This window comes from Hemiscyllium ocellatum, chromosome 43 (assembly GCF_020745735.1).
Source record: "Hemiscyllium ocellatum isolate sHemOce1 chromosome 43, sHemOce1.pat.X.cur, whole genome shotgun sequence".
NCBI classification, from domain to species: Eukaryota; Metazoa; Chordata; class Chondrichthyes; order Orectolobiformes; family Hemiscylliidae; genus Hemiscyllium; species Hemiscyllium ocellatum.
This window is the reverse complement of record NC_083443.1, coordinates 23670075-23814253: the sequence shown is the minus strand read 5'-3', so window position 1 is coordinate 23814253 and position 144179 is coordinate 23670075. Positions and strand designations below refer to the sequence as shown.

The window sequence follows — 144179 nt, the reverse complement described above, 5'->3', positions numbered from 1 at the left end:
GTTACATCCTTAGCAAACCAATTAGCATTTCCTCCACAGAGTTCACATTCTTGTTGACTCAGTTCCTGGCTGAAACAATTACACACTGATGGAGTTCAGTTATTTTTTATATAATGAATTTCGAATTGCAGAAGAAACATAAATTTCCTATATCCCACACACTGTCAGAAGTTTTTCATAATGCTAACCATTAAAGGTAATTGTTTGATCTGCATCCTGTTCCCAGTCCATAATTTATTTTATGCTGATCCATTGTTGAGTCAAAATCCTGAAATTCCCTCCCTAACAGCACTGCACTGTAGCAGTTCAAGAAGGCAGCTCACCATCACCTTATCAAGGGCACTGAAAGGCAGACAACTAATGCTGGCCAGCCAGCAATGCTCATGTCCCACAAATGACAAAAAATAATGTCACCAGTAGGAAAGCGAACACAAAGTTTTGTCACCCAATACCAACAGCAAGCACACTCAAACCAATGGTAAATTGTGCAGGAATCAACACATTATTTTCCATTTCCTGTTACAGCAAATCCTGTGAGCTATTCTGAATGGATTTCCCAAATTGGAAGGTGATTTTGCAATGTGTTTATCCATCAGGAACTGAACAGTAACAACTCTACGGTACGTCTTCCAAAACTGTCAGCACCTTTTTATTTCATTAACAATGACAAGACATCTTGTGCTCATAACATTGCATTGTAATCAATTCAAGCTGGATTTTACACTGAAGAGGACCATTCACTGCATGAAAAATCTGTGATATTTTAACCTGAAACAGATAAGCTGACAACTAATGATTTCCACTTGCATTGAATGATCGTTAATTGGAGACTTTGGAAAATAAAGCATTTTTCATTAGATGCTATGAGAGTGTAGGTTATGTTTACTCATCTAGCCCTGAGCTGGGTCTCTGTATGTAGCAATGGGACCGAGGTGAATATTTTTTATTATTTGAGTTTGTTATAGAGACAGCATGCCCTGGCTTTCAATCATTTATATTTCTGAATATTGTGGTTGAAAGTAATACATGACTATAATTCCATCTTATAAAAATCACTCTTGAGCATTTCCAGCCTTGTTTAGCACAGTGCTAATACCCAGTCTGTGTGCTGTTACAGAGAAGTAAATTCCATCATGAGGAATGTAATTGAATTTTCGTTTGGAGAGTTTTAATTATTTGTAGACAATGTAATTTTCTCCAAGTATATTAGTCTAGATACTTTCCCCACAGAGGAACACCATTTTGCATTATGTTTCCATGAGGCTTTAAAAGGGTGCATAGGAATATGTGTTGACAATATTCTGAATTCTCGTTGCCAGTTGTGTACTTCAGGAAACTCTGGGAACACTGCCTGTAATCTACTTTCAGTGGTTCCTAAGGGAGGGGAAATCATAAGCAGTGGCTGTGAGTTTCCAACATTCATAGCATTGGGCAAAGCTGTCTGGCTGCATTAGAAAATTAAAATTAATTAAAAACCAATTAAAATCAGAAAATTAACCCAGGTGGTTACAAGAATGGGGAGAGCATAAATGGACATGCAATTCAAATTGGAGGTGTCACAATTCAGCTTCTAACACTTGGAATGTGCACCTGACCGACTGTACATGTTACTAATGAAACCAACGGGTCCAAATTCTCATTAGAGTCCTGAAATGTTACAAATGTTTATCGGGAAGTATATATAAAAACATGCTTGTTTGATTTCTCAATTCAAAAATATCTCTTTGTTTCTTTGAATGGGAACAAACCTAAACTATAGTTGTGATTCTGTAATAAACACCAGGCTGTCAAGACATTAACAGTTTATAAATGCACAACTCATGCTGGCTAAAGGCAAAAAAATAAAACAAATATGAACCAATGATCCTTAAAGAAAAACCAATGGGGTTTACTGTAACAGCATTTGAGTTTTACCAGACAAAAATGGTCTCACCAAACTGTATAGCCAATTAAGTAGAGCACTCTGAAGGTGTCTCGAGCACAATCACATTTTAGACAGTCTGGGGACTTCCCCTTTGACATTTGTATATAATGACAGCTGTACCCCCCATCCCACTTGAACAGTTAGATTGGGCATCAGTCAATCTGATCTCTTACAGTAGCCATCTGTTACTTTCAACATCCCTCCCAAAGCCTATCATCTTGTCAGTAGTGACCTCTGTACTTTTATCACTGTTGAGACTTTTGTTTGTTTGTCTTTTAGCTGAACCTGCAAAATCTTTACACAGTGTAGCTGTGCAAGATGCCTGATCTAGCCCCTAGTTCATCACTCACACAGGCAAGCAACCCAGGTCATGAAAGAATGAGGGAAAGTTAAGTTGGACTTATATTTTGTTTTGGAACAGAAGAGATTTAGTTGAAAGTCTTAAGATTTGAATTGGGAATTAGTAAAATCGCAGGAGGCAAATTCAGGCTAACCTCAGGATGTGATGTTATGCAGATGCATCATGGCTCAATAGGATGAATGATCTACTCCTGATGAAGGGCGTTTGCCTGAATCATCGATTCTCCTGCTGCTCAGATACTGTCTGAGCTGCTGTGCTTTTCCAGCACCGCATTCTCGACTCTAATCTCCAGCATGTGCAGTCCTCACTTTCGCCTGGTCTATACTTGTCCCTGCACCATATCTGTAGTGATTGTAATGAAGTCAGCCAGCTAGAACTCATAGAATGTGAACTCTCTGATTGTAGCTGTCAATCTGATTCAATCAGGGAGCCCTGGCTGACAGATAAAAAGGATGAGTGTCAGAGATATTGACATGCTGATACCAGAGCCTGAATGAGGCCTTCCTAAAGCCAAGGACTGTTCATGTGTAAATAAAGGATGGTCTGGCGATGAATTACTAGCCTCTGTGGAATTATTTCAATGTTGGTTGATTTTAAATAAAAGAGGGCCGGTAATTTTAAAAATTACAAAATTAAAACTGTTTCTCTTCATTGTAATTAAACCATGATTTAAGTTTATTGGCACACCTAATACGAGACATTTTGAGAAGCAATTTGATACATTTCTGAGGAAGGAAAGGTCTGAGGAATAACATTGGAGCATGTGTATCAGCTTTATAACAGTAACTTCAAGTCAACATACTCTACTATAAAATTCCTCATATACCCTCAAGTCACGAGAAATGCTAAAATAAACTTTTGGGTTAATTTCTGAGAAAAAGGAAGGGGAAATGAGGTTTTCTGAATCATAACTTCTTTTTTGCACTGAGAAATGATTACAGCTACAAGTCATCCATAAACTATGACAGGAGGAATGATGTTTTTTTAAAAAGCAATTACAGTAGCACCTTGACTTACGAACTTAATTCCTTCCGGGACCCGGTTCGTGAACCGAAACGTTCGCGAACTGAATCATTGTTCGGATAGCGTAAAAATACTTGGATGGCTGTTCACAGTGCACGTGCCAAAGACGAACTGAATGAGATCACACGGGACCCAAGAGCTTTTGCGTTCAACAAGCGTGTAGCAAAGCAGAACAATGAAACCTCGTAGTAGCACACGGGCTTTTAGCATTCGTACCTTCGTTCGTACCTTGAATTTCGTACGTACGTTGAAACAAAATTTTACGTACAATCCTGTTCATAAACCTATTTGTTCGTGAACGGAGTCCTTCGTATGTCGAGGTGCTACTGTATATTTATATTAATGTAGTGCCTTTTGTAAACCTCAGATGTTCGAATGCATCCTGACGAAGGGCTTTTGCCCAAAAAGGTTGGTTTTCCTGCTCCTTGGAGGCTGCCTCACCTGCTGTGCCTTTCCAGCACCACTCTAATCCAGACTCTAAGGCATCTCACAGTCAGTGAGGTGCTTTGAAATGTGGTCACTTCTGTAATGCAGCTGTTGTTTTAATGTGATACTTTAATTATGATGTAAAATTGGCTAAAAATTTTCAAGTCGGACTGTATCCTGGCAAACTGAAGAGATTCAAATTTGCTGTTTATTGGTCTGCTCCCCCAAAATTGGGATTTACTGAAATGAAATTATTCAACCATGTTCATTGACGGAAGACTATTTTTCTCTTGGAGAAACTGCACCCAGGAGAGTGTTATGTTTGAAACACAATTGAATATTGATTTGTGCACAGCAAGTCCTAATTGAAGTTTCTTCTGGTTGTGGCAATCACATACCATCAACAAGAACTGTGCCCCTTCATCAGGAGCAATCCAGCACTCAAATAAAGAGGTACAGCTCACTTTACCACTGCAATTACTATGATGAAAATGACAGGCATTCACTATGAAGTGCAGAAGATCCTTAATCTGTGGAAATGATTTGGAAAAGTTGGACAGTCATAACATCAAGTAGCAGGGCTGGGATTGTTACATAATTGACAGTTTTCACAGTGAAAGAATTTGCAATATTTCACTAATTTTTCTTCTTAACATGTTTTGATGTGAGCTAGTTAAAACATGAATAATTTATTTGAAAGGAATACATGTTTTGGGGCGATTTCCTGGTGATTCTGTCCTTGATAATATTTTTCCCTGCAATTCTTCTTTTTCATTTGATGCTATACTGTGGCACCTTTCCGGTGCGAGGGAAGGGCCTGTCTCAAGCCCTGTTAGAAAGACCTTTCCAATGGTCCATTTCAACTTTAGCCAAATCGGTTAGAGTTAATGGCTGCACATTACGAGGTCATTAGCCCTGGCTACAATGGATGCATAATCGCTCTGTCAATCACACATCGAGGTATGATTGATTTTACATTGTGTATTACTGAACTATTCTCCACTGATTGTATTTTCTTCTGAGAAAAGCTTGCTTTGATTTGATTAATTAATTGTAGTCACATGTACCTAAGCTTTTGTTTGTGAGCAGGACAGGCAGATCATAGTAAGCAAGGACATACAGATCACAGGGTGCTTAGACAGAGTGAGGGACACAGGTCACACTGCACAGGAAGTTCACAAAGTAAGATCAGCATTATTTGAAGTTAGAGAGTCCATTCAGCAGTGTAATAACAGCAGGGAAGAAACTGTTCCTGAACCTGCTGGTGTATGTGTTGAAGCTTCTGTATCTTCTGCCTGATGGGAGAGGTTATGGGAAAGCACTACTAGGTTGGGAGGGATCTTTGATGATGTTTACAACCTTTCAATGACAGTGAGAAGTGTAAATGGAGTCCATGGATGGGAGGTTGGTTTCTGTGATGGCCTAGACTGTGTATACAACTTTCTGTAGTTCCTGACAGACTAGGGCAGAGTACGTGCCAAACCAGGCCTGTTTCCTGATGAAGGGCTTATGTCCGAAACGTCGAATTTCCTGTTCCTTGGATGCTGCCTGACCTGCTGCGCTTTAACCAGCAACACATTTTCAGCATCTGCAGACCTCACTTTTTACTTTATGCACCCGGACAGTATGCTTTCTATGATGCATCTGTAAACATTGGTGGAGTGTCCTTATGGACATTCCGAGTTTCCTAAGCCGCCTGAGGACAAAACAGTGTTATTGTTCCTTCATGACCATCACATTGACTTGGGAAGTCTAGGACAGATTGTCGATTATCATCACTCCCAGGAACTTGATACTGTCAACCCTCTCAGCATTGATACAGATGGGGCGTGTTCCCCTCCTGTCTTTCTGAAGTTTTGGTCATGAGTTCTGTTTGCTGCAGTTCATTGTGACTGTTTAAATTGTTTGCATGGTGTGATGTTTAAGTGGGTCCCATTTGCTATCAAAACAGGTTCAGTTTGTTGAGAAGACAAGGTTTGCTGTAGAGCCTGCCCCTCCCCAACTTCAACCCACAGATGTGTTCCTGTGCAAAGGGAAGCCATTCAGACCATTGTACCTGCACTGGCTCTCCACTGGCTCTTACACTATCACCTAGTGCCAATCACCAGTTCTTTCCCTGTATTCTTGCATGTTATTTCTATCCAAATACTCATATAATACTTTTTTGAATGCTGTATTATCACCACTGTGCTAACCAGTAAATAGTTCAGAATGCTTGATTTACGAAGAGATTTTAATTATTACTACCTGGAACCAGTGAGTGATTCTTTTTGCAGGAGGTTCAATGTTTGATTTAATTTTTTAAAATTTGATTTTTATTGTCATGTGTATGCAAGCACAAAAAGTACATGAGTACAGTGATCATGTCACCAACCAAGACACCATCTTAGGTACCTCGATACAGAATCCTAAGAACAATAGAGAAAGAAAGAACAAAGTTAAAATTTAAATATTGCAGTCTTTATAGTGTAAAATATATGAAATAAGATTAAAAATTACACATTGCAGACCTTCTTAGTTTTGAGTAGAAAATAAAGAAATAAAGCTAAAAGTGATTGCTATTCAATGGCATCTTATGTCCTATGTCCAGATTAGAGTGGTGCTGGAAAAGCACAGCAGGTCAGCTGCATCTGAGGAGCAGGAAAATCAACGTTTTGGGCAAAGGCCCTTAATCAAAAATCAGGACTCTAATCTCCAGCATCTGCAGTACCCCTTCTGCCTATATTATGCTCAATGTTAATTACATAGGTATTCCCTGTTCCTGACTGTTTGCTCCCTAGAAGATCATCACTTGGATCAGATGGCAGGTTATGAAGTAGACAGATTATGTTAGTAGAACCTACACAATCTTTTATCCCATTTATTGCAGGTGGAGTAAATAAAAAACTATCTAATATTGTTTGAACCATTATATCTATTCTTTCATTATAGAACAGCACAGTCATAGGAGCAGACCCTTCCACCCACTATATCTGTTTCCACCATGATGCCATTCTAACCCAATCCCATCTGCCTCCACATGGTCTATATCTCTTTATACTCTGCCTGTTTGTGTGTCTATCTAAATGTCTCTTAAACATTGCAATCATATCTGTTTCTACCACCTCCTCTAGCAGTGCATTCCAAGCTCTTACCTCCCACTGTGTAAAAACTTGCTTTGCACATCTTTCCATCAGGACCACATGGTTATAAAAATACTGAATTTATGTCGCTGTCCAAAAGGCCTGTTTGACCAAATGTCAAACTGCCATTTAGCTGCAGAGCAGACCCTGAATGCTCATATTATTGAGGTTCTGTTCTGTTCTGTTTCTGATATTCCCAGCAACGGGGGTTCATTTGAACTGATGGATCCAATCACAGTGGGACCCATTGTTACAAATGGAGGGAAAATGTGCTATCAAACCCAGGACCAGCAGCAACATCTACGAACTTCCAAAAGGCTTTCATATGAAGAAGTAACCGCTGAAAGTCCTTGTCACTGTGGAGAAGTTGTAGGAGGCCTAGAATCTACCATCTTCAATGCCATTTCCTCCAGATGAGCCAGGCACATTGACACCACAGACTGAGAATGTCCCAGGACACAGTCACAGATCTAGTCCAACTGCTGGAGGGGTGGGTGGCCATCTATCCTGGTGGTCATTCAGGTGATAACTGCACTAAAGTTTTATGTAACTGGCTGCTTTCAAGGATACACTGGAGACCTGTGTGGGATCTCTCAGTCCTCAACCAATGAATGTATCTAGGTTGTTACCAATGTAATTTGGCCAAATCATAACCCTTCATCCTGTTTCCCCATAACAAGGTCAGTGCTGCAGCCCGAGTAGTAGACTTAGTCAATATAGTAGACATCGCCAAGGTGCAGGGTACCATACACTGTCTACACATTGTGTTGAGAGCACCATATCATAATGCCCTGAATTCATCAACAGAAAAAGGTTCCATTCCATCAATGTGCAGTTATCTATGATTGTTGGTAACAAACTTTAGAGTCTGCATCAAGTACCCTAGGAGCTGCCATGATGCCAATATCTTTTAGCTGTCTCATGTTTCTACTTTGTTTCATGAGGCAGATGTCTTACCAGGAGACAAAAGCTACCCTCTGCATTAATGGCTTCAGACACTGTCATTAGCTCCCTGACTAAGGCCAAGGGTAGATACAATGCAACTCATTCTTTCAGCAGGGCCAAGGTGGAGCAGAAAGTATGACTCCTGAACATGAGGCTCTGTTGCTTGGATTGGTCTGGGTTGGGGAGGCTTGAAGTACATTCCAGACATAGTGTGCCACATAATCCTGGCATGCTGTGCTCAGTACAACAATAACAGGAAAGGAGGGATGCAATGGCCACTGAAGAACTGAGAGAGCAGCAGTATCTGAGAAGGAAGATGAGGACATTGAGCAGAAAGAACATCACCTTCAGCATGTTAGATCAGTGCAGTGTTGGGTGTAACAGGACATAATTCACAGCTGGATCCAATAGATGAAACCCGGGGACAGTAATGATTACTTGACTACAATTTTGTTGTTGTTCAAAAGGCAAGTCCTTGAATAAAATTTAATATTTTCGAATGTTTGAAAATTTCCAGTACGAGATGCTTCCATATTAGGTAACGAGAAAATGTTATGCTTTGCTGGACATTTGAGAAAGTATAGCGTTCCCTTTGACAGGGTTCTAAGATGGTACAGTGCTGAGGGTAGAGGTATCCTGCGTAGCTTGATTCTTGTCATTGCAGTTATAATGACAGTCAGTCAGACAGGTGATGATGTAAAATAGCAAAACCTTTACAAGTGTGAGCTTGTATTTGCAATGAAAGGCCACCATCTACCTTCAGTCACTTGCTTTTCCTATCCCCTCCCACTATGTGCACTCTAAAGGGCAGCTTCATGCTGGCAGTGATGGACCTGCTGCACAACTGGGATTCATATATGGCACCATGAGAGGTATCTTGGGAGATCCCAGCAATGGCAAATACTTCCATTGTTGGCTATTGCACGCCTAGAGGGAGAAACCAGCAAAGGAAAAATAGTCATGTTTGGAAATGAATGTTCTGTTTGCATTGGAGCAGTGTTCTGTGGTATTCAGATCAAATTGGACTTGTATGCATTAGTTGCAAGCTCCTTTTACTTCCTTGTAGGCAATAGCACAAGCACAGCAGCATAAAGCTGTTGTATGTACACAATTAAATGAACTGTAGAGAATTGTGTGAGGTAACACATTAGAACTCATACAGAAAACTCTCCAGTGAAATCTTCTTAGACAATTTTTGGTAAAATTCATTCCAGTATCTCTTTCTGCAACATTGAATATTTCTGTTGACAGGCATTTAATTTTTGAAAAGTAAATGACAGCCTGTTTGATTCCCATTTTGTCTTCTTGTAGTAAACTGGCATCCATACTGATGATGCTGGCATCCATGGCCATTTGGAAATCTTCTTATAATTTGATGCTTATGAATTTGGTAGTGTTGTCAAAGCAGCTTTCAGATTCTCAAAGGCACTCTGGCATTCTTTTCTCCATTGAAATATATTTCCTTCTTTCAATAAATTTGTTAAAGGTGTCATTACAGTACTGAGGTCTGAAATAAACCTTCATCAGCAAATCAAAGACAGCAGAGTTTTCAGAGCAGGTTGTTAGACGTGAATTAGCCTGAATTCCTAATTCGTTGGTGATAAGAAAGCTCCACGTAAAATAGATTGAGTTTTTTTCAGGTTTGTAGTTATAGAGAATCAAACAGGCAAGGACAAGCTTTTGGGGAAGAGCTGTATGATTGAAAGATTGTTGAGTTCACAAAAGATGGTGGAGAGATATGCTTAATGAGTGTGTTCATTTGTTATTTTGGAGTATATTCATAATTGCAATTACAGTGTAGACATACAAGATTATGAAAGCACAACTGATAATTTAATATTTTTAAGCTACATCAAATCACATTGCAAGAGTACAAAATAGATTCCATAATATTAATTCTGCTTCATTCAATCTGCTTATACATGAGTAGTAGAGGATTGAGGAACAGCACACAGGAGGATTAATTCAGAGCTATAGACAGAACAAGAACAAGAAATTGAGAGTTGCACCAATTGCACTGGCATCCATTATAATGAAAAGTTGAAAGGCCGCAGTTAGTAGGGAGGTTTGATCTGGTGTGAGAAATTAATTGATTTCAGAGTACTAGCCTTTGTGTATCTGTACACTGAGAGAGCCTTGAAAATGTGTATTCCAAATGGACATACCCATGTAAAGTATTATAAATAATTAAGCTGTGAATAATATTACTCTGTATTTATTAATATTAATATTGTGCTATCTAAACATATCATAGTTTCTAAACCTTCTATTCCAACATTTATCCCTCACCTCAATCACTAAAGGAAATCATCTGGTCATTAATTTAGTTGCTCTTTTGATGACCTGCCTGTGAAAAATGGCCTGCTGCATATCCTATTGTAAACTGGAGAGTAGGTTCATTCAGTTGGCTGGACAGCTGGTTTCCAATGCAGAGCGACACCAGAATGATGTTCAGTTCCTGCACCAGCTGTGATTACCATGAAGGACTGTCTCCCTCAATCTCTCCCCTTGCCTAAGCTATGGTGAACCTCTGGTTAAACCACCACAAGTTGTCTCTCTATAATGAAAAAGCAGCCCTACGGTCTGCAGCATTAGGATGACCGTAACACCGGTGCCTATTCTTTAGAAGTGCCCCAGTGGTTGTGAAATCCTTTGGGATGTCCAGAGTTAGAGGAAGACCCTGTTGAAATATAAGTTCCTGTGTGCTATTTCTGCCACAGCCAAATATCAGTTCAATACTTGAATTTTATTCTCGAAATACAGAAAATGGGTAAAGCTGCAAACACATTACCAAACCCAATAGATAAACGTTAGGCATATGGGGTCCCTCTATTATTGATAGCAGAGAAAATGTTGCATTGTGAAAAGAGAAGACTGGTAATTCCTCTTGTGGTGGGTCCTGTCATAGAAAGGTACCAACTGTTTCTCAGGACTACCTCTGATTGCTTCTAATTTAGAGAACAATTATTCAAAGATAGACTTTTCATCAACAAAGTTCTCATAAAAGAGTTGGCAGAATTCTGGGAGTACATTAGCTGCATAATAGATCAGCTATGAAAATAGTGCAGGGAAATCAAAACCAATATTAGGACAAAAGCTTGGAAAAATAATCTCTGGTTGTATATTTTCAATTGATGAGAATACTGTCACTGCTAAATATTTTGGACTAATTCACTCACTCAAAATACAGATCAGAAAAATAACAAGTAAGCAGGTCATTTAACATGGTTTCCAGCTTCTCTTAATAATGTTACCTCATCAAAGACATGTCAGTGCTATAACCCTTAGAGACACAAATGGCAGCTGTGGTGTAAAGAGATGAAAGGGCTGAGAGTCTCACATGTGCTGCTTAAGAGCTGATGGCAGAGTCTGAAATAAGACTCACCCCTGTGTACAGAAGCTACAGTGTGTGCCTGTTTGTGTGTGTGTCTGTTTGTGTGTGAGAGAGAGAGAGTGAGCCAGAGAGAGAGGTGGGGGGAATGTAGATGGGGATTGGAGGTCTGCATGTACTAGTCTTTGAACTGAATTATCTGAACTGAGGCCAGATTACTCATTCTACTGATGAATATTGTATATGAATTTCCATAAAGCAGTTTAACTGAGACTGTAACCATCCCACCTAATCTCTCCTTTAGTTCAGTATCCACTCGGTTTTCTCAAACATTGGAAGTGTTTTTCAGTGTTAAAGAGTATTTTATAAATGCACAATATTGATGATAGTCGGAACTGGGAGGATGAATCACAGATTGCTTTATTTGTTATTTGAATGTCATCTATTGAGTTTTGTCACTTCTAAAGTAAACACACAATTCAACCAAGATCTGGCAGCTATCTATGAGTGATGGAGAGTCTGCTTACTTTATACAGTTGAATTGATTACATGAGTTACAGAAGAGTCTTTATTGAATTGATTCTGCCGCAATGGTCAACAACTTATTTTCTACACCTACTCCCTATGTTACCCTGAGAAATAAATTGTTTCATAAGCCATTTCAAATGGTATTAAGTGTCGATTATGCAGCATAGGGATTAAATTTACCATATACAGTGCCAGGTAGTTGGGACTGCAGTCTCTTTCCTGAAAGAATTGATTGTGTTTTGGTAAAAATCAAGCCGTTTCAAGCCATCATTTCCCTTCTGATGCCAGCTCCCAAATGTTTAAATTCAAATTCACAAGCTGCCATGATGGGATTTAAATTTACAATTTCTGAGTCGCAAGGTCAGTTCTGTAGCCTTTCTATAATGTTACTCCTCATCACACTGCCTACTATGAACTACACAACAACAGGTTTATTTGGAAGCATTAGCTTCTGGAGCACTGCTCCTTCATCAGCAATGCCTCGAAAACCAATGCTTCCAAATAAACCTGTTGAACTCTAACCTGGTGTTGTGTGATTTTTAACTTTGTCCACACAAGTCCAGCACCGGCACCTCCAAATTATGAACCAGTAACTAGTGTGGGCGGCATGGTGGCACAGTGGTTAGCACTGCTGCCTCACAGCGCCTGAGACCCGGGTTCAATTCCCGCCTCAGGCGACTGACTGTGTGGAGTTTGCACGTTCTCCCCGTGTCTGCGTGGTTTCCTCCGGGTGCTCCGGTTTCCTCCCACAGTCCAAAGATGTGTGGGTCAGGTGAATTGGCCATGCTAAATTGCCCATAGTGTTAGGTGTAGGGGTATGGGTGGGTTGCGCTTTGGCGGGTCGGTGTGGACTTGTTGGGCCGAAGGGCCTGTTTCCACACTGTAAGTAATCTAATCTAACTGACTTTCTCAGGCACAGTTTTACCATAATGAATCCAAGATTGCAGTGTACTACAGCCCTTCTGGTATGTGTATGGACTGAGTGAGAGCTTGCTGTTAAAATTAATCTTGTTTTCCTGAACAACGTTCAGAGCTAAGCACCAGTCATATTGAACAGGCACTGCAAAGTATTTTCACCATGCTGAGCCAACAAACATATGCCTCTGTTCTTGTTCCACTGCATGGTTAGTATCCAAGTGGGGAGTGTCAACGCTACTGGCCAAGCTCACACCTGCAATTTGCAGATTGAACAACAGTTAATGAGTGCTCACAGTTTCTAGCTAGAAGAGCCTTGCTCGGGAGCTGTCCATCATGCAAGCACTTTCCTGTCACAGCCAGCGCCCCTGTGGAATCCTTCACTGCTTGACTGCCTTATGACTGACAATCCCCTGAAGGAAATATAAGCTTTCAAGTCAGCACTACACAGACATAATAAGAATGTAAAAGCTGCTTTGAATTTATTTCACCAGTTTACCAAATAATAGCAGAGTTTTTAATGTTTTACATTTTCTATATTGAAATGGTAATAACTGGCACTCTGTATTTGTCTTTGATTTTTATAATATCGTTGCATCTGCTGCATGTTTCATTTGTCACACATCAGCTGTAATATTTTGGAACAGATACAAAACAATCCTTAAAAAGAGGAAGTAAGCTCATCATTTAATTCTGAATTCTTGTATCCAAAATCTGAAACTTGCAAGCAAATTTCAATCTGCATAGTTGCTCTACCAAGGCGTGTTTAAACTTCCATTGATTTAAACTCTGGTTACAGAAGAACAATTAGAGTTTATGGCCTTAAGAGAATAATTTCACTATGGAAAATAGATTGTTCATTATAAATAGATTGTTCACTTAGTCAAAACAAATGTATTGTACATGTTGCCAGCTGTTGGTGATCGTATTCCTGGAAGTTTCAGCAATGAATGATTGATTACAGTTCAGAAGTGTATTTGCATTTGACTTCTATTATCCCATGCATTGAATGTTTTTGCAACTGCAAATCATGCCCAGCAACAGGAAATGGATAAGGAAAAGAATAGCTAAGAAGATGCAAATCAATATCCTCAGATCCTAAAGGTAAGGGCACCAAAGTCCAGCAGACCATAGGGCTGCCCTTTCATTCAAGAAAAACTACTGGTTTAAGATGAGGATTACCACACCTCAGGCAAGAGGAGACGATGATAACCTCAGTCGGTGCAGGAATTGAACTGTTGGCATTACCCTGCAAACAACCTATCCAACTAACAGGTGGCAGAGGAGACTGCCTAGTGGTACTGTCACTGGACTGTTAATCCAAATACTCAACTAATGTTCTGGGTACCCAGGTTCGAATCTCACCACTGCAGATGGTGGAATTTGAATTCATTAAAAAAGTCTGAGTCGAATGATGACCATGAATCCATTGCCAATTGTCTTAAAAACTCATCTGTCTCTCTGAAGCCCTTGAGGGGAGGAAACTGTCATCCTTACCTGGTCTGGCCTAGCTGTGAGTTCAGACCTCCAGCAATGGGGTTGGCTCTCAGCTGCCCTCTGGGCAATTAGGGATGAGCAATAAATGTTGGCCCAACCATCAACACCCACACACAATGGATTTTTAATAAAGGGCGAATTGATTTGCAGTTTGTTCTTCAGCTGCCTAACCACTGGGTTCATGTAGGGTGAAGAAAAATTATGGGGAATCTACCACACTCCACATCTAATATCCTGAGAAACTCAAGCTGACCAGGGAGGCCAGAAAGAAATCCCTAACCGTAGAAGTGACCTCCTAGCGACATTCTGGATAACCCTGAGGCATGGATCCAGAGCATGGATACTGCAGCATGACCAACCACAGTCACATCATGAACTACAAGGTGACTGATGAAGGTATGATCTGGAGGAGCCGGTGTTGGGCTGGGGTGTACAAAGTTAAAAATCACACAATACCAGGTTAGAATCCAACAGGTTTAATTGGAAGCACTAGCTTTCGGAGTGCAGCTCCACCTGATAAAGGAGCAGCGCTCTGAAAGCTAGTGCTTCTAAATAAACCTGTTGGACTATAATCTGGAGTTGTGTGATTTTTAGCTGATGAATTTAGACCTTCAAAAAAGAAACTGCAAGTGCACAACTTCCTCACAAAATGCTAACATGAATTTCTGTTAACAACTGTAAAGTATGAAAGCTTATATGTCATCAAATTACATTAATAAGTAAAAAGGGGGAATTTGAATGAGATGCCAAAGTGCAATCGAAAGATAGATTTCCTTTGAAAACTCAAGTCTTTTTTTTCCAAATCAGCAACAAAATGTAAGACCTGCACTCAAGCATCATTTTACATTTGCCATTTTCTGGCAAAGAAAAAACATCATTCTCAAATGACGAGGTAAGTAAAGAGGCAGTGGCTGTTGCCGCTGGCTACTTATTCAAAGATTTGAAGAACACAGAAGAAATAACAATGTTAAGTGACAGCATGCCTTCCCTGGAGGCTGAGGGGTGATCTTATAGAGATGTATAAAAATCATGAGGGGCATGGATAGGGTAAATAGACAAGACCTTTTCCCTGGGATGAGGGAATCAAGAATTAGAAGGCATAGGTTTAAGGTGAGAGGGGAAAGATATAAAAGGGACCTAAGGGGCAACATTTTGCACAGAGACTGATGCATGGATGGAATGGGCGGCAGAGGAAGTGGTGTAAGCTGGTAAAATTGCAACATTTAAAAGGCATCTGGATGGGTATATGAATAGGAAGGGGTTAGAGGGATATGAACCAACTGCTGGCAAATGGGACTAGATTAATTTAGGATATTTGGTCATCATGGATGAGTTGGACCAAAGGGTCTGTTTCTGTGCTGTACATTTCTGTGACCCGGGTGCTTCCACAGTAGCAAAGTGAGTGGAAACTACTGCAGAACTTAAAGGACTATAAATGCTTCTTGTTGCAGTTCAATGAGTCCATTGATGTGACTGACCCCAACTCATAGTGTTTGTGTGCGTAGTTTTTCGGGACACAATAACTAAAGAGGATCTTCTCACTTGTTTACCCTTTAAAGGCAGAATAATGGATGAAGATATCTTCAAAAAAATCAAAATGTATGCACTTGAGGAAAACATTCCAATCAAGAAATTGGTTTCCATCATAAGTGATGGTGCACCAGTGGACTTTGTTGCATTTTGAAAAAGTGATCCTGATTTCCCCTCTTTTATCAAATACCATTCTATAATCCACTAACAAGCATTAGCGAATAAAGTTATGGACTTTGCTGACGTATTGGAAGTAATTGTTAAGATTGGGAACTTGATTTAGCAAGAGCCCTTCAGCACTAGTTGTTTAAGTTCTTACTCAACAAACTTGATGCTGCGCATAGAAGGACATTGACTTCTCCATCTCCTGGTACTGCCTGGCTTGCTGTGTCCTTTCAGCCACCTGCTTGACTGCGATGAACTTCAGGTTGATGTGAGGGCTAAAATAAAGTCAAGGACGGACCTTGCAAAGTTTTTTTAGATCTGAAGGCTGAACTCCTTACTTTTCTTAAATCAAAGAAAGAAGTTTGTAGTCAGCTATTGAAACAATAGGTGGTCGCTCAACTTTTGATTCCTTACAGACATAACGTCAAAAATGAATGAGCTGGACTGTAAACTGCAGGAAATGACACAATTGATCAGTGCTGTGAATACATTCAAGTTGAAATCAGGTCGGCATTCCTCCCAATTACAAAATAGAATGCTGCAACATTTCCTGAATCTGGAGAAAATACTGAAAAAAAAAACAATGACAAAGAAAAAATTGTTTTACCCACAAAAGCTTGTGTGCAAATCTGAGGAAATAACAGAGAAATTCAACAGTCATTTCAGAAATTAGATGTGATGGCACAAATCATCATGTTTATCTTAAATCCAATCCTTTCAGTAGATATTGGTGGGTTTGTGATCAAATTCCATTAGGTAGTGGAACCAATATGGAGATAATTACATTGCAAAGTCACACTGAACTGGAAGTTAGATCAAAGGACAGCAATGTTTGGAAAACATAACCTAGAATAATACCCATTCCGATTATCCTGTTAACCTGAAACTTACTTCAACTCCACATACCTCTGTGAGACAGTGCTGCCCTATTGAACATAAGCAAATCCAAGTGTCATACACACCCCCCATCACACTGAAACGTAGTGAATAGAGAACAAAATAAATAATCAAAAATAAATAGTTTTAGCTTTATATAACAGGAAAAATAAACTGATTATTTCGTATTTTCTTCAGAGTAGGTCCTGGATTATATTTAAATTCAAAAAGTGCTCTTGTGTTTAAAAAGGCTGGAGACCACTGACGTACGATATCAAGATTCACTTCATGCTTCAAGTTACTGTCTGATGTCTTTTAATAGAAGTAACACAATAACCAGTATAATGTAGCATTTATGCACCAATTAAGACTGCTTTCCTCCTATCTCTCGAGGTTGCAAAATTTAATTGTATTATAATTGTGAATTTGAATTTGACATGACATAACAGGAAATTACTACTCTGAAAAGGCCCTGATGATATAGATATGCACGGAATATAAAGAGAAGACTTTAGTCAGTTACAGTTTATATATGTAAGCTTCATTGAAAGGGTTTGACAAACTTTTTTTCTCCACAAGTGCATGACATGATGACTTTAATTGCATTGAAACACATCATTGCACTAGTGACATATGACAACATAGCAACAGAAATAAGCTACACTTTTTTTGCTTCTTATCATTTCTGAAACAGAAATATTTTTCCATTTCTTTTAATGAAGGTAGCACTCTTTAAAGGAGCTTAGAGAGAGAACTGGAGGGTTTTACTTTCCTGTTAAATGACTATTTTCTCTTCCCACATCATCTAAAATGCAAAAATTGTTTGTGGCTTCTTTACTGTACTGCAAATCATCTTCTTAAACTTCTCTTCCTTTTTTTTCCCCAACAGTGAAATAGAGTCATAGAGATGTACAGCACGGAAATAGGCCCTTTGGTCCAACTTGTCCATGTCAACTAGATATCCCAACCTAATCTAGTCCCATTTGCCAGCACTTGGTCCATATCCCTCAAAACCCTTCCTATTCATACACCCATCCAGATGCCTTTTAAATGCTGCAAATATACCAGTTTCCACCACTTCCTCTGCCAGCCCATTCCACACAAGCACCACCCGCTGTGTGATAAAGTTGCCCCTTATATCCCTTTTATATCTTTCCCCTCTCACCCTAAACCTATGCCCTCTAGTTCTGGACTCCCCGATCCCAGGGAAAAGACTTTGTCTATTTATCCTATCCATACCCCTCATGATTTTATAAACCTCTATGAGGTCACCCCTCAGCCTCTGACACTCTAGGGAAAACAGCCCCAGCCTGTTCAGCTTCTCCCTATAGCTCAAATCCTTTTCAAGTTTCACAACATCCTTCTGATTGGAAGGAGTCCAGAATTCCATGCAATATTCCAAAGGTAGTCTAACCAATGTCCTGTACTGCTGCAACATGACCTCCCAACTCCTATACTCAATGCTCTGACGAGTAAAGAAAGTATACCAAACGCCTTCTTCACTATCCTATCTACCTGTGACTCGACTTTCAAGGAGCAATGGACCTGCACTCCAAGGTCTCTTTGTTCAGCAACACTCCTTAGGACCTTACATTAAGTGTATTAGACCTGCTAAGATTTGCTTTCCCATAATGCAGAACCTTGCATTTATCTAAATTAAACTCCATCTGCCACTCCTCAGCCCATTGGCTCATCTGATCAAGATCCCATTGTAATCTGTGAAATACAAGGTGCTCCTAGATTTTTTTATCATTAAAATCGGGACTGTCCTAGCAGCCACCCCTACCACTTCCTTCCCATCCTCTGGTCCACGTTCCTCTGAAGTTTCACTATGACCCAGTCCAATCTACTTTTTCTCATATCTCAGAAATTGCTGGAAAAACTCAGCAGGTCTGGCAGCTTCCATGGAGAGAAATCAGAGTTTCGGTAAGTCCTGAGGAAGGATCACTCGACCCAAAACACTAACTCTGGTTTCTCTCCACAGATGCTGACAGACTATTCCTCCCTCTACAATAACCTACTGCGAATCCTCTTGCAAGGATGCCTTCCTTGAAGAAGCTCTCTTCCTCCCTCTACAAGACCTCCTTCCACCTATCCCACCTCCATCGCCCCTCCCCCAAGTCCCTCCTCCCTACCTTTTATCTTAGCCTGCTTGGCTACTCTCTCTCATTCCTGATGAAGGGCTTATGCTCGAAACGTCGAATTCCCTATTCCTGAGATGCTGCCTGGCCTGCTGTGCTTTGACCAGCAACACATTTTCAGCTATTGAGCTTTTCCAGCAATTTCTGTTTTTGTTTGCGATTTACAGCATCTGCAGTTCTTTTGGTTCTGTCATGTCTCGCAGCTTTTCTTGACCACGAGACCCAAGTCTGTTCCCTCAACCTTACTGCATCAAAATGACTTTTTCTCCTGCTCTCCTTGTAGTTGATATTTTAAACTCCTGTCTCTTATCACACTGTTTTCCTCCAATTAATCATTGGGAATTCTGGTGCCAGTGTCTTTTCTCTCTGTTCCAAATTTTCTTCCCTGGATATCTCTAAGATCAATCTCTGCTCATCCAATTCCGGATTCTCATCCAACATGCCTTCAGCAGCCAGGATCTTAAGTCCCGTCTCACTCTCTCTGACTTTTCTTTAAAATACTCCTTTTAACCGACCTGTTTGTCCAAATTTTGACTATCTCCCTAATGCCGCTGTGTGTGACTCAGTCTCTAATTTTGCTTTGTAATACTCATGTAAAGTTTATTATTACTTTAAACATGCTTTCGACATACAATTTGTTATTGTTGTTGTATAGCAATTGCCAGCAGCAGAATGTATGAGGTTAGAATTTTACAAATCCTGATTTAGTATATCCAATAAAGATATAGGTTTCTCTGCTAAGACATTAAAGCCAACTTCTTTGACCAAGTAGTTGCTCGAATATCTTCTTCATCAAACTGTTTTGATTTGTTCATGCTCCAGTGAAGCATGCTGGGATGTTTCACTGCATTAAATGCGCTATATAAATGCAAGTTGTTATTGATTCTCATTCTGCATGATACAATAACCTGGGCATTGACAACATAATTCAAAATGGTCGTGTCAATTTCATTGAAAAATCAATTTAATGAAATGTATTAATCCCAATTACAAAGACAGAATTGGAATCTCAAATGAGTTAATTTTTATTCATGATTTTAGTTGTACAAACTGCTTACAGAGACTGAGAACTGCAGTAATCTAATGGGCAATAATACCTCACGTTCTGTTGAACAGGGTATGATTTTACAGATGTACTTTAAAATATGTATTTTGTTTTGCTTTGATCTTTGTTGAAGTATATCCAATTGCTATTATAGTTTCAACCAAATTTTAATTGAACTCCAAATATTTTCATACAACTATTTGCAATACATCAAAGTTTTAATGAAATTGGTACTTAATATATATATATATATACTGTGTAACCTGCTAAATCTTGAGATGATAAGTTATGTAATTATAATGTCAACATTAGTTATCCTGACCTTAAGGTAATTCATCAGCATTTGGAAGCTGCAATTGGTTGAATATAATAGACTCAAATAATTTTATCCACCATAACTTATCAGGTTGACGAGAATAATTCACCAGAAAACACAAAATAATCTATTATTTCAGAATATTGGACCTCTATAAATATCAAAGAAATTAAATATTTTAAAAGGGTGAATAAATGTCAGTGCCACATATGTATTATGAATACATTTAAATTCATGACTGTATTCTCCTTTGTTTTCCCATGTGTTTAATAGAACATAGTTTTGACCCTGCATTGTTAAATAGTCTTGTATCTGTTTAAAGACTTGGATTAATAAGGTATAAAATATTGTTGATGAAATAACAGATTGGTGCAAAGCAAAAGTAGATCAATGCCAAGTGTGGACTTTGGACTTGGAACCCTGGGTACAACTGCTTTTATTATTAGTGGCCTGAAATTGAAATCTATTTATTTCCATTGAGGTCATTAGAAATAGAAATTGACTTACTTTAAAATGCGAAACCAATTCATAACATCAGGATTGATTCTTATTGTTTTAAGGTGGTGGAAGGAGGGGAGAGGTAAGTGCATTTTTGATTAAGACAGTATCACAGCAGTAGTCAGAGATGAAATAACTGAAGGATCATCCAGGGAGTCTTTATGGGTGGAGCTAAGAAATAAGAAGGGGATGACGACATTATCGGGTTTGTACTGTAAGCCCCCAAATAGTCAATGGGAATTAGAGGAACAAATATGTAGGGAGACTGGGGAGACTTGCAGGAGTAGTAGGGAATTTTAATTTTCCTAACATAGACTGGGACAGCCATAGCGGAAAGAGCTTAGATGGGGTGGAATTTGTTAAGTGCATTCAGGAAAGTATATTGAGGGGCAAAAGCGACAAATTCAGGAAGGCACAAAACTCAACTTACTTTTCAGAAATAGGGCAAGACAGATAATGGGAGTGACAATAGGGGAGCACTTTTGGACCAGTGACCATTGTTGTATTAATTTTAAAATAGTTATGGACAGGGACAAAACTGGTCCACATGTTCAAGTTCTAAATTGAGAATGTGAATTTTGTTGAAATTAGATAGGAGCTTGTACAGGTTGATTTGAGGCAAAGGGACCTCTGGCAAGTGGGAGGTCTTTAAAAGCGAGATAGCTAACCTGCAAGATCTTTATGTTCCTGTGAGGGTGAAGGGTAAGATTGGCAGGAATAGGAAGCCCTGGATAACAAGAGATATTGAGGCTTTGACCAGAACAAAGAAGGAGGTCTGGCTCAGGTACAGGCAGCTGGGATTAAGAGAATCCCTGGAGGTAAACATGGAATTCGGGCATTTACTGAAGAAGGAAATTAGGAGGGAGAAAAGGGGGCATGTGATAGCCTTGGCTGAGAAGATTGGGCTGAATCTGATGAAGTACTTTAAGTATATTAAAGGAAAAAGAAGAACTGGAGAGAGAATAGGGCCCTCAAGGACCAAAGTGGATATGTATGTGTAGAAAAGTATGAGATGGGCAGGGTTCTTAAGGAATATTTCTCCTCTGTGTTTACCATTGAGAAAAACATGAAGACCTGAAACTTGGGGAAGTTAATGGTCAGATCTTGGGGACAGTCCACAGTAAAAGGGGTATTGGGTGTATTAGAATGTATGAAGGTGGATAAATTTCCTGGACATGACCAAATATATCCAAGAACACTGCAAGGAGCTAGAGAAGAAATTGCAGGGGCCCTGACTGATGTTTTTGCATCATGGTTAGCCACGGGTGAGGTCCTGCAAGACTGGAGAGTAGCAAATGTTGTGCTATTGTTCAAGAACGGCTACAAAGAAAAGTCTGGGAACTATAGAACAGTAAGCTTAACATCTGTGGTGGGTAAGTTAGTTGAGAAGATTTGTTAAAGATTTGAAGTTCAGGTTGAGGTTCAGATTGTAAGTTTACTCACTGAACCGGAAGGTTTGTTTTCAGACATTTCGTCACCATGTAAGGTAACATCATCAGTGAGCCCCCGGTGAAGCACTGGTGTTCTGTCCAGCTTTATGTTTATGTGTCTTGGTCTGTTGTGGGGGGGGGGGGGTGATATAATTTCCGGTTCTTTTTCTCAGAGGTTGGTTAATGCAGTCCAAATCAATGTGTTGATTGATGGAGTTCCGGTTTGAATGCCAGGCCTTTAGGAACTCCCATGCATGGCTCTGTTTAGCCTGTCCTTGGATGGATGTGTTGTCCCAGTAGAAGTGGTGTCCTTCTTCATCTGTATGTAAAGATTCTAGTGATAGTAAGCCATGTCATTTGGTAGCTACCTGGTGTTCGTTTATCCTGGTGGCTAGTTTGACTGGACCCACTATCACTAGTATTTTTACATACAGATGCACGCACGGGAATTCCTAGAGACCTGGCCTTCAAACCAGAACTCCAACAATAAGCACATCGACTTGAACCCCATTGTCATGATGACAAAACATCTGAAAACAAACCTTCCAGCTCAGTGAGCAAACTTACAACCTTACTTGAGAAGTTTCTGAGCGATAAGATTTACATGCATTTGGAAAGATAGGGTTTTGATTAGGACAAGTCAGCATGGCTTTGTGAGTGAGAGATCATGCCTCACAAATTTTTTAAAGATATTTGATGAAGTGACCAGGAAGGTTGATGAGGTCAGGGCGGCAGACATAGTCTATATGAATTTCAGTAAGGCCTTTGATAATGTTCCACATGGTAGTTTAGATCGCATTGAATCCAGGGTGAGCTGGCAATTGGATTCAAAATTGGCTTGATGGTAGGAAGCAGAAGGTAATAATAGTAAAATACTTGTCTGGTGGTCTGTGACTAGTGGAACATAGAACATAGAAAGATACAGCGCAGTACAGGCCCTTCGGCCCTCGATGTTGCGCCGACCGAATCCTACCTAACCTACACTAGCCCAATAACTTCCAAATGCCTATCCAATGCCCGCTTAAATGACCATAAAGAAGGAGAGTTCACCACTGCTACTGGCAGGGCATTCCATGAACTCACAACCCGCTGTGTAAAGAATCTACCCCTAACATCTGTCCTATACCTACCACCCCTTAATTTAAAGCTGTGTCCCCTAGTAACACCTGACTCCATTAGCGGTAAAAGGTTCTCACTGTCAACCCTATCTAAACCCCTAATCATCTTATACACCTCTATCAAATCTCCCCTAAACCTTCTCTTCTCCAATGAGAACAGCCCCAAGTGCCTCAGCCTTTCCTCATAAGATTTTCCTACCATTCCAGGCAACATCCTGGTAAACCTCCTCTGCACTCGTTCCAATGCCTCCACATCCTTCCTATAGTATGGAGTGCCTCAGGAGTTGATGCTGGGCCCATTGCTGTTTGTTATCGATATCAATGATTTTAATGAGAATATACAAGATATGACTAGTAGTTTGGGAGAAAGTGAGGACAAATTCCTGATGAAGGGCTTATGCCCAAAACATTGATTCTCCTGCTCCTCAGATTCTGCCTGATCTGCTGTTCTTTTCCAATGCCACACTTTTCAACTACGATTTCAACTACGAAATTTGCTGACGACATTAAAATAGACAGGACTGTGAAAAGTGAGGAAGGTTATCATAAATTGCAGCAGGACCTTGATCAGGTGGGTTAAGTGGGCTGAGAAATGGCAAATGCAGTTTAATATAGATAAGTGTGAGGCCTTCCATTTCGGAAAGTCAAATCAAGGTAGGAGTTTCATGGTGAATGTAGGGCCTTAAGGAATATTGTGGAACAGCAGAATCTTGGAGTTCAGCTTCACACTTCTCTGAAGTTGGGTGACAGGTGGACAGGTATGTGAAGAAGGTTTTTGGCACACGGGCCTTCATCAGCCAAGTCTTGGAGTATAGAAGTTGGGAAGCTATGTTGCAGTTATACAGTATGTTGGTGAGGCCACACTTGAAATATCGTGATCAATTTTTGTCACCTTGTTATAGAAAGGATATTACTAAACTAGAAAGAGTACAGAAGAAATTTACAAGGATGTTGCTTGGACTCAATGGTCTGAGTTATAGGGAGAGATTGGACAAGCTAGGACCTTTTTCTTTAGAGCGCAGGAGACTGAGGGGGACCTTATAGAGGTGTTTAAGATCATGACAGGCATGAATAGGGTGAATGCATTCAATCCTTTTCCCAGGGAAATCAAGGACTAGATGGCATCAGTTTAAGGTTAGAGGGGACAGAATGAAAGGGAACATATGGGTAACTTTTTTACACAGAGGGTGATACAAATATGGAATGAGCTGCCAACAGAATTTGTTAACAAAATTTAAATTTGGACAAATACATGAATATGAACGGTTTAGAAGGATATGGGCCAAGTGCAGGGAAATGGGGTTAGCATGGACAGACATTTTGGTGAGCACAAACCAATTTGGGTCAAAGGGCCTGTTTCTGTACTGTGAGACCCATCTCCGTGCTGTAGGACTCTGACTCTGTGGTTCTAAGTACAGGTTTCATTGGGTTTTTTCAAGGGATTCTCACCGAAGGCCCACATGATTTCTCGTATCTTATCAAATGTGCTTCATTAAATAAGTATTCCTGAAGAAGGGCTCATGCCCGAAATGTCGAATCTCCTGCTCCTTGGATGCTGCCTGACCTGCTGCGCTTTTCCAGCAACACATTTTCAGCTCTGATCTCCAGCATCTGCAGTCCTCACTTTCTCATTAAATAAGTACCCCACCCCAACGTCCAGCTCTACCCCCATTTTACCTAAAATAGACACAGATTAAGGATTTAAACTTGCAACCTGCGGAATTGCAGTTTATAGAAAGTAAAGACAGGAGATCTGTTTGAAAGTGTAACATGATCTTGGGATTTCCCCAATTAGATTGCAGACTCATCACACTCCAAAGTATCAACGTCGTAAGTGTATGAGATCAAATAGCATTGACTTCCTATTATTAGGTTTAAAATAAAACAAGCTTTTTAGGGCTAGATAATAGAGACTTTATACTATGTAACTCAAGAACTAATTTAACGTAACTGGTCTAACATCATTTCATAGATCTCACCAAGCTTATCTCTTTCAGTTTGTAACTCTAAGCCTAATTGGAGCTTTCCAGCTGTTATTCAGTGAAAAAGAACTACATTCGCTGAGAGACTGAAGGAATCAGCTGTTTAATAATATTACTTCCCTTACATCTACTACTTTTCCCACCCCATTGTGATTGTCTGGTGATGATAAGGTCACTCAAAATACACTCAGTATGAAGTTTATTGTCCTTCACCAGGAGATCAAGTACATTTGGAAGAGTTCACTAGACATAAAACTACAGAATCTGTGAAAACAAAACTTATTCAATTAGATGAATGGTCTTTTGATATTCCATACTTTCTTATGATGATCAGATCATTGGAATATATTATTAATAGATATTTATTTAAATAAATCAAGCCCAAACTTTATTGGCTCAAATCATTATTTTTCTTTTTTTGTGGGTTCAAGGTAAAATTACATTTGACTCTGTCACATTAAATAGGTTTTTATGGGATTTGACAGGAATTAAAACCATTAATTACAGCATAGAAATAGATGATACAGTCTCAAGGGAAAAAGTACATATTGAAAATCACATTTGCATATTTTCATGACCAACTGAAAATTTAATCAAGATTTTTCATTGTTTCCAATGAAATGGCTTTCAGCAATACCCCAAAGTAAGGGCAAAGTGGCTTAACATGCTGAAATATAACAACTGATCTTCAGTATTACTGAAAAGAGACACATTTTGTTGAAGCTTTTTATCTTGCACTGATCAGGAAAATTCACAGGGAATCCCAAATTTAAGGAGAACATGTATAATGTATGAGGAGAAAGTGCTGATTGGTAGAACTCCAATTAGTAGAAGCATTGCCACAGAGAAAGCAACAATTATTGAAAAAAGCTATTTAACTGCCAAGCTTTGCTTAAATTTTAAACCATGCAGGTTAACTTTGTTAGTCAAGGCATCACTTTGAACTGTGCACCACCAAATGGCTGTTTTATTTAGGTGAAACAGACTGCAATAACAGGGTTCTGTGTACATAGTTTCCAGTCCACATATATACATCACACTACAACTCAGACTGATAATCCTTAGTTGGTTGTCATGATAACTATTTACATACTCAGGATTATTTAGCAAATGCTGTCCAATTGCAAAATCACATCAAATTTTAGATAGTGTTATAAGCTTTGCAAGTACCTGTTGTGAACAGCCAAAGAAATCTGTTATTTCATGCAATCTGCCAAACTTTGCAAGGTACAGCCTACATATGTATAGTAGTTTCATACCAGCATTGAAATCCATATACCATGTTACTCATTTGTGTGACAGCAGAACATCTTTTTGGCTTGATGGCAGCATTCTATCAGTGATGAACACCATTTATGCTATTGCTATGTAGTAGTATCACAAATGGTGTTCACCACTGACAGAATGCTAACATCAAGCATAATATTCCAGCAATAGTGTTGAAGACTTGTGCTTCAGAACTTGCCGCTCCCGAGCCAAGCTCTTCCAGGACAGTTACAACACTGGTATCTACCCGCCAACGTGGAAAATTTCCCAGGTATGTCTTGTACATAAAAAGCAGGACAATCCAACCCAGCCAATTACTGCCCCATCAGTCTATTCTCGATCATCAGTAAAGTGATGGAAGGTGTCATCACTCATGCATCTCAATCTGCACCTGCTCAGCATTAACCAACTCAGTTTTGCCCAGTTTGGGTTCCATCAGGGCCACTCAGCTCCTGACCTCATCACAGACTTGGCTCAAACATGAAGAAAAGAGTTGAATCGCAGAGATGAGATGAGAGTGACAGCCCTTGACATCAAGGCTGCATTTGACTGAGTGCACATCAAGGAGCCATTGCAAAACTGGAATCAATGGGTATTAGGGCAACTTCTCCTGTGGTTAGAGTCATACCTGACACAAACTAGGTTGGTCATGGTGTTGGAGCTCAATTATCTCAGCTCTCGGAATTTTCTGCAGGAGTTCCTCAGGGTAGTGTCCTAGGACCAACCATTTTCACCTGCTTCATCAATGACCTTCCCTCCATTATAAGGTCAGAAGTGGGGATATTCACCGATGATTGGACAGTGTTCAGCACCATTTGTGACTCCTCAGACACTGAAGCAGTCCATGTTCAAATGCAACAAAATCTGGCTAATATCCAGACTTGGGCTGACAAGTGGCAAGTAACATTCACACCACACAAATGCCAGGCTGTGACTATCACCAATAAGAGGCTATATAACCACCACCCCTTGATATTCAATGGTGTAACCATGATTGAATCCCCATTATCAACATTGTGGGGGGTTACTATTTAACCAGAAACTCACTGGACTCACCACATACACACTGAAGCTACAAGAGCAAGTCAGAGACTAGGAATACTGCGGCAAGTAACTCACCTCCCAACTCCCCAAAGCCAGTCCACTATCTATGAGGCACAAGTCAGGGATGTGATGGAACATTCCCCACTTGCCTGGATAAGTACAGTCCCAACAACACTCAAGAAGCTTAACACCATCCAGAACAAAGCAGCCTGCTTGATTGGCATCACATCCACAAGTATCCATTCCATCCAGTGGTAGCAGTGTCTACTATCTGCAAGATGCGCTGCAGAAAGTCAGCAAACATTATCACACAGCACCTGCCAAACACATAACCTCTTCCATCAAGAAGGACAAAGACAGCATATACATGGAACTATCACCACCTTCAAGTTCCACTTCAAGCCAGTCACCATCTTGACTTGGAAATATATTGCTGTTCCTTCACTGTCACTGGGTCAAAATCCTGGAATTCCCTCCCTAATGACATTTGGGTCAACACACAGCAGGTTGACTGCAGTGGTTCAAGAAGCTCACCACTACCTTCTCAATGGCAAGAAGGGACTGGTAATAGAATGTTGGCCAGCCAGCAACTCCCATATCCCACTAATAAATCAATGAAATAAAATTATGGTGTTCTACACTGCAAATATCTTTTGTTTCCTTGAGTGGTACATTGGTGAATTGGCAAGCAATATTAAATGAATACACGACCCTGCATTGCTCCCATTATGTAAGAGCTGTATGGTCTTTGCAGATATGAAGGTATCTTTCACTTTGTGAATATAAAACTTCATCAAATAATTTGACCAGTCAACATTGGCATACGGAGGTGCAGTGAACTGTTAGAATGACCTCTATTTTATCAGACAGCTTGATGCTGTTACACAGGTCTAACTGTTTTTTTTAAACCCTGTTTTCCAGTTATACTGAACAGGAGATCAAATGGATACAAGTTTGGACCTGTCTATTACGAATGGTGTGCATTTTGTTGCTATAGTCACAATTATTAAGGATGACTATTCTAATGCCTTTGTTGAGTTTACTGGAATAAGTGTCCAGGTTGGTCTTGAGGCCTCACAATGCATGTGTAAATCTGACAAGTTATTCAGAGTCCTGCAATCTGCTTTGTCTTGCCAGATCACGAGGAACACTTTCAAGGATTCACCATCTTTGATGGTCACCCGTTTGTGGTGGGAAAGCTGGGAGTAGGTGGAAGTTTGACCAAATACTTCTTCCTATTTGACGTTGTGTGAATTGAAAGCAAACTCCTTGCTTTCAGAGAATACGTGGTCAGAGGGATTCATTGCATGAATAGTTGATTTCACTGTCAAACCACTTTCACTTAAGTGAAGTTATGACATGGCCATGTTTTAAATGTTTAAAGTACTAGTGCAAAAATAAACCTAGAGAAAATTGGGAATTGTTTATGGTGCAGTCACCTATTGAAGCAACATCGTGGAATTGTGGCTTAAATAGCTCAAATTGAAAAATAAAAGTATTTGCAAATTTCAGACCAAGTGTTATATATGTTACCCTATCACCCATCTGTTCAATCTCATCTCATAAATATCCATTCAATCAAAGGACTTTGTCTATTTTTAGCACAATAAATAGGCTTGGAAATGAAAAGTTAATACATTGTTGAAGATGTTCAGTAGATAGCTTACCTGTTGTTAACTTATCTGTAGTCATCATTAACTGACACATTCTTCATGGTGAGGCATCAACCAATCAGGGACCATTTGCCAACAATCAGTATTCTCTTTTTTTATAGAATTAATTTCATTTTTTAACTTACTTTAGCATTCTTGTGAATTGTCCTCATGAATGCAAGACAGAAGAGCTTAAAAAAGTGTCCTTATTCAGCAATGTGCTTGTTCTGAAAATACCAAATGAGTCATTGATCTTCAGTTAATGTAGACTATGGCTTTTCCAGAAAGCTTATCTGCCTAATCAATGGGCAACAGCTATTAATCTATATTATAGGACAAAATAATTATCCTACAGCATAATTGTTAAAATTACCTCCATCCGATATCAAACCACCCTGATTGTCCCTAACTTGAACCCTTTTTTTGAGACACTTTATCAGACCCTGTAATCTTTTATAGTATGTATTACTGTTTCAAGACAAAATTAAAGAGAAATTCTCCAGCATGCTCAGTTTCAAGGGGGCTATGATTGCGGTTGGTAACAGGTTACTAATGGTACTGACAACAGGTTACCAATTGAATTAACAAATCCTGTTCCCAATTTTCTCTAGGTTTGTTTTTGCACTAATACTTTACAGCAAATAAGAAGGGGATTAAAGTCCTCTCCAAAAATGCAATGTTTAAGTCTTCCAGTTCATTGACTGTTCCTTAAAAATAAATCCATAGGAAGGCATGTCTTATACATTGGGATCTAGCAATCAAATTTGGTTCTGCTGGACACTATTCTCCATGGCAAAACATGAAAAATATCAACAATTTAATGAGTAACCAAGCTTATTAGACTTACACAAATTCATTTAGGTAACAAATGCAACAGAAATCTTGTACTCTATGTGAGTATTTAAATATCTTTACAATTAAGCAATTTTAAATAGATAAAATAAAACTGCAGTTCTTGATTAATTTTAAGTCTATTAATGAATTAATTACACAATGTATTGTGTATTAAGCTGTTCTAGGAATGCTATTTAAAGCTTAACGCGAAGTTGATTTTTTTATTCACAAAAGCTAATGGCACTATAAAAATGGATGTTCTCTAATCACTAGCTTAGCTATACACAGCATAAATATTTCTGGAAATGAGTTTTTGTTTCAGAAGTATTAAATCAGCTCATGAGTGGAATCACGTTTGTAATTCCCACTACACATCATGTAAATAATTACATTTCATAAAGCACAAAGCAATTTAGCTAGTTGATATATTAATGTCCTCATTCTGTTGGATTCATAACATTGATTATTACTTGTGGTAATATATACTTCAAATTTTTCTTCTTGCAATTAGGACTATTGTGAGGACAGATTTACAATAAATTAGGAGAATTCTATGAGTTCTTCAACATTGTATGCTGCACTGTTAAAGAAGCTGCTTTCCCTCCATGACCCTATACATCAGTCCATTGCAAAGTCCCCTTAATTTTTGACATCATGACAGCATATGATTCTATCACACTTTTAGCTAGCATGTTTCAAATCTTTGCATCTCTCTATATGAAGAAGTTTGTTCCACTATCCCTCATTAATTTTCCAATTATTTTAGAACTTCTGTCTGCTAATCAGCTTGCTAGAGGAAATCATTTATCCCTAATTGCTCTAGCAAAGCTTTTGTGGGATTTTGAATGCTTTCATTAGCTCGCAGTTTAACCTTATCAGTTTCATCAGGATCAAGATTCCCATATAACTGAGATCCCTCATCCCTAGTATCATCCCAGTAAATCTTGAAACCTTTCCTAAAGAATGATAACCAGAATAATATCCAATACTTCATCTGAGGCTGAACCAAAGATTTGTAAATGCTTAACACAATTGTTGTGTTTCGTTATTTCAAAGCTAAGAATGCCATAGGCTTTCGTATCTACATTCGTGACTTGTCCTGCCATATTCAAAGCTTTGAGTGTGTGCACTGCAGATATCTCTGTACTTTCAGTCCTGTTCAGAGCAGTACCATTAACATTGAACTGACTTGCCATTCTCTGTGGTTAATTGCACCTGCCATATTGTGAGAAACTAAGCTCACACACTTCAATTATTTCAGTCCGAGACAAAATCTGAATCAGTAGTGTCCTTTATTTTACTCTTGCAAGAGGGTGTGATGTCCACTGTCTACAAGGCAAGAGACACACACACCGAATTCAATTAATACTTGATATTTATATAATTTGGTTTCTTTTTTTTATTTAATTGCTCCTCCCCTGTTTACATCTTCCACTTCCCTAAGACCAGTACCCATTACTCCTGTTTATCTCTTGCCTTATCCGGCCTTGTCTGTGACAAAATGCTTATTTCTGGCCTCACAAAGCCATTTGACCTCATCCCGCTGTGGGTCATTGTTAGACATATCCTTTCCTTACCATTATCTACTCCCTCAATCTGTGCCTTCCCCTACCATACTGATCCTTATGGCCCTTTTAATTGGAGTTTGTTCCTGAGTTTCTGTAAAAGTGAGAAACAGATGTTTATACCTATTGTTTGTACAGACGTATATAGCTTAACTGCCTCCCCTCACAGCATCTTATCTAGTTGCCTGTAATATCTACCATTGTTTTGCAGTCACGTTTCATTCTTGCATACAATGTTAGCTAATACAAAAACAATTATGTATTTCCTCCACATAGTTTCCATTCTTGTTGACTCAGCCCTTGGCTGAAACAATTACACACTGGTGTGAGTTCATTTACTTTGTATAAGTAATTATAATTGCAGAAGTAACACTACTTTACCTATATCCCACACATATGTTGATCTATTTCACTGGTTTATCTATGTCCTGTCTCTGGTGATTATGTTTACCACTCACCACGTTGCTAAGCTTTAATTGTCTACAAACTTTGAAATTGAATGCCCTATACCAGGTTAGGGTCAAATAACAAGAAAACCAATGATTGTAATGTTGAAATAAAACAAGTTAACTGTGGATGCTGGAAATGTGAAACAAAAACAGAAATTCCCAATATTTGCAACAAACCCCATACACACTCCTTGGCACAAAAGGTAAAATCAAACACAGGTTCTTACAGGAAAGAAGGCAGAGAGAGATGAGCATGGACCAGCAGTTTTTACAATACTGCCGTGGTAAAACCTAACTAAACCAGAGAAAAGCTGATCTGGGAGAACTGGCCACTCTCCTTTCATTGCACGAGTGTTTATTTTTAATTCAAAACCTTTTGCCTGAGGTAGTATCTGTTAGAGGAGATCAAACTAGGCCTAAAGCCCATCCAAACCCAGACTTTTTGGAGTCTGTGTCTTTTACGATCTCTTTGAAATGAAACCAAGGACAATGTAACCTTGTTAAAGGAGCAGCATCACCACACCACAGATAATGGCTCTCTGACAATACCATCTCCTCCCATACGCTATCATCTCCCTTTTACGATCTGGCTGGAGGGATAAAAATGCCAAAAGCCAGACAGGATACCGTCAGCATTGCAATAGGCATAAAGTGAGTGACTGTCAGGAGTGTGTCCACTTTCCCCATACGCAAATACTCCTTACAACATGTTTTTGGTGACAGCTGCGTGTGTTCTCCAGTGTGCAGCACTGAAGTGCAGAGTCAGACAGTAAGTAGGTCAGAGATATGCCATGATGGTGCGGTGAGGCTGGTATGTATTGAATTCCAATTCCATGGTTTGGCGATGCAGGGAACTGCTGCCCTTGGACTGTCCAAGATGGAGGTCTGGCAGAGCAGGCTGAGTTGATAGGCACCCCTTGTAACTCTCATGTCAGGAATTCTTGGCTTCTAATTTCCATCTGATGGTGGGAGATTGGGTAACTGCAATTAATAAGGTGAGATTAATCAATAATAGGATGTTAATGCATGCTATTACGTGCAAACAGGCTGCTCCCTAGTGAGAACCTCATCTGCTCTTGTTAGAAATTGGAACATTTTGGTCTTGACATTGAGAAGCTCCTCATTGGCCATCTCACACTGATTTTCCCAACTTTCTTATCATGGTCTACATTGTTCAGGTGCTGGGAAGATTCCCCTTGTGGAAACGATGAAAAGCTTCTTAAATTAAAATTCTATATTGACCTCAATGGATGGAATAAAAAGCTTAGAGTATTAATTTTGTCTGAGGAATATTCTCGTTTCTGCTGTGATCATTTATTAAATACATGATCTTAAATATTCCGTAATTTAAAAGCTCCATCATTGTTAATTGTGCTGTTAACTTTCACTAGTCCACGTTCTGGAATTCCTGCCTATCTGTATCTCTCTTCTCCTGTCATGATGCTCATGAAAATTTACTTTTTCATGAAGGGTTTTTTGGGTCACTTGCCTAATTTCTCCTTCGGTGGCTAAGTGTCCAATTTTACTTCATTACGCTTTTGTGGAGCACCTTCGATACTCGATTACATTGGTGGTGCCATAAAAATCCAAGTTGTTGTTGATCTACTTGCTGTCTTTGGAATTTTAAACTTTGTCTGGCAGATTGGAGATCAGTGCATCAATCAAAACATTTGCAGAACTCAATTATTGCATAATATCCACCAGATTAATGTTGGTCTGGTTAATGACAAGAGTCTGCTGACTGCATTGCAGCTGGCAGATTGCAGTATGTAATTGGTGCCGTCAGTACAACTATAGCCTTAGACCATCCAATCCAATTTCCCAACAGTTTTTTTCATTAACGAATATTCACTGAGTTATTATTTAATCATGTGTCCCAAAATAAAATTCCACAGAACAGCCAAAAATCATAAAGGACAGCTTTAGATTCTGTGTTTGGATCAATTTGCAAAGTAACTGCAAAGTGGTGTTTAGATTACAACAGTTCCTGTTTCAGTTGCGGTAAGGAAGAGTGGGGGTGGTCTCATCTTTCAACCCTAATTAGAAATGATATTGAAGAAGTTGACAGATTGCAGACTTACAAACAATAAAGGTGCCAGGACTGATCCCTGCAACTAGTTACTGATCTCCATTCCAAAGAACATCCTCCCACTGCCACTCTCTATCTTCTATGACTAAACCAGTTCTGTGTCCATCTGTCCATCTGGCCAGCTCACCAGGATCCCATGAGACTCCACCTTTTGTACCTGTCTGCGATGAGGTACCTTATTAAATTCCTTAAGAGAATCCATGTAGACAACATTCACTGCCCTCCCCTCATCAATCATTCTTGTCACCTCCTCAAAAAACTCAATCAAGCTGGTGAGACATGACCTTCCTGCACAAACCCATGCTGTGTCTCACTAACAAGTCCATTCGCTTTAAATGTGAATAAATCCTAACTTTCAGTATCGTCTCCAACAGCTTCCCCAGCACTGATGTCTGGCTCACCGGCCTGTAATTACTTGGATTATCTTTGTTTCCCTTCTCAAATAAAGGAACAACATTGGCACTTTTCCAGTGAAACCTCATTTGTGGCCAAAGAAGATGTGAAGATATCTGTTAAGGCCCCTGCTATTTCCTCCCTTCCCTCCCACCATATCTTGGGATAATTACTTCTGACCCCAGCAACTTGTCTATCTTAATGTAGCTCATGACACCCAACACTTCTTCCTTCATTATGTTACCTGCCTGAGAGGATTCACACACCTTTCCCTAACCTTAAAATTCCTCAAATCCCTCTCCTTAGTGAATTCTGATGTAAGGTACTCATTCAAGATCTCACTTATTTCCTCTGGCTCCCTACATAACCTCTCTCCTTTATCTTTGAGTGGGCCTATTCCTTCTCCAGCTACTCTCTTGCTCCCAATATGTGTATACGTGTCTTGGGATACTCCTTAACTCTGTTGGCTAAGGGCATTTCATAGCCCCTTTTAGCCCTCCTAGCTCCCTGTTTGAGACTGTTCCTACTTTCTCTACACTCTTCAAGGACTTCATCTGTTTTTAGTTGCCTGGACCTTATTTTTGCTTTTTTTGTGACTAAGCTGATAATTTCCCCTGTCATCCAAGATTCTTGAATCCTGCCATTCCTGTCCTTCATTTTCACAGGAACATGCTTGTCCTGCACTCTAATCAACAGGTCTTTAAAAAACTTCCACGTGTCAGATGTGGATTTACCCTCAAGCAGCTGTTCCCAATCCACATTCTCCAATTCTTGCCAAATTCAGTTGAAATTGGCCTTCCCCCAATTTAGCACCTCCATCCAAGGGCCACGCTTGTCCTTATCCATAAGAATCTAAAAACTGACAGAATTATTGTCAAAAAGAAATGTATAAAAATAGATGTAAAGGATATCTAGTTCATAGGTACTGAGATACAGTCTAAACTGCCAGAACCAAATCTAATAAAGTCACGAATTGGCTTTTTTTCACTAGTTCTCCAATTATCAAATGATAAAGCTACATTTTCAAAGATTAATACTAGACCATTGTATTTCTTTGGCATTGCTGCTCAGTGGAAGCATTCTATTCTATTTTTACAAACCCACCAACTCCCATAGCTACCTGGATTACACCTCTTCCCACCCTATCTCCTGTAAAAATGCCATCCCATATTCCCAATTCCTTTGCCTCCACCGTATTTGCTCCCAGGAGGACCAGTTCCACCACAGAACACACTAGATGGCCTCCTTCTTTAGAGACCGTAATTTCCCTTCCCAAGTGGTTAAAGATGCCCTCCAATGCATCTCGTCCACATTCCGCACCTCCGCCCTCAGACCCCACCCCTCCAACCGTAACAAGGACAGAACCCCTGTGGTGCTCACCTTCCACCCTACCAACCTTCGCATAAACCAAATCATCCAATGACATTTCCGCCACTTCCAAACGGATCCCACCACCAGGGATATATTTCCCTCCCCACCCCTTTTGGCCTTCCTCAAAGACCATTCCCTCTGTGACTACCCCCCACCCAACAATCCACCCTCCCATCCTGGCACCTTCCCCTGCCACTGCAGGAATTGCAAAACCTGCGCCCACATCTCCTCCCTCAGCTTCATCCAAGGTCCCAAAGGAGCTTCCACATCCATCAAAGTTTTGCACATCCACCAATATCATTTATTGTATCCGTTGCTCCCGACGCGGTCTCCTCTACATTGGGGAGATTGGACGCCTCCTAGCAGAGCACTTTAGGGAACATCACTGGGACACCCGCACCAATCAACCACACCGCCTTCAGGCGCAAAATTTCAACTCCCCCTCCCACTCAGCCAAGGACATGGAGGCCCTGGGCCTCCTTCATCGCCACTCCCTCACCACCCAAAGCCAGGAGGAAGAACGCCTCATCTTCTGCCTCGGAACATGTCAACCCCAGGGCATCAATGTGGACTTCACCAGTTTCCTCATTTCCCCTTCCCCCACCTCACCCCAGTTCCAAACTTCCAGCTCAGCACTGTCCCTATGACTTGTCCTACCTGCCTATCTTCCTTTCCACCTATCCACTCCACCCTCCACTCTGGCCTATCACCTTCATCCCCATCCCCATTCACCCATTGTACTCTTTGCTACCGTCCCCCACCCTCCTCCCTGACCTATCACCTCCTTCCCCACCCCCATTCACCTATTGTACTCTATGCTACGTTCTTCCCACCCCCGCCCTCCTCTCATTTATCTCTCCACCCTGCAGGCGCTCTGATTCCTGATGAAGAGCTTTTGCCTGAAAAGTCGATTTTCCTGCTCCTCAGATGCTACCTGAACTGCTGTGCTTTTCCAGCGCCACTCTAATCTGGAATCTGGTTTCTAATTTCTACAGTCCTTGTTTTTACCATTCTATTCCCTGCAACATCCTGGTAAATCTTTTCTGAACCCTCCCCAATTTAATAATATCTTCCCATAGCAGGATAACCAGAACTATACACAGTACTTCAGAAGAGGCCTCATCAATGTCCTGTATAACCTCAACATAACATCCCAACTCCTATACTCAAAGGTCTGAGCAATGAAGACAAGAATGCTAAACACCCTGTCTACCTGTGATGCAAATTTCAAAGAATTATGAACCTGAACCCCTAGGTCTCTCTGTTCTACAACAACCCAGAGACAATTTCCATTCCCACACCCAACTCCAACTCAACACTAGGCCCAGTCCCAAGCCCTGCCAGTTGTTTACCATCCCTTCAGACCTCCCCTCACTGAGGGTGGACAGTCAGTCCTCAGCAAAGGACTCACCTTCATTCCAATATGCCCGCATGTCAAAATTTCACACCCATCTAGACGTCGAACATATTTCCCGCCACTTCCGCTTCTATGCCTATTTCTTCAGATGTGAATCCCACCCACTCTCTGAAGACCTCTTCTCCCACCTCCAACAAACTCCATCCTCTAGGACACCTCGTCCTGGCCTTCTACCCTCCCCTGACCGCTTCATCTCCAATTCCCATCTGCCCAACACTACCCAGGGCCCTATCATTGATTGTATAAGTCCTGCCCATGTTTATTTTACCAAAACGCAATACCTCACATTTATCCAAATTAAATACGATCTGTCACTCCTCAGCTCATTGACCAAATTGATTAAGATCGCTTTGTAATCTTAAATAATCTTCTTCACTGTCTACTTTACCATCAGTTTTAGTGCCATCCATAAACGTACTGACCATGCCTCATATGCATGTTCATAATGATGAAGAGGCTCTCTTCCTCCATGCAAACATTCAGGACTAAATGTCCGGATTATCCATTAGGTACTCCAGGAGCATAATGAAATATTATCCTCAACTGCATAATTTGGAACATCAATAGGCTTTGTGGCTGGATTTGAGCATAAGGTCTATTGCTACAAATATTTGGGAGAGCACAATGGTCTTTAAGATGCTGAATAACTTCTCCTTGATATGCAGCAATGTTTCATGAATCCCTTCCCGTGTTATGTCATCTACACTTGCTGGTTAAAACTTCTGAATTTTTTTTTAATCATGCCTCTTTCTGCTGCTGGACAACATTACTTGAGAAAAAAATTCACAAAAGAACTGCAGTTGCTGAGAAAGGGTCACTGGACCTGAAACGTTAACTCTGATTTCTTTTGACAGATGCTGCCAGACCTGCTGAGCTTTTCCAGCACCTTCTGTTTTTGTTTCCGACTTGAGAGCCAGGCTCTGAATGCTAATTGATTTATCCAAGAAATTGTAAATAACCTTTGTAAGGTCATTTATTCATTTATCTACATTGGCCTTCACTCTGTCAGCATATTCATCAGAAAATATTTTCAGCATTTTTGAGATATGAGGTCCAGTTAGCAAACAAAATTAAATCAGTGTCACACATTTTTATTAAACGGAAGAAGGCCTTCAGAATGCTGGATAGTTTGTGTATCATTAATTTCTATGAAATGTCATCTGTTTGTATTATTACAAACTATTCAGCAGGTCTATAACCAGACAAACCATTGCCTTCGAGACAATATATTGTCAATAAACTGGATCATGGCTTGCAAGTTCCTCAATTCCATTTGCCCATTTTGATACCGAATATAACCAATCTGATGTTTTGGGAAGAGTGGATTCCAGATTTCTGCAATTATTGGTTAATTTTCCTGATTTCACTCTTGAAAGGCCTAGCCTTCATTCTAATTGTGCTCGCTTGTTCTGGACTCTCTACTGGGGAAAAAAAACTTACAATTCTGAAGAAGAAACATATTGGACTCAAAACATAAACTCTGTTTCTTGCTCTAGACAATAGACAATAGACAATAGGTGCAGGAGTAGGCCATTCAGCCCTTCGAGCCTGCACCGCCATTCAATATAATCATGGCTGATCATTCCTAATCAGTATCCGCTTCCTGCCTTATCTCCATAACCCTTGATTCCACTATCTTTGAGAGTTCTATCCAACTCTTTCTTAAATGAATCCAGAGACTGGGCCTCCACTGGTCTCTGGGGCAGAGCATTCCACACAGCCACCACTCTCTGGGTGAAGAAGTTTCTCCTCATCTCTGTCCTAAATCGTCTACCCCATATTTTTAAGCTGTGTCCTCTGGTTCGGCACTCACACATCAGCAGAAACATGTTTCCTGCTGCCAGAGTGTCCAATCCTTTCATAATCTTATATGTCTCAATCAGTCTTCTAAACTCAAGGGTATACAAGCACAGTCGCTTCAGTCTTTCAGTGTAAGGTAATCCCTCCATTCCAGGAATTGACCTTGTGAATCTACGTTGCACTCCCTCAATAGCCAGAATGTCTTTCCTCAAATTTGGAGACCAGAACTGCACACAGTACATCAGGTGTGGTCTCACCAGGGCCCTATACAGCTGCAGAAGAACCTCTTTGCTTCTATACTCAATTCCTCTTGTTATGAAGGCCAGCATGCTATTAGCCTTCTTCACTACCTGCTGTACCTGCATGCTTGCCTTCATTGACTGGTGTACAAGAACACCCAGATCTCTCTGTACTGCCCCTTTAACTAAATTAATTCCACTGAGGTAGTAATCTGCCTTCCTGTTCTTGCCACCAAAGTGGATAACCATACATTTATCCACATTAAACTGCATCTGCCATGCATCTGCCCACTCACCTAACTTGTCCAGGTCACCCTGTAATCTCCTAACATCCTCATCATATTTCACCCTGCCACCCAGCTTTGTACCATCAGCAAATTTGCTAATGTTATTGCTGATACCATCTTCTATATCATTAACATATATTGTAAAAAGCTGCGTTCCCAGCACGGATCCCTGCGGTACCCCACTGGTCACTGCCTGCCATTCCGAAATGGAGCCGTTTATCACTACCCTTTGTTTCCTATCAGCCAACCAATTTTCAATTCAATCTAGTACTTTTCCCCCAATACCATGCGCCCTAAGTTTACTCACTAACCTCCTGTGTGGGACTTTATCAAAAGCTTTCTGAAAGTCCAGGTACACGACATCTACTGGATCTCCCTCGTCCATCTTCAGAGTTACATCCTCAAAAAATTCAAGAAGATTAGTCAAGCATGATTTCCCCTTCATAAATCCATGCTGACTCTGTCCTATCCTGTTACTACTATCCAGATGTGCCATAATTTCATCCTTTATAATAGACTCAGCATCTTTCCCACCACTGAGGTCAGACTAACTGATCTATAATTTCCTGCTTTCTCTCTCCCACCTTTCTTAAAAAGTGTTATAACATTAGCCACCCTCCAATCCTCAGGAACCAACCCCGAATCTATCGAACACTGGAAAATAATCACCAACGCATCCACGATTTCCTGAGCCACCTCCTTCTATGGATCTTGCTGAGTTGTTTCAGGATATTAAGCTTTTCTTTGTTCTCCAGCACTTGACTTTTATTGCCAACACAGGAATTTACTTCTCTGTATCTACTGAATTGAACGCTTTCATCATTTTAAACACATCAGTTCGAGAACATGACTATTAGAGCAATTGGTCAGTTCCCAATAGAACTGCCAGCTTTTTGCCCTGAAGGATTAGCTGGGAAATTGCAATCAGTGATAAATTTTGCCTTATGACAGCAGTGCAGACAGGAATTTGTGGTCTCACAGTTGATTCAAAATTTGATTGCTTTTGATACTTTAGTAGAAACTCACATTTAAAAATCCACTCATAATTTGGCCATCAGTGAGAATTCAATTGGTGCATTTAATACACATTCACCTCAAGGACTGTAGAAGGAAATATCAGAATCACCCCACCACCACAGGCTATAGAGAAGTCTTGTAGAAAACATAGGAACGAGAATTGATGTAATCTCACTATCCCAACCACAAGCGGTTGGTATCCGGACATTACACTAGAGTACATGTTACCAGCATTGTGCCATGATCGCAAAACGCCACAAATGTCGGTTGTCACTATAGGTATTTGGAATCAATCAAGTGCCCTTATGCACTGGCACATTGACGTTGGGAACATATTACAATGCATGCTGAAAAATAAAGAAGCTCTGAGTGGTGGGCTTACTGTGACTTGATCTGAATGCCCCTGAGCTGCAAAGAATTAGATACCTTTATCGAGTGAGGAGTTTCAGGGCTAATGAATCACTGAATAAGATCACAGGTCGAAGTAAGGGAAATATTTTTTGACCTGGGTGCAATTACAGTGGGAGTGAATCACAGGGATATTGAAGGGGGAGGAGGGGATTGCAGATTGGGTGGAGGTGAGAGTGGTCTCCCAACAAGGGGTGGTGGGTCAGTGAACTCCCACCCACACAAAGTGGAGGCATTAGTGCCACAATGTGAATCAGGGCAACAGGACGGACAGAACTTGGATTGGGTCGGTGGGTTGAGGAGGGATTGCATTAGTGGACCTTATTTGTATCTGGGCGCGGCCTCGTGTTGGTGGTGGGCGTGGCTTTGTCGAGGAGGGCGGGGCTTGTGGATGTGGGCGGGGCTGGAGCAAATGGGCGGGGTAGGTGTAAGCGGGCGGTGTTTGAGGGGGCGGGACTCGTGCAGAGGGGCAGGTCTCGGGGTTGGTGAAAAGGCCCCGTGTCTATGTGGGCGGGGCACGCGTGGGGGGGGCGCGGATGTGAGTGGGCAGGACTCGAGCCGTCGGGCGGCACCCCGCGCAAGTGGGCGGGGTTAGCGTGGGCAGTGGGCGGGAACTGGTATGAGGCGGGGGCTTTGGTCGGGCGAGGCTTCGTGGGTTTTGCACATGTGGGCGGAGCTTCGTATGCGGCAAAAGTTTGAAACGGTAGGGCGGCGCCAACCCAGAAAGGGAGGGGCGGGGCGGGGTGGGTCGTTTCCAGGCAACGCGCGCTGTGACGTCCCCGGCGTCTGTCTCGTGCGACGAGCTCGAGCAAGTTTCTTCCCTCCCCGCCTCCCCCGGAGTCCGTTGGGCGCGTGGGCGGTGCGGGTTTTGCCGTTTGCTGATGCTCTGCCTGTCCGTGCGTCGAGCGCGCCTCACCGGCGGGGGGGTGGAAAAAAGGGAGGGGCGAGTTCGTTATCCTTTCCTCCGATCGTTTCTGTCACTTGGACCATCTGACGGGGGGTCGGGGTGAAGAAACGGTAAAAAAAATAATCTCCACCCCACCCACCCACCGCTGCCCGGGCCCGGAGCCTCCGCCGTCGAATTTCAGCACCTCCCGGGCGGTCAGTACACCCCTCAGCATCTGCAGGTCACTGGGGGTGGGGTGGGGGTGCTTTGCTGACTTGGTGGCTGGGCTTACCACCACTCTTTACTCGCCTCACCTGTCGCTTCAAATTCATGATTTTTTTTATTTGTTCTGCTCCCTCTTCCAGTCGGATCTCGTTTTGTAATTCCTCATTCCTGAGCAATTTCAACCCATCCAATTGGTTTCTGCTTCCTAAGCCCATCCCTGCTTGTGTTTTATTTTTGGAAATCTTGCAGTCATGTTGTAGGGGCAGGGCTCATTCCTTGTAAACTTCCCTAATGAGCATCAGATTGTTTCCTGACTTTGCTGTGAATGTTTTCAGCATTTTCTGTGAATTGTTTTTTTTGGCTAAGACAGTGTTGTTTTCTACTAAAAGGCACAGGATTGCCTGAAAAGGCTTTTATTTTCAATCCCTCAGCCCACCCACTCCTCCTTTTAGTATTTCTTATGGGTGAAAGTGAGGTCTGCAGATGCTGGAGATCAGAGCTGAAAATGTGTTGCTGGAAAAGCGCAGCAGGTCAGGCAGCATCCAAGGAGCAGGAGAATCGACGTTTCGGGCATAAGCCCTTCCTCATTCCTGATGAAGGGCTTGTGCCCGAAACGTTGAATTTCCTGTTCCTTGGATGCTGCTGCGCTTTTCCAGCAACACATTTTCAGCTATTTCTTATGGGCACCCACTTTCTCTCAATTCCCCCACCCCAAGATCCATCCTTCCAATTTGTCGTCTGAAAGGTCTGGATTAATGGTGTTGGAAAAGCACAGCAGTTCAGGCAGCATCCGAGGAGCAGTAAAATCGGCCTGTATTCCTGATGAAGGGCTTTTTGCCCGAAACGTTGATTTTACTGCTCTGATGCTGCCTGAACTGCTGTGCTTTTCCAGCACCACTAATCCAGAATCTAGTTTCCAGCATCTGCAGTCATTGTTCTTACCCGTCTGAAAGATCTGTAAGAGCAGGATATGTATTACAAGCCCTCACCCTCAGGGTATTTTTATTTTGGGTGGGGAGAAGTCAGGTTGGTTGGATGGTTTCCTTCTGAGGTCACCTTTGAAAGATGATAAGCAGCTGCTAAAGATCAACAAGCCACTGACTGTTTATAAATAAAGGTCAATTGAACTTGGTAAAAGTTCAGTTGATCTCAGTATTACCGTGTCCACATCATTACATGATTGGCATGGTCAGGCAGATGAGTATTTGCAAGGAGAAAGTGAGGACTGCAGATGCTGGAGATCAAAGTGAAAAAGTGTGGTGCTGGAAAAGCACAGCTGGTCAGGCAGCATTTGAGGAGCGGGAGAATCAATGATTTGATCATAAGGTCTTCATCAGGAATGTGAGGGTGCCTGAGGAGGCCAAGAGATATATGGGATGGGGATGGGGTTGGGGTTGGGGTTGGGGCTGGGGGGAAGGTAGCTAGGAATGCGATAGGTGGATGAAAGTGGGGGGTGATGATGGGTGGACTAGAAAGTTGGGAAGGAAGATGGACAGGAAGGACAGTTGAAGAGGGTGGTGCTGAGTTGGAGGGTTGGATCTGGGATAAGGTGAGGTGAGGGGAGATGAGGAAACTGATGAAATCGACATTGATGCCATGTTGGAGGGTCCCAAGGCGGAAGGTGAAGTGTTCTTCCTCCAGTCATTGGGTGGCTAGGATTAGGTGGTGGTGGAGGCCTGAGAGCTGCATGTCTTTGGTGAAGACAGAGTTGAAGTGTGTTAACAAAGTTTTAAAAAATAGTGGGCAAGGGGCTGTTTTTGAGGGAGTCCTTTGCCTTTTGGAGAACCTCCTCAGATGGTTGCATCCATTTTCCTGCCAACTGTCTGTATTTCAAAACCCACTCACGTCACATTCCTGTTCGCCACCCTCCCAAAGGTGGGAAAACCTACCCTATCCAATACTTTCTGACCTACCTGGCTGGGGTTCTAGCCAATTTCCTTTACAGGTCTTTCTGTAGCCCTGACAGCACCCACTACAAAGCTCTGCTACTGTCAGGAATGTTGGTATGCTAGGCAATCAAGAGGTGCCACTTGCACCAATGTAGCCCATCTGACTGCACTGTTTTATGGCTACAGGCATGCATGTTTGTTTGTTAGTTCATTGGTGACTTGTGTTCTGGGGTGAGAAGACGGAATGTCCATCTGTAATTTTCTGCCTCATGTGCATTGATAGCACTCACTTGTAACCTCCACCCTACCACTGTCTTCAATTTGCTTAATTGCTTTCTAGAATATTTTTTATTCAGAGCTATTTTTAATCAGAATATTTTTAATCAGAGCTATTATTACACACCTCTGGAGCATGTGGGACTTGAACCCAGGCCTCCTGGCTCAGAAGTAGGAATACTACCATTAAGCCACAAGATCCCTCCATCTGGCATCCAATATTGGATGAGTATAGATTTACTCCAAGCAGTGAAAGATTGGGAAGACCAGAGTCAGTGCCTTTGTTCCTGTCTCAAATTTCATTCCCAAGCCATCATCATCTGAACCAGACTGTTGCAGCCTTTGTGTCATAATGACTCTATGACCAACTTTGAACCATATTTATGCCATCAGTCAGATGCCTGTTTCTAGTTGCCTAGTTACATGTAATGTCATGTAACTTCATGTTGCTTGAGGTCATCTACTGCTGAAATGCTCATTCATTTGATAATTAACACTAGACTTGACCAGTCCAATGCATTCCTGGTTTATCTCCCATATTCAATTCTGTATAATCTTGAAGTTACAAAGATACTGCTAAGACACTTAGCATGATGGCTCGGTGGTTAGTATTGCTGCCTCACAGCGCCCAGGACTTGGGTTTGACTCCAATCTCAGGTGACTGTCTGTGTGGAGTTTGCATATTCTCCCTATGTCTGCATGGGTTTCTTCCCATAATCCAAAAGTGTGCAGGTGAGGTGAATTGGTCGTGCTAAATTGCCCATAGTGTTCAAGGATGTGGAGGTTAGGTGCATAAATCAGGGGTATATATGAGATAATAGGAAATGGGTCTCTGTGGGTTACTCTTCGGATGGCCGGAGTGGACTTGTTGGGCTGAAGGGCCTGTTTCCACACTGTAGGGATTCTATGCTGCCTGTACCCTAACTTGAATTGCATCCAATTCCCTGTGTCCTCTGCATCAGTTTAAAAATCCTTAGCCTTGTTCACATCTATCAGTGGTCTTACTGCTATATAACGTTCCCATTCTGGCTCTTTAAACATTCTGATTTTAATAGCTCCGCCATAGGTGTGCCTCAGTTGTGAAGACCCTAAATTGTTATTTTGCCCTACCTTTTATCTTAGCCTGCTGGAAACACTTTCCTCATTCCTGAAGAAGGGCTTATGCCCGAAACGTCGAATTTCCTGTTCCTTGGATGCTGCCTGTCCTGCTGCGCTTTTCCAGCAACACATTTTCAGCTCTGATCTCCAGCATCTGCAGACCTCACTTTCTCCTCCCTAAATTGTTATTGTTGTACTTGCATTTATGTATGTATTTCATAACATCATTACTGTATCTCATTCGCTGTGGGACTCGTTTATGAACTGTTGTTACAAAATTAACTTCTGCAGCTCATATTTCCAAAATATCCAATGAACTATTTCGTATTTAATAATGAAACAATAATATTTAGTAATATATCAGTTTGTTGTTATAAAGTGTTGGGTTTAAATTATCCATCATAAAAATATAAGTTTGTATCATCTAATAGTGAAGCACAAAATAGACCCCATGCATTTTATTTTTGTCTCCCAGTTTTAATGACTTGTTTCGATTGTCTCTGTTAGACTGAAAACTGGGGAATAGCATATTTCTGATATTAATCAACTGATTGCTGAACACAGACTGATGATTGACCTTCAAAACGTCAAAGGACCTGTCTTATTTTTAAGCTTCATATAGTACATCTGACTGCATATTGTAACTTGCATAAGGCAACATTTTATTTCTCAAGTGAATAAACACACGTGTAGACTAAATTTGTTGAATATGTGATTGTGAACTACATAATCCAGAAATATGGTGGAGTATGAGTCCAGTGTTATTGGATATAAGGTTTTTTCTGTTCATCTGGAAATTTGAATCATGGTTGTGCTCCTTCAGATTATGCATTGAGTTTTGTGTTATCTTTGCTTTGAAATAAAAACATTTATGTAACACCTTTTATGATTCTAGGATATACCAAGGAGGTTTACAGTAAATAAAATACTTTTGAAATGTCCTCTTAATTTGGTAAATACAATAAACAGATTATGCACATCAAATTCCCAACAACGTGATAATGATCAGTTAATTTGCTTTTGTGATGTTGGTTGAGGTAAATATTGGCCATGCTGCCAGTGATTATTCCTCAGCTGTTTTTCAAAATAATGCCATGGGATCTTTTACATCTACTTGAGTGGTAGGCAGACCCCCAGTTTAACATCTCATCACTAATGCAGCTGTCCTTTAATCCTGCATTACTTTGAGAATCTGTGTTCTTATGGTCATATAAGCATACAAAGTAGGAACAGGTGTATGCCATTTGATCCTTCAAACTTCCTCCACCATTCAATAAGATCATAGCTGATCTAATTGGATTCCAAATTCACATCTATCTCTAAAAGGCTTTGATTTCCTTGCCAACAATCTATCTATTGTTACCTTAGAATTATTCAATTAACAGCTTCCATATCCTTCTGAGACAGACAATTCCAAACTCTGTCAATCCTGAAATGAAAAAAAAACTCATCTTTCCTATAAGGGCAACCTCTAATTTTAAAACAGTGTTCCCAAGTTCTGGGTTCCCCACAATAGTAATCATTTTTTCTCCATATACCTTGTCAAGACCATTCAGAATCTTACAGACTTAAATCAAATCATCCTTTGCTCTTCTAAACTCCAGCGAAAACAGTCCCAATCTTTCCTCTTAAGGCAAGCAGCTAATTCCAGGTATCAGCCTTAACAAAAAACTCCCTTGAACCACCTCCAATGCATTTACATCCTTTCTTAAATAAGGAGACCAAACTTAGATGCAATTTTTCAGATGTGGACTCACAAATGCCATGTACAATTGAAGCATAACATCCTTTTATGTTTAATTTTTTGTTTGAAATGCAAGATAACATTTCCATTTTGTAACCCGTGCACTGGAATTGATAGATATCTGCACCTCAGAATTCAGCAGTTGTTAAATGCTTAAATAACATTCTGCTTTTTTATTCTTTAAGTGGCGTGGTGGCTCAGTGGTTAACACTGCTGCTTCACAGCACTGGAGACTTCTAGAGTCATAGACTCTAGATGTACAGCAGGGAAACAGACCCTTCGGACCTTGCTGACCAGAAATCCCAACACAATCTAGACTTGTTTGATTCCACCCTAGGGTGACTATCTGTTGGATTTTGCACATTCTTCCTGTGTCTGCGTGGGTTTTGTTTCACAGTCCAAAGATGTGCAGATTAGGTGGATAGGCCATGCTAAATTGCCAATAGGTGGATTAGTCATGGGAAATGTAAGGTTAGGGGGATGGAACTGGATGGGATGTTCTTGGAAGGTCGGTGTGTACTCGATTGGATGAATAGCCTGCTTCCACACTGTAGGGATTTAATGATTCCATCAAAGTGAATAATTTCGCATTTTCTGACATTATACGCCACCTGCTAGATTTTTGTTCATTTATTTAATCTAACAATCTGCAACTTTGTTGTGCCATTCTCACAACATACTTTCCCTGTCTATGTTTGTGTTATGTGGATTTATAGCCGCCATACCTTCATTATTCATGTAAATTGTAAAACTCTGATGGGTCAACACGTATTCCCATGGAACTCAAATTATTTGAGTCCACACTGCCAACTTGGAAAATACCTTTTTATACATACTCTCTTTTCTGTCAGCCAGTCAATCTTCTATCTATGTTTGTATGTTATTCCCCTGTTCCTCCTTTGCACAATAAACTTTTACGTGGAATCTTGTCAAATGTCTTCTGGAAATCCAATTATATTATATCTACCGGCTTACCTTTATCCACATTGCATGCTACTTTTTCAAAGAATTTCAATGAATTGTCAAACACGATATCCTTTTCACAAAACAATGCTGACTCTTCTTGATTATCTTGAGATTTTCCCAGTGACCAGGCCTCCTTAATAATTGATTCTAATACTTTCCCTACAATAGTCATCAAGCTAACTGGCAAGCAGTTTAATTATAGCAGAGTTCTGCAGTTGATGGAGACCTGAAATTAAAAGTGCTGAAGAAACTCCGTAGATCTGCCAGCATCTGTGGAGAGAGAAACATAGAATAACCCCAAAGTTATTCTTTTGAGTTCCATATGAGTGGCAACTGAAGGATGCTGGAAAAGCTAACTTTTTTTTCTGTTGACGGAACATCGCAGATCCCTATGTGCACAGGTCTTTTCACTTGCTCCAGATCTTCACACAGTTTATTGATCAGGCCATTGGCCAAGACTTGGCTGTATGTTCCATCCTTACATTGAAGTTTAATGCTGTTGCAAAAGGAGGAACAAGTGGAGAAGGTAGTAAATATGCACAGAGCCAAAGGTAGAGAATGTGGCTAATGGTAGTAGAGGAGAGATATAATTGAATGTAGTGTCAATGGCAGGTGTGAACAGCAGAAAACAGGTCAGCTCTGCTGAGACCAAACATGCATATAGATCACTGAAGTGATGGAGAGATGATGGGGTAATAAAAGTGAAGGACAGAGTTCATGGTCTGAAGGCATTGAAATTAATGTTGAGTTCTGAAGGCCAAAGCAGAAAAAAAGGCTCTGTTTTTCTCTAGCTAAAACACTACAGTAGACCTAGGGCTGAAATGTTTGCATGAGTACGAGATGGTTTATTGAAATGGCAAGTGACTGGAAAGTCAGGCTCATTCTTGCAAACAGAGCTGAGATATTCCACGAAATGGTCAGCCAGTCCCCATTCTCCTTCATCTGACTGAACTTGTCCTCAATTTGAACAAGTTCTTCTTTAGCTTCTCTCACTTGCTCCAAATACAATGTGTGACTATCAGTACACTCATGAATCCCAGTTATGCCTACCTGGTGGTTGGGTACATGGAACATCTGTTGTTCCAGTCTCAAAGTCCCATCTCACAACTATATTTCTCATACATTGATTATGTCATTAAAGCTATTTCTTCTTGTCCAGAGGAAAAAGATAATTAATTTTGCTTTCAATTTCTATCTCTCAGTTTTACCTGGTTCATCTCTGACACTTCCCATTCATTCCTTGGCATCTACATTTTCATTTTTGGGATTAGGCCGCCTAACCATTAGAAACCCACAAACTTTCACAGTAACCTTGTCTGTACTTCCTCATACCCTAATTTTTGTAAGGACTACATTCCATTTTGCCAGGTTCTGTTGCATTGGTTGATGCCACCTTCCACAAGGGTGCTTTTGACATGTCTTTCTTTTACCTCAACCATCCCTCCCCTACCCCAGTATAGTTGACAGAGCCCAGAGCCATGTTGATTCTAATTTCTGCACTTCTGCTATCACTCCTTCCCTTCACTCCCAGAAACTGAAGAGTTCCCTTATCTTCACTTTCCACTTCACTAGCCTCTGTATTCAAAGGATCATCACTGCTATTTCTGCCACTTTCAACAGGATACCACCGCCAAATACATATTTCCCTCTACCCCCTTGTTAGCATTCTGCAGAGACTGTTTCTTCCACCAAACCCTGCTCCACTCTTTTGTCACTCCCTGCCAAAAACTCTTCTCCATACCTCAAATTCCTTACAATGGCAGCTTCCTAATAATCACAGAAGATATAACATTTGACCCTTTATAATCTTTGTCCTCACCGTCAAAGGTTCAAAATACACCATCAAGGAGAAGCAATGATCATTTTTATACTTTCTTCAATCTACTTGAAAAGTATGACACTGGAAGAAGCACAGCAGGTCATGCAGCTTTTGAGCAGGAGAGTTGACATTTCAGACATAAACCTGATGAAGGGCTTATGCCCTAAACATCGACTGTCCTGCTCCTCAGATGCTACCTGACCTGCTGTGCTATTTCTAGTGCTGCACTTTTTGATTCTGACTTTCCAGCACCTCCAGTCCTCACTTTCTCCTTGCCTCAATATAGACTACAGTATTTGCTTCTCACAATATTGATTCTTCTACATCATCGAGACCAAACACTGATAGGCTAACTGCTTTGCAGAACACCTGCACCCTGTCTGCAAGAATGATCTTCTAGTCACTTCCCATTTCAATAAAATATCATGCTGCCATGGTAACATTTCTGTTCAGGGCCTGGTGCAGTGTTACAGTGAAGCCCAATGTAAGCTACAGAAACAGTATTTCATTTTCTGCTTTGGAACTTTTCAGCCGTCAGGTATTAACATTGAATTCAATAACTTCAGACCATTGACTCTGTCCTCTATTTTGATTTCCATCCCCTCCCATTCATCCCAATGTTTTGATTGTGTGGGTTTGGTCTCAGCAGAGCTGACTTATTTATTGCTAATAATGTATCATTAACACCTAGCTTCCTTCAATGTCTTTCCTCTATGACTTGTGGCATCTCTTGGGCCTTTTGCTCTGGGCACCTTTACCATCTGTTCCACTTGCTCCACCTCCTTTTTCTTAATAGCCTAAAAACTAAAACATTTTCCACCACTCTTCAGTTCAAAAGAAGAGTCACTCCATATAGTTTCCTCTTTTTTTGACTGTTTCTTTTTTTGAATAATGGGGTTATGTTTGTTCTTCTAGTCTACTGAAATCTTTCCAGAATCCAACATGGGCCCCTATCCCACTGATTCAGAGGTGAGAGTTTACAAAGCTGTTGCCACTAACAGTGGCTCAACTATGCCCAAGGTCTAACTTAAAATAGTGAATTTATTGTAGCTGGAGAAAAAGAGATTAAAATGGATTGTAATAATTCTGACTTGCTTGTGACAGACCTCATCTCTCATTCATGAGCTCTAAGTCTAATCTTTCAGTTGGTATTAAGGTCACTGTCAAAGTCATGTTTAGCACTTCCACTACCAATATTTGGAGTGAAGCAAGCTAAACAATGCACAGGAACTGGTGAAAACTATAGTTTGTTAATTCATAATTACTTAATTCTGTTTTTGTAGGGTTGTATGTAGCACAGAAAACAGCCATGAATCACCTAAGAACATTGACTGCAAAATTTAAACCACAGACTGTCAAGAGATTAACTTGGCACTATGTAGTCATGAGGTCGGTATTTCAGACGAGGCTTTACAGTGTATCTGGAACTCCAGAACCTTTCCTCAATGGAAATCATTCAAATTATCTTGAGGAAATGTATTGTGCCTGGCGTGCAAATCCAAAAAGTGTTCATGAGGTAAGAATTATTATTTAGTTCTCAAGTAAAAGCTTTTAATTTGAATGTATATTTCATTGCAAGATTAGTTTATCCAGGAAAAAGGCTGCTCCTTGTAAGTGAACACAAATCCTTCATTAAGTTATATGTAGTTGTATTTAAATGTTATTAATATTCAGCAATCAAGTGCAAAGAAACACCTTGTAGAATCCCTTAGTGACAATAAAGATGTTGTGTGAACATTCTAACCTGGAGGGAATGTTGGTTGCTGATTTAACTTTTATGATGCTGCATGTTGTCACCAGTAACGTTAATAAATAACTTTAAAAATAGTATTTTGGATACTATATTTTAAATAGTCTTTAAAAATAGTATTTAAATACTTTAAAAATAGTCTTTTAAAAATAGTAATCTGTTTGGATTAATTTAAGCAGTGCAGCTTAGTGAAATGTATAATACAGTAAGTAGTGAATACAGAATGGCATTGTGTGACCTCTAGTATTTTATTCATCCTAACAATTCAAATACTGTCGTGCTCTTAAAACTGCACTCATCCAAAACCCTGTTGTCCATATCCTATTCCACATCAAGTCCTCCTCATTTATCAGGCAGCCCTCCTGAAGAAGGGCTTATGCCCGAAATGTTGAATCTCCTGTTCCTTGGATGCTGCCTGACCTGCTGCGCTTTTCCAGCAAAACATTTTTCAGCTCTGATCTCCAGCATCTGCAGTCCTCACTTTCTCCTCCTCATTTATCACTCCTGTATTAGCTAGCCTACATTGGCTGTTGTTCACTTAATGCCTCCAATTTGAAATTTATAACTTTGCATGTAAATCTCTTCATGCTCACTTTTAGTAAATCCTTCCTTGTGTTCCCTGCTTTTGTTCCATTGTGGACTCTACACTCTGGAATTCTTTTTGTATATATTGTTACTTCCATAAGAGGACGAGTGCCTGAAGAATAATTTTAAAACTCTTTGGCTGAGCTTTCAGACACCACCCTCCATCACTCCACCTTCCCTAACCCTCAATTGCCTTTTAATATCTCTCATTCCTGGTATCACTTTTTGTCTGATCATACTTAAATACTTTGGAATGTTTGTCTGCATTAAAGCAGCTGTATAAATTTTGCAGTGACCATAATCCAGGTGAGTGATCGGCTTTGTTTTGATTGATTTTGATTTATTGTCATGTGTACCTAAGTAGAGTGAAAATCTTTATTTGTGAGTAGTACAGGAAGATTGTAATAAACAAGGACTTACAGATCATTGAGTGAAAGAAAAGCTTGGACAGAGTAAGGCATATAGGTTACACAGCCCAGGATGTGCACTAGACAAGATCAATATTAACAAAGTCAGCATTATTTGAAGTTATAGAGTCCATTCATTAGTCTAATAATGGCAGGGAAGAAGCTATTCTTGAACCTGCTGGTACAAATGGAGTCCAACAGCACAAGGCACACACAAGTCTTTCTGCCTTTGGCACAGAGGCCGCCCAACCTGTAGTACAAAATTTTACTTTTACATTAGCTGCAGTAATTTGCTTTTCGTTTTATTGTTTTACTGCTGTCGTTTATTTACTTTTGTCATTTGTATTTTTGATGAGAAAAAACAGTGTGTTTTTAATGTTTTAAAAATTACCACTGTGGATTACTTTATTATATTTGTTGACATAATCCACTTTCACACTTTGAACAATGTTTGAATGCAGAACATAGCTTAGTAAGCTGATAAGTGTGCATGCTGAGAACAAACAGTACACAGATTAGATTCATTCTTTAAACAGAGAGCTCAGTGTTAGAGTAATTTATAATAGCTCATATAACTTTTTCGTAATACAAACTTTGATATTTTTAACAATATATGATACTAAGACATTCTTATGGATGTTGTGCGTTTCAGGGGGAGGGGTCAAGACAGATAATACATGTTACAAATGTATGGTTAAATAGTTTACCTTGGAAAATTAAGAGTTATCTCCTCCAGACTTGGAAAAATAGCTACAATTTGTATTTCTACATCAAACTATCCATAACTTTTGGTTTGTGAAATCCAAATTTAAAAACGTGTGTAGGTTAAGTGAATTGGCCGTGCAAAATTGTCCATAGTGTTCAGGGATGTGTAGGCTAGGTGCGTTAGTCAAGGATAAATTTAGTGTAGGGGAATCGGTCTGGGTGGGTTATTTTTCAGAGGGTCGGTGTGGACTTGTTGCGCTGAAGGGCCTGTTTCCACACTGTAGGGATTCTAATAAAATTCTAATTCTAATAAATAACACCACTAGGGCTGTTATCCTGTCACCACATCACCCTTTAATTACATATGCATAGTACATAACTGGAAAGTTAAAAACCTGAACAGACTGTTCCAATTGTGGCACCACCGTTGGTGTATCTGTCAGTGGGAGGCGACTCAAGGCATCCGCATTTGTCATTTGGCCTCCTGGACAGTGTTCCAACTTGTAATTAAAAGCACTCAGAATAAGACCACGCAGCTGAATTTGACCTGAAGCAATGGGCAGCACAGCCCCTGTCCTCTTTAAGTAGTCCTAATAGAGTTTGTGGTCTGTTACTGTTACAAATTTATCTCTGTAAAAGGATTGGTAGAACATTGTCAAACCAGAAATGACCGCCAACGGTTCAGGAAGCATTAACTATTGGATTTTCCTCCCACTGGGTTACCAGTGAGCCAACACTACCCTGATACTGTATAGGTACAAAGTTAAAAATCAAACAGCTCCAGGTTACAATCTAACAGGTTTATTTGGAAGCACTAGCTTTCATAGCACCATTCATTCTTCAGGTAGTTGTGGAATAGGACCATAAGACACAGAATTTATAACAAAAAATTACAGTGTCATGCAAGTAAAATGAAATATTTAACAAACCTCAATTGTGGTTAAGTGTTTCATCTTTTAGAATGGGTTACAGGTTTCAGTTCATTAATAGGTAAATCCCAGAAATTCTTTTAAGTCACATTCTCAAGATAAGTTAAGGTTTTATAAAAAAATGGTGACATCTCAGCTCAGTCTGGGAAAAGAAGTGGGATGTGGAGCATAATATTCCTTCACTAAATTTGTCAACTCCTGGAAGGTTTTAATACCTGGTGTCTCCGGGAAAGTTAGACTCCTAATAACTGAAAAAGCTGCAGGTCCACATGCTATAAGGAGAACTATTTGTTGCCCCAGTGTCATTTGCCTGGAAAAAATAATGCATTCTTTCTATGTACTGGACCCAGTCTTTGATGACAGGATTGAATGAGTCATGCTTGCCAAATAGTGGCGTGATGCCAGAAATTCTTACCCCAACTCAAAGAAGACTATTCTCAGTGAATCTCTTCACGGGTGTTTTTCTCTTGTTATGAAGATATGGGTGTACTATATCTTTAGGAGAGTTAAAAGCTAGCAGAACCACCTGCCAGCACCAAGTATTTTGAATAAGATACAAAATAGTATCTTATTCAAGATAAGTGGTCCAGCAGCTAGGGTAGCTGGTTGCTTGGAGACAAAAACAAATTTGAATTAGGCCAACCAGTTTAAATTATACCCTCCAAAAAAACCAAACTCCAATCAAGATTGAATTTAGTATATTGATAATATTAAAAGGCAATGACACAATCCGATGCTTTAGGAGTATAAGACCGGGAAAAATTGAACAGCTGGGGGAGAACTGCCTAAAGACGAACAGATGTAGGCTGCTAGTAAGAATTCTCTGAGAGGTACTTCTAGAGAAGGAGTTTGCACAGACCAAAAACATCGACACTGACCTGGTGAGCAAATCTACAGAGGCTTTGGAATTTGGGTTTTTGGTAAATCTTACTCGGGGCTTTTATTGGACATATATCATTGAAGGGAAAGTAAACGCTAGGTTAGAGGAAGGATTTGTAAATAGTTGTTAGTTAATTATTCTCTGTTATACTTTGAGAAATAGAGTTATTAATTTTTACTTTAAATAATTCTTGGCCTCTCACACTTTCACAGATTACTGCATGGGATAAATATTTTCTGTGTTGCTGGTTTAAACTAAGCAGGAGAATTTACCCCGTGTCATAACACTCTCGTTGCCAGTGAAATAACTCTATGAAGGCCATTATCCTATCATCAAGTCATCCTGTAACTACACATGCACATTACATGACTCTGTCCCAGCTAGCTTAGAGCTGGCTCCTAGAGTAAGCGAAACCTCTGACACTGCTATTTTTATCTGTCAGTCAGGACTCTCTGATTGGACCAGGTTAATAGCCCAATCAGGGAACTCATACTCTATAAGATCCACCTGGCTGACATCATTCCAATCACTAGAATTTGCTTTTCAACTCAGATTTAGAGGAATTATTGCATACCATTTATTGCACTGAAACAGGTCTTTGCAGCCAACCAGTTACTGCATGCATTTCTCATCCACTTGGAGCTCCACTCATTCTTTCTCATTTAATCCTATCAATATTTTCTTCTATTCCTTTTTCCTTCTTCTATTCCCCTATCTAGCCTCCTTTGTGGTGCACGAATAGAGTTTTTACTGTTGGACCAAGAGACCTGGGTTTACCCCGCCCCGCGGCCCCCCCCCCCCCCCCCCCCCCCCCCCATCCCCACCAGCTCCAGAGATGTGTAATAGCATTTTTAAAAGGTTGAGTAGAAAAATAGGCTAAATAAATAAAAAACTACCCTCCCTGTGAAGGCACCTATAGTATTCACTTCAACCATTCTATGGGGAGTTTCATATTTTCTCATGGTATAAAAGTTTGTTCTAAATTCTTTATTTGATATTGTACATTAATGTTGTTTTTTTCCCATTAGTGGAAGCTCTTTTCATTCCTACTGTACATAAACACTTCCATAATTTTAAAGCGTTCTATTGAGTTACTCATCAGCCCTCTCTTTTCAAGAGAAAAGAAACTCATAATGTTCATTTGTGCCATTAGGTAGTCCTGGTGTCATTTTTGTGAACTTCTTTTGTACCCTTCCCATGCTTAATCTGTCATTTCTAATATTTTATGTGAATTTTCATTCTTTAAGGTGGTGAGGATAATGGTGAGTGTGGTAATTTAATTTGGGCGAGAATCCAAATTCAGACTCTTGCTGTCAAGATAAATCTTACAATTAAGTTCTCCCTCCTTAGATGGCGAGATAATTCTCTCAAGTGACGAGAAGCCTATGGCCATGTGTTACATATCATTAATTATACAATTCACCAGAGCTAACTTCCCTTTCTCAATTAACTTCTGCCCAATTGAGATACTCAATACTTCAGAAATTTGACTGAATAAGCCAAGCATCAACTGACAACTTTGCTGTTGGCCACTAGTGTGAGTGCGTAAAAAGTTTTGGCTCCTTCTACTGAAGCTTTCTCAATGGTGCTTGTCTTCAATTTCTCTTTGACTTCTACAACTTCTGCAGGTGCATTTGGGATTAAGGTAAGATATGTCCCAGGCCCATTATCTCACCTAACTAGAGAATGTCAAAGTATTACGTTCAACTTTGTTTGTGGCATTTTAGCACATAAAGTCAAGCAACAACTTTAATATTAAAAGGGCATTTTAGTCAGCATGCAAAGCAGGTTGCTTGTGGCTGAGAGGTTGATTTTAGCATAGAACATAAGGCAGGTTTGTGTGACTGTTGGAAACAGTGAAACATCAATGTGGAAGTGCATTGCATGGCACAGTGCTGTTTCAAGAGCAGAGGTGATGCATGTGCCAGCAGTTTATGCAGCAAAGACACAAAATATGCATGAAGAGCATGGTGATGTGTGAAAGTGGAAAAGGGCAGTATGCTTAGTGGGATGTTGGTTTACTCCAGTCAGCCAGGGCTTACCACCATAGTCCAGGGGCTGCGCCAATTCCAGTCATTGAGGGTGGGGGTAATTAGCCGTCCAGTGTCTGGACCATGATCAGTACTGGAGGTCGAGCAAAATCCGTATAAGCCATTTCTGGCCAGTCAGTTGGGGTCATCTTACAAAATCTGTCTGAAGATTGTCCTGGTTGTATTGTATATCTGAAGGGATGGTTACAGTCAAAGGGAGCAATTGAAGTTAAGCTGAAATTTAGAAGGGTAGGAGAGGGGTCTAGAGAGACTTAAAATAGGGGTGGGAGTGGAGTCAGGCCATGATCTACTGAGTGCAAATAGAACTTGCAGAAGCCAGCCAGCAGTTCCTCTTGGAATCATACATTTGTGCAAGAAACACCACAGAAAACAACACAGACAACTCCAGGAAGAGCAACAGCTGCCTCCAGCAGAAAAGTAGCAGGACAAGGACCACCACATTGGGCAAGAATCCAAATTCAGACTCTTGCTGTCAACATTGAAGGGAACAGGACAGAGACAGTAGAATAGAAACTGAAGACCTTGAAACCTATGGGAAATTTCTTGCTGCAGCTAAGTTCAGTTTGCATAATTTTAATTACATTTGTATAACTGCTGTGACAAACAGTGCCATTTAATCAGTTACATTGGTGACACAATTTTAACCTGTTGATTGCCTTTATCTGAGTATGATACCTTTCTGAAATTAAAAAAAAATTCAGAAAGTTAAGTTACCCCCACCTTCACCTTGCTTCTTTTTGCCCCTTTCTTGCAAAAATGTATTGTTTGAATAAGATGTCTTAAGCTTTGCCCAAACCTATTTTGACAAAATTTGAACAATGCTGAAAAATGTGTTGCTGGAAAAGCGCAGCAGGTCAGGCAGCATCAAAGGAGCAGGAGAATTGACGTTTCGGGCATAAGCACTGGAATTCCTGAAGAAGGGCTTATACCCGAAACGTCGATTCTCCTGTTCCTTTGATGCTGCCTGACCTGCTGCACTTTTACAGCAACACATTTTTCAGCTCTGATCTCCAGCATCTGCAGTCCTCACTTTCTCCTAAAATTTGAACAATGACAATCAACATTATGCAAGTACAGAACTGCGGTTTAGCTGATAAAAAGACGTTTTATTAAAGCCTTTCATCATGCCATCAGCAGGACATTTTGCAAGAATGCCAATTTAGGGGGAAATAATCAAAATTTATACCTTGAGAAGAGAATAATGATTGGTAGAACAGTTAATGATGACTGATGTCAGAAGTGATTTATTTGTTTTATCTTTTTTAGAGCTAACTTAGATCAGTAGTATTTCCTTGATAACTTCTGTCTGCTGAGTTCAAACTATCAATTTCACAACTGCTTAAAGTTTTGAATTGTAAGAGTTACATAAGTCCCATAGAAGAAGAAGCCGCCCAAGAAAAAAAAACAGCGGAGTTAGACATCATAGAAGAAAAAAAAAGTAAGCAGGAGTATCAGAGATTCTGCTCACTGAAAAAAAAATAAACAGGAGTGTCAGAGAGTATAAAAAATGAACAGGAGTTACTTTAGTATCAAAAAAAGCCAGAGTGATTTTACCATAGGGAAATCATTTTTAACCAGTTTATTGGAGTTCTTTGAAGGAGTAACATATGTAGTGGATTCTCAAAAGTCATTTGATAAGGTGCTACATCAAAGATTATTGTGGAAAATAAGAGCTAATGACATAGGGACCACATATTAGCATGGATTGAAGATTGCCTCGTTGTTCGAAAACAAAGTATGCATAAATCCTGTCTGATTGGCTGGAGTGATGAGTGGACTCCTGTGTTGGGTTTAAGTTTTTTCCAGTTTACTTCAATGACTTTGATGAGAGGAGTGAGCATTGTGGTTAAATTTGCAGTGACAGTAAGATAGGTTAGGAAAATGTCTTATGAAGAAGATATAAAATGTTGCAGATGGATATAGAGAGCTGAGACAAAAATCTACCAGATGATGTATAATGTAGGATTTACGAGGTGCTGAAATGTTCTGGTGCATGAGCCATAAAAGAGTTTAATGTGTTGAGGCACTATACCTTGTTGAATTCTGGCCTTTGCCTCTTGAGAACTTCAGAAGAGAAACTCAATACAGTACCATCATTCTACAGCTTTACACATTGCACTATAATTTTAACTGTACATGCAGTATAATTTATCCTGACATTATTTTATTTCCATTCATGGTTTCTCACTATCACTCCTTGAAGGCATTGGGTGGAAAAAAAACCTGGGTTACTCTCCCAGAGAGTTGTAATGGAAGAGCTCTGGAATTGCACCCCTTCATAGCATTGACTGCAGATGAGGTGTAATATTTTCCCAGTGTTTAAGAGCCCAGTTACAATTTGTGTTAATTATACCAGGTGATATCAGGAAATGTAATCTATCTTAATACGTAATTCATGAATTTCATGACAGTTCATTTAACTTTAGCATTGATCAAGGGTTTATCAAACTCCAATCGATAAATTACTTGGTATGTAATCAGCTTTTAGGTTTATACAACAACTACTCTTCTTTACCTTGCAGTCCTGGGATAAGTTTTTCCAAGCTTCCAATGCACCTTCAGACTTGCTGAACAGGCCTTCGGGAAGCCTGCCAGTTGCGGCTCAGACGCAAAACAGAACTCAAACATCTGCTCAAGCGGCAAAGCTGATTGAAGATCATCTAGCTGTACAGACGTTAATTAGAGCATATCAGGTAAGCTTTCTCTATATGTTGAATGCCTTTGCTAGCTAGTTAAATTCCTCAGAAATTGACAAGACTAAAGAAACATGGCAAACAGGAACAAATTTGATGTACTGGGTAGTTATCCATGTATTCTTGATATTAAATAAACTTATCAACATGCAACAATTACATGCAATCAATATGACCTTATTTTTGCTGGCATTACAATATAAATAAGATGTTTTTGGGCAACAGTCACGAGAAAGTGCAACTTCCTAAACAAAATAATGAAACAAAAAAGTGTTTGACATGAATATTTTTGTAACAAACTGAATTATATGCCTGTTATGCTAACTTGGAACCAACTCATTCCAACCTATGGACTGCGCCCACCAGTCTTTGCCCTCCTCTCTTTCCATGCCAACTCACCTACTATCTATCCATCATGGGCAAACCTTTCCTTCTTACCTACATCAAGATAATCTGATGCCTGTAAGTGCACCTGAACCTCTCCAGCCACCACCTTCCCTCCTCCATTCCCAAAAAAGTTCTATGGGGTGGGGGGGGGGGGGGGGGGGGGGGGGGGGGGGGTGCGGGCGGGCGGGCATATCTGCATTGTAGCCTCAGCTTGCCAAAGGAGTTGGCATTGGCTCTCCAACATAAATTTACTGAAACAAAACTTCTCTGACCTGATCTGTTGGGTGCAGTCTGGATTTCAGACAATGCAGATACCAACAAAAATGGGATTTAAATGGAGACAGCTCACCATTTAAGCGTCTAGCTGTCTCCATAATCAGTACATGCATGTAGGCTTGGCCATCCCCAGAGCAGCCCTTCCAAAAATTGGAGGAATGGGACTCAAATAGTAATCGTATACGATTTGTAAATATGGCCACATGTAGTGGGGTGAAAGTAGGAGTTGTTGCACAGGTGACGAGAATTGAAGTATCGTGGAGTTCTTGAGATATTTGGGAATTTCAGGGCTGTAGGAGGCTAAGAGTAGGGTTGAACATAGTCATAATGGGATTTATCAAATAAATATTACTACTTTATATAGATAATTGAGAGCTAGGTTCAATGTGGAATAGAGTATGGATAGCTGTGTCAGAGGAAGGAACTCTCATTGGAAAGCACTAGTCATGTCAAGAGATAGAAAGGACATAGATGGGATTTTCAGCAACAATTATTCCCAGATCAGATATGGTATGTTGACGGCAAAACTCTTCTTCTGTAAGTCAAAAAGGTGCATAACTTCAGATCATTGAATAACATGCTTTCCGTTTGTAAAATTTTGAATGATAGACAATTCTTGCACCTGAATCCATTATGTCTATTTGGACTATTCTCTCAACAATTTGGTTGAATAATTTTAATACCAAATCACCTATAGAGAGTCAGTGATCCAAATTTGAGTGTTAACTAAGACAGCCATGATTTTATATTACAAAAGCAAAATACTGCAGGAAGTTTTGAATAAAAGCAAAAAATGCTGGAGATATTAAGTAGGCTATATCCTTATAGAAGCAAATTGATTTAATCTTTCAGATCTGACCTTTCATCAGAACTCTCAACATTATATTGTTTGAATATATGAACAAAAATCATTAGCTCTTTCGTAAAACTAGATTCCATCCTAAAGCTTGTTGATAGACACAGAGGAGGTTGTGAAAGCATTGGATTTTAGGTTACCTAACTTCTTGGTGTAAACATGGATTCTGTGACCAAAATTTGAATATGTAGGCACAATGCTTTTCCCATCTAAATGTTGGTGCATGAAACTACTCTAAATGAATGTTGTGCATTTCTGATCTGTCAAGAGCAATGATATTAAATTCTAGTAGATGTAAAATTGGTGTAGTTAACCAGACATCTTATTCTGTGTTAAATAAATAGCTTAATTGTAAATCAGATAGTGTTTTTGAAGCATGGGGAACTTAGCAATTCATCCTCCGTTTAAAATTAAGCTGTTCTCTTCATTTATTACTTTAACAGAATTGTTTTTCATTATACATTGCTGACATGCCCCTCTTAGCTCATGTTGAAGTTAACTTTAAGTTTGAAGACTTTGCCACACAGATATTGTTAGGGCTATTCTGGGAGTGTCAAAATGAAAATGGACCCCTCCTTTTATAATCGAATGGTTCAAGAAATATTGTCGATTGTTCAGGCCTTGCTCTTTAACATTATCTCATCTTAATCCATCACTCGGATGACACTGAATTAAAATTTAAACTAATTCAACAAAATACAAAAGTGAGTGCTTGTGATGTCTGTCCTAGTTACAAACAAATCCTTGTTATTGAATTCTAATATATGGTTACTGCAATAAGGACAACAAATTGTGTATTTAGAGTGCTTTGGCCATTATCATGTGCTCTGAAAATTATAGCACTGCACTGAAGTTAGAATAAAGTTAGTAAAGCAATTCTGAGCCATCTAAATGTAGGCAACAAATTCAGCACTATTAAACATACAAATACAGCAATACGTTCTATGGTAAATTATAGTGCAAGCAATTGCTGTTTCAGGTTAGTGATCCGTGCGTTTGATCTGCTTGTCATTTTTAAGTTACTGTAGATATCAAATGTCAAAACTACAACTCATAAAGCATGCTATCAACAGCCTTGATAAGCCAGTTCAGGGAGTCTGTTGTACTTCAATTTCTTACTCAATGACTAACGTTTGAACATGTTGAACAAATTAGATAGATTGTTTCTTCTGCTATTACTCATTGTTGGATGAATCCCTAATCAGAATATTAAGACTTATTAGTACTATTATTGTGATATATGCAATTTAATGGGAATATGGATTTCAAACTCTATATATGGTGTACAGATCTCTAGTATGTAGCTCAGAAACCTATGAAGCAAAACATTTGAATACTACAGCTTCAGATGATTCAGTGTTTAAATTAGTCTAGGTTTGGATGTATTATATTGGCTCTTCTGGTAAAAGTTGCTGTCTGAAACCTCCTCATCTCCCCATTTTGTCTATCTCTTCCCTTCCTTCCCTCCCTCTCCGTTTCCTTTACAGATCCGAGGACATCATGTGGCTCAGCTGGATCCATTGGGAATTCTGGATGCAGACTTGGACTCGTGTGTTCCATTTGATCTAATCACTTCAATGGATAAACTTGGTGAGGGTTATCTGCTGACGCTTCCATTTTCTTCAGTGCTGCTGCCAATACTTGTGTAATTTTCAGCTTGTGTAAGTTCCTTCTATCAGCCTCTTTTTAGATTACAAGCCCCGGTAGCTGACTTTCAATTAGAAAGGTTTACTGCTTGAACTTTCTTTTTTGGCTTAAGTATTCAGTATCATCTCCCTGTTCTTCCTGCACATCATTTGAGTTCAAATAAATTTTACTTATTTACAGCCTTTTCTCCCATTTATGAGTTCTGTAAACAGAAAACATTTTAAATGCTGCAGACCTGATTTACTTATAATTAGACGTAACCCTCAGTTTTTTTGTTATAAAGGCAGCACTGATTAAGATTTGATCAAATTTTAAAATTGTTCATAAATTACTTTGACACTAATATGCTCTCACTAAATTATTTTACTGAAATATTTAATGATTCTGTATGTATGCTGAAAATCTGCTGAGATATGCAGTGTAATGGAATCATAGCTTCCAACTTTATGTGGTGTACAAACAGCAGTGCTCGTATCTGAGTCTACAAATGGTATATCTGTAAAAACAACTGTATGATTTACGCAAACAAAGTGCCAAGGAAGGCACACATAAACAAATATTGTGGGTATGATTTTCCAGTCCCCGGAAGTGGCGAGAATAATAATGAGTGTAATGAGTTGATAGGGAAAGAGTCCAAAAATCAGATTTTCTCTGTCATGCTGAGTTTTCACAATTATGCCCTCCACCCCGGCATATTAAATGGCCTAGATCGCTTTCTCATTATCAGATGGTGAGAAGCTAATATATACATTTAATTTCCTTAATTACTCTACTTGATGGATTTAACCTTCCCCTCATAACTTCTTCAGTCGAGTCCCACCTGCTCTGGATATTTTTCTATTTATACCACTGCATAGTCTTGTGGTGCAGTAGCAGTGTCCCTACTTCTGAGCCAGAAGGTCTTGCCCAACTGGCGGTAGGTATGTTATAGTATCTCGGATCAGGTTAAGAAAGAAAATTCCTCAAACCAATTTTGACGTCAACTGATGAGGGATTGAGTAAGAATACATTGAATGCTTATTGCTGTTTTGTGATCTCTGAAGTCAACAAGAGTCAATGGAGCAAGGCACATTCATTCAATATCTCAGCACCCGTTGATCAAGGCACACAGTCTCTAGGATTGAAAGCCATGACTTGCAGTGTCATATCCTCACATACAGAATGAAAGTTGCAAGATGAGGCTTCTTTGGTAGATTTGGGTTTGGGTCAGTTTATGATGGGGTTTCCTGGCAGCGCTTCATTCCAAGGTTATAAGGACATTGTCCAGCTTGAAAGTAATTCTGCAGTAGTATAAGCTGCTCAAAGTTGCTTTGAGACTAGTTGCAAGGGACTGTCCTCTCAACAACCACATCATTTAAAAATCAAATGGAATGCACTGCATAGAGCCTTGGTCAGTTACAATACTACCCTCTTCTGAAGATTAATGGGGAAGGATGTCCAGGTTAAAGTACCCTTTACTAGAATTGTGTACTATCACATACTGTCCTCGCAGATCCACTGCAAGTTGGCCAGGTGTCATACAATGGTGCGATAAATGTGGTGATGATCAAGACCCATTAGCCCACAAATCATGCCATTTGTATAATTTAATCATTTGTATAATTTAAATTCAGTCACCAATGTGGCCACTTGTTTCGCTTTGGCACTGCTATCTTGAATAAAAGAGATTTTCACCAGGCTTCCTCAATAAACACAGCCTCTTTATTATAACGCAAACATAAACACTGCTTAATTTCTAATGTATATTCCAGAGTTGAAATTATATCCCCTTTTATTCCCAAACAAACATATCCACACACATTGAGACAATAACAATTTTTCAGAAGTGATACTTACAGAGGACAAAAGGGAAAATCACTCTTATTGACTGATATCTGAAAACAATGGATAGAGGTGGATGAATTCTCACAGTTCAACTGTGCTTCTTGCTGACAAAATCAAATTGCTGGTTTCCGTATGCCAATGGAAGATCTGTTAAACAAAGCTTGTGTTTGATTGGAAATCCGGCTGATCATTGTTTTTGGACAGTGGTTGCAGTTCAGCTTTTCAGGGTTTGCATGGTAGTTAAAAGTGAGGCTTTAACTTTATCAGGTTCTCAACTTTCAACTAAAAGGAAGAGAGAGACAAAGTAGCCTCTTGCAGCCTTACTACTCCTCACTGCTGTTGCTGCTTCTTTTTCTTTTTTATTCCACAGACATCTAAAACAGAAGTTAAATTGATCCAGGGTTTCTATGTTGCATCAACATGGAAGCTCCTTATGTCTTCCAAAGACAGGTGTTTCAGCAATTTAAGGCAATAAAATGCTTCTGTATTGAAGTATACAAACAGTACACGTTTATTTCCCCACATAATCCATATACAAACTAACTTGTCACAGCTAACCCAGCTGTTGAACTAGGATCTGTGGAGACAGGAACTGGGTAGCAATCCCAATTTGGTAGCTCAAAGCTGCCATTAATTTACTTGCTACAGGATTGTTTCAGGAGTTACTGGATACTTCTATGCCATTTTACAGCCCTCATCTCATAAATGTATCCAAGATGTTACTGATCCTCTCTTCAGATGGGTTTACCAATTCGCCTTGTTAGGTGTCTGGGGCATCAGGATTGGTTTCCCGCATGTACAAAGTGCAGTCAATAACACGCAGATAACAATCAGCACACCATATCATTAGCCAGCAGTCTTCGAGAACATAAAATAATTCTATTCCCTTAATGTTCAAACTACTTCTGACTAAAGCAGCCAGGTAATGCAGGTCTATGTTAGATATCCAGATAGCTACCATTACAAGTACATTCTGAACCAGATACAGCTGTTAGTGTTTCTTGCTCTGTATAAGGATAGTTGCGAAGTGAGAATGAATTCCCATCAATTTCTGGTTGATAATGCCAGTAGGAAATCCTGAGACTATCCCAGAGGAAACATACAATGCTGCATATCCTTTAATCAGGTCTATTGTAGCCTTCAAAGTTGATGTTCCAGTGCCTGGAACCAGTACAACAGTGCCATTCAGTATATGCCAGACAAGATGTCCCTCTTCATAGTGATGAGTTGTGCCCTCTACAATCTCAGTCACTCAAGAAAAATTTGTTGAGGAAGAGATTCAGGAATGGAAAGAAACCTCTGAGGTGTAAATTGAGGTTGAAAATCCTAAGATCTACGAGGGGGAAGCAATGGCCTAGTGGTATTATCATTAGACTATTTATCCAGAGACCAATGTAATGTTCTGGGGACCTGGGTATAAATGGCACATATAGAATTTTGAACTTCATAAAAATCTGGAACGAAGGGTTTAATGATGGCAATGGAACTATTGTCAATTGTCAGAAAAAAAACATGTCTTAATATCCATTAGTGAAGGAAATTGCAATCCTTAATCATTCTGGCCTCCATGCGACTCTGGACCTGATAGCAATGATAGCAACTGCTTTCTGGACAATTAGGGACAGGCAATGAGTATTGGCCAATCCAGTATTGCCTTTATCCCATGAATTAATTTAAAAAGTCTGGGAGTAAATTCTCTGATGGAAATCACATTTTTTGCAATAGGATCATTTCAACACAAATATATAGGAGTATGAAGTATTGGAAAAATTAACTATCACAGCATGCTTTAGTGTTAAATTGGTCCAGGCACTTTAGTTTTTACAAAGATGTGGCTATCAGAACCATAGTTGCCAAAGATGAGTTGAAATTGGAATGGTTTCAATGCAGCAGTCAACTGAAGGAGATGATGCATGATCTTGTTCTAAAATCAATCAATTATACATAAAAAGGAAACACACAATTGCAATTCCACTGATAAATGAACTAAAATGATCAACTTGGCCTGAAATATAACCAAAGTGTATAAAACTAAACTTTTGATTATATAAAGAGTTACTTGGTAGTACTGAACTTGAGTATTGCTGAAAAAGGATCAAATTTTGATCTGGTCTCCCAGTATCCTTCATGGTTTTTTGGTCACTTTTTGATTCACATTTTCTTTTCTTGGAATCTAGCGCATAATTATTTATGTAAGTTATTGACTTGACTGTTGGTTTGCAGTTTTGAACTGAGCATACTTTACACTTTTGCTCAGACCTTTACTCAATATGTTCTCAAAAGTTATCAGTTTATTATAATAACTATTTTATTTCAAAATAATCTAGTTTGCTTATAAAAATATTCTCCTTCTGTTCTGTTTTCAATCAACTGGAAAACTTAAACTCCTTAGAAGGGCTTTCTTCAAGTTAAAAATGAAAACTGGGCTATTTCAGTAATGAACAGCTGATTGAGTTGTCATTGTAAAAGTAAATGCAAATTGTCGATCTGCTTCACTAGTGTGGCATTAACTGCATAATTCAGAAATGCTTATACATTGTTAGACTTATGTTATCAGTGGTTGATGGTGTATAAACTATTATAAAATTGATGTGATCTGTCTATTTCCCACAATTAATACAGCAAGCCGTTTTCTTCCCACCCCCACACTAAGAGTTTATCATGATGTTTACTATGTTTTATTTTTGCCAATTTTCATTGTATTTGGTTCATACTTTTTTATGGAACGTATCGTAAGCCTCATTTTTTTGTAACTTATCGTAAAGCTGATTTCATCTTGGATTCTGATTTGCTTTATTTCTAGATTGATGGTTTATTTCTAATACAGAAACAAAAGGAAAAGTAATTTGTCATACATGTTGTTTCCAAGGTAGTTTTTTTTTGTGCTTATCCATGCAATCAAATTAGGATATTATGACAATACAGCAATTAATATCCCATTTCATAAATTCTCCCAAGGGATGATGTGTTTTAAGTTTTGAGAAATTGAACTCTCTTTGTGAGTTTAATTACATGCAGTGTAAATCAGGCTGAAACAAAATGGAGTTGCACATGTCACATATGCGAGAGTTACTCTATAGATTTTAAATTGCAACTCTTGGGTCGTTGACCCTCTTTTCCGCAATGAATACCCCATTTCTCCCCTTTCAGCAGTGTCATTATGATTATTACAAAGAGAAAAAGTAAAGTGAAATTACCAGCTGCTCATCCTGTCAGATCAAATGAAAACCAAGTGATAACAGGACTTCTCTGACAGACTATTTGTAAAGGTTACCTTTTAACTAAACCGGCCTTTTCCCATGATCCTGTCAATCTTTGTTCTACAGCATTTGTTTTCATGACCTATAGTTGGCAATGAATTTCAAATATATATTTTCTGTATTTTACTTTTAATCCATCTGATCCAAAGTAATTTAGTTGCTGGTATGGGTTGTGAAGTATTTAGTGACTTTACTAACAAAGCTGATGATAATTGCTGAATGTAAATTGCTACCAATGATAAATGTTGGCTGAAATTGCACAACTAGTTTTAATTATTTGGGGCAAGACATTTTTATGTGATTTTAGTTTGCTTGAAAGCAAATGTGAAGCTTTGCTCCCCCATTACAATTGACAGTGTTGAGTGACCCAGAAGTTACAAAACCAAACAGTTTCCTGAGTTTTATCAAACTAATTCTAAATATGCAATTTCATATTAGCACATGTGGTCGTTGAAGGGTTACTGGAAAATCATATTAGCATTCATTTGTCAGTTGGCTCACCTTATATGTGCTTGCTTTCTGAAAGAGCTGTCCAGTTAATTCCATTGTCCCATACTTTCTCGATAGACCTGAAAATTTCTCCTTTCTGGATACACATACAATTACAAAAAAAAACTTCATTCAATGTCTCTATGGAAACTGATTTAAAGAGTGCAAAAACATAGGACATGAAAGGAGTTTATTTAAGTTTTGCATGTTAAATGATGGAGAGATAACAACTGACAAGAAGTTTAAAAGTCAAAAAGAAATAAGAGACCAGAATTGCAGAGTAGTGAGAAGCAAACAATAAAGTGCGACAGGAAGGGACAGAAAATATAAGCAGCAGAAGTAAGAACCAGAATTAGTAATAATGGTAAAAAGTCAGCACTTAAGGCTATTTATCTGAATCTAGCCTCAATTTCAATAGTTGCACCTCAGCGGCCATGTTTCATCTGCCAGAGGTCTAAACCCAGGAATTCTTGCTTTCAGTTGTCCATCTCTCACTTTTCTCTTTTAAAGCTACCTCTTTGCCTAAATTTTAGTAATCCTCCCTAATATTTCCTTCCATGGCTAAGTATTCGTAACAGAGAAAAATGTACAACTATGGTATGATTTATTTGGATAAAATAGCAAAGAGCCAGCTCAGATAAAATTGGCTGATTGTCTGCCTTTTATGTTTAAATCTTGAAGGACATAATTTTCACTCCCTGAGTTGGTGAAAATAATGGCGAGCATGTTGAGATATTCCGATTCTGTTCGTTTGAAATTTCACAATGAAGGCCTTCTTCCTTAGATGCTGAGTTAACTTTCTCACCACCAGATTGCAAGAAGCCTATAAACATGTATATGCATCTCACCAGAACTTACTTCCACCTCCCAATTAACTCACCCAGTCAAGATACTTGGTGCTTCAGGAACATGACCACACATAGCAAATGCATAGCTGATGACTGCTCCTGTGTTTCTAGTCTGCGTGATTTCATTTCTTTTGTTGCCTCTAACAATACCTTTGCAGTGCTCCTTCTCTTCACACACTGCTGGAACTAGTACAACTGCAATCGGTGCCACCTTATTGACTAGACATGCTGTCTCCTTGAACCATCACTCAACCCACTGAGTAATGACAATACATCCAGTGTCAACTTCTCAGGTAGCAGTTTAGTGGGCTTGATCAGGCAGCAGCATCATTCTTGGGTAGCACTTTAGTGCAAATGGCAAGGCAGGTAGCTTGTGGCTGAAAGCAAAATTCAGTCCAGAATAAAAGGCAGGCAACTGGTGGTGCTGGGGTGGGGGGGCTGGCGGCACAGTGGCACAGTGCCTTACAGCTCCAGGGACCCAGGTTCATTTCTAGCTTCAGGTTGACTGTCTGCGTGGAGTTTGCACATTCTCCCAGTGTCTGCGTGGGTTTCCTCTGGGTGCTCCAGTTTCCTCCCACAGTCCAAAGATGTGCAGATTAGGTGAATTGGCCATGCTAAATTGTTCATAGTGTTCAGGGATGTGTAGGTTAGGTGCATTAGTCAGGGGTAAATGTGGAGTAATAGAGGAATGGGTCTACATGGGATACTCTTCGGAGTATCTCCAGGGGATGGGTCATAGTCCAAGTTTCTCCAGGGGATGGATCATAGTTAGTTGGGAAGGTGAATCTTGCATAATCTGGGGCATTTTTAGTCTCAATCCATGGCGTCATAGAGGCTGCAGAAGCTCAATTCTAGGGATCGGCCTGATTGCATTTAGTGGCTGAGAGAGTAGTCACTGTCACAGAAGGCAATTGTACTTAGCGCATTGGATCTGATAGGATATGGGAGGGGACTGCATAATCTCAAAAGATAAGTCATGGTCACCATGGCCTCAACATGTGGAGAATGCAGGGGCAGTAAGGCCATTGACTCCTAGGATAAATCAGAGACATTAATTAATGGTCATGCGAAAGGACTCAACAGAAACGGTGGGAGGGTGAAGGGTTACTGAAACGCTACACGAAAAGTGACTTGAGTAATGGGGAGTATTTCATGGATCATAAGATGAGTCTTCAAATCACTGCAGTGAATACAAAGTTTAAACCTCGCCATATTGATCCAAAACTCTCAAAATGGTTTGATGTTGATAGAGCAGTACCTGAAATGAGAAGAGTAAATAATAGTACTTTTCAAAGTGGGGCTGAGTTCAGGGTAGGAATTTGAGTCTTTCAAAAGGGCTACCCCAGTAATCGTAATCTTTTCAAAAATCAAATTATCCATGGGTGTTATTGCATGCCTTTGAAGCAGGTGTAACTTGAAGCAGGCATCCTGGCTTAGACTATCACTGCACCACAAGTCCCCTAGTAATCGTGAGTCCAGTCATTCACAATGTGTACATCTATCTCCAATTCACAGTTGTTTAGAATGTCAATATTTTTCCGACCATTCATGGAGTGAGGCGTAAGCAGATTGGAGGACATCCTTGTGAATCTGCTGTTAGATCTGACTAGTGGAGCTATGAACAGGACCAGGTAGTTGGTCTTGATCCATCTTGACTGCCAGCTCCTATTCTGTTGTTATGTCTGTGTCTGGGTCCCCTTGGAATGGGATCATATTGAGGGCAATGGCACCCTTGAATCTTTCCATTACAGATAGACACTGCAATGGCTGGGATGCATTAAAAAAAACTTCCTCATACCATTCATGGGCTTTTCTGGTGCTCTGGTAGTGTCCCTAATACTGGGCTAAAATGTTTGGGTTCAAGTCACACTTGCCCTGGAGTTGTGTCAGACACATACAGATAGGGTGATTAAAAGTAAATTTTTTTTCCTTCTACCACCCACAGAGTCTTGTGACGCACAGGCAGTGTCCAAACCTCTGGGATAGAAGGTTCAGGCCTGTGCTCCATTTGCTATGGAATTGTGACAAAATAGGTTGGCTAAAAAGTAGCTTCCTCATGCTATCAATTCTGACATCATGTCATGAGGAATTGAGTGGGAGTTTATTATGCCTTGATTGGCATCTTGTGATCTATAAGGTCAAAAAGAGTCAATGGAACAAGGCACATTCACTCAATACCTCATCCTCCCCAGTAGTCAAGGCAGACAGTCTCTAGGGATGCAAACCATGGCATTGCAACTGCCATATCCTCACATACGAGATGAATGTTTTTATGGCAGGGATCCTTAGTTTAGTGAGTGAGGGCAATTGGTGAGGTCCCACTGCTTTCTTGAGCCACCTTACATGAGGTCAGGATTACTAACACGCAAGGGAAGGGTATTGTCAGGTTTGAAGTTAATGATTTGGTAGTTTGTCTCTAAGCTTCTGTAAGATTAGGAGCAAAAAGCTGTTCTCTCAATAAACAGCAATGGGGAATCAAATGTAGCACATGTGGCATAGGATTTTGGCCAGTTGTGACATTACCCTTTCTTAGGGCATACCCTACTAGAGAAGGATATCAGGGGTAAAGCATTTCTTTGCTACGATTGTGTACTTTATGTCATTGTTGTTACTGATCTGCTGCAAGTTGACGAAACATAACAGAGTTCAATCCAGCAGTTTTTCAAACTGCAAATGATCTACTAGAGAAGACAATAGAGACATCGCCAGCTGCAACTAAAACAGCAGGAGCCTCAGTTGCCACACAGCTTCCAGAATGAGAATGAGCAGGACAGGAACCACAAGAGAAAGCATCTTCTGCAGAATAGGATTTCTATGCCTAGATGCAATGATCTGTAAATGATTGAAAACCAGTGCAGAGGGCCATTGAGGATGTCCCAAGCCATTCTGTCACATCAAAGACCACTGCTGAATGAGAATCTGTAATCACAAAGACTAGGTACTGATGCCATCCCAGTAGATTTAAAGCTACTAGCTGCCCTCAATTTATTTGTCAATAGAACCATTTCAGGGAGCTCTTAGAGATTGGCATTTCACAGTCCTCAACTGTATTTTAATGTCACAAATGTCCTTGGAAGAGCACACCAACTTTTTAACTCTTCATTTGTGGGATGTGGACATTGCTGGTTCAGTCAGCACATGATTCACCAGTTAACTTATGTAACAGCCTGCATAGATAATGAGTTGGAAAGCACATAATCGTGTGAGGTAGCTCACTTTTTACGTTGGCAGATATGATGCCATTCAACATGTTCAATGCCATATATAACTTCAAAGGGAAAATCTCAGCCCAATGTTCTAAAATAAATATAGTGCTGCATCTTACATGCAATCCCAAAGGTGATCAGAATGTTCCTATATATATTTTCTTAATGCCCTGACTATACGTTTTTTTTAGTGATTAGGAAGGAACAGTATTGAAAAGTGTATTATGGTAACCATACTGCCAGTGTAGCTCAGATTTGGTGTTTGGCACCCCTAGCAGTTGCTAGTTAGTAAATTATGAACATTTTACAAACTGATGCCGGATTAAGATATTGTTTAGATTATGTGTGGCATCGTGTTGTTGCTATTCCCTTTTGTGAGGAATGCAAAAAAATAGTTGTAATCTCCTTGCAGCTTTCCTACTTAAGCCTTCCTTTGACATTGCTGAAACATGGAAACTGAACTTTGCTTCTATTGCACAGTGTCATTATACAGTTTTGAAATTCACTGCTCATATGCAGTGTAGATGCTATTTTGATAACTTGGTGCAAGAGAGCATTCACTTTATATGAAAAGTGCATTGTAGAGATTTGGTAAATAATTTACGAACACAGCAGGTGTCTGCAGTGTGTCTTCTGCTAGAATGTATATTATTGAAGGGCAAACCATGGGCTGCATGCTATGAAGAGTAGCTGAGAGTTTGTTATGATATTCAGCTCTTGAAAAGGTTATGAATAGCACAGACATTAAAATATTTTAATGTGATGTTAATACTTTATAAAAACACATTATTATTATTGAATCCATTCCAAGTTCATAATGCCACTGCAGATTTGCTTATCTGGAAAGGTTTGTGTGAATATGCTGATGTTTCTGGATTGCCAGATGGATTGTCTTTATAAAAGTCATCAAAAGAAATAAAATTTTGTATTCAAATGCTACATATAATGGATTTTGGTAACATAATAAATAATTAACCTTACACTTTATTGGTTACATTATAAAGTTATAAGAAATAGGAGCAGGAGTAGATCATTTGGCTCCTCAAACCTGCCCTACCATTCAACAAAATCATGTCTGATAAGCCTCAGGCCTCAACTTCTCTTTCATTGCAACTCCTTGTAGTTGTCAGTGTTATGATATTTACTTTCAGTGATATAACCCCTGGGGTTGAAAATTGCAGACGTGCACTGTCCTCCAGGAGAAGAAATTGCTTCTCAGCTCAGTATTAAACAAGTGTCTCCTTATTTTGCAACTATGCCCCTTAGTTTGAAATTCACCCACTTTTTGAAATATCTTCCTAATATTTACCCTCTCAAGCCTCCTCACAATCTGTTATGTTACAAAAAGATCACATTCTTCTAAACTCAATCCCTGAGAAATGAATCTCTTCATTCCTGCAATCAGCCTAGTGAGTATTTTTTGAACTGCCACCAATGCCAGTGCATAGTATATATATATATTTTAAATACAGTGACCAAAACTATTCACAGTACATTACATAATTGTTCTAAATAAGATTCTAAAGGAAGTACAGAGTTGTTGATGTAAACTGTAGTGTAGTAATATTCAGAAAAAAAGCTGAACAGAATGTAGTATCTTAGTCTGCTTGCTTTGTAAATGAGATTAATGTGATGTTTGAGGGTGGAATTCTGTCTCTGCCATCATGATGTGATAAAACATTTTGTTTGCAGTCATTTGAAGACAATGTTGTACTCTTTTGTATTTCTTTCCAACTAGTTTTAAAGATGCTTTGGATAATCCACTTCCAATCATATTCTCTATCTTGCTTTGTTCCAAGAAATTGCCTCGTATTACCTGACACCTGAAATTCACTCTCTTGCTCAAAGTGATTTCAAGCCTCTGTTCCTTGATCTGAACTTTTCTCTGATCATCTTCTCAGTTTCCCTGAGGTAAATCACTTAAATAACTTTCATCCAAATCATGTTATCACAGTCACACAAATCACTGAAAACATTCTTATCAAATTGACTCTCATTACTTGGAGCAATTTATCCTTTGACCTCATACACCTTAACATGACTCCTGACATTGCCAGAATCTGAGTAATTTGTTATGTATGTGTGCATAATAACCAGCTTATCTACTTCAAGAGTAACTCATTGTCTGCCAAATATTTTAAAACATCCCAAGGATGTGATAAATGTAAGATTTGGTTTACTTTGAGGTTCAGGGGCAAAATAGTAGCATTCTAAAGATGCTCTGATTAATGTAACATGAAAACACTTCTGTCAATGTTTGATTTTGGAGTTTAATTTATTAATCTTTATGGTAACATTAGGATTGAGATGAGATTGAAATTTGTACTTCAAACTGTCATTCTTCCTTATTGAATTGTATTTAGCACACATTCCAACCTTCTTTCTTGGTATTGACAGTTGTTATGAGGAATTTTTCATACATCTGTGCTCGAGTTCCAAAATCAGTATAACCTGACCTGTTTTGCTGAGACTTCTAACTGTTGAAATTAGAAGTGTTGATTCCAATTGCACGTTGGATAGAAAAACAATCCTGCTCATAATATACACTTGTATTCAATCACATTACCTTTTGAAGTAGCAACAAGAAGGTTTGGCTTGGTCTTCATTTGGCATGGAAAAAGAAATGAGGAAGATGTAAAACCTGGGATCAGTGCTGAGCCAGACACAGTACTGACAGAGATTGGAAGTAGAGAACAGTGCTTTCACATCCATCAGTTTTTCAACTTCTATTTAAAAGAAAGGATTGCTCAATGTATATATTGCTTATGATACAAATTTGTATCCCACTCCTTATTGTCTATCATTATTTGCTTTTGAATCATTTGTTTCTTGGAGGCTTTCAGTCTCTTAAAATTATCGGTGGAATTTAGTTGGCTTATTTTTATTCTTTTCAAACCCTCAGTATCACTGGCTTGGCCAATATTTAATGCACATCCCTAATTGACCTTGAGAGATAATGGTGAGCTGCCTTCATGAACTGCTGTAGGTGTTGATACACCTACAGTATTGACAAAGAAGGAGAAACAGTATAGCTCCAGCTCCAAGTGATGTATAGGGGCATACTTTTAAGGTGAGAGGAGAAAGATTTAAAAGGGACCTGTGTGGCAACTTTTTCACACAGAGGGTGGAATGAACTTCCAGGGGAAGTGATAGATGTGGGTACAGTTACAACATTTAAAAGACATGTGGACAGGGACATGAATAGAAAAGGTTTAGAGGAAAATGGGCCAAATGCAGGAAAGTGGACTAAATTAGTTTGGGAAAATGGTCGCCATGGATGAGTTGGACTGAACAGTCTATTTCCGTGCTGTATGACTGTATAACTCAATACCTTGGTTGGAAACTTGCAGGTGGTGTTCCCATGCTGCCTTCGTTCTCCCAGGTGTTAGGGGTTATGGGTTTGGAAAATACATTTTCTTTTTAAATTGTACTCATGTATCTACATTAAACCAGCTTGAATACCTGATGTTTAAACAAAGCTGACCAACCAGCTGATTAAAAATATATTAAAATTTCTCAAATCTAGATAGGAAAGAGGTTGCTACCAAGTTAGTATGAAGTCAATGATACAAGGTTTTCCTTTCACTGTAGTAACAAAAACAATATGTGCCAATTCTTCTTACATTTAGGTTACCCCTTCCAAAAAATGATAATGCTGTCTGTTTTTGGGACAAGTTTCATCTATTGCCCTTTCTTTCTATCTTTCTGCTGGTTTCTGACATACACTACCGAACTATCTATTATTATTTGCACATTACATACCTTATAGTCATTTGTTTTAAATATTTAACTGGCAATATCACATTTGCCATAGGTTACATGCTGAGCCATTATTTATTAACCTCCCACCAGGGTGTATTATTCTCATAACAATTAATTGACTGTGTCTTTTGACTGTCAGTTAACATATTTAAATTTGCTACTGTTTATCATATTATTTTGGTTACTGTAACCTTTTCCTCTTTAGATCACCTTGAACTGTGATGGTTTAGTGAAGTGTTTGCATTTTCTATATTGAAGCATTTAATCTCTGCAGTGAACAATTTTCCCAAAAACATTCACTAAAATTACTGTACATAACTAAATAGTTGCTTAGCAGTATGGACCAATTTGGAACTTGAGGTTTGCTGAAAAAGAGGCATCCTGTCAATCCTTTTCACCTTACAGTCCTTAGGATCGAATCATAAAAGTAACATATATCAAAGGGAACAAGAATTTATACTGGATGGAAAAGGGTACTGATTTGTGCATGTGAGCAAAGAATCTATCCTTTGGAAGGGTAGCCTGGTGCGATTGCATGAATAAATTATTGAAGAACTGAGATTTCAGTTTAAATAACACAGAAATAGTGGGAAATTATATATTTGTACCTGCAGATTTGTACAGGTAAAAGTAGGAAGAGCAAGTGCAACCGTCAAGATATATATTCTGATAGTCCAGAGTTGGGAGAGTAAGAAATTGCATTTAAATAGTGACTTTCATGAATTGACTCCAGATGTTTCCCTGGGGTGGGGGAATCCAGAACTAGAGGGCATAGTTTAGGGTGAGAGTGGAAAGATATAAAAGGGACCTAAGGGACAACTTTTTCACACAAAGGCTGATGTGTGTATGTAATGAGCTGCCTGAGGAAGTGGTGGAGGCTGGTACAATTACAACATTTAAAAGTCATCAGGATGGGTATATGAATGGGAAAGGTTTGGAAGGATATGGGCCAAGCGCTGGCAAATGGGACTAGATTAGATTAGAATATCTGAATGTCATGGACGAGTTGGGCTGAAGGGTCTGTTTCCGTGCTGTACATCTCTATGACATTCAGTACTTTTGAAATAGAGTCATTGATATAATGTTACACAGATTGCAGTCAATTAGTGCAAAGTAAATTTCCACAAACAACAGAGATAAATAAACTTGTAATTTGATTTTGGTAGTGTTGGAGAGACAAATCTTGTCCATGATGCCAGAAGAATTAACTTTACTTTGCATTGTGCGAAGATCTTTTATGTTCACTGGGAAGTCAGGAAGGACCTTGGTTTAATTTACCATAAAGGATAGCAACTTCAATAAGTCAGCACTCCCTTATTTGTACATAGATTTGTGAGGCTAAGTGAAGTCTCTGCAATGGGGGTTGCACCCACAAATTTTCTCAGAAGGTGAGAATGCACATACAAAGCAGAAAGTTCCATGGAGAGTGTAGGAGGACATGCCAGGATTAGCAGCACCAGGCAAACTGAAAAATGAGTTGTCAACCTGATGAAGCTACCAACCAAGACAGCATGCGTGCCAAACAGCATAAGCAGCAAGTGATAAATTGAGCTAAGTGATCCCACAACCAATGGATCAGATCTAAGCTCTGTAATCCTGTTACATTCAGTTGTGAATGGTGGTGGGCAATTAAGCAACTCACTGGAAGAGGAGGCTCCACAAACTGACCCATCTCATTGATGGAAGAGCCGAGCACAGTGCAAAGATAAGGTTGAAGCATTTTCAGCAATCTTCAGCCAGAAATGCCAAGTGGATGATCCACATTAGCCTTCTCCGGTAGTCCTCAGTATTACAGATACCAATCTTCAACCAATTTGATTTACTTCACCTGATATCAAGAAATAGTGCGATTTACTGAACACTGTAAAGGCTATGGACGCTGACAACATTCTGGCAATAATACAGAAGACTTGTGCTCCAGAACTTGCCACTCCCTAGCCAAGCTCTTCCAGTACAGTTACAACATTTGCATCTACGCGACAATGTGGAAAATTTCCGAAGAATGACCTTTAAGCAAAAAGCAGGACAAATCTAAGCTGGCCATTTATTGCCCCATTAGTCTACTCTCGATCATCAGTAACATGATGGAAGGTGTCATCACCAATGCTATCAAGCAGCACCTGCTCAGCAGTATCCTGCTCACTGAATCACAGTTTGGGTTTCACCAAAATCACTCAGCTCATGACCTCACAACAGCCTTAGTTCAAATATGGAGAAAAAGCTGAATTCCAGAGGTGAGGTAAGAATAGCAGCCCTTGACATCAGTGCCACATTTGACCGAGTGTGGCATCAAGGAATCCTAATAAAACTGGAATTGGTGGATATCAGGGAACATTACTGGTTGGAGTCATAGGCGCATAGACAGATGGCTGTGGTTTTTGCAGGCAGTCATCTCAACTGCAGGGTACCTCCATGGAGTTCACTCAGGGCAGTGTCCTGGGCCCAACCATTTTCAGTTACTTTGTCAATGACCTTCCCTCCATCATAAGGTCAGAAGTGGGATGTTCACTGTCGATTGCACAATGTTCAGCACCATTTGCAAATCCTCACATGTTGAAGGAATCCATGTTCAAATATAATAATAACTGGACAATAAGCAGGCTTGGATTGATAAGTGGCAAGTAGCATTTGCACCACACAAATACTAGGGAATGACCATCTTCAATAATCTAATCACTGCCCCTTGACATTCAATGGTGTTACCATCACTGAATCCCCACTATCAGCATCCTTGGTGTTACCACTGACCAGAAACTCAACTGGGCTACCGCATAAACGTAGTGGCTACAAAAGCAAGTCAGAGGTAGGAATACTGTGGCAAGTAGTCATCTTTTGACTCTCCAAAGGCTGTCCACCATCTGAAGGCACAGGTCAGGAGTGTAATAGAATACTACATACTTGCCTGGATGGGTGCAGCTCCAAAAATACTGAAGAAGCTGACACAATTCAAGACAAAGCAGCCCAATTGATTGCATCACATTCACAAATATCCATTCTCTGCACCACCAACACTGATTAATAGCACTGCGTATAATCTACAAGATACACTGCAGAAATTCACCAACGATCCTTAGACAGCAACTTCCAAAACCATGATCATTTAGAAGGACAAGGGCTGCAGATACTTAGGAAAAACAACTACCTGCAAGCCACTCATTATCCTGACTTGAAATATATCGCTGTTCTTTCACTGTAACTGGGTCAAAATTGTCCCTAATGGCATTGTGGGTTAACTAAAACACATGGAATGTAGCCGTTCAAGAAGGCTACTCATCAACATCTTTTCAAGGGCACCTAGGTATTGGTGATAAATGCTGGTCTAGTGGCGATGGTAATGTCTTATGCGTTGCATAGAGCAATCAGAAATCAAAGTTACTCCAGGAGATTAAATCTGAGGAAAATGAAGGAAACAAATTAATGAAAATTGAAATGTTCAAAAAAAGAAATAAGCATAGCGAGTTTTGAGAAGATTTGTAGCTCAGGTTGAGGTTCTGGCTGTAGGTTTGCTTCCTGAGCTGGAAGGTTTGTTTTCAGATGTTTCGTCATTATACTAGGTAACATTATCAGTGAGCCTCTAGATGAAGCCTAGCATATTGAAACAAGCGTATTGAAACAAGAAAAAGTGAGAAACAAGACAGCTACTTTATTGTAACTGATTGATTGACAAGGAAACTGACTGGGCAAGTATCCAGTTCTCTACCAAAGCATTCAGTGAATTCTTCACAAATAGGCTTAAATGTTCTCTAACATATGTCTGCCTTGGGATTATTGCATAAAACCTGAATATAGGTGTACAGGAAGCATTCCACGGTAATCAATTTGAAGCACACCACATTTTCTATTGTTTTACTTATTATTTTCTGTTGAATTAGATTATTTGGAAATAACACAAATTTATTGATTCTTCCAGTCATCATAAAATTCCAATTTCTTAACTTTTATTCTTCAACACTGTTCACTTTGACTTTTACTTCTCCCGTCCCTCTTCTATGCCTCCCATCCACCATATCTTCCACTCTAATTATTGCACTCCATGTTAAATTCTGTTTCTCTTCTATGCTTGTCTTTGGTTGCCTCGTCATAATCATAAAAATGTAGATTCTGGAATTTGGATTAAAACCAGAAGAGTATTTTCTCAGTTGTGTTGAACATTGTTGTATTCTAATTAACTGCTGCATGAACTTAACAAGAATAAACATGGTTAGATTTATCTTAAAATACAATACATTTTTTAAAAATGCAGCCAATTGCTTTTCATCTTTTTGTTCAATTTTTTGAATGATTATCTGTAACTATAATTTTCATTATGAAATGATGTATTTTTGCTCAACCTTTCAGTGAAATAATAAAAATCTATATTTGTGGTGTAATATGCTTTCGAACTTTTGATTTTGCATCTGATTTTTATCATGAACACTAATATATATGGAAATCACGAATCGGATGACGTTATTTTTATTTTTCCTTACTATCCTGTACTCTAAATATTTTTTCACATTACTCATGTTGTGCAATTATGTATTGATTCTGTGTTACGTGCTTTATAATTGCTTCTTCTATTCGTTACCATGCAGGTATTTATGGACTGCATGAGTCTGATCTGGATAAGGTTTTTCGATTACCTACGACAACCTTCATTGGAGGAAATGAACCTGCAATCTCATTACGTGAAATCCTAAAACGTTTGGAGGTCAGTATTTGATTATCAATGGAATGCAGTCCAAACCAGAATTAATTTCTTTTCAGGGCAAAAAAAATTTAACAAGTTCAATGTGAGCCACTCTACTCTGTAGTCTGGTGGTCACCTGCAAAATTAGCCATGTATCACCTTCATTATGGAACCTGAATATACTTGACCGATGACCTTTCGGTTGACCAAGTGACTTTGTTGTTCTTGCCTTCCTTGTGCTTTACTTTGACTGGCAATGCCCAAGACACAAACGAGTAAATTGTTTACCATTTCCAGGTAGTTTTGGTGTTGAACTAACCAAATAACTTTAAAAATAAAATGGCTGTATTCAATGGCTAATTCAATTCTGACCTCAAATCCACATTCTCACCTACACCTAAGAGCCTTAAACCCTTTGCTTAGCAAAGGTCTATCTGTGCCTCAAAAACGAATCATGGACTCTGCTTCAACCACCTTTTCTGGAAGAGAGTTCCAAAGACACATGATATTGAGTGATGGTAATACTATTGAATGTCAAGTGATGATGGGTAGATTCTCTATCACTGGAAATGGTCACTGCCTGGCACTTGTGTGGCACAAATGTTACCTGCCACTTTTCAGCTCAACACTATTACAATGTATTCATTAAATATTCTAGCCTTGCCACGTGTACTCCAAAGCTAATAAGTCCCTATTCTATTGTTTATTAACTGCTTATTAATTACACTAATGTAGATTTTTTTTGATTTAATTCACATTCTTTTCAAGCGAAAACCTATTAAGGTTAAGTTTTTTACAACTAATTTAGATGAAAATGTTTGTTGTATGTGATTTAACTTTTTTATTTCAATCAGAACACTTACTGCAGACACATTGGCTTGGAGTTCATGTTTATAAATGATGTGGAACAATGCCAATGGATCAGACAAAAGTTTGAAACTCCAGGTATCTTAAAATTTACTAACCAGGAGAAAAAAAGGCTGTTGGCTCGGCTGGTCCGTTCAACAAGGTACAAGATATTTTAGTATTTAAAGAACGTAATCAGCTTGCTGTCATCGCTGTGTAACTTAGGCGGCATAGTGGCTAAGTGGTTCGCACTACTGTCCCACAGCGTCAGGGATTCGAGTTTGATTCTACCCTTGGGTGACTATCTGTGTGGAGTTTGCAAATTGTCCTTGTGTCTGTGTGGGTTTCCTCCCACAGTCTAAGATATGCAGATTGGGTGGATCGGCTATACTAAATTGCCCATATTGTCCAGGGAAGTGCAGACTAGGTGGATTAGCCTTGGGGAATGCAGGGTTACAGAGGTAAGGTGGATCCGGGTGGGATGCTCTACGGAGGGTTGATGTGGACTCAATGGGCCGAATAGCCTGCTTCCATACTGTAAGGATTCTATGTAACTACCTGCTTAAGATAGCTTTAGTTGAAGCCAGTTACGTTTTATTTGCTTTGATTTTTTTTACAAGTATCAAAACTTGCATCAGCAAATCCTTTCTATATAATAGAATCATAAAATCACAGAATCCCTACAGTGAGGAAACAGGTCTTTCAGCCCATCAAGTCTGCACTGACCCTCCAATCAAATCTAACCCTGCCACCTTGTCTCCATAACCTTGTTGTAGTGGTTCTGTTCGCTGACCTGGAAGTTTTTGTTGCAAACGTTTCGTCCCCTGGCTAGGAGACATCATCAGTGCTCTGGAGCCTCCTGCGAAGCGCTTCTTTGATGTTTCTTCCAGTATTTATAGTGGTCTGTCCTTGCCGCTTCCGGGTGTCAGTTTCAGCTGTCCGCTGTAGTGGTTGGTATATTGGGTCCAGGTCGATGGGTTTGTTGATGGAGTTTGTGGATGAATGCCATGCCTCTAGGAATTCCCTGGCTGTTCTCTGTCTGGCTTGCCCTATGATAGTAGTGTTTTCCCAGTCGAATTCATGTTGCTTGTTGTCTGAGTGTGTAGCTACTAGGGATAGCTGGTCGTGCCGTTTCGTGGCTAGTTGGTGTTCATGTATGCGGATTGTTAGCTGTCTTCCTGTTTGTCCTATATAGTGTTTTGTGCAGTCCTTGCATGGTATTTTATAAACTACATTAGTTTTGCTCATGTTGGGTATTGGCTCCTTTGTTCTAGTAAGTTGTTGTCTGAGCGTGGCTGTTGGTTTGTGTACTGTTATGAGTCCTAAGGGTCGCAGTAGTCTGGCTGTCAGTTCTGAAACGCTCCTGATGTATGGTAGAGTGGCTAGTCCTTTTGGTTGTGGCATGTCCTCGTTCCGTGGTCTGTCTCTTAGGCATCTGTTGATAAAGTTGCGCGGGTATCCGTTTTTGGCGAATACCTTGTATAGGTGTTCCTCTTCCTCTTTTCGCAGTTCTGGTGTACTGCAGTGTGTTGTAGCTCTTTTGAATAGTGTCCTGATGCAGCTTCGTTTGTGTGTGTTGGGGTGGTTACTTTCATAGTTTAGGACTTGGTCTGTGCGTGTTGTTTTCCTGTGTACCCTTGTGGTGAATTCTCCGTTCGGTGTTCTCTGTACTATCACGTCTAGGAATGGGAGTTGGCTATCCTTTTCTACTTCTCTTGTGAATCGGATTCCTGTGAGTGTGGCGTTGATGATCCGGTGTGTTTTTTCTATTTCCGTGTTTTTGATGATTATGAACGTGTCATCGACATATCTGACCCAGAGTTTGGGTTGAATTTGTGGTAGGGCTGTTTGTTCTAACCTTTGCATAACTGCCTCTGCTATGAGTCCCGAGATTGGTGATCCCATGGGTGTTCCGTTGATTTGTTCGTATATCTGATTGTTTAATGTAAAGTGTGTAGTGAGGCACAAGTCCAGTAGTTTAAGTATGCCGTCTTTGTTGATAGGTTCCGCCTCCTGTTTTCTGTTCTGTATGTCCGGTAGGTTGGCTATTGTTTCTCTGGCTAGGGTTTTGTCAATCAAAGTCAATCCATAACCTTGTATTTACCATGACTAATCCACCTAGCCTGCACATCCCTGGACACTACGGGGCAATTTAGCATGGCGAGTCCACCTAATCTACACATCTTTGGACACACGTAATATTTATATCACTCTGTATCTGGGGATATTGGGGTCATCGAGTGGATCTTGTATGCTTTCCTCAAATGGTGTAGTGAGATTCTCAATGGGCAGCAATGTGTTCCCAGTTGACACTTATTGTTGCTTGCTAAATGTCTCAGTAATAGCTCAACTCACTGCAGATTACAATCTAACCAAACTTCTTGTACAAAGTAGTTATAAGGGAAACTTGACATGGAAACCAGATTGGGCTCATTGTAGGTCCATTTCTGATCTCTGATGAATCTGCACATTACTGATACATATCAGGCTGCATTGACAGATATTATTACAATGGGATAGCAAGGACATTTTGTGCGCAGGGAAATGTATCCTGCTTGTCTGAATGAGGCTGCATCTCTCAATTCCCCATCTGCTGTCTTAGCAGTTATTCATACTGAATTCTTACCTTGCATGGTCTTGCCTTTTCGCACATTGCCACCTCAGCCCGAGATAACAGCTTCATAATATTAATATTCCCACTGTGCCATTTAGCACAGAAACAAAGCCAGGAAGCAGGGTAGACTTTGCTTAGGCGATTCCAACACAGTAGCTCAAGGACAGCCTATGATACCAATCCTGGTCATGTTCAGGATGGTCAAAGTCAGGGTTCTGTCCTCATAAGGGATGAAAAGCTGAATGATGGGCAGCACATCACATATCTTGACCTTTTCTGCCCTATTGTGGGCTGATTTCTTCCTGGAATGGAGAGATGCAGGTATTGTAGAAGATAAATGTAGGTGGAACAGCTATTACTGCTAGTGCAGATGGTCAGATTTCCTGGGTGGGCAGCACAGAGGGCAGGTTTGAAGGCATTGTGGGTGGGTGAGGGTGATGGTGAAGATTCTGCAAGAAATAACGTGCATGATAGACCTTGAGCCCTGGTGGGAGATAGATCCAGGAGCACAGAGAGAGTGCCAACATGCTGGCAGAGTGGCGAAAGACATTGGTGTTCTTTTTATGCTAGGATTTCTCTAGATAGCTGAGCCTGCTCTAGCCTGGATGGCAATCTTGTATCAGGCTGGTATTGTTTAGATAAGGCCTCCACTGCTGGTCCTGGGGAAGAGGACCACCCTTTCAGCAGGACCCCAAGAGTATGCCCACAACGTGGGATGCTGACTTGCCCACCTGCCACATCCAGGGCAAATGTGAGGGCCTATGCAGGAGTACTCCAGACTGACAGTGCTGATTTGGGTGCACAACAGATGGTTTCTGTGTCAGGGATGCTGGCTAATTCCAAGATCTCTGGTGACTAACACGTTACCCCAAGAATGTTTGGTAAGCTGGGCTGGAAATTGGACATGATACTGACCATGAGACTGAAATGCTAATTAATGTGGGAGTTTGGAAAAATACAGTGAGAAGATTCACTTTGCCAAACTTGATATGACTTGAATTTAGATCAAAAACCAAAAGACTGAGTTTCAAATTTCTCATTTTGTTAATGGGCAATATTCTGATAAGCAGTTTGGAGTTCAGGATGTGAATTGTTATTTCCTGTACTCAATTTTGATATTGAATTATAATTTTCTGATGTTGGTGACTTTGAAGTATAAAAGCTGAATATTTATATCAAAAACAATTGAAGTATCAATTTTAATTACGCATAAAGTTATTTACATGATGCAAAAAGTAGTATTTAGGTTAGGTAACTGGGGAACATTTTTTGTGACACTTGTAGAGGCAATCTTTAATTCTGCAAAGTGGAAATAGGGAATGAGAGTTACGTCAAAATCAAGTGGCTGACTTTACTATCATTTTAATTCAGTCCTCCTGCTAGGCACCTGACTACAGGAAGTAAAGACTCATTAATTAATGAAGTAAATGTCATTTTAAAGACATATTGAAAAGAGTGTTCATCATAGGTCTTCAATTTGGTAAAATCTGGTGGTAATTACATAGAGGCTGTAAAAATATACACTAAGATAGAACAAAGAACTGCAGATTCTGAAAATCTGAAACACAAACAGAAATTGCCAAAAAACCCAGTTCTGATGAAGGGTCACTAGAACTGAAACATTAACTCTGCTTTCTCTCCACAGATGTGGAGATCTGCTGAGTTTCACCAGCAATTTTTTCTTATTTTACAAGCTACAAATACTTCTGGAACCTGGATGAGCAACAATCTGTCAGAATAATGGACATTGCTGTTACTTTGTCTCTCCAATCCAGCAACACCCAATCCTCATTTCCAAATCCTGCTACACATCCCACTCCAGCCCAAGGACCAATCTCCCTGCCAGCCAGTGAGCTTTTCAAGTACAGGATTGCCCATGTGTAGGCATAGAGCCCTTAGGCAACATACTGAAGTCCCATCCTCAAAATGGGCTAGGCATCCTCCTGAAAATATTGGATGTGCAGCTCAACATATTGATCAATCGTTAAAATTACCTCTCTGCGGTTTCAAGGTTTGAAGAATTTCTTGCAAGAAAATGGTCTTCTGAGAAGCGGTTTGGTGTGGAAGGATGTGAGGTATTAATTCCGGCTTTGAAAACCATCATTGATGTATCTATTGCCAAGGAAGTGGACCATGTGATTATGGGAATGCCACACAGGTAAAACAATTGGTTTTAACGTTTTCAAAAAATATGATTTCTCAGCTCATTTTGATTCAATTTAAAAAATTTACAGTTTTGCAGAAAGTCGAAGATGCGTGTTAGGTAACAGGAAAGCTAACAGATTTTACTCCCACCTCACTTGATGCTTATACCAATTGCAATGCTCCATATACTACCCTGGATAAGATGAATAAACTCAGCATAGACTTGGAATTGAACTTACTGATCTGTACAGCTAACTGCTACCCTTTTTTTAACAAAGGACATTTTTTTTTAACAAAGGGACAATTTTTCCATGGAGAATAGTACAAGTCTAGCAATGAAATAATACCACAGACATTGGACAATTTCTTTTTTTTTGTAGCTCCTCTTGGGACGTTTTAGCATCAGGTTCCTCCGACTCTGCCTCTGATACAGGCAGTGTGTAACACACAATAGCTCACCTTTTGTGCCCAGCGAGTCTCTGAAGAAATTTATTTGCTTCTTCAGGTGGCAAAAGTGTCAAGGCAGTGACGCCCAGGACCAGGAAGATCAGATTTAACCTGGTCTGGAACCTTCTCCCCATGAGTAACTCTGCTAGAGCTATCCCTGTAGTTGCATCCCTGTAGAAGTGGTCCTAAAATCAAATAGGCATCTGGACAGTTTGGTATGTAGTGAAGCTATAGGCTGTTTCTTTAAGCCTGCCTTCAAACTTTGGACTGCTCCTTCTGCCAGACCATTGGATGTTAGATGGTATGTAGCTGTTCTAATATGCCGAATACCATTCAACTTTAGGAAATCTGTGACCACCATTTCCAGAAGAATCTTTCTACTATTGTCTGATATTGTTGGTTTTGACTAAAACTATTACAGACTTTTTCTCTGGCAGTACAATTGCTGGCATATCTGCCAGTAGGAGGAAGTTCAATGTATTCACATTTCCTGCTTGACCTCCCAGATGATGTTCTAACTTGTAAATATATGCACTTAGTATTAGAGCCCATCGCTGAATTCAGCCTGAAGCTATGAGTGGCTGTTCCTTGTCCTCTTTAAGTAAACATACCAGGGGTTTGTAGTACACTATGATTACAAATTTACATCCATAAAGGAATTGGTGAACTTTCCAGGGTGTGCATTCTCCTGGATACTGGTCTGTGAATTATTTTACTCCGATAAGGTCTTGTCGAACTCTTTTGCTGTCTCAAGTCAGCATATTGGCAGCAATTACAATGGCTTGCAGCCAGATCCTGAAGAAAGATTTAACCGTTTGGCCGAGGCTTGGCTTTGGTTTGGGCTTTTGGTATAATCTGATCTCGAGTCCCTCAGTTCAGGATATGATCTGAGTAAGGCTATTCAATTGCTTGCTTCCCAAGCTCAGTCAAACTGGCAAGAGCATCCATGTCCATTGGAATACCCTGTAACTCATATGCTCCACTTTTTACATTTTCCAATGATAAAGTCAGCTCTAGTGCTTATTCAAAGTCCAGTTTGGGCTTCAACTAGTTGTCACATTTGCATTGTTACATCATTAATCCTCAAATGATCTCTCAGCATCCCAATCTCGTCGCCACTGAAACAACTCCATAGAGGCCAGTATCCCATCAAGTCACCCTTTATTTACACGTGGAGAGTTCTTGACACCGATCTAGCTCCTACTCGTATATGTCAGCGAAGGCTCACAGATTGCACCAGCCCCAATCAGGTAACTCATTATATGCAGGCCACCTGGCTGACATTGTTACAGTGCACCACAAACTATTGTTTCGGGTAAACTTAAGTTATAATAGTTTGACTGAAGACTCTTATGATACAGTGGTAGTGTCTCTAGTGTTTAATAACATCTCTGAACAGGTCAGTTAGAAAATATGTATCATAGTTTGACTGATTTAAGGCACAAAATAATCATCATCTATAGTTTGCTTTGTTCATATTCAGATGTACTGGCCAATATGCAGTAATAGCACTCAGTTCAGAGTCAGTAGAAGAGATGAAATGAAAGCTACACCATTACATAAAAAAGTCAAGTTCCTGAACCAAAACTTTTCAATCGTATTTTAATTCTGTAGAAAAGTAATTATCTTGGAATAGTAATTTGTCAGTTATTTGATTTGAGGGTACAACAGTTTTATTTTCAGAAGTAACTATAGATTGGTTATACTGTTTTATTCAAATTCAATTGTTTTGCAGATATTTTGTTACAATTTTATTGCTGATGTATGTTTTTGCTTTTTACCTCAGGGAATTTAAAAAATTGTTAGATACATGTACACATGTATTATCAAGATAGCTAATAACAATGAGAGTGTGCCTGTTCCTTTGTTTTTAAGAACAATTCTGGAGCTTTGAGTTTACTCTCCTGTCATTACAGTTAAATGTATTGAAATAAAATTGATTTTTATTGTACTGCAAAAACTCAGAGGAAGCCTCACTTTAAAAGTCTGATGCTACATTTTCTAATACTTTTATTTTATACATATAAAAACTTGGTGACACTTCAAACTGCATTTAAATGAGAAGAAAGGATTTTACAAAAGTGTTCTATTTTTAATAAGATAAAAATTGTTAAGTGATAGGAAACATTTTCTAGCCTCTTGGTGAATGGCATTTTTCCTCTCCTGTTGCTCAAACTATGCAGCAATACAAGTAAGCTATTTCAATCAGGGAGTGCATGCTAACATTTTGGTTAACTTTGCCACTTCATCTTTTTAATCCCAATTTCCTAGCAGACTCCATATTCCTTATTAACTTCACAAGTTGTGACAATACTGTAGCTTTAAGAGGTATGTTTTGTCTTTTTTTAATGAAGAAATGTTGAGACAGAGATGCCGAGTGTTATGTACCAAGCCAAAAAAGTAAACAGCTTGAAAGACCTTCAATGTATTTTTTTAAATTTGGAACAATAGAAACAGCATGAATGGATGGAGTCAGGCACCCACAGAATCAAGACTTTAGTTTAGCGTTCAGTAGTTACTAGGGTATTGAAGCTAATTGTGCTCTGTCTCCCTGCTACAGCTAAAATGCTTGAGTTCTCTTTCTGCTGCCAGAATCACATGTGAGACACTATATTTTACTGAACTTTTCTTTGTCAAGGATTTGTTTATGGGATGTTACTATATTGGAACAGTTGTTGTTTCGTAGTTAAATAATCTACTTTATTCTGTTAAGTTTCCCAACAGATTTAAAGTTATAACAATTCCTGTTCTTTTGTTTATATTTTAACTGGGGTAAGAATAAAATGTGTTTTGCTTAAAGCTGAGCAGTGTGACCAATCAAATTACATCTGGAAAACAATACCTTACACTTGCCTTTCAATGCAATAAAAGTTAGGATCTAGGCTATCTCCTTGATATATTTGCAAGAGGTTTGGTCTGGTCCATAACAAAGTGGATGTTCACCTTACTATACAGGTATTTGTCACAAAGCTGGTCCTTTTTCTAAAAAACTGTTCCTTTTCTCAAGGATAATGTGTCCTTGTTTTTTTACAGAGGGTTGTAAAACAGCCCAGGCTCCAAATGGATTGAAGTGGTACAGAGATGAAAAGGATATTGGAAGGCCTTTTTGTGGATATGTAAACAGATGAGACTTTAGGCCAAAGCTTTTATGTTTAAGAAGTAACCTGTGTAATGAAAGGGGAGTGGTCAGTCAGGGAAGCTGAATTCTGGTTTTTAAGTCAGTTCAGCAGTGGTGTGTGTGAAGAAAGGCTACTGTAGTCAGTTAGTTGAAAATGGAACTTCTCTGTCTCCTTCTGCCCTTCTAACTTCGACCTGTAAGCCTCTGATTCAGTTTTACTGTGTTTAAGAGGTTTGTTTATTGGAACTGTTGTGTATTTTTGGAACAGCATAATTAAGTCTAGTTTGGATAGACTGAGTTCTGTGGGTATTCTGTATTCTGTTCTTTGTGTTTCATTCCGTATTTTGTGAATACATTTTTGACTGTTTTAGAACCTGGTAATTTTCTGGGTAATTTTCACTGCGCACTTACCGAAACAAATAGCAAAGTAACAGCCTGCTTAAGAATATTTTCAGTGGTCTTCTCTAGTCCATAACATATTTAACTTTGTCTCTGTGGCTTTCTTGGTATATGTGCCTGAAATTCTTTCAAGCCATTGGCAAAGTCTTTTCTGCACTTGCTTAGAATAAAATTAACCAAATTTCTCATTATGTTTCCACATGCTGTACTTCTGACTGGAGGGAAAAAATCCTTCCCAATGTATCCTGCCAATTTTTTTTATCATTTGAAATGGCATAATCATATTATGTCAACTCCCTTCAACAAGAAATGTAACTTGATATATCTAGTCTTCCATCATAATTCAATCTCTTACTCCCCCATATCACTATGTTAAATCATAGATGGACTTTCTTTTTTCAAGTCCAGTATATCCTTTCTGTGGAAGTGTGGCTGAAATTGAACATTGTATTCCACTTTGTACTAAGGACCCCTGCGTGCAATTGAAATGTTGCTTAGATTATAAAATCTAGATGATGAGGGCAAATTGCAGAATGATTCTCTTCTGTTCAGGTAAAGCTTGCATTTTGAATCATCTCAGGAAGGGGTAATCCTTAAGCCACACGATCTCAGTGACTAGGTATTAAATTTTGTTATAGTTCCTCATAATTAATGGCTATTAATTTTGGGATACATTAAAAGACTGATTTAAAAATAAAGCTAAATATTCATACTTGATAAATAATTTGAAAACCTTTCCAGAGGCCGGTTGAATGTGTTGGCCAATGTAATCCGGAAGGATTTAGAGCAAATTTTCTGCCAGTTTGATCCAAAGCTGGAAGCTTCAGAGGAGGTAAGCATTAATCTATTTTAGACATATTATAAATCAATGGGTTGTGTTTGTAATTTTCAAAGCAATATTTTTATATTTTAGTGTTATGATAGCATGGTACTTGCACATACTATGATATACTGTTGGTCAAAATAAGATAAGAAACTATATTAAAAAGTACATTTTGCTGTTTAAATTTGTAAATTTTCTCATGGTTTTAAAATGCATCTGGGAAGTGTGGGCATAATTGTTTACCACGAAATTAATACATTAAGTAAATAATTTTAAGTTTATTTTAAGTTTCACAATTAATGTTTTTAAAAATTATAAATTTCATTTATGGTATTAAACTACCCAAGTGCAACTATCCAAATGTCAGTGAGCACTAGGTGATGGTGTTGTTGGAATGAACTGTGCAGACAAAATAGTCCCAGAAATCAAGATACCAACAAGCAAAATTATGCATAATAACGTTGAGGGCACATATGCTTAAATTTTATTTTATAAACACAAATGTGTGACAACAGTCAATCGCACTCAATGTTTTATTTAAATCAGATGGGATATGAATCAAAAAGTGTGATTATTTTCAGGCATGCACTCCCTTTGTACATTGACAATGCCAAATGAAAAACATTTCCTGATTCTTTTCTCAGAGGTTGTGTATTTGTAGAATTCTTTACCATAGAGGGCTGTTGAGGTTGAGTCATTAAACATATTCAAGGCTGAGATAGTCAGATTTTTAATCAGTTTAGGAATCAAGGGTTATGGGCAAAATATAGGAAAGAGGAGTAGAGGAATATCAGGTTAGCCATGATCTCATTTAATGACAGAGGGAAATCAATGGTCTAAATGGCCTATTTCTGCTCCTATCTCTTATGGTCTTATGATATTATTGCCTAGTTTAATAGGTTTTCATTAATGAATAAGGAAATGGGCCATGACAATTAAATTAGTATTCATTTTTAGATTGGTCACAGGAAAGCAATGAAACCTTTACATCCTCTCCCATTCAAAATAATCTCACAAAATTATTCAGAAACTTGTTTTAAACAGTTATCCCAAGCATCTTTTAATGTGGAAACCAACTGCTCTGACAGCATTTAGTATCCAAGAATTTAACGCACTGTTCATATCCTGGAATGTGATATATTTGTTGCTCATATTTGATTTAGTCTGACAACTGTTTGTTTAGTGATTCTCCTGTCTATATTTCAAAATATGAATAGCTGATGCACCAAGTGTCCTTAGTTCTTGAATGATTATCTCGTAGTTTGAGAGGTTGTTGCTTTGAAACTCTAATTTTGTAGCATTTTCCAGCACTTTGTTGCAGTTCAGGAGAGTGTGAATATTTTTCCAAGCCTCCTATTTTCTTCACTGTGTTAAAATTGCTACCGAAAAATCAAAAAACAGAATGAAATCTCGGCCTTAACAACAAGATTTCAAACAAACATCTGAGGAAAAGAAAAGCTCCCTTCAGGTTTCTTTCCATGACATTGGGCAGAATTTTGGCAAAAGGAATGGTGGGTAGGTGAACTTAATCAAGGCAGAAGCAAAAAAATATCAGATTATCGCCATGGAGATGAACTTGGCAAGTAAGCTCTCCCTCTTCAGGTGGCAGGTTGACGATCTTGCCAGTTAGTGGTAAGAGGCATATCTGCATGCTTTTATATCTCATTAGTTCCACAACTTGATTGAATTAACCCTGCTGTCGCAATTAACATCCACTCAATTGAGTAAACACAGCATTTCAGAAACTTAACAGCACAAAGCAGATGCATACTGGTGAGTCGCACTTCTTCATCCACCTTGGGTTAAGTACTTGGCTGTTTCATCCTTATTGCAAGCCTGTTTTAAACAATGCTTAAAGTCATTCATATGCCACTTCTCCAAATAAAGTGGAGCTTTTCCAGTGGTCCCAGGCATTCCAATTCTCCGGATCATCTCCAAATCCAACTGTTACACAACAAATGGAGCAGTTTATAGTCTACCAGGTGGTGATTCCTCCCTAGTAAATGAATAGGAATGCCTGGGAAGTGTGAAAGATTGGCAGCTGAGGCGGTCCTATAGAGTTTATTATGCAAGTGATGGTGAGGTCCATTCAGTGATAGCGATAAAATGTGTGAAATCCCTATGACTGTGAGTTTGTAGTGTGAAGATGGTGGAACTTATTCTTGCAGAGTGCAGGAGATTGTTTATCCTGTTCTTGCATTGCATCCTGCTTCTTAGATTTTTACTTGAGGCACTGGCCCCTGGTAAAATCTAGGTTCAGGCCACCCAGGATTGATGGTAGGACTTTTCTCACCCATCAGTGAGAAAGAGACCACCTTTCTGTCCTTGATGACCTGGAGTAGAGTGTTCAGTGAGGAGTCTATGAAGTTGGGAGCCAGTTTCTGGCACCTTGCAGTCATCTCCAGGTCTTGGATGGTGGCGAGGGCATGATGATCATGGTGTTATTTTAGCTCTTGACTTGCAGTGAGTGAAGGAGTGCCTGGGTGACCTTCAGATATGGTGCCAGAAACTTTGAATCCAGAAGGTGCACATGGTTGGCCATTTAAGTTGGCATGAAACGAGCTAAAAAGGAATTGATTTTATGGGCCAATCTCATTTGCCAACTGCCATACTTTAACTTTGAAATGGAAAATTCCAGCCAGTACTTTTTATAAACTAAAAGGTATTCAGTTAGTTAATGACAAGTAATCATACACTGGCAATGTCAAACATAGTTAATTTATTGATTTGTCATAAGATTCAGGATATGACTACATGGTCACTTCAAAGTGCTTAAAATGTCAGGCCAATTTTTGCTTTGACTTTCTGGCTTCCATTGAATCTTGGATTTGTTTTCTGAATTCATTCTTTTGTTGGGGATAACACGAGTGATTCTAAATGCCAAAATTATTTGCATTTTTCTAAAGTTTATTTAAGAGATAACAAGGAATTAAGAGTAATTATGCCAATATGAGGAATTACAAGCAAACTCCATAATGTATCATTTAGGGATCAGGAGATGTTAAGTATCATCTGGGGGTTTACCATGAAAGGATCAACCGAACAAATAACAAACACATTACCATGTCACTTATGGCAAATCCATCACACCTTGAAGCAGTGAATCCAGTCGTACAGGGAAAAACTAAAGCAGTGCAGTTCTACCGCGGGGACACCAAAGGCAAAACGGTAAGGGCAAACCAATTCTTGTAAAACCTTATAAACAGTTTATATTTATGCTAACTTTTATTCATTCTAAACTACTTAATCTGTGTTCAATATGTCATCAGAGCACGTTGAAGTAAAAAAGCTGAGTCAAACTGAACCTCTAATATTAAAACAACTTGTGTTTGTAAAGAATAGGCCATTTTAAAGAATAATATTTAATTTTTATGACAAGCTGACTAAAGTAGTAGAAATGAAGTAGTAAAATATTATGCATAACACTTAAGTGGACTTCTGCAAGGCATTTAATGATGTTCCACATAAGGTTCTGTTCTTTGTCGATTTTTAAAATATTTTCTTCCCTATGCAGTGTTGTAGTGCAATTCTCATTGAAGTAGGGCTGCCAATCAGTGCACTTCAGTCGAAATGAAATGCAGCTGTCAAAATTTGAAATGTGGCCTATTCAATCAGAATAGAGATAGCATGTGAATATTTTGAGCAGTGGGTAGAAACAAAGGCAGCAGCTTTCAGCAAAAATACTGCTGGTCAGTTCATAGAAGTTGCCTTTGGTTCTTGACACCACTTTTAACTATTTATTATTTGGATACAAATAAAGTAATCAGGCTTAGCAATTGATGTTAGTTAGGTTTTGCAGATAATTGGTGATGTAAGGTATATTTGAAATCAGAAACAAAAACACTGAAAGTGCTGGAAAAACTCAGAAGGTCTGGCAGCATCTGTGGAGAGAAATCATAATTAACATTTTGGTCCGGTGGCCCTCCTTCAGAACTAACAGTAGCTAGGAAAAGGTTGATATTTAAACAGAAGATGGGATGGGATCAAGGGTGGGGGGAGAGTAAACGATAGGTGAAGGTAAAGCTCAAAGAAAGAGAGAAAAACAGTTGGACAGACAAAGGACTGGTGAAAGGTCATTTTGGGGAATGAATAGCTGCTTTCAACCAGAAGGATGTGGATGCTTTGGAAAGAGTACAGAAAACATTTACCAGAATGTTGCCTGGTATGGAGCATTTTAGCTATGAAGAAAGGATAGACTGGGTTTGTTTTCAGTGGAACGCAGGAGGTTGAAGGGCAAATAACAGAAGTTTATAAGATTGTGAGTGGCACGGATAGAGTGGAAAATATTAAGCTTTTTTGCCAGGGTGGAGGGGTCAATTACTAGGGGACACAGGTTCAAAGTGCGGGGGGTCAAAGTTTAAAAGAGATGTGTGAGGCAAGTTTTCACACAAAGGGTGATGAGTGTCTGGAACGCACTGTCAGAGGAGGTGATGGAAGCAAACACAATAGCAGCATACAAGAAGCTTCTGGATGAATACATGAATAGGAAAGGAACCAAGGGATATGGACCCGGTAAGTGAAGACAGTTTTAGTATGGAAGAGCAAAACGTGTCAGCGCAGGCTTGCTCGGCCGAAGGGCCTGTTCCTGTCAGGTGTTTTTTTTGTTCTATTTTTAAGGGGGCTATTAGCTGACAGTGGGTTGTATGTGGTGGCAGTCCTTGTGATGACCAGACCTGGTGTGTGGGGTATGGGATAAGGACATGGCCTCAAGCCCTAAAATTGTTGAACTTGATATTATGTTCAGAAGGCCGCAGAGTTCCCAAGCGGATTGCAGAATACCTACGTTCTGACCTTAAAACAGACCCTGATCTTTCAATTGCCTGCCATGTCAGCTCTCCACCATGTTCCCTGGCCAACATCTCTGTCTCAGGCTTCCTGCAATGCTCCAGTGAAGCTTAACACAAGCTGGAAGAACAGTAACCTCATTTTCTGCTTGGAAATTTTGCAGCTTTCAGGACTTAGTGTCAAGTTCAACAATTTTACCCCAACTCCCACACACCAGGCCTTGTCATCACATCCATTACAACCACACGCAATCCATTGTGAGCTACTAATAGCCCCTATTAGCAGCTATATATTCCCCCAGAATGACCTTTAACTACTCCTTTGTCTGTCCAAGTTTTTATCTCTCTTTCGGCTTAATCACCACCTATTGTTTACACTCTCCTCCCCTACCTCCATCTTCTGCATAAATATCAATCTTGTTCTCACTATCATCAGTTCTGAAGATGTGTCACTGGTCCTGAAACATTAACTTTGATTTCTGTCCATAGCTGCTGCCAGACCTGCTGAGTTTTTTCACCAATTTCTGTTTTTGTTTTTGCTTATGATTGCCAGCATCCACAGTTCTTCCGTCTTTTCTTGAAACTGAGCTCAAGAACAGATCAACTGGATGAGACCTAAGTGGCTCTAGAAAAGGCAAGACAGTATTTTTAGGCTACACCAGCCGAAAGTATAGTTAGAAATAGTTTTTAACCTGAATTGTATGGTTTGGTGTTCAACAAGAATTTTAGGTTTTTGGATTGTATGGACCTTAAAAACAACGTATGAGAAGCTACTTTATCAGGTTTGGACTTATTCTTCACCAAGGTTTTATAGTTATAAATAAAAGAATAAGATTGACTGTGTAAATTATAACTTCTAAGAAAAAGGCTTGAAAAGTGAATTGAGTTAACTCAGAAAAAAATTATTATTTTTTTTAATTTCAAGGTTATGTCCATCCTTCTACATGGTGATGCTGCTTTTGCAGGGCAGGGTATTGTGTATGAGACAATTCATCTCAGTGACCTCCCATCCTATACTACACATGGTACTATCCATGTGGTTGTTAATAATCAGGTAAGGAAACATACATCTGAGCTAATATGAATTTGTCAAATATATTAGGAAATTGCTAAATTATTTCTGATCAGTGAAATTAATCTGATACAATTGTTAATCTTGGAAATCAAATGCTGTTGCAGATTGGGTTTACTACAGATCCTCGCATGGCGCGCTCATCTCCATATCCAACCGATGTTGCACGTGTTGTGAATGCGCCTATCTTTCATGTAAATAGTGATGACCCAGAAGCAGTGATATATGTCTGTAAAGTAGCTGCAGAGTGGAGGAGCACATTCAATAAGGATGTTGTAGTTGACCTGGTAATTGTTATATATTACTTTGAAGTAATTGACATGTTACGGACATAATTCCATGTATATTTCGACAAACTATATGGTACAATTTCATCAATCATTAAATAGATTTAGCTTTTTTTCCCCTCATCTGTACTGGAATGATATGGTTTAGAATAATTTGTAGACTGATAGCTGTTTATAGCATAGAAGGTGGCCATTCAACCCATGATGCCTGTGCTTGTAAAGAAAAATCTGATTAGTTTAATCCCATTTACCAGCTCTTGACCCATAGTTCTAAAGGCTATGATAACACAAATTAATATCTAATTCTTAAAGTTTACGAGTTTATGACTCAACCACAGTTTAAGGTGTTGAATTCTAGACTCTATACCTCTGGGTAACAAATATTCTGCTCAACTTTCCTCTTAACCTTATGCTTCTTACCTTCATTCAATGCTCAAGGTTATTACCCCTCTACTCATGAAAAACATGCTTTCCTATCCACCTTATCTGTGCCCTTCACTGTCTTATAAATCTCAATCAGTGGCCTCTAAATCTCGATTGCTTCAAGGAAAGAAGCCCAGCCTATCCAATCTTTCCTCTCATGTTAGATCCTCCACCCAGGTAGCATCCTGGGTTAACTGGTGTTTACACAATTCAGCACAATCTTCTTGCTTTTGTATTCTATGTCTTAGCTAAGACCATTTCTGTGGTACCCCATTCAGATTTCCACATCCCTCTATCATCACCCTCTGCTTCCTGCCTCTTAGTCAATTTTGGATCCACTGTACTATTTTACCTTGAATTCCATGGACACTTAAAAGCTTTATTAAAGTCCATGTAGACCACATCAATATTCCTGGTTAGCTTCTCAAAAATTTGATCAAATTTATCAAACACTACCTTCCCTTAAATTCATGCTGCTTATCCCTGATTCACCTAGTAATTTCCCTATCATCAATGTTAGACAGACTGGTTTATAACTTTCTGGTATAGCCCTTCCTTTTTAAATAATGAGACATTGTTTTCAATCCTCCAGTCCTCTGGCATCTCACCTGTGGTCCCTGATATCCCCTTCCTTGCCTTTCTCAACATACGTTGAGATGGACTGATCACCACACCTATGGTAGATAAGAAGCAAAATTCTTAAATTGCATCCAGGAGAACTTTTTTAGCTCATATGTAGAAGGTCCAACCAGACGGGATACATTTTACCTGGGTTGCATATTTAAACACTTGGATGGGTGCTAAATCGCTAGTACCTCCTTTCTATGTTAATTTATTTTAATATTTCATAGTCTTCCAGCCTGATGTCTATACTTGCATAATCCCTTTCCATCGTGAAGACCAACATAAAGTATCATTGTGGACTGGGCTCAAGGCTTCTATGCCTACACACAGATTACCTCTATGGCCTCTAATTGGCTCTACTCTTTCTTCGTCATCCCCTTGCTGTTTATGTATTAAAAAAGTGTTTTTGAGTTTTCCTTTATTCTATTCACCAATGCTTTCTCATGCCCCATTTTAGTTTTCTTAAATTTCTTTACAAGCTCCCTTGAACATTTTGTACTGCTCCATGGTCTTTACTGTATTGACCCATTAGTATATGCCATAAGTTCCTCTTCTTTTCCCTTAGTCCTAAACTTTATGTCCCTTGACATTGAGGATTTTCTGACCTTTGTCTCACATTTTGTCTTTAGAGGAACGTTTTTTGGCCCATACTGACACAATTTCCTTCTATGAATGCCTCCCAATGTTCTGACACAGTTTTATCTGCGAGCACTCCGCCCAGTCTACTTGAGTCAAATTGTATCTTATCTCAGTAAAGTTAGCCATTCCCTGGTTTAGAACTTTTATTCACAGCCCATTCTTTTCCATACTATGCTAAATTTAGCTGAATTGTGGTTAATCCTCCAAAATGCTTCTCTTCTGCTTTGCCTTCACCTACCTGGGCTACTTTCTGAATATTAGGTCCAAATCCTCCCCTCTCTTGTTGGGCTTTCTACATATGAGCAACAAAAAGGTTCCTGGATGCAATTTAAGACTTTTGCTCCTTAACTACCACAGGTGTGGAGATCAGTCCATAAGTTTGGACAAAATGGAAGAGAGCTTCAGTGTGCATCTGAAAAGCTCCATTTCACCTCTCAGAATAGGCCATCAGTATCAAAAATAATCAACTTGATCATACAGGATTATTTAAATAGCTCAGTAAATGATGTTTTGAGTGTTCATGAAGATTTTTGAATGTTTTGTTGTCACATTTTGACTAAGGCAATTGAAATAGTAGGCTTGATTTTCTTTTTCAATCAAGCTTTTAAACAAATTCTGACACCATCTGAGGTCTTAATAATTTTGCAAAATAAATAATGCAATACAAGAAAGGTTTTGAGCTTGGATAATTATATCCTCCATCTTAATGTAACTGGTAGGTTTGCTATCGTAAAAGGGGACACAATGAAATGGATGAGCCAATGTTCACTCAGCCACTGATGTACAAGCAGATCCAACAGCAAGCATCTGTTCTGAAGAAATATGCAGATAAATTGATATCTGAAGGAGTTCTGACACTGCAGGAGTATGAGGTTTGCACTGTGTACCAGTAAATAGTTGTGTCTCAAACTTGCAGTCTTAATGAAGGATAATTGTTTGATTGGGTGGATTTTAATATACTTCCATGACAAGTTCGATGGCAGCGAGCATTTACTCAATTGAAATGTAATGGCTGGTGTCCCCAATATCATTCCACCTCTGCTGCAAATAAAGTTACGGTGGTAAGGCCCATGGCTTACCACTTCTGTCTCGTCACTAATTAAGACCTGTAAGTGGGGGTGAAGTGAGCAAGGGGGAATCTTTCATCCAAGGACACAGTGCCTGGTTAAGGGACACAGCCTCGGGAAGGGGAGGCCCACTGAAAGCTTCCTTCCTGTCCTTGGCTCCTGCCGCTCCTCCTACCCACCCAATACTTCTCATACCTCCATCACTCACTTGCACATGGGTCCCATTCATTAATGAATCTGGCCAAATGTGTGTATAGTACCAGCAGCTCCACATTGGCACTAACAATCAGTGGATAGCTCTGTCTGGCCAGCAACTTCCAGTCGGTGGGAAGTCTGGCTCCAGGATCCTTGATCCTAAGGAAGGCCCAGCATGTCTATGTGCCTAATTAGCACTTAAATCAGCAGGTTTCCCAAAAGGAGATGATGCGGGCCTTCTGCCAGTTATCCAGCTTGTGGCAAGACTCCCATTGCCACCATTAAATGCAGCTGACTGTGGGGCTCTTTAACCCATAAAGATTGCTATTCTGTAATTCTGTACTTACGACATATAGTTTTGATCCACAGTTGCAATTCAGTATAAATAACCCCCATGTTGTTTTTGATGTATACACTGGCTGATTTGAGACTCTCTAGTAATGGTTCGGACATGTACTGCCAGATCTCGTCAAGTAGTGCTTGACTGACTTACTTTTCTCTTCCCCTCCTGTGGGGAGCACCTGGTCTCATTTCAGGTGGCTCCTCTTTGTAAATTGCAGAAATTGTAATGAGAACTTAATTGGAATGAGACTTGCTTGTAGTCATGACTTTATTAAAGATTGCGATTTAATGATTAAATATAAAATAGTGATTTTTATTCAACTGATATTGTGCATTTTAAAACAATCAACCAAATTCTGCTTTGGTTTTCTGATTGTGATTTTCTTCCAGCTATGTTACCTGCAGACGTTGTACCTAGTTTGGCATAAATTGATATATGCATTTGTTGACTGTGTCTGTTTCTAGGAGGAAGTAGCAGACTATGACAGAATTTGTGAGGAAGCCTTTACCAGAGCAAAGGATGAGAAAATTCTGGAAATCAAAGAATGGCTAGATTCCCCTTGGCCAGGTGGGCAAAATGTGATAGCCTAATAGGAGTTTAAATGTCTCAGACTCTTATAAAGTTACACAAAGATGAATTGATGAATTTGTTCTATACAAAGGTGTAAAAATAAGCCAGTAGAAACTTATAGCTATTTAAAAAAATTGATTCACAGCAGTTTATTTTATTTGTTATGGGGATGTGGGCTTCACTGGCTGGGTCATTTTTTATTGCCCATCTCTAATTGCCCCAGAGAATGTGCTGATGAGCTCCTTGAACTGGGAAGAGGATAGTTTTAAAAATAGAATGTAAATAAAAACAAATTATCAAACTGGTTTCCATTGTTATTGTTTGAAATATAACCTCAACACTTTGTTAACCTCAGTCTCAAAATAAGCATTGTCCTTATTTTGCTGTTACACTTCTTGATAAATAGTAGCAGTATTAAATGATACCTCAAAGTATTTAAAATTAAGTTAATTCTTTTAGAGAAATTTATCATTTTTCCTTGTACCATCAGCTTAATGATTACAAAGACATTATACTTTTATCTTAGGTTTCTTTACTCAAAGTGGAGAGCCAAAGAGTTTGACTTGCGCCTCCACTGGTGTTTCTGGAGAAGTCCTCCAGCATATTGGGAATGGAGCCAGCTCAGTGCCAGTAAAGGATTTTACCATTCATTCAGGTATATGTGAACAAATCATGGATGTTTGGTGACAATACGTTAAATGCAAATATTTTGTGTCAGAAATATTTCTGGAGATTAACACTATCAGGCATGTGCTGATTTATTTTCTAATTTGGGCTTGAACTTGTTTTTGTTTATCAAAAACTTAACAGTGTTAGCTGCCAGCTGACTAAACTGCCTGTGGAGTGGGAGGTGGACTGAAAAGGAGCAGTGGGTCAAAGCAAACACCATCTGCTGCTCAAAGGAGCACAAATGAGCTGCTTTCCTAATTTGGCATGAATGTTGAATTGCTTTAAATGTGAACTTTCCACAGTCAGCCAGCCAAATACAAGCGCTTATGTCTAATATTCAAATAAAATACATTTTGAACAGAGCAGGATTCATATTACCCCATTAGTCTTTTTTATGTATTAGAGTACAGCAGTATGTTTTTGGCCATCTGCAGCTTGCGTCCTTTCCCTTCTCCTCCCCACCCAACCGCCCCCCCCACCCCCCCCGCCGGCCCAATCCATGATGGGCTTGGTACAGCGACAAATCTGTCACTGGCTGAAATAGAGGCAGAGTTGGATAAAGGTGGTTGCAGGTGTGTTTAATTATTTTAATATAAAAGAAGGAAATATAAAATTTGATTCATGTTGCACCTTTGAAGTGACCTGCCAGCCTGACAGTGTTTCTTGTACACCGATATAATTGGTCTTTTACTACATATTACAAAAGTGGTATTGCAATTTTTAAACTGATGTAATCATTAAATGGATTTTTCAGCAGCTTATAAAAAGAATGGATGGAATCGGAGTACAATAAAATGAGGAAAAACAAGAAACCCAACTGTCAGTTTTGTAATAAGTCAAAAAGCTTACAGGTTCAATCTGTGGTCTGTGCAATTATATTTCAGTTAGGATGGTTGTAGGAAACCGTGAATCTAAGCTTCAAATCCTGAGTTTTCATATTGTTACAACACCCTTACTTTCACATTACATAAACTTCAAGCTGAAGCAGGTTGTCTGCCACTCTGAACCCTACCCAGGATGATGACCACAATGCTAGTGTCATTGGGGGCAGACAGTGACCTAACACCATTTTCTGCCATTGGTCATTTATACTTGACAGAGTGATTGAGAATCAGTCCTTTAGCATTTGCAAATTATTGTTAAAGTCAAATGAGTCTACCCAGTAAAATTCACAAACAACTGTTAAGGGCACCAGTGATTGTTCTTCCATTTCCCTGGAAAGAGAAACTATATTGTAAAAAGGTTGTAAGTGAACACAAATGCAGAACTCCAGAGCTAAATTTTTCCTTTTTTTCAGATAAAATTTATTTCAGGGATTTTCAGAGTGGGCTTCCTGCCAGAGTTTGTGGTGAATTTTTTATGCATTCTTCTGCTGCTCCCCAATTAAGTGTGCATTCGGGCTTGAAAGCACCCTTCTTATGGAATCATGCAGCAGCAAAGATGGAAATGCTTGCCATCACCAGGACCTTGTATTGTTCACACTACTGGCATCATATTGGGGAGCACGGTGTCTCAGTTGCTAGCACTGCTGCCTCACAGCACCAGAGACCCAGATTAGATTCCAGCCTCAGGCACCTGTCTGTGTGGAGTTTGCACATTGTACCTGTGTCTGAGTGGGTTCCCTCCAGGTGCTCTGGTTTCCTCCCACAGTCCAAAGATATGCAGGTTAGGTGAATTGGCCATGCTAAATTGCCCATGGTGTTCAGGAATGTGTAGTTTAAGTGCATTAATCATGGGAAATGTAGAATAATAGAGTAGGGGAATGGGTCTGAGTGGGGTACTCTTCGGAGGATGGTGTGAACTTGTTGGGCCAAATAGTCTGTTTCGACACTGTAGGGATTCTATTCTATATTTAAAACTCAACTGGACACCACTTCAGGGAAAATTCTGCTGTTGGAGGAATATGTAACACAAAGGAAGAATTAGAGATGGGGAAGAAATACCTCAAAGTAATCCTTATCCCATGAATGAATTAAAAAACAACTTTAGCTATTCTTACTTGGACCTGTATACACACACACACACACACACACACACACACACACACACACACACACACACACACACACAATGGATTGCAACAGATGAGGCAGATCATCACCACCTTCTCCATTTAGAGATAGGCAATAAATTCAGGCCTATCCAGTGACACAAATATTCCATAAATGAAAAGAAAATAAGTTGTGAAGTCTATCTGGAAAAAAACATTGCATCTATATTTTCCCTGCCCTGGTAAAATTGAGACAATGACATTCATTTTGTCAAAGCAGGGTTTTTCAGTTTAATTCAGTGAGCTCCATCAAGTTCCATGCAACTAAGAAATTACTGTTCCATTTCACTGTGCACATATTTTTCCAGGTGGAGACATAAACAGTAACACATCCTTACCGATAATGGTTTCTGTAATTATGCTAATCACAGATTTATTTAAAGGAGACAATTATAGCTTGATGGCTTAAGAAATTCTCCAGGGTAATATTTGCTAAAGTCTTTGTTCCATTTTTATTCAGTATGGAAGTGAAATTTACTTGTATTGGAGTGCTTAAGATAAAACAGGTATACCTGTTGAAATATCCTAGGCTATGACACTCATGTTCAAGTGAAATACCCAGACTTTTCTTAAGTTTGAACCATCAAAACTTGGTAACAAGATTGTTGGAACACAGGTATCATGCATAGGATGTCTGATAGGACTTCTAAAGCTGACAAAAAGCAGAGCTATTATGCTATTTATTATCGATGTGCCAGATGTGCATGAAGGGACTTTATCAATGATGTATAACAGCTAAGGGCTGTTTCTTAATTGTGTTATTTATCTTCATGTCTTTAAAGTATATTCTTAAGCATCATATCATCTTAAAGGAAACCTTAGTAATAATGTTTTTAAACAGCACTTTCTGGTAAATTTTAAAGTATATATGAATTCCAATGGAAACAGTCATGCAGCAATACCTACTAATAATCCCTGGATTCTGAAGGATTCACTGCATGTTTTGCACACAACACAATGATTGGCAGACGTTCCTGGGAAAAATATGCCTGATAACCATCTATGTTCCTATTATATAGCTATTAAATTAAATTCTTTGCTCCATATTCTAAAAATGTTTGTGGGAAATGGCTTTCTGTCATTACTTATATTTCACTGCAGACAAACACTTCCGTGCATCCTCAGTGGACTTTGGTTTCTGTTTGTTAATTCGTAACCTAATTCAAACCTCTAATGGCTCAATGGGTAATTTCACTGGCTGTTATGAATGGAACCAGCCAGACTGAAAGAAATTAGATACTACTGAATGACTAGTTTCAATTAATTGGTGTTGTGGGGAAAGAAAATTGTAGTCGGTCTTTGTGTCTTCTGACAAGAGAGGAGAAAATCAGGTACAGAATTTGCTGTTATCTGCCCCACTTTGCCTTGCTGGAGTTCAAATGTTTAGAGTACTCTATATCTTGACTTACCTTTTAATGCAGGCACAAAGTTAAATAGCTTGTCATGGTTGCCAGCAGTGATCAATCAAGAGAGTGGACACATTGCTGTACATCATCGTGCTATGTCAATCTCACACCTGCATTGTATGCCAGCCCTGGTCCGAGTGGTGTTATTGCTAGATAAGTAATCCAGAGACTCAGGTTATATTCCAGGGATGCAGGTTTGATTCCTGCCATGGCAGAAGGTGGAATTTGAATTCAATAAAAATAAATCAATGGAATTAAGAGTCTAATGCTGATCAAAAGACTATTGCCAATGGATGGAAAACCCCAATGGTTCACTAACGTCCTTTAGGAAACAGCCATCCTTACCAGGAAGCCGTGGAGGGAAGAACATCTGACCTGATCAGTTACATCCTGGAAACAACAACTTGATGTTTAGTGGTGTCGTCATGATCTTGAGGCAGATTAGAAAGAGAGAGAGTTGATGTTCAGCCTCTGCAAGATGGAATTTACCATACCAGACAACAACTGCATCACCATTGTCAAAACATTTGATAACAAAGAGAACGTTTGATAACAAGGAGAACAAAGTGCAACAAGTCAGAGGGAGAGGAAGTTAGAATGGATAAGGGAAACAGAGAAATGAGGGTGGCTGATGTCACATCAGCAGGTTTTGATGAAGAGATCAAGCAGGTAAGAGGCCAGAAGAGGGTTTCGGGTGTGGAGACTGGAAATGGGCGAAAGAGTCTGTGGAGCACAGAGATGACTCCTGTCCAAAGAATTAAGCAGGAGAGCAAAGATGACAAGAAGAGTTTAGCTTTATACAATGATTTAAATTCATTAAGATAGGGGTGTAGAGGGATAAAACTGAGTCCTTTGCTGAGCATTAATTATAAGCTGCTTTGAAATTCTGAGAGTTGCCAAAAGCACTGCCTAAATGCAGGCTGTCTGTCTTTCTTTCAAATATTTTGCAAAGTCTTCTACCAAACACAGTATTCTATCTTGTAAATGAGTGCGCTGGGAACCGTCTTCTTGACCATACATCTGCGAAAGTTAACATTTCAGCCAAAATCACTCAAAATCTCTTAATTGGATTCTCGCCACTCTGGGATCCTTAAGGATATTGATATGTAGGACTTTACTTTCCATCTGTTCATGAATACTAAGTAATTTCACTTGTTATTCAGGAAAAAAAGGATTTGTACTAAATTGGATCATACCACATCCTTTAGAGATTGAATCTATTTCTTATACTATTCAAACAATAAAATAGAATTGTAACGTACAGAGAAGATACAGCTTGCATTTATGTGGGACTTTTTATGTTTATCGTCAGGCCATCCAGTTCATTGCAGACAGGATTGCTCTGTAGGGAAATGTGACGGCCAGTGTATGCTGTATACGAATGACCCACAAAGTGAAAAAGAATGGTCAGATCATGTGCTTTTGGTGGTTGTGCCTGAGAGGAGAATGTTGTGCATGGTATTGGTATTATATTCTGCTGTTTGAATAAAGCCTTGAGACAGTTTACATCTCCCTCCACAGAAGTAGTTTTACTGACAATACACTGCTTTCTCAGTACTAATCTCACGTATTAGCCTATGTACGTTATGCTCACAAATTCTTCACTGCAACCTGAACAAATAACGTATCTTGGAGACTAGTGTGTCAGGCAAGCTGTCACCAACTAAAAGATGAACAATAACATTCCCAGAATAAAATGTTAAAAATATATTTCATGGGGGGGAACAATTTGAATCTTTTTCCAGATTGAAAGGTTTGATTTATACCATGAAAAAAGTCTTTTAATCACTGATATTTACATCTTGTTTCAATTTGTTTTACCCTTTTTTTGTTATTTACCTGAAAAACCATTGATAACTTTTCCAGGTTTGTCTCGTATCCTGAGGGGGCGAGCAGAGATGGTCAAGAATCAAATGGTTGATTGGGCATTGGCAGAGTATATGGCATTTGGTTCTTTGCTGAAAGAAGGAATACACGTAAGGCTAAGTGGACAAGATGTTGAGCGAGGCACCTTCAGGTAAATTGAAGTATTAAAAATTAGTGCACAACCCAAACTTCCACATCACATTGTGTCAAATTTGTAATGTGAAATCTATGGAAAGCTGAGTTTTTTTGTCAGTTTACACTTTTTGATTTTGAGATAATAGAGTAAAATATAGCTTGTTTTGTTTGCATTCAATTATTCCAAAACCTGTTGCTGTTGAATTTATAATTTTCACTTTCTTAAAGGTTAATGTAATTTATTTTTCTTGAGTAAATAGAAGACTGACAGATAGTTAACATAATCCCACATTTAAAAACAGCGATAGAACATAGGCAATTATAGATTGTAATGTAACATTGATAATGGGAAGATAATACAGAAGAGAATATAAGAACACCTGTAGAAGAAAAATGTAACAAGAATATTCAGTAAGAATTTCATAAGGTAGAAAATTGCTTGACCAATCTTATTGATTTGTTTGATAAGACAGAGTAGACAATGGTAATTCAGTCGATCAAATTTCATCTGGATTTCGAAAGAGCTTTCGATAAGGGACCCTATTAAAGAAAATGTAGGTTCAGGTCCAAGACCCGAGTGGATTTGTATAATAGAACAAAAACAGAAAATGCTGGTGAAACTCAGCAGTACTGGCAGCAGCTTTGCAGAGAAAAACAGAATTAATGTTTCAAGTCCAGTTGTTGCTAGATAGTTTCAGGAACAAAAACGGCGAGTGGGAGTAAAGGTTAGCAGATTTGAGTGGTAGCAGGTGAGAAATGGTGCTCCACAGAGTCAGCAATAGGATCATAGTTATTCACAATTTGTTCACAATTTGCATTAACAACTAGGACCTTGAATCTGAACACAATTTCTAAATTTATGGATTATGTCAAATTGAAAGTTAGTTAAAAATGTGGAGGATTGCAACAAATCAGATTAGAATTGGCAAATAGTTGACAAATGAAACTCAGTGCAGATAGATGTGAGTTTGTAATTTTTAGTCAGAAAGCAGGAATGTCACTTAAAACCAGGTAGATGTGAGACTAGATGGATGGGGAGCAAAAACTTCTTGAAGTACCAATACCTTAATAACTATAAATTTTGCCACAGTTAGCAAGACCATATAAAAAGAAAACAAACAAACACTGGTATTTATTTCTAGAGGGACAGAATTGAAAATATCTTAATTCATGCTTTGTTACTTTTGCAGCCATCGTCATCATGTATTACATGATCAAGATGTAGATAAAAAGACTTGCATCCCCATGAACCATTTGTGGCCAGACCAAGCTCCTTACACTGTTTGCAACAGCTCACTTTCTGAGTTTGGTGTGTTAGGTATGTGAAATGAAAATCCTTTCTCTTTGTGTTTAATTTTAACATTTAACAATTGATTCGAGTGAGTGCTGCACCAGGACTGGTGTTGAGGTAACAAGAACTAAGTTATTAAGGATTCAAAGATTTCAGTTAAGTGGTTATTTACCTATTTAAAAGAGGGAGTGCAGCGAAGATTGACTGGCCTGATACCAGGAATATTTTATAAGGAGATATTAGTTTAACTGGGCCTCTATTCATTCGAGTTTAGAAGAATGAGAGGAAGTCTAACTGAACTATTTCCCCTGATTGCAGAGACTAGAAGCAGGAGTCACAGTCTCAGGATAGAGCATCATTTAGGACTGAGATGAGAACACAATTATTTAGTTAGAAAGTGGTCAACCTGTGGAATTTCATACCGAAGTGGACTCTGGATACTTGATAACTTTTTTTATATATTAAAGATATGAGGGATGGGGATTCAAGATGGCAGCGATCTAACATCTTGCCTTGCTGACCTCTGCACCATAACTCAGGTGAGGTGGTGCTTTTACCCTTCATATCTCAGAGTTTTGGAAAAAATGGTAGGTTTAAGCTACTAGAATTGTTATATATCTTTTTTAGTATGTAGGGAAGATGACTAAAGGCAAAAGGCCACATGGATCGCAACAAGCAGGGCATTCCTCTGCAGCAATGGATGCACCCACAGCCGCAGCGTCAACCACCATGGAACCCCTGCTGGATTTACCTGCACAGCAGGGTCTGGCTTCAGAGTTCGTGAAACTTTGGGAAAAGATCGAGGCAGCAATGGAAGTGACCCGTGCCAGGCTGGAACGATCTTGGCCATGCTACAGAAGCATGAGTGGGAGATACAGAGTCTCAGACAGTGCATGGAGGAGGTCAAGTAGCAGAGCATGGCATCAGAAACCATGGCCAAATCCTTGGCAGGACAGATCCAGGCCCAAAAGAAGCAGGTACGGGCCTTAGTGGAGCAGCTTGATGATTTCAAAAATCGAGGTTAAAGAAAGAACATCCGTATTATTGGGATGCCGGAACAAGAAGAAGGTGATCAGCCAGTCAGTTTTTTTGAACAGTGGCTACCGCACTTTCGCTCCCCCCCACCCCCCCGCCCCCACAATCCATCACAGCTCTTACTTGTGACTCCAAAATGATGAATATGGCATTTCGGAAATTTTATTCCAAGCTGTATCGGTCAGAAGGCTTGAGGACAGGCTTGTTAAGATGGAGTCCTTTTTTAAGAACTTAGACCCTTCCGGCTGTGACTTTGAAACAGAATATGGCATTGAGATAGATGATCATTCATGATCATATTGAGTGATGGAGAAAACACAAAGGGCAAATTGGCCTACTCCTGCTCCTAGTTTCCAATATTCACTCCTCCAATTACAAATTTCTATTTACTCAGTAATGTTTTAATCCAATGTTGTATAGCTGGATGACTTTCCAATTAATAGTTTTTTCTCTGTAACCGTTCTGGAAGTCAAATTGTATCAATAGCTAGCATTGGCAGCTGACTTATTCCAGGTTCTCTGAATATCTTTATTAGTTTACCTCCTTGATTCGAAGAAAAGGAAATAACTCTCCCTTTTAGATAAAACATTCAAATTTGATTCTTTTTATTAATAGGTAAGGAAGGATTTTCTTGATTGTCCTACATAATCTCTCCATTCTTGGTGAATTCTAAGAAAACATTCCTTTTGTATGACAGCCAAGTTTTCATTACCTGTCACTAAATGCATTGCCAGTACATGCTTTACAGTAGACTCTAACATTTTCCTAAAAACAGATGTTAAGGCAACTGACCTGTAGTTACTTGCTTTTTCTTTTTTCTTTTATTTTTCAACATGTTTTAATTTGCATTGGCAATTTTCCAGTCTCCCAGGATTGGAAATGAATTCAAGAATTCTTGGATTACTACCACCCATCCACAACCTCTTTTGCAAAAGACTTGTGTTCCCTATAAACCATTTGTGGCCAGATCAAGCTCTTTACACTGTTTGCAACAGTTCACTTTCTGAGTTCGGTGTCTTAGATATGTGACATGAAGTCAAAAATCATTTTTCTTTGTGTTTAATTATCTAGGACAAACCCATCTGGATCAGAGAACTTATCTGCTTTTAGCTCCATTTCTCAAGTGATAGCTATCATATTTATTTCCTTTCCATCTTTGCCTTTTGATTATTGAGTTAACCCTTGGGTTCCACTCCAGATTTTGTCTCAGGATTTACTTCCTTAGCCGTCAATTTTTCCATTGCATGTACAAGGCATTTCATATACTGGTCCCTTTCGTTATTTTGACATTCTGAACACTTGTAACTGCTGTTTAACCTGCTGCGTGTTTCCAGTTTTAATGTTTCATTTTGCCTTTTGCCATGTTTATTTTGCATTTACAGTATTCCATTCTTTTGAGAAATTCGTTATTATTTCTATGAAATGTAGCCTCCTTTTTACTGCTTGCAGCTGCATTTTCCTGTGAGGATTTCTGCTTTTGGCCTAATTTTCAATTTAGTTTTCAATGAATTGATCAGCCTTTATGTTAAACAGCAGGCCACATTTCTGTTTTAAATAAAACTTCTGGTATGTGAATAGACTCCCAATAAGTGATTAATGGAGGTTGTAAAATATGGGTAATTCCCAAGTGGTCTAACAATGTACTGCCGTTTAATGCCATGAATGCTGTAAAGTAACCCATTGATTCAGTATTACAAGAGCATTTGAGGATTTCCCTAAAGTTCTGTTGTTTGGGTGACAGTCAAATAAACAGGTACAAGGAAGATTCATTAAAACAGCCTTACAAATAGCTGGGCTGCCAGATGTTGCCAGATTATACTGGCACCTGTTCAAAACTTGGATGCTTTCTATCAAGTTAATGCCGAGTGTAAAATGAGTACCTGGGGCTGTAAGTGCTGCAATGGGAAAACTTTCTGACTAAATGATATGAAGCTAAATATGGAGTTGAAATAAAATTTCACCTATAACTGAATTCAAAAATTGGTTCAAATTCTAAATATTCAGTGATCAAGTAATATATAATTTAAGGAGAGATTGCATTTTTTTACAAACATGAGCATATGCTCATAAGTTTGGAATGATATTTAATAATTACACTCACTGCCATCCAAATACGCATGATTGACTTTTCAGTTTATTAGTTTACATAAAAACGTGTTTAATTTTAGATCATTTGACAGGTGTTAGGATGAAAGCTACTTTGCTTATTTTTTCAATAAATGGCTAGTAGGTGGGACTGCAATTGCTTGTTTCCGCATTCAACCTGATAGCATTTTCTCTGTTAGCTTTTCTTTTAAACCCCTTGTTAACTTCAGAGTATCCCAAAGACTTAGTGTTCTTCTCTGTCTCTATGTGCTGCCCCAAGGCCATAGCATTCACAGTCATGGCATCTTCTACAGGTATATCAATGATACCCAGTTGTATCTCTCCACTGCCTCTCTCAACCCCTTCACAATCAATGATGTAAGATTGCATGTCCCACATTCAGTCTTGCAGAAACTGAAGCTTTTCAAGTTAAATATTGGTAAGAGAGAAAGCATTGTTCTCAAACTGCCCTGCCATAACTCCATATCCTTGCCACTAATTTCAAACCTTTCCTGAGAAAATGCCTTGGGTTAAACCAGACTTTTCATAATGTCAATATTCTTTGCAATGCTGAATAGAGCTTCTAACCTTCTCTACCACATTACTCCACCCATTTTTCACCCTTATAGATTGCCTTTTCTGATTCTCCCTCAGCTGTCTGTTGCTGAAATGCTTATCCATGCTCTTGTCAGCTTCCGTGCTGGATAATTTCAATATTCTTCTAACCCGGTTTTCAACCCACATTTCCTTAAACTTCAGCTCATGCAAAAATCTGTTGCTAATTTTCAATACCACATTACATCCCATTGCCTCTGTCCTTGCTGACTGACTGTGCCTCAACAGATCCAGTTTCAACTCATTGTCCTTTGTCATTTCTCTTCTTTCCGTCTCTTTCCTCCTTGCTCCAGACTTAGCATCATTCTCCCACACATCATGCCTATCTCATGCTATTCCATTCCATTCCAATTTCATCCAACCAGTGCTGGCCTCTTATAGATTGTGCCTTCTGCACCCATCCTGACTTGGTTCTGCCATTGACTGCTGTGTCTTCAGCCACCAGGACCACTATGCTCTGAAATTTCCTCTCTAAACCTGTACCCCTCTCCTCTTTTAATACCTTCTTGAAAACATTATTGTTCTTTAATCAGTTATCTGGTTTTCCCTTTGATTGTTTGGATCAGTACTCGTTTTTGTCTGTATTGTGTTGTTTTGAGACACTTTGTGATGTTTTTTAATGTTAAAGTTGTTGTCACTGTTGCATCAGTTTGAAATGTTATTTTCTTTCAGAACACAAAAAATGTTTTCAATTTCAAAGTTTCTTCACAATATGAAAATTAGCATATATATAGGTTAATTTTGCAAATAAAATAATTAGTGTTAGTGTAATGGTTAATAAACCATGAGATAAGTCACATATTAAAGTGAATTACTGTATGACCATACTTACCTGTGTTCTCACTGTTGATGCAAATATGTAATTTTTTTTCTTCATTCTTGGGATATGAGCATTGCAAGTTAGATCTGAAACTTTGCTCATTTGCAATGTCTTGAGAAGGTGGTAGTGAGCTTCCTTCTTGAACCACTGCAGACCGAGTAATGGAAGAACACCCATGCTATTACAAAGAGAATTCCAAGATTCCCTTGGATGAAAAAAGATTGACATTTATATAGCATCTTTCACAAACCCAGGATTGCCCCAGAATATTTTGCTGTCAATGAAATACTGATTAAGTGTGTAGTCACTGTTGTAGTGCAGACAATGGGGATGTAGGGGAGGTAGAGGCATAGTGGTGAAGTCACTGGATGAATAATCCAGAAATCCAGGCAAACACTTTTGGAATATGGGTTTTAAATCTCACCAGAGCATATGGTGAAATTTATATTCAATAAAAATCTCAAATTAAAAGCTGACCTAATGATTGTTGTAAAAATGCATCTGGGTCCCAAATGTCTTTTAGGGAAGGAACTTTGCCATCCTTTCCTGGCCTGGCCTAGATGTGACTCTGCACCCCAATATGGTTGACTCTTAAATGTCCTCTGGCATCCAGAGATGAGCAATTAATAGCCAATGATGCGCATATCCCATGAGCAAATAAAATAGAAGTACCTCTACACATAATGCTCTAAAATAGTTTTCCCCAAACCTTTTCTCATCACGATCCAATATTGGTGGTTGAAAGATGCCAAGACTTTGAGAGCAGGGCAGAGGGTGGGGGAGTGTTCTAGGAGAGTGGCATGAGGGTAAAGCTGTTCCACCCATGGGGTATTTAGATAAAAATAACCAACACTGCTGTACACTTTCTTAAGGAGAAGATTCAGACAGACAGATCGGGCAGTTAGGCCACACCCACTATTTAAAAACCTGTGGGATTTAAAGGGGCCTCACAGATATTAGCACTTGGTCAGAGCTCCCAACAGTCATAACGGTATCTGAGCCTGTGGCCCCAACCCTCCTGGTCATGACTTGCATTTTGGGAAGCACTAACTTAAGAGAAAGAGATGAGGATAACCTTGGTCCATAGATTTCTTCACAAGCAGGAATTAATTGAGATCAGCTAGAAACAAACTTCATTTGATAAATGAAAGTAATATGATGCTACTCAGTTGCTACATATAAGATCTGATAAAATTCACCAACCAATAGGAAACCACGAAATGTGAACTTATTTTCTACTTAAGCATTTGGCTTGGTTCAGCTGCTAAGGCAATTAGGAACTGCCTCCTTTTTCTTGAGCAGCCCATTTTGCAATTTATTGTACAGATATTTCTTAATATGATATGCTGACTCGTTTAATAAATGCGTTGTAAGATAATGTGTGTGGGCAGTCAGTTTCCCTTTGTTTGTATCTGTCTCCAGGTCCCATGATTCGTGTTTATTTCCAGAGCTTTGCAGTTTCTCTATTAGAAGTGCTGTTAACTTTTGATTTCTTTTAATTGCAAACATTTATGCATGTATGATTAAAGTTGAGTTGTAACTGTTTAATTGACAGTGATTCAGTACGGAACATTTAAAAGGCAGACAGCTTAGCTGTGGCTGCTTTACCCAGTTTTTTCACATTTGAATTGCTTGCTTGAATAAATGAAAATAGTCCTCCACCTTGTTATATGCAAATATTTTGTCTTGTATCCCGTTATTAAAATATCTAACTGTGATGATACCATGTGTTTTATTTTGTCTTCACTTCACTGATTTGTTTTCTGCCTTGACCCCACCACAGGAAATATTTAAATTCAGCATCCCTTCCATGCTTTGAAATTAGTCTTCTGAAACATTCTTTAGATTATTCCACTAATTCAGCATGTCATGTTTAATAACTTCACCTGTACACCTTGTCTTTGCCAGGGTTCGCCTATGCTCTATGTGTATGACATTAGTTTATCAGATTCAGTGATGGTCACTCTCATGAATTTGCTGTTGTCATTCTGCAACCTTTAAGAACTAAATGCATCCACATGTATCCATCGCCTGCCCCATGCCTACTCTTAATTCTGCCCTCCATAATAATATGGCTATGCCTCAGTCCTCAGCTCCATACCTTTTCACCTGAAATCCTGCTTTCAGAAATGTCCTGAAATAAATCCTTTTCTCTATCTGTAACTCCTTACCATTTTTCCTTTGTGGAATGCACCATTTTACTCTGTTTACAGACATAATTTTGATGAGGGGTGTTTACAATATAAGCTATATTTGATGACAATTGAATATAATTTAACTGGCACAATTAACCCAGAAACATGGGCCCCAGAGTTGGCTTTAGAATCATGACTGAAGTTACCCAGCGTATTTACTGAGAAGTCTAAGAAAAGGAACTTCTGCAAGTTGTAATTGATTTTGCTCCTAAAGATGTAGAGGAAACTGTAGTTTTCAGCAGGTTTCTAACCTATAGATCAGGCTAGAAACAGTTTGTCTGCTTTAATTAATTGAATAGTACCAATCACTGTTCGTTCTTTCTCAGCTTTGTCACATTACTAGGCTCAGTAATTGCACCAAACACTCTGATATAATCAGCATTTACTTTGAATTTTTTTTTGTTAAATGTAAGGGATAAAGCTGAAGAATTGTCACATTTTCAGCAACTAGTAGTTTTAAGAAGTGTATGGTTAAAGACATCAAAATTTGCTTGATTTGGGGCTATGTTCTGTTGAACTATTTAATATGAAACCAAATACAGAGCTTTTGTATATTTGATGTGGAACGGAACTTTTGTCATTGGTGCAAATGTAACAAAATGGAAAAACATTGTCCCCATATATAAGAAATCAACAAATATATTATGCTTTTTTGGTCAAGGAGGATGATTTATGGAAATATGCATTGTTTTAATTAAATTCCATATTTGAATTAAAATGCAATGTTTCATTTTGTGTGAATTCAGTAATAAAGACTGTCAAATTCAATGATCTTCACATTTTTATTGTAGTCAAAAAACTGAAAATGTAATGTCATGTGGTTATTTTTATTTTAAGTTACTTGGACCTGTCTTCTGATCCTAGGCTTTGAACTTGGATTCGCAATGGCTAACCCTAATGCTTTGGTGTGTTGGGAAGCTCAATTTGGTGATTTTAACAACACTGCACAGTGCATTCTGGATCAGTTCATAAGCTCAGGCCAAACAAAGTGGGTTAGACACAATGGAATTGTGCTGCTTCTGCCTCACGGAATGGAAGGGATGGTAAGATTGGTTTTATGTAAATCTACACATATGTTTCATTGTTGAGATACCAAAACTAGTGATTTCTTGCTGTTTTTCTTGACTTGACCTTCCCCTGATAATAAAAATCCTTGAGGATTTACTTACTTTTAATCCACCTGTTAAAACAGATGAATTATATTACACCACAGGGCCCCTTTAACAGTGATCAGCATTTCCTGCTGTTGCACTGTACAGTTATTTTCATCAACCTGTTTGGAATATTATGATACACATCCAAAGAAATTGACTTGAACCTAAGCCTCCTGACTCAGATGTAGGGACACTACCATTAAAGTTACCCAACATATTTTCTAAGAAGTCCAAGGAAAGGAATTTCAAGTTCTAATTGATTTCTGCAATTGAAGAAGCCACCATTCCATGACTAGGAATTGAATTCAGGCTGCGCAATGAAAGTGCCATAAATATAACCACTAGATCACCAGGATAACTTGTCTGCAACAGTATTTTTTAATCAACCTGTTCAGATGTGTTATGACACACATGTGGAGCTGATGGGATTAAAACCTGGGCCTTCTGTCTCAGAGGTTGGGACACTACCACTAGGAGATAGTAAGGACTGCAGATGCTGGACAAATCAGAGTTGATAAAGTGTGGCGCTGGAAAAGCACAGTAGGTCAAGCAGCATCTGAGGAGCAAGAGAGTTGATGGTTCAGCCTTAAGCCTTCATCAGGACTGGGCTGATGAAGGGTTAAACCTGAAACGTTGACTCTCTTGCTCCTCAGATGCTGCCTAACCTGCTGTGCTTTTTCGAGTGCTTCACTTTAACAACTCACACTACCGCTGTACTACAAGAGCCCTGATGAGAATTTATTAGTAGCTACTAATCTCCATAATTTAGTCACTAATTAACCTCCAGATGAGCCAGTTTAGATCACCACACTACATGAAGGATCTGAGCAGTGACACTACAGGAATAGACCAAGTTAAACGTAGCTTCATCTTGATAGTGTTATAATCGACATATAAGATTTGTTATGTTTTAAGACTGTAGCTTTAATTGAGTGTAAAATTATGAGATTCAGATGACCTTGCTGTAGTCTGTCTGACAACAGACATGGGTGATAAAGCCTTTCATTATCTAAGGAAGCCCAGCATGTTTTGCTGGGAAAGAAGGTGTATGGTGTTGACACTTGGGGACAGTGGCAACAGCCATATGTGGAGATTATCAATGAATGCAAACTTTAATGAATGCATAATAATAACTTTAAATGCAGATGAAAGCTATCAACTAGAAGTTAGAATTGCTTGTCTATCAAGTTGTTACTCTCAGATTGTGACAGTAACTATTACAAGCATTTTTAAACCCCAGATTCCATACCCAGAGCAACAGAACATGAAAGAAGTTTTTAAAAAAATACAAGCGTGCCTTTTTAAAAATGTATTATTTTATAGAGTGTGAGCATGGATTGTGTGCCAGGCAAGTAGACTGCTCTGTCCTGGATGGTGTAGAACTTGTTGAGTATGGTTGAAAGTGCATATGTTCATATTTCATTGTACTCTTCACTTGTGCCCTGTGGATGGTGGACAGGCTTTAAAGAGTTGGAAGCTGAGTTACTCACCACAGAATTCCCTTAGTCTTTATCATACAGTATTTTTAGCCTCGGTGTGTCCTCTGGCCTTAAGAATACACTTGCACATTTCTGTTGCTAAACGTCTCTCATGCCTAGAAAAAAGTTTTACTCATCCTTGCAGCACCTTTACATTCCTCTATCATTCACTGGAAAATGTTTGCCTGATAGCAGAAATGTATCCAACCTTTATCCCTCTCTAATACACCTTTACTTGGGCTTCATTTTGAATATTTTTCCAATTAATATTCCTCTGATTTGCTACCCTCATCATTCTAAGTTTCAAATGTAATCCTGAAACATCTCTCTTCTCCATACAGTACCCAAAATATTGAAAATAAGACTGATTGTAAAGTTTTGTGCTTAAACTTACTTCCCCCACCCAGACCCTGATGACATTGTCGTGTCTGTTCCCTTCTATGACTTTATTTTAGTATTCATTACACATAACGTTTTTTTAGAATAGTGGTACTGCCCTGCCAATTGGGCTTTCATCCCTGCTTATCTGCAAATTGTACACATTTCAATACGGATGCATGCCCTTTAGCCTAATTGTTCTGGTTATTTCCACAAATGTTCTGCATTTGACACAAAATTAAAAACTCAACTTTTTAGCTGAAATAAAATATCAACAATGATCAACAATACTTGAACTGCATATGTGGTTCAGTGACTAAGTTATCAAGAATTATACTAACATAGGGGTGCAGGCAAAGCAAGGATTGCTTATATTTAGTTCTAATTGTGTTGTTTTTTCGAAAGGAGCAATAACTAACGCATTGTCAGAGATTTTATTTTGAAGCAGTTCAAACCCACTTTTCAAAATCCTATCAATCTACTGTTAATGTGACCACATTTATAGTTTTATTTCCTCTAATTTACTAAGCTGATTTGTGCTCCTGACTTATGCAGAGGTAATTAATACCAAGGCTTCATCCATTTTGTAATTGGAGCATTGAAATTAATATCACAAATATCAGAAGCTGAATTGAAATTGTAATGATATGAGGCTTATCTTTGATTCAGCTAGATACCAGTTTAAAATAACAGCATTAATTACAGTATTGCAAAGCTAATGTGGAATGAGTCATTGCAAATGTAATTTAAAAACCGTTGTATTGAGCATGTTACATTAATATCGTGCTTTTAAGCTATACAGTTGGAAATATTTCATGTAGTCTGTTTTCATTCTTAATCAAACTTTTAGCATTTAGTTAAGTAATAACCTAATGGGAAACCTATCAATTCTATTAGATTAATTGAATCGTTTCAGGTTCCATTGTCTATATGCTTGACTCAGCAATTAATGCTTCAACCTAAGTACTAGTTTATAATGCCTTGTATGCCTATTTCACTAGCACAGATGGACATTAAATAATTTGAAGAAGCAGTGAGTTCCACTGATATTTTCGCAATTAGGTCCATCAGAAAAATACTTAACAGCTCAGTGAAATCAATTTTGGTTGTCATATTATGTTGAGCACATTGATTTATACAATATTCCTTCATAAATAGTAATTCTTTAAAATTAATGGGAATATGAGAGTCATTGGCTTGAGAGTCACTGGCTCAGGCAGCATTTATTGTTCTTCCCCAATTGGCTTTGAGAAGGTGGAGGTGAGTCACCTCTTGAACTGCTGCTTCCCGCACTCGGGAGTGGGTGCATCCACGGTGCTCTTAAAGCCAAGCTCCACAATTTTGAACCTGCAACAATGAAAAAGCTGCATCATACTTCCAAGTCAGAATGATGAGAGGTTGGGGGTGCTTGTAGCTGCTAGTTCATCTGCAGTCCATGTTATATAAATAGTAGATCCACATTGGAAAAAATCTTAGCAGGTTTCTGCAGTGCATCTTGTAAATGATTCATGATGCTGCCTTTGTTTTCCACTAATGGAAGGAGTAACTCTTTATGGTGGTGGATAGGGTACTGATCAAATAGGCTGCTTTACCTTGTCCTCAACTTTTCAGTGTATAATCTGTGTGTGTTTGACTAAGTTATGATATAAATTATTTTCTTTAAGTGGTGTTTTTGTCTATTTTGTCACCTGTAGTAGTTTTTATTCAGGTTCTTTGTTATGGTCCCAAGGTTCACTTTTGTCACAGTGCTCCCTGCTGGTGAATCCCGGATTACTGAGATCTTTTATCTTAAAAAAACAGGGTATAGGGGTTAAATGCTTCAACAAAATCTTGAAGTTCTGATAATATGTAAATTAAAAGGCTCTTATCTGTTGGACATACATCTTGGAAAATCGTGATCTGATGTCCAAGGTTATTATATCAGTTGAGATCTGTTAAGATTATCCTGAGAATTTACTCCACTGTAATATTCACAATGTCTGTTACCTATCCATATAAACAAATTATCTGATCAGATAATTATAACTTTTAGGGTCCAGAGCACTCTTCAGCCAGACCAGAACGATTCCTACAGATGTGCAATGAAGATTCAGATGTCTATCCTGTGAGTTTAAATAACTGTCTATTCTTCGATTTTGTGTAACCATCAAAAACATGGTATAGTGAACTGGCATTAACAAAAAAAAGACATTCAAAATAAGGTGATTACACTGAAAACAATGACAGTTCTGAGCGTTAACCAGTTTTGATGCACTTCTATTATATAAAATAGAGGTAGAATTTTTGAAGTGAAAAGGTGAAAGTGATATTCACCTTTCTGCTTGTAAGTATGTGGGATATAACTTGAATCAAATATAATCCTAAATGTATGCTGTAATCCCGCACAGTTTTTTTTATAGCTATTCTAATTCCCTTTTACATTGTCTTATTTTGCATTAAATAAGAAAACGAAATGTGTTTAGTATCAACCAGCATGTTTGTATTATAGGAACATAGAATTAGGATCAGGAGTAGATCCTTTGGGCCCTCAAGCCAATTTTTCCATTTGATAAAATCATTGCAGATCTAATTGAGTATTTTTACAATGATCCTGCCTTCATGCTGTTTGGGGAAGAGAAATCCATGCAAAAGGCTGACTCTCTGAGGGGAAAAAAACCTCCTTATCCCTGTCAGAAATGGGAGACCATTACTTTAAACTTTCCTCCAGTTCTAGATTCCCCCACAAGAGAAATATCCTGTCAGCATCCATCATTGTATATTTCATTAGAGCACTTGCCATTCTTCTGAAGTCCAGTAGATACAGCCTTTCCTTATAAATGATGTGAATGTTTCAATTGCAGAAATTACATATATTGCTTTTTTAAAGAGAAAAGTAATGGTAAATCACATCATTTACATCTATAACCCCTGCTAAAATGTAAAACATTTTATAGCTTAAAACACGTAGAGGTGGTGAGTGAAGAACCTTTTTCACACAATGTTTGGTTCGGATCTAGAACAAACTGCCTGGAAGCATGATGAAGGCTTGTTAGATCAAAGCTTTTAACAGTGTATTAGATAATTATTTCAGTCAAAATTGTGTACACGTTTACAATGGAATAGCAAGAGGATGACACCAAGTCCTGATGCTCATTCAGAAAACTAGTGATAGGCCAAAAAGCCACCTTTTGCACTGTCTGGTAGGTATAGGGAATGCTGGATGACTGAAGAAAGTGAGGATTTAGTTAAGAAAAAGAAGGAATTATATGTAAGGTATAGACAGATTAGGTCAAGTGAATCCTTAGAAGAGTATAATGGAAGTAGGAGTATACTTAAGAGGGAAATCAGGTGGGCAAAGAGGGGACATGAGATAGCTTTGGCAAATACAATTACTAAATGAGTGTTGTGGTTCTGTTTGCAGAGCTGGGAATTTGTGTTGCAGATGTTTCGTCCCCTGTCTAGGGGACATCCTCAGTGCTTGGGAGCCTCCTGTGAAGCACTTCTGTGATCTTTCCTCCAGCATTTATAGTGGTTTGAATCTGTCGCTTCGGTTGTCAGTTCCAGCTGTCCGTTGCAGTGGCCGGTATATTGGGTCCAGATCGATGTGTTTATTGATTGAATCTGTGGATGAGTACCATGCCTCTAGGAATTCCCTGGCTGTTCTCTGTTTGGCTTGTCCTATAATAGTAGTGCTGGCCCTGTTGAATTCATGTTGCTTGTCATCTGCGTGTGTGGCTACTAAGGATAGCTGGTCGTGTCATTTCGTGGCTAGTTGGTGTTCATGGATGCGGATCGTTAGCTGTCTTCCTGTTTGTCGTATGTAGTGTTTTGTGCAGTCCTTGCATGGGATTTTGTACACTACATTGGTTTTGCTAATGCTGGGTATCGGGTCCTTCGTCCTGGTGAGTTGTCTGAGTGTGGCTGGTGGTTTGTGTGCTGTTATGAGTCCCAGTGGTCGCAGTAGTCTGGCTGTCAGTTCGGAAATGCTCTTGATGTATGGTAGTGTGGCTAGTCCTTTGGGTTGTGGCACAACAATGAGCACCTGAGCTACAAATCTTCTCACAAACTTTGAATACTACATGAGTATTTTTCATCAGTATTTACTGTGGAAAAGGATATGGAAGATATAGACTGTAAGGAAATAGATGGTGACATCTTGCAAAATGTCCAGATTACAGAGGAGGAAGTGCTAGATGTCTTGAAATGGGTAAAGGTGGATAAATCCCCAGGACCTGATCAGGTGTTCCCGAGAACTCTGTGGGAAGCTAGATAAGTGATTCCTGGGCCTCTTGCTGAGATATTTGTGTCATCAATAGTCACACGTGAGGTGCCTGAAGACTGGAGGTTGGCTAACGTGGTGCCACTGTTTAAGAAGGATGGTAAGGATAAGCCAGGGAACTATAGACCAGTGAGCCTGACGTCGGTGGTGGGCAAGTTGCTGGAGGGAATCCTGAGGGACAGGATGTATATGTATTTGAAAAGACAAGGACTGATTAGGGATAGTCAACATGGCTTTATGCATGGGAAATCATGTCTCACAAACTTGATTGAGCTTTTTTAAGAAGTAACAAAGAGGATTGATGAGGGCAGAGTGGTAGATGTTATCTATATGGACTTCAGTAAGGCATTCACCATAGTAGACTGATTAGCAAGGTTAGATCTCACGGAATACAGGGAGAACTAGCCATCTGGATACAGAACTGGCTCAAAGGTAGAAGACAGACGGTGGTGGTGGAGGGTTGTTTTTCAGGGTGGAGGATTGTTTTTCAGACTGGAGGCCTGTGACCATTGGAGTGCCACAGGACCGGTGCTGGGTCCTCTACTTTTTGTCATTTACATAAATGATTAGGATGTGAGCATAAGAGGTACAGTTAGTAAGTTTGCAAATGACACCAAAATTGGAGGTGTAGTGGACAGCGAAGAGGGTTACCTCAGATTCCAACAGGATCTTGACCAGATGGGCCAATGGGCTGAGAAGTGGCAGATGGAGTTTAATTCACATAAACGCGAGGTGCTGCATTTTGGAAAAGCAAATCTTAGCAGGACTTGTACACTTAATGGTAAGGTCCTAGGGAGTGTTGCTGAACAAATAGACCTTGGAGTGCAGGTTCATAGCTCCTTGAAAGTGGAGTCCCAGGTAGATAGGATAGTGAAGAAGGCGTTTGGTATGCTTTCTTTTATTGGTCAGAATATTGAGTACAAGAGCTGGGAGGTCATGTTGCGGCTGTACAGGACATTGGTTAGGCCACTGTTGGAATATTGTGTGCAATTCTGGTCTCCTTCCTATCGGAAAGTGTTGTGAAACTTGAAAGGGTTCAGAAAAGATGTACAAGGATGTTGCCAGGGTTGGAGGATTTGAGCTATCGGGAGAGGCTGGACAAGCTGGGACTGTTTTCCCTGTAGCATCGGAGGTTGAGGGGTGACCTTATAGAGGTTTACAAAATTATGAGGGGCATGGATAGGATAAATAGGCAAAGTTTTTTCCCTGGGGCAGGGAGTCCAGAACTAGAGGGCATAGGTTTAGATTAGATTAGACTTACAGTGTGGAAACAGGCCCTTTGGCCCAACAAGCCCACACCGACCCGCCGAAGTGCAACCCACCCATACCCCTACATTTACCCCTTACCTAACACTACGGGCAATTTAGCTTGACCAATTCGCACATCTTTGTGACTGTGGGAGGAAACCGGAGCACCCGGAGGAAACCCACGCAGACACGGGGAGAACGTGCAAACTCCACACAGTCAGTCGCCTGAGTCGGGAATTGAACCCGGGTCTACAGGCGCTGTGAGGCAGCAGTGCTAACCACTGTGCCACCGTGCCGGTGAGGGTGAGGGTGGAAAGATATAAAAGGGACCTAAGTGGCAACTTTTTCACAGAGGGTGGTATGGAATGAGCTGCCAGAGGAAGTAATGGAGGCTGGTCCAGTTACAAAATTTAAGAGGCATTTGGATGGGTCTATGAATAAGAAGGGTTTGGAAGGATATGGGCCGGGTGCTGGCAGGTGGTACTAGATTTGGTTGGGATATCTGGTTGGCATGGATGGATTGGACCGAAGGGCTTGTTTTCATGCTGTACATCTCTATAACTTTATGATTCTATCTAGCACCCTAAATGAGAACTAATGAATACAATTGAAAAATTTTTAATCAAAAGTCCTATGATGGAATTGCGTTGTTTTATAGGCTAGATTTGGAAGTGGAAATAAAAGTTAAAGGGATTTCAACTTGGGGCGGTTAACGTTTTCTCAACCAGTTATGTGTTTTTCTGTTCTTTGCGTATGCATGCACAATTCTATGGCAAATTCCAATTTTGATGAGTGGTGGTCAGGAAGTCCTAAAGCACAAGGTCATTCTAGACACTGGTATCCAGATGCCATATTTAAAAGGCCCAGGACAGCACCACATTGTCTGCCTTTCCTCATCACCTCCTCCCCTCACTGGAGATATCAGAGACCCATCAAGAAAGCAGCATCAAACTTTAGTGAAACCTGCATCAAGGTTCTCCTGAAGACTGTTCAGGAAAGAAGGGAAGAGCTTTTCCGTAGAGTTGGCAACAATGGGTTTCTGACTGACAAAGACAGCCTGAATAGAGGTGTCTAAGTGGTCAGTGCATAGAGCAACTGGGACTTGAACACAGGCCTTCTGACTCAGAGCCTCCTAAGACACTGCACCACAAGAGCCATCATCCTACTGATTACTAGCTCCTCATATTTGTACAGCATATCTAAACCAGTTAATTCTGAATATCTCCACCACTTATTTCCTCATTCCATTAGGCCTCACGCTGTCCTTCAGATCATATTCGATGACTACCTTCATGATTTAATTACAGCATTGGTCAAAAGCACTGAATTCCTGCAGTGAGGTGAAAGCAACTGCCCTTGACAACAGGGGCATATCCGACCAAACTTGGCATCAAGGAGCTTTACCAAAACTGGAGTCAGTGGAAATCAGGGGAAAACTCTAAACTGGTTGGAGTCATACCTGGCATAAAGGAAGGTGATTGTGGTGGTTAGAAGTCAATCATTTTAGCTCCAGGACATCTTTGCATGAGATCCTTAGGGCAGTGTCCTTGGCCCATGCATCTTCAGCTGCTTCATCAATGATCTACCTTTCATCGTAAGGTCAGAAGTGCAGATATCTGCCAATGATGGCACAACGTTCATCATTATTGACAACTCCTCAGCTTCTAAACAATCCATGCCTGCACCAAATGGATTGCAATGGTTTGAGAAAGCAGCTCACTGCCACCTTCACAAAGGTAACTAGGAATGGAAATAAATACTGGCCCAATCAGAAACGCCACATTCCATGACCGAATTTTAAAGAAACATTTTAACAACTGCAAATAGAAATGGAAGAATACTGCTGCTGGAAATCAGCAACAAACATTAAATGTTGGAGAAACCCAGCACGTCGAGCAGTATCTGTGGAGAGAGAAACAGTAAATGTTTCACATTGGATTCTAAATGTTAACTCTGTCTCTCCACAGATGCTGCCAAACCTGCTGAGTTTCTTCAGTGTTTTGTGTTTATTTCCAAAATGCAAAACAGGTTCCTGTCCATGAAGGAAAAGCTGACCCACCTGAAAGATTCTGAGAACCTAATGCTAACACTTCAACATGCCATTGGGAAATTGAATTGCGGCCTCTTGCCCAATTCAATTATCTGCCCCCCTGCTAAAAACATTGGGTGGTCTGAACAATTGCACCTCCTTACGTTGTTTCTCATTATACTGATGCTGTTAGGCCTGCTGAATCTTTCCAGAATTTCCTCTTTTATTTCAGATTTTCAGCATTTGCAGTATTTTGCTGTTTTGTAAAAGAAGGCAAATGTTGATTCACTAACTGGAAATTTTGGAGTCACTTGAACTTTGTTTAACATTCATCCTTTACCAGTCAAGTTGCTGAACATAACTGAGATGTTCCATATTTCGAAAATAGTTGGGATTAATTTAGTCCTGCTCAACAAGCTTCAAACCTGGGTTCAGACGTGGCGATGATGTAGACTTTTCTTCCGTTCCATCGAAAGGAGGCATTCTAATTCAGTGAGCAACCTGCAAAGGGGGGGGGGGGGGGAGAAAGGTGCGATAGATAAAACAAATTTCAGTTTTAGATATATTACACAAATACAGTTTTTAGTTTAAGCTGTCATGCTGTGCCTCATAGTTAAAAATTTTCAACTAAATTGCATTTTTGTATACCATTTCAACCTCAAGTTTGAATTGCTTCAGCATTTTTTTCTCAAAAGGTACATCTTCAAAAATCTATATACTGTAAGCTATACTAAGCATTGTTACGACACACCTTTGGTACAAGTAGGACTTAAAGCCAGATCTTCAGGCTCAGAGGTAGGGACACTACCACTGTGCCACAACAGCACCAGGCTGTATACATTTTTCTAGAAGATTTAAATTAAATTGAATTGATAGACGTTAGTTATTCCAATTCAGAATTGCAATGCTCTTTGCTGTTTTCAAGCACTGAACCATTTTACAAAATAAAATTACTGAAGGAAAAGGAAACTCTTAGATTTGTGTTTTATTTCTTTTATGTGTTATTTTTTATTCTGTGGTTATGGACCAAAGCATTTAGCTGTATATGTTCAGTTAAGGTCATTCAAAAGCTGTTGGCAGGCACCAATTATAAACCATAGCAACAGATAGTCTTTGCAGATTGTACCTTTGTTGCAAACCCAGATTAATTAACCACAATGCTTGTTCAGTGCAAAGCAACGTACTTGATTGCATTACACAAGTCACTCCATTTGCAATGGTAGTAATCATTGTTTTGACCAAACTGTTTTCTAGATGGTTTCAAATTTTTTCTGGTGATTTTCTCCCTGTGTCGCAACATTTTTGTGCTATTAATGTAAAATAACAGCAAGATTGTGTCATGTGTTTTTTTTAATCTATGTTTAAAAATGGAGAATGAAACAAATTACAAAAGGTAATTCATGACAAGATACTAGTATGAATACATTGTTTTCATAGTTGTTAAGGTGAGTCTCCTGACTTTCAATTCAATAAGCATAAATTTTGATAGCTTTGGTCAAGAATTTAAGGTACAATCTTAAGGAAAAGCTTCGTTCAGTGTAATACTGCTGTATTCTTCTACTGGAGTGTTTTCTTCAAAAAAATGCATAGAGGAGCAGATGAGAGGAAGATTCTGAGACAGACAATCAGCAGTAAGCAGAGGAACATGTTTCACAACCTTTGCAGTTCTCCATCAGGTTTAATGTTCTTTTAGCTTGTTTGGATGAGAGTAAGGGTTGCAGGATACATGAGTGAATTGACAATGGCAATGTGCACAGGAAACTGTTCAAGTGAAGGGATCAAAAAGGATGTAGTAGTATTCAGGATAGCATAATGAGGGACTCCAGGAGATCACGTTGCCTGCCCGATACCATGGTCCAGGACATCCACTCAGGACTGGAGAGGAGCTTGGAGTGGGAGGATAAGGATCCACCATAGTTCATTCAGATAATCAACATTAACAAGACATGGAAAGAGGCTCTGCAATGGCAGGAAGAGAAGCTATATACCAAATTAAGAAGCAGGACTTCAGATATAGTTACCTATGGTCTGTTTCTAAGACTGGTATTCTAAGCTTGAAAAATAAACAATTACGATAGCTCACGTGACATGGCAAACTGGTTAGTTAAATAGATTCTTCATAAACAAGGGCATGACACATTTCAGGGGTAGGCAGGAATGTGGAATAACCTATTCAGCCATTCCCTGAATGAATTTAAAATGATCATAATGTTGGTTTTATGAAAGTATGAAGATTAACAATTGTCTTAATAAGGTTGAATATTTCTGAAGAAAAGTTGTAAATATTTTGCAACATGATTTCTGCCTGAATTTTTTAAAAGATATGACTTTTTAATTTAGGAATATACTGAAGAATTCGAAGTAAAGCAACTGTTTGACTGCAATTGGATTATAGTAAACTGCTCCACACCAGCAAACTACTTTCACGTGTTGAGAAGGCAGATTCTGCTACCATTTAGAAAGCCGGTATAAACACGTTTATTATTATTTTACCCTCCTAATCAGTTATAATTTAAGAGAAAATTATTTTAAGAAAACCTTCTCAGGACTTTAAATAAACAGGTGGTTTACTAATTGCTTCTGTAAATGTCACCGACATGTACCTTTTTACAAAAAGTATCTATGTTTTACACTTCTGACTTTTGTCCTGTTTCAGTTAATAATCCTCACGCCAAAATCCCTGCTAAGACATCCAGACGCCAGGTCCCATTTTGATGAAATGAAAACAGGTAAATTTTGCTCTTTAAAAATGAAGAATCAAAGCAGCTGCAGTTTTACAAGCATCTTCAGGAAGTATTATTTAGAAAAGAGAAATGGGAGAAATTTCATCAGCTATCTAGGCAAATTTGTTTTCTGCATTAAACTTTTATAGAGTCATACAGCATGGAAATAAATTCTTTGGTCCAACTCAAACTTATTTCCATATTCAAAATTAATTCCTCCATGAAGCAGCAGTAACCTGGTGCAGTTTTGTATGTGTAGTGTAACATTTAGGGTGTAGTTTGCTCGCTGAGCTGTAGGTTTGATATCCAGACGTTTCATTACCTGGCTAGGTAACATCATCAGTGGCGACCTCCAAGTGAAGCGAAGCTGTTGTCTCCTGCTTTTTATTTATATCTTTCTCTTGGATGTGGTTCTTGGGGTTTGTGATGATTTCATTTCCTGTTCGTTTTCTGAGGGGGTTGATAGATGGCATCTAGATCTATGTGTTTGTTTATGGCATTGTGGTTAGAGTGCCAGGCCTCTAGGAATTCTCTGGCATGTCTTTGAATAGCCTGTCCCAGGATAGATGTGTTGTCCCAGTCGAAACGGTTTTTTTTTCATCCGTGTGTAGGGCTATGAGGGAGAGAGGTCATGTCTTTTTGTGGCTAGCTGGTGTTCGTGTATCCTGGGGGCTAACCTTTTTCCTGTTTGTCCTACGTAGTGTTTGTGGCAGTCCTTGCATGGAATTTTGTAGATGACGTTGGTTTTGTCCATGGGTTGTACTGGGTCTTTTAAGTTTGTTAGTTTTTGTTTGAGAGTGTAGGTTGGTTTGTGTGCGACTAGGATTCTGAGGGGTCTTAGTAATCTGGCTGTCATTTCTGTGTAACATCTGTGGGCAACCTTATTTTCAACAATTGGAATTACTTTAAAAAGGAAGTCAAACTTCAAGTTTCATGCATCTGTAGTGGTTGTGCTTAGGATAACGAATGTTTAAATGTAGTACAACATAATGCAGTGTGAAAATTCTAATAAAGCCATTTTGCAACAAATTTGGAAAACATTTGTTTTTAACCTTGGAACAAAATTTTCAATTCAACTCAGCTTATTACACTAAAAGTCTTTTTAATGTCCATAGAGATCCTGATCATACCACTGCCAGCACATTTTAACATTTCAAATTTTGTTCTGGTACACTTGTATATTTGCCACAGATTTCAACTGCAGAAGTGCTGTATCTTGATAATATTTCCACTGACACCACCAAAGATTGGTTATGTCAGTGTAAGATAAGCAATTAACCTTATACTTCAGACATCTTTTAATACAATTCTTTACAATTACTTGTATGAGTTGGCATTCTTAGATTTTTTAAAAAAATGCTAATATTGGAGTATAACATCAGATGACTAGTCTATATTGATTTTACATGTTGGAAACTGCGAGTGGATACTTGCCAGCCTCTGAACGAAATGGGAATTGGCGAGAAAGTTAAGATTGGCAGTAATGAGATTCTCGATGTCAAGAGCAAAATGTTCGATCCTCCAACATGAACAGCGAGACGAAAATCTCGCTAGTGAGTTGCAAAAAGCATATTTGCATCCATTTGCATGTATTAACATCTCATTATTACCTAATCTTATTTCATTCATATGTGGATTCCCATTCTCCCAGCAATTCCTAATATGAAAGTCAAGAATGGTTTCTTGGCAACTCCAGTTCTCCATTTGCTTCTCCAGTCCTCAACCTTGGACACCAGTCACCCACATCTCTGAATGTTGACATTGGACATGTACCACCCTCTGTGCATGATCATGGCACATTTCCAATCCACATACAATACAGTTCTGCACTTTGGAGCACACTGGTACATTTCATTGGAATACTGCTGTCAGGACACTTTGTATACAAGCACAGGCATCATGGGTTTGAGCAGGCTGTGTCTCAGATCTCCATGTTTATTCTCTTAGTGGTCACTCACTTTGTGCCTGCTTTCATTGCTGTTTTGTCTTGCCTTGTTTTTTAGCAAGGCAAACATATTGCATGTGTATCTACCAAATGACCAGGTCTCAAAGGCTAAGAGAAGTAATTTTCAATCAATTTAGGGGAGACACTTCAGTCAGGAATTACAGGCATAATAAGTCAAAAACATAGTCCAGGGGCTTGAACTTGGTCAGTCAGCTACCTGTGCAGTCATGGTCTGAGTGCCCTCTAACATTCAAAGAACATCAGTCACCAACATCTCAGGAAAGGCTTCATGGGCAGCAACCACACATACTTTCATTCCCCACCTACACATTGGCACCAGATAAGTACAGGCCTGAATGCACACTCATGGCACATCTCCAATCCACTTACAATGCAGTTTTGCAGTCTAGGGAGTTGTCCTCAATCAGATGTGTAGGACTAGCGCAACCAGTCTGGGTTGAGGAGTGTGTAATAAATCTACCAGGAAGTTGCACAGAGATCATTCAGGGGTCTGGTGAGTCATAAGTTGAGGCTCACTATCCAAGTTGGGCAGTCCCAGGTGTCCGTTTATCAGAATTCAACAGACGGTCATGAGGGGCCCTTACTGTTAGAGGCAGCATGCTGGGATGCAGAGAAAAAAACATTGTGAAGGAAGGCAACTCAACATAAAGTGGGGAGACAGTAGTGCATGGAAAGGAAAAACAAAACATGGGAAGAGTGTTCATCAACAATTAGCACCACCCTGTCTTCAATCTGGGGACAGTGCATTATTATGTTTGCCATGGTAATGCAATATGCCTGCAATTTGCAGTAAAGTTGGGAGATGAACTGTTAAATAAGTAAGTTGGGAAGAAACATGGTGAAGATCAAAGCCATTGGGTTTGAATGGGAGATCAACCAGGAAGGGAGTACAAAGATTTGAGAGTTCACCTAGACTGCGAGGCTGAGTCTGTGACTCAATCCATGAAGTACAACTGCTAGTCCTTCCATTGTCAGCCAAACAGCAAGTGTGCAATGGAGATGAAAATGACTGCCTTCACATGCAGATGGGTGAGTAAGTGAGAGAGGAATTTACACTTTTGTGCTGTGTGAGACTCTTCAAAGGGTAATAACATTAAACAGATATTCACAAGTTTTTACAGGCGAAAGATTCCTGTGATCACGAAATGCTGAATATCTTGTATGTTGATCTATGGTGTGGAGTTCAAATCTTGGTCTCAATCTTTATAGAGGTGAGAAGACAACTGTTGGGCCTCACACCATCCATTATGGTTTTTATCTGCCCTATTGGGTGTTGTTCTCTCCTGGAATTAGACAAAGAGAGGGATTGAGTGAGTTGAAAGTGGGTGGCACAGTTGTTAGTGCTAGTGCAAGTGGAATAATGGGAGTGATGTGCCCCGAATGAGTATGTAGGCAACTTAAGAGGTCATTACAGTCTAAGGGGGGTTGAAAGTTGATGATTGAGTGAGTAAGGATGTCACATGAAATAGTAAAAGTGATAGAGCGTGAACCTTGATGGGAGATGGGTGCAGTGGGAGAGTTACAGTGAGTATGCAGAGAGATGGTTGCACTTACCCTCAAACAGTGCAGAAAATCATTGTCTTTCTTGTGACATTACTGGGCATTCTTTCAGGCTGTAGAAATTACACTGATCCAGATGACAGTCTTGAGGAGACTGCTGGTGTCTGGTAATGTGGTCTTCTCTGCTGGTTCTGAGGAAAGAAGATGTCCTCCCTGCACCACCCTGACCACAAGGACCTTCAGGTCTCTACTGTCAAGGTGGATGCCAACTTTCTCCGTCCACCACGTCCGAGGAAATTCATGAGATGAAGGAAACGTTCAGGATAGCTCCAGACCAACATTTCTTAACCTAGGGCCCAACTGCTGGTGTCAAGAATTCACAGCAGTGACATGTTCATCTGCCTGTGCTGAGAGGGAACATATGATGTGAATGTGTGTATGATGGTGCACAGCTAATGAGGCAAGGTTTGGAAAACTGTAGGAGAAATCTCACTGGGGCTCAGGGAGAAACCATCTAATGAAACTCACCAAAATTAACACTTAGCCGTTTTCCAATAAAATGTAGCCCTACATTTTTATTTTTTTAAAAATATCTCAAAGCAAACTATGATGCATCACAACTTCATAAATAATGATCTGTGTTTTGAAGCATGCTAAGATAATCATTACTTGTAACTTCTTGTGCAGAAAATAAAGTATTCATATTACTATTGATATTTTATAGGCACAGCATTCCAACGTATCATTCCTGACGAAGGGCTAGCAGCTCAAAATCCAGATGATGTGAAGAGGCTGATTTTCTGCACAGGCAAAGTTTACTATGAGCTTGCAAAAGAAAGGATAAACAGAAAAATGGAGAAGGAGGTGGCTATCATTAGATTGGAACAGGTAAATGTCTGAAAGGTGCACAGTGAAGCAAAGAGCTGAGTATTATGGTTTCATGCAGAAATGGCTTTCTGAATAATATTAAAAATGACATCTTGGGATTCTTTTAGTTATAATTACATTCAAAAACATTTTTAGATATAATGTTAGAGCTGGGCTTTTGCATGTTGTCATCTATGATTTACCATCCATGAAAGCAAAGTCAAGCAAAAACTTGGGTTTGTCTACTTTTCTTCAGTCGAATTGCAAAGGGAAATGATCTATTCATTTTCAATCTTTATTAAATAACCTTAAAGAATGGTGTAACTGTCAGTCAATTTAAAGTTGCTCATTTCATAAGAATGAATTGCTGAAGCAATTTCTGTTTCATGCAGAAGACATCACTTCAAGCCCCCATTAAAGTTACCCTGTCTGCTCTTCAGTTCCCCAAAGTAGAGGAGATCACAATGTGGTCCACTTCACATACACCTACAGAAAAGGTTGTGAGCTTCTAATTGTTGCCACTTCAACACACCACCATGTTCTCTGGCCAACATCTCAGCCTCAGGCTTTCTGCAGTGGTCCAGTAAAGCTCAGTGCAAGCTGGAAGAACAGCATCTCATTTTCCATTTGGGAACCCGGCAGCCTTCTGAACTTTACATTGAGCTCAACAATTTCAGGGCTTGAGCACCTTTCCCTGTGCTTTCTCCCACCTCCACACACCAGGCCTTGACATCACACCACCCATAGTCAGCTGCTAATAGTTCCCATTAGCAGCTATTCATCCCCCCAGAATGACCTTTAACCACTCTGTGCAACTGTTTTTCTCCCTCTTTGGGCTCTACTTTCACCTATTGTTTACTCCCGCACCCCCCAACCACCACCCCAATCTCATTTTTGAGATTAAAATCATCCTTTTCCAAGCTACCATCAGTTTTGAAGAAGGGTCACTGAACTGGAAATCTTAGCTCTGATTTCTCTCCATATATGCTGCTGGAAATCACAGATTTTTCAGCGATTTCTGTTTTTGCACTTTGTAGATTGCGGACTGTCTTTAAGGAGTCACCACTGTATTCTCAGCATCTGACCTGCATTTGTAGCCACAGTATCAAACCATTTGACCAAATGTGATATCAAGAAGACTTTTCAAGAATGAAGTTAGTGGGAATTGGGGTGGGTAGAGAATTCTCTGCTGATTGGAGTCATACCTAGCCCAAAAATGTTGCAGTTGTTGAAGGTCAATTATCTGACCCCACAGACATCGCTGCACAAATTCACCTGGATAGTTCCCTGGGCTGAGATATTTTCAGCAGTTTCAGCAATGACTTCCCCTCCATCATAAAGACTGGTTGTGGGGATGTTTGCCAATGTTCGGCATCATTCATGACTCATCAGGTACTGAGGCGAAAATGCATGGACAACATTCAAGCTTGGCCTAATACTTTGTAGTGGTTTGACAACTGACTGGCTTGCTAGGCCATTTCAGAGGACAGTTAAGGGTCAGCCATCTTTCTGTGAATCTGAAGTCACATGTAGGCCACACCAAATTTTCCGTCCCTAAAGAAAATTAGTCAGCCAGATGAGTTTTCACAACAATTGGTAATGTTTTACTGGTCACCAATAACCTCATTTTTTAAATTTAAATAATTAGTCTTCCAAATAATTACCTTTTGTAGATATGCAAGTTGTATGAACAGCAAAATTGTTTTGGGTCTTTTTTCAGAAACATCTCTGTGTCGCACCTAGGGTAGCATGAGAACACTTCAGTTTCTCACTTGAATTTTTTCCCACATTTTGATCTCTATTCTGCTGTCCCCATTTCTTTTTTGCAGATATCACCATTCCCCTTTGATATGTTAAAAATGGAAATTGTCAAATATCCTAATGCTGAGCTCATTTGGTGCCAAGAAGAGCACAAAAACATTGGCTACTATGACTATGTTAGGCCTCGTTTCAGACTGACGGTACAGTTCAAAAGGCCTATTTGGTAAGTATGTAGATTAGTTATTTTTAATTACATTTTCTAAGTATGTTGATGTAGAAAAAGAAAGATAAATGGTAGAAAAAAAGACAATAGAAGTGTGCCTGGCTTTGGTTCAAGTAGCACATACAGCTGATGGCACAACTTGTAAAACTACAATTTGTCATCTGTCAGCCATGGCTTTTATTGATAGTATTTGTGTCTTGTTAGGGGCTTCTGTACAAAAGACCAGAAACGCAAACACGAAATGTGTACTGCTATTCTCAGTGTGAGATTGAAAGAGTCGGGTACAATCCTTTCGATGATAAAACAAAAACCCCATCTGCCATCTCCTAAAAGATCCTGTGACACATTTCAAAGAGGAGCAGTGGAGTCAGTGCCACTAATATGCCCAATACTTACTCCTCAACCAAGTATCGCTTTAAAGGAAAATTACTTGAAAGAACACTGAGCAGCTGCTAGATATGCACTCAGATGTTTGCTGTAGTAAGATTTCATACTCAGACCCAGTTAAGTCATAATCATGTGAGAAATGAGTAGCTTTTTCATACATCCAAAGTTTGTAAGAAGTGGCAGTTGCCGAGCATTGCTCATCTGTCTGTAAATTAGCAACTATTTATATATAAATAATCTCAAATGTCATGGATCCTTGAGCAATAACATTAATTGTATTAATATGAACAACAGCAATGTTCACAGAATGTGCTGGGATTACCCTACCACATCATTCCACATTTGCACCCACCTTTTACATGAGAATGTGGAACTTGTAATATATTCACTCATCTCTGTAGAAAGACATTGTTCTTATGTGTGAGATTTTCAAGGGAGTGCACTGTCAGCAAGTAGATAATTTAAAGTGGGTCATTTGATGGTACCAGGCTATTAACCGGGATAATGATTCATAAAAGGTCAAGGAGCATAAAATTTGCAGGTCCACATATGCTTTGCACCCCAAGCAGGACTGTTTGCCAGTTGAGCAACAGATTCACAAAGTCTAAACCCAGCTCTGCCATCCTGGAAGCAGGTGGCTACAAGTAATCCCTAGCCTCTCAGGCTCTGAAATCCATTGCTTTGCCCTGCTGTTGGATGGCCCTCCAAGTTAATGTCTTGATTGTCACATCTTATTCTAAGAAGATTACTATTGATTCCACATTTCACCTACATCCAGGTTGACACCATATTTTTTTCTATGCCTGGTGTTGCTCCTGGTATACTTTCCTGCACTCTTCATTGAACCAGGGTTGATCTCTTAGCCTGATCGTAATGGCAGATGGTATATGCTAGGCCATGCTGCTGCTAATGGTCCACACCACCTCATGAATAGCCAGTTTTGAGTGGCTAGGTCTGTTTGAGGCCTATTCAATTTTGCACAGCGATGGTACCACATTACACGATGGAGACTGTGCTCTATATGAAAACAGGACTTGCTGTCCACAAGACTGTGTGGTGGTCATTCCTTCCAGTACTCTCATGGTTGGATGTGTTTGTGACAGATAGATTGGTGAGGATGAGGTCAAGCATGTTTTTACCTCTTGTTAGTTCTTTCACCACCTGCTGCAGATCCACTCCAGCAGCTACATCCTGCAGGACTTCACCAGTTCTGCCAGGTGAACATTTTGCAACAATATTCATGTCTTCAATTTACTCTCAGAATCTGTAACTCTGGCCATTCTGATGCCTTTGTTGGTCCTACACTCTCTTCGTGTAGGGGCAAGAGTAGCTGCCCACCACTCAGCTTCAAGAGCTTCCAGTCCCCTCCCTTTTACTATGAGGTCCCACCCAAAAATTTGCAATTCCCCCTATTACAATAACTATTCTCTCAATGACCCAGTGTAATGCAGCCCATCCCAGTCTTGATGTGTCCCCTTTTCCCAGCATGCTATGGACTGCTCCTGATAAGGCCCCTGATTATTTGGTCTAATCTACATTATTGACCATGTCTCTCGTCCTGGACTGATTTGTATCATAGAATCCCTACAGTGTGGAAACAGGCCATTTGGCCGAACAAGTCCACACCGACCCTCCGAAGAGTAACCCACCCAGACCCATTCCCTTACCCTATTACTCTATATTTATCCCTGACTAATGCAATCAACCTACACATCCCTGAACATTATGGTCAATTTAGCATGGTCAATTCACCTAACCTGCACCTCTTTGGATGGTGGGAGGAAACCCACGCAGACACAGGAAGAATGTGCAAACTCCGCAAAGACAGTTGCCCAAGGCTGGAATTGAACCCAGGTCCCTGGTAATGTGAGGTTGCAGTACGAACTACTGAACATCGTGCCGGCCCATTTGGCAGGACATCTCCAGCTGACTACTGCATTGCCCCACACTGATGTTAAAACAGCATTGTGGACCTCCTCTATGTAACCTCTGGACTTGTTGGACATGTTCTCCAGAAATGATTATGGCTCAAGGAGATGAGTTCCCAGACCCATTTAGGATTAGATGTCTGACTGACCATGGCCAGTACCCTGTACTGTAATCTGGTAAACCCCTTAGAGTCATAGAGATACACAGAAACAGACTCTTTGGTCCAACCCATCCATGCCAATCAGATATCTTAAATAAATATAGTCCCATTTGACAGCATTTGGCCCATGTCCCTCTAAACCCTTCCTGTTCATACATCCATTCAGATACCTTTTAACTGTTGCAATTGTACCAGCCTCTGGTACCTATCACTTCTTCTGGCAGCTCGCTCATTCCATACATGCACTACCCTCGGTGTGAAAAAAATTGCTCCTTAGGTCCCTTTTAAATCTTTCCCCTTTCACCTTAAAGCAATGCCCTCTACTTTTGGACTCCCACACTCGGGGGGGAAAAGACCTTGTCTATTTACCCTGTTCTTGACCGATTGTCACAGTATCGCATGATTGACTGTAGTCTGCCTTCTTCACGCTCAGCAGTTTCCTCCTTTGATTTAACATATTGCCATTTATATAAAGCACATGCAGTGTGTTTGCCATGTAAGCCACTGGCATATGCTGCAGCTCTGACATTGATATAGCATGCCGCTGTACAGCAACTGGTCCATCCCTCCCATCTGACTAATGCATTTACTCTTTAGTACTCCCACTTCCTCTTCAAGAAACACAGAGGTTGGCAGCTTGTCACTCATTATTTAACCTTATGCACTAAATAAAAAGCAGGCTAGACTACAGAGACTAGCAGGTTGTCACTCATTATTTAACCTTGTGTGCTAAGTAAAAAAGCAAGCTAAACCACAAAGGCTGGCAGCTTTTACATAATTTTTAAAAAGTAAATTAAGACCCGTAAGATCCCTGTCTCAAAGTTAGTCCTAGACTATCCTGTCTAGATCTATGAGATACCTCGCTGTCCCTTAGTGCAAGTCACCTGGCAGAAGCATGCATCTTGTACGTCTTCCTCCACTCCAGAGTAGAGTGTTGAAGTCCTGAAATGGTGGCTGAGTTGATATGAGAGCAGACATAGTAATGTGGTGAGGCTGATGCTTTGCTGATGCTACATTGCTGGAATGAAAGGTCAAGGAGAATTTTGGCCATGGGACAAGCAGGGACCATATGCAGAAGGAGTAGGTGCAGCCACAGACATTCCATGAGCTGCAACAAAGGCAGATAAGACAAGTTGTCAGGTATCCACTCTGTTTTAACAACAGAAATTGCTGGTGAAACTCAGCAGGTCTGGCAAAAATTGTGGGAAGAGAGTAGAGTTAATATTCCGAGTCCTATGACACTTCATCAGAATTGTTAGCTAAGAGAAGCTGATATCATAGCAGGACCAATTATGGGAGGGTGAAAAACATGCAAGGATAGAATCAGGCTGTAAAGTTAATGAATTCAATGTTGAGTCCTAGAGATGCAGGGTCTCTGAGTGGTCAATGAGATAATGTTCTTTGACCTTGTGCTGAAGCCGATCAAAAACATACACTGGATAACCACTTTGCAGAACGCCTACATTCTGTCTGAAAAAGTGACCCTGAGCTTCTAGTTGCCTGTCATTTCAACAAACCAATGTGTTCCTACTGAAGCAGGACTGCAGCAGAGATGTTGGGATGGGAATATTCCACCCTTTGTCAAGGGATTCAAAGGATGATCTGAAAGATGTAATGAGTATAAATACAAGTTTTCTTTGTTTCATTTTTTTCCTTATTGCCGAGATTTGTTATAAAATCATATGAAATTTGTCATAACCAAAAGACAACAGCTGTCTTTGGTGCAGCTTCACTGTTCTGCATTGCTGCAGTTCGGGAGGAGTTTGAAGAGAAGTGGGAAAGATTATTTCCAGCTTGAGTTGTAATGAGAGACTCATAGAATTGAAATAGTTTTTATAGGAGATAAGATAGTTGAGAGATTTTTATTTCACTTGTTAATCCTGTAAGACGTGAATAAGTGTGATGTGAATAGGTTACTTGGACTAGCATCACAGACAAAGCTATGCCTCTACTTGAACAATTTGTATCTGGAATTATCAGATGTAAATCAAGATATAAATATAGTATTTGTGCCAAATATTCAAGTATGAAATGTCTGATTATTGTTGGTTCTGTCCTGGGAAAATTTAGAACATTAGAGATAGAGAGCAATCTTGTATGTTTAGTTATTTATTGAACACTTTTGTAGTCTTTTGGACAAAATAGTTTCTCAATGCCAATTAAATTTCTGTTCAGCTTCTACCTCGTCTCCCCATGCAAAAAGCTTTGCCATTTTTTTAATGTGATAATGTGTTAAATGCAAATTGCTGTTACTATACCATGAGAAAAAGATAAACCAGACAAATGTTTAACATGCTTTTGTCAATTTTTAGTAGGAATTTCAGGAGCAGAGGTATTATGAGTCATTTTTGATTTGAAATATTCACTCTGCTTCTTCTCTGTGCAGATGCTGCCAGACCTGCCTTTATTTTATATGAGCACAGTTATTGTACTGGGCTTTCTCTTGCAAGCACTTGCAAATATGAATGTTTACCGTGGTTATTTAGTCAGCATCTGAAACTTAATATGAAATTTCACTTAGTCATTTTTCAAGCTGTCTTCAATTTAAAGTATGCTTACCAATTAATTTATTTAGAATCCAGGTGACCGGTGTTATTTGTTTATCTAGATCTCCAAATACCTAGAAAAGTAGATTTGAAATTTCATAATGTTTTAGGGTAACAAGTAGGATTTCAGGTAAAAAAACTTATATTTTATATTTACATTCACATCAAGTTTCTGTCTCTTTAAATAGATCTATTCTTTTATGTATAGGTATGTTGGACGTGACCCTTCAGCAGCCCCTGCCACAGGTAATAAGAACACTCACCTCACAGAGCTGCAGGACATATTGGACACATCTTTCAATCTTCAAGCTTTTGGGGGCATGGCATTTTAGATTGAATGAAACCAATCTTTATGAACACACAGTTGGCTGTCATTTTAGAGAAATGCACTTCTTAAACTGCTGGCAAATACTGCCCAAACAATCTGTTCATTTCTCATGTTTTCCCCATCACTAACATTTATGATATCAATAAGGTCTTATGTATGTTTTTTTCTTGGGTGGTTTTGCAAGTAAACTGCATATTTTAAACTTTTTTTTAACACAGTAATGTTTAACTAAAATATGAACATGAAAGTTGAGTATGAGAAGACAAAAATATACTGTTCAGTCATTTTATGCACAATAATCAATTCTGTTCAGGCAAGGTATCAAAAAATGTATTGAGGGATTTATTCAGTTTTCCTCTCCTTTATGATTTTGCAAGGCACACACTTTTGTGGTACTTAATGAAATAAAGTATTGTAATGCAACTGCTCTGTTTTCTTGAGAAATACAGTACATTTAGTTATGCTTGTAATTAAGAAAGAAAAAAGACACCATGTATAGATGATTCATGATGAACAAAAATCAATTACAGTAGCTAGTTCCTCACTAAATGCCAACACAGGGACAGTGGAAAACACTCAGTGAATCACAATTAGAACCTTTGTCAGTACATAATGAGAGACACTGACTTGATGTTTAATCCTATAGGTTACTAGCTTTTGTTATTGATTTTGTTAATCTACAAACAAAAGAAATATTTTCTCCTGAGAGAGGTGGGAGTTTATTGGAAAAATAGAGCATGATAATTTAAGGATTTTTTCAGTAGAAGACATTTTTCTTATCCCACACCATGTCCCACTTCTCTACCACCCCAGTCAGCCAGGAAGTAAATTAGGACCATGCAGTAAACTTTCAGAATTTAGCTTTCACTCGTAGAAATGTATGTTGAGACAACATATCACTGTCTTAAATTGGGAATTGCAGTTTTTATTCTGCAAGTGACATTTATCACATCTATAATAAAATCAAAAATATTCAAGATCATCTTTGCTTGTGGAAGAAATTCAGTATTAGATTTTTCACCAGCCACCATTCTATTTAAATATATTTTTCAGATCAAACTGTTTGAATGAGCTTTTGTAAAATCAAAATAGCAATAGAAAACGGCTGCACATTTAGGGAAAATTTCTGCTGGTTTTACCAATGAGGCACTGATTATCTTTCATTAATATACAAAACATTTTAGACTTGTATTTAAACATGGTGGAATCATTCAATATTATTCAATATAGGCAACTGTTAGATTTCTAAGTTCATTAGACCATACTTGCACTCTTATGTTTTGAGATTCAAACCAAATTGAAGTACAAGGAGTTCCTGAATGTATATCCATCATTTTTCTTATTATTGAGGTTAATTGGTGACTGTTGAACCTGTGACGATATTGTGGCTTTAAGAGCTGTATTTTGTCCTGGGTATTTTTTCATGGAGAGGGATTGAGACAGATCTGCTCAAAGCCAATAAGGTAAATAGCTTTTGAGGTCTTGGATTTTTTAAAAGTTTTTTTTTAAAGTGATGGACATTGTTTACTTGGACTTTAGTAAAGCGTTTGACACAATTCTACATGGTAGACTGATTAGTCAAAGTGGATCACATGAGCTTCAGGGTGAGCTTGTGAATTAGATATGAAATTGACATACCAGCAGAAGACAGAGAGTGATGATGGTAGGTCGTTCTTCAGACTGGAGGCCTGTGATCGGCAGTGTTCCACAGGGATTGGTGCTAGGTCCACCTTTGTTTGTGATAAATATCAGTGACTCAGGTGAGAATATAGAAAGCGTTGTTAGTAAGTTTGCAGATGACACCATGATTGATGGCATTGTTGGCAGTGAAGAAGGTTATGTAAGATTACAAAAAGATCTTGATCAATTCGCTCAATGGGCTGAGGAGAGGCAAATGAAATTTAATTTGAATAAATGTGAGGCATTGCATTTTGGTAAAAGAAACAAAGGCAAGACTTATACAATTAAAAGTAGGGCCATGGATAGTGTTGTTGAAAGAGAGACCTAGGGAGTTCAGGTACATAATTCTTTTGATGTTTGCATCAAATATAGATAAGGAGGTTAAGAAGGCATTTAGCATGTTTGCCTTCATTGCTCAGAGCCTTGAGAATAGGAGTTAGAGCGTTATGCTGAGGTTGACAGGATGTTGGTGAGGCCTCTTCTTGAGTAGTGTCCAATTCTGGTCTCCCCGTTTCAGGAAGGATATTATTAAGCTAGAGGAGATTCAGAAGAGATTTACCAGAATGTTGCTGGGAATGGAGGGTTTGAATTATAAGGATAGGCTAAATAAGCTGGGACTTTTTTCACTGGAGCATAAGAGGTTGAGAAGGGACCCTGTAGAGATTTATAAAATAATGAGGTGGACCGATAACATGAATAGCAGTTTTCCTTTCCCTAGGATGAGGAATTTTAAGTTGAGTGGAGAAAGATTTGAAAAAGATATAAGGGGCAATCATTTTGCACAGAAGACTAGTTCATGAGTGGGATGAACTTCCAGAGCAAGTGATGGATGTGGGAACAGTTACAACATATAAAGACATTTAGATAAGTACATGAATAAGTAAGATTTGGAGGGATATGGGTCAAGTACATACAGGTGAGACTAGATTAATTTGGAATTGTGGTCAGCATGGATCAGTTGGCCCGAAGGGTCTGTTTCTGTGCTGTATGACTCTGTGACTCTATAACAATAAGAGCAGCCTGAATGGGTAGGGTCAAGCTTGCACAGAAGCAGGATTTTTACTTTTAGCTTTCAGCAGTTGCTGGGGTTTTGAAGGTGGATGTGGAAGCTCTTAGTCCCCTCTCTGTTACAGCGAAAATCTGGGGTTCTCTTCCTGTTGCTAGAATTGCATGTCAGGCAATCTATTTTACTGAATTTGCCTTTGCCAAGGTTCTGTTTATGGGATGTTACTATATTGGAACATTGGACTACTATATTAATTAGTAGTAGTTAATATATACGTTATTTTGCTAAGCATTTCAATAAAGTTACAGTTAAGCCAATTCATAGCTTTTATTTTTATTTTGTCTGTATTTTAACAGTAGTGTAAAAATAAAATGTGTTTTTCTTAAATTCAGAAGTTTGACCAATTGAATTATATCTGGAATGCAACACCTTACACTTAACTTTAAAATAAGAAAAAGTTAGGGTCTAGATTATCTTCTTTATGTATTTTGAGGGTCTAGTCCACAACAAACTGGTAGCTCTTTTGGGATCAAAATCTCTAACTCCAGGTTGGGTTTAGAATTTTTCGACTCAAAAGCAGTGATTGGTGAGTGTTGTGTTTTTTTTATTTCGGATGTTATATTCACTTGGTTTATGTAAGGTGCCTTATGTAATAATATCTATTTCAGTTACTAAGAGTTTCCTGGAGATGGAAGAAGTCACTTCAGGAGATGTGAGCAAAGCAAAGTTTTTGGAATTGGCAGACAAGTTGGAGTTGGGGTTGCTCTTGTCTGTATGAAAAGGGGTGGTAATTACAGCAATTGCTTGACATTTCCGATTGCTGGAAATGCCATCGGAATAATTGGAAATGGCTAAAATTCAATT

The 144179-nt window shown here is 39.3% G+C and overlaps 1 protein-coding gene across 1 annotated transcript; it reads left to right on the top strand.

Moving 5' to 3' along the window:
* Positions 1-41826: 41826 nt before the first annotated feature.
* ogdhl (oxoglutarate dehydrogenase L) lies at positions 41827-143702 on the top strand. The gene is made up of 23 exons (XM_060854406.1): positions 41827-42105; positions 51191-51423; positions 59737-59907; positions 62914-63016; positions 81037-81152; positions 81986-82140; positions 86603-86749; positions 91442-91532; positions 94512-94691; positions 97233-97361; positions 97487-97666; positions 100072-100224; positions 101422-101524; positions 102054-102182; positions 107519-107669; positions 108844-108971; positions 116559-116737; positions 120737-120808; positions 128580-128705; positions 128896-128968; positions 133153-133316; positions 135125-135279; positions 140510-143702. Exons 2-23 carry the CDS (start codon positions 51217-51219, stop codon positions 140631-140633), a joined length of 3036 nt encoding a protein of 1011 aa, XP_060710389.1. The 5' UTR covers positions 41827-42105; positions 51191-51216; the 3' UTR covers positions 140634-143702.
* The last annotated feature ends 477 nt before the right edge of the window (positions 143703-144179 follow it).

Coding starts and splice junctions, on each gene's coding strand:
- ogdhl (XM_060854406.1), top strand. CDS start 51,217: ATGAATCACCTAAGAACATTGACTGCAAAATTTAAACCACAGACTGTC. Junction 91,533..94,511: donor AGCTGGAAGCTTCAGAGGAG/GTAAGCATTAAT, acceptor TGTATCATTTAG/GGATCAGGAGATGTTAAGTA. Junction 97,667..100,071: donor AGGATGTTGTAGTTGACCTG/GTAATTGTTATA, acceptor TGTAACTGGTAG/GTTTGCTATCGTAAAAGGGG.